At 43.2% G+C, this 143,270-nt stretch overlaps 6 protein-coding genes, 1 long non-coding RNA gene and 1 other non-coding gene across 21 annotated transcripts; 4 read left to right on the top strand and 4 right to left on the bottom strand.

Moving 5' to 3' along the window:
* Nucleotides 1-32,304: 32,304 nt before the first annotated feature.
* nfybb (nuclear transcription factor Y, beta b) lies at nucleotides 32,305-51,841 on the bottom strand. Of its 3 annotated transcripts, none has more exons than XM_064989896.1 (7): nucleotides 51,729-51,841; nucleotides 49,365-49,458; nucleotides 44,020-44,153; nucleotides 37,824-38,078; nucleotides 37,602-37,680; nucleotides 34,125-34,204; nucleotides 32,305-33,748 (listed from the first exon to the last, which is right to left on the bottom strand). In XM_064989896.1, the coding sequence occupies exons 2-7, from the start codon at nucleotides 49,456-49,458 to the stop codon at nucleotides 33,716-33,718; spliced, it is 675 nt and encodes a 224-aa protein (XP_064845968.1). In that variant the 5' UTR covers nucleotides 51,729-51,841; the 3' UTR covers nucleotides 32,305-33,715. The 3 variants fall into 3 exon arrangements, with proteins under 3 accessions (XP_064845968.1, XP_064845970.1, XP_064845969.1); XM_064989898.1 differs by having other exon boundaries at nucleotides 37,881-38,078; XM_064989897.1 differs by lacking the exon at nucleotides 51,729-51,841 and adding an exon at nucleotides 51,385-51,630.
* Nucleotides 33,956-34,068, bottom strand: LOC135557004 (small nucleolar RNA SNORD67). Its single transcript, XR_010458131.1, has one exon. It is a non-coding gene; the product is annotated as a small nucleolar RNA SNORD67 (small nucleolar RNA).
* On the top strand, nucleotides 51,828-58,353 carry LOC135556581 (uncharacterized). Its single transcript, XR_010458013.1, has 4 exons — nucleotides 51,828-51,988; nucleotides 52,937-53,002; nucleotides 54,124-54,272; nucleotides 57,123-58,353. It is a non-coding gene; the product is annotated as an uncharacterized LOC135556581 (long non-coding RNA).
* slc41a2a (solute carrier family 41 member 2a) lies at nucleotides 52,913-64,194 on the bottom strand. Its single transcript, XM_064989895.1, has 11 exons — nucleotides 64,052-64,194; nucleotides 62,835-63,311; nucleotides 62,499-62,606; nucleotides 59,559-59,630; nucleotides 58,932-59,076; nucleotides 55,112-55,258; nucleotides 54,808-54,955; nucleotides 54,644-54,723; nucleotides 54,398-54,529; nucleotides 54,118-54,263; nucleotides 52,913-53,698 (listed from the first exon to the last, which is right to left on the bottom strand). Exons 2-11 carry the CDS (start codon nucleotides 63,237-63,239, stop codon nucleotides 53,516-53,518), a joined length of 1,566 nt encoding a protein of 521 aa, XP_064845967.1. The 5' UTR covers nucleotides 63,240-63,311; nucleotides 64,052-64,194; the 3' UTR covers nucleotides 52,913-53,515.
* Nucleotides 64,195-66,841: 2,647 nt separating this feature from the next.
* Nucleotides 66,842-85,932, top strand: washc4 (WASH complex subunit 4). 3 transcript variants are annotated; one of them, XM_064989892.1, is made up of 30 exons: nucleotides 66,842-66,959; nucleotides 67,608-67,747; nucleotides 68,033-68,086; nucleotides 68,359-68,424; nucleotides 68,594-68,639; nucleotides 68,735-68,802; nucleotides 68,911-68,993; nucleotides 69,563-69,709; nucleotides 69,786-69,906; nucleotides 70,295-70,418; nucleotides 70,524-70,651; nucleotides 72,306-72,466; nucleotides 74,339-74,465; nucleotides 74,565-74,690; nucleotides 74,802-74,909; nucleotides 75,077-75,223; nucleotides 75,430-75,509; nucleotides 75,678-75,783; nucleotides 76,047-76,163; nucleotides 77,725-77,893; nucleotides 78,063-78,217; nucleotides 78,915-78,989; nucleotides 79,070-79,309; nucleotides 79,510-79,685; nucleotides 79,910-79,996; nucleotides 80,113-80,260; nucleotides 80,510-80,606; nucleotides 80,887-81,083; nucleotides 81,329-81,425; nucleotides 84,461-85,932. In XM_064989892.1, exons 1-30 carry the CDS (start codon nucleotides 66,899-66,901, stop codon nucleotides 84,517-84,519), a joined length of 3,510 nt encoding a protein of 1,169 aa, XP_064845964.1. In that variant the 5' UTR covers nucleotides 66,842-66,898; the 3' UTR covers nucleotides 84,520-85,932. The 3 variants fall into 3 exon arrangements, with proteins under 3 accessions (XP_064845964.1, XP_064845966.1, XP_064845965.1); XM_064989894.1 differs by having other exon boundaries at nucleotides 81,329-81,441; XM_064989893.1 differs by having other exon boundaries at nucleotides 81,329-81,449.
* Nucleotides 85,933-88,503: 2,571 nt separating this feature from the next.
* Nucleotides 88,504-97,865, bottom strand: cnot2 (CCR4-NOT transcription complex, subunit 2). 9 transcript variants are annotated; one of them, XM_064989891.1, is made up of 15 exons: nucleotides 97,779-97,865; nucleotides 96,569-96,691; nucleotides 96,119-96,191; nucleotides 95,672-95,819; nucleotides 95,252-95,437; nucleotides 95,022-95,101; nucleotides 93,386-93,511; nucleotides 92,867-92,991; nucleotides 92,490-92,607; nucleotides 91,199-91,355; nucleotides 91,012-91,073; nucleotides 90,886-90,935; nucleotides 90,661-90,761; nucleotides 90,236-90,386; nucleotides 88,504-89,905 (listed from the first exon to the last, which is right to left on the bottom strand). In XM_064989891.1, exons 2-15 carry the CDS (start codon nucleotides 96,677-96,679, stop codon nucleotides 89,819-89,821), a joined length of 1,575 nt encoding a protein of 524 aa, XP_064845963.1. In that variant the 5' UTR covers nucleotides 96,680-96,691; nucleotides 97,779-97,865; the 3' UTR covers nucleotides 88,504-89,818. The 9 variants fall into 9 exon arrangements, with proteins under 9 accessions (XP_064845963.1, XP_064845955.1, XP_064845957.1 ...); XM_064989883.1 differs by having other exon boundaries at nucleotides 92,867-93,024; nucleotides 93,386-93,532; nucleotides 96,512-96,691; nucleotides 97,779-97,840; XM_064989885.1 differs by having other exon boundaries at nucleotides 90,242-90,386; nucleotides 92,867-93,024; nucleotides 93,386-93,532; nucleotides 96,512-96,691; nucleotides 97,779-97,840.
* Nucleotides 97,866-108,791: 10,926 nt separating this feature from the next.
* On the top strand, nucleotides 108,792-111,066 carry lrrc10 (leucine rich repeat containing 10). The gene has a single exon (XM_064989881.1). It carries the CDS (start codon nucleotides 109,276-109,278, stop codon nucleotides 110,128-110,130), a length of 855 nt encoding a protein of 284 aa, XP_064845953.1. The 5' UTR covers nucleotides 108,792-109,275; the 3' UTR covers nucleotides 110,131-111,066.
* A 2,999-nt stretch (nucleotides 111,067-114,065) lies between these two features.
* Nucleotides 114,066-136,352, top strand: fnbp4 (formin binding protein 4). 2 transcript variants are annotated; one of them, XM_064989880.1, is made up of 17 exons: nucleotides 114,066-114,380; nucleotides 114,930-115,010; nucleotides 116,645-116,763; nucleotides 126,163-126,343; nucleotides 126,477-126,627; nucleotides 127,432-127,528; nucleotides 127,651-127,977; nucleotides 128,186-128,381; nucleotides 129,527-129,636; nucleotides 129,762-129,866; nucleotides 130,147-130,280; nucleotides 131,253-131,414; nucleotides 131,730-131,985; nucleotides 132,279-132,395; nucleotides 132,630-132,845; nucleotides 135,291-135,448; nucleotides 135,853-136,352. In XM_064989880.1, exons 1-17 carry the CDS (start codon nucleotides 114,266-114,268, stop codon nucleotides 135,944-135,946), a joined length of 2,619 nt encoding a protein of 872 aa, XP_064845952.1. In that variant the 5' UTR covers nucleotides 114,066-114,265; the 3' UTR covers nucleotides 135,947-136,352. The 2 variants fall into 2 exon arrangements, with proteins under 2 accessions (XP_064845952.1, XP_064845951.1); XM_064989879.1 differs by lacking the exons at nucleotides 132,279-132,395; nucleotides 132,630-132,845; nucleotides 135,291-135,448; nucleotides 135,853-136,352 and having other exon boundaries at nucleotides 114,070-114,380; nucleotides 131,253-131,410; nucleotides 131,730-131,995.
* Nucleotides 136,353-143,270: the final 6,918 nt, after the last annotated feature.

The raw sequence follows: 143,270 nt of genomic DNA, 5'->3' as shown, positions 1-143,270 counted from the left end.
ACATTCTCCTAACACACATGCCATACATTGCTGCTACTATTTTTTTTCCTGCTGCTCAGCCACTTTACCCCTTATTGTATGCACCTGATCTATCACCAGTATCACTGATATGGGTATTGATATTGTTCTTGTACATACTGTATTTTAAGTAGTTCTTTCCCCACTGGCATTGACACTTGTTCTTTTTTTTCTGTTTACCTGGAATTTCTCCTTATTGTAGGCTACTACTTTTACAATTTTTAGTCTTAATATTTACTACACTACTCTCTGTTTAGCATGTGACCTCACATGTGAGTCCTTAAAGAGATGGGTAGGGCTGGCTTATGAGGGTGTGAACAATGCTGAATGGGTATAGACAAAGAAGAGCTCTCCAGTAGGTGTACCAAAACATTCAAGGGCCATTTTCTCAGAAGTGGCGTTACAAGTTTATCGAAGCAGAATTACTTTCCCATTGTTCCTCAAATGCAGTGTATGATATACCAGTTTGTAGCGCTATGTCTCTGGATAAAAGAAATGTAAAAAAAAAACATTTCAAATTTTGCTATATAAGACTGAATCAAGGAAAGATGTTGCTCTCTGGTTTTGTGATGAAACAAATGTGTGATTGAATTTATTCTGTCCACTGTGTGACTGTTGTCTTCTTGTTGTCTCAGCCTTATATATCACGGTTGCATATAAACTAACGGGTTATAGAGCAGCAAATGATTGTTTTTTCCTTCCCTAATGATTTTACCCACTGCTACTGCAGGATGCAAATGTATCTACTTTGAAACATGGGTCGTGTTTGAGAGCATCAAAACCGTGATGTATGATGGGTAAATTGTGACTGACTAACTACAAATAATACAAATAATAATGAGTCGTTATTTATGATGCAAGGTGATTTGTAGATCAGTCAGTTGGCAGTCTTCTGCACTGTCGAACAAGCCCATGGTTTTATATTATGGTGCTCTGCCCACAGAGGGGCTCTGTTCCTAGTGGTTTACCCCGCTACCTAGGTATCCAATAGCTGATAAGAATACCATACATGCTCCCCAGCCATTGGGAGCACAGGGCTAAACCCTACAATCAGCCGCCGTTATCTTCAGCTCGACTGATTGATAACAAGAACTACACTCAAGAAGATCTTCTCCACTGCTGAATTAATCTTCACTGTGCCGTCTAAATGAACAAGTTACTTCCTCCTCCAAAAGCCCTCTCATGCGCTTCGGACCCCCACAACTTAAGTTTCGTGTTCCTCGGTGTGCAGCATGCTCGAAGTGTAGTGGCAGACCACTACAGGCTGGCCTGTGCCCAAATGCCGTTAAAAGACCGGCAGCAGCGGCTAGAATGGATACGGGAACTGGACACCACTGTCAATGAACCCGTTCTTAGCTCAGGCTAAACGTCAATGAACCCCAACTGTCAATGAAGCCGTTCTTAGCTGAGGACTCTGGCGCTGATGGTGAAATTGATGACCGTGATGGGAATGCCAGTGATGTCCAAACGGATGACTTACCACCACTGACCCAAGTACCCAGACCCTCCTCCCCCTTCGGACAGCCTGTATGGCCAGTAGAACAATGAGCGCTCTGACATCTTCAACCCAAAAATAATTTCTGCACTCATTTGAGATCATTTCTACACTGCCTTCTAAGGGCTGCACGATAAGGGCAAAAGAATGAGGCCTTTTTTTAACCAAATGATGCAATTGCACTTTGACTTGCGATTTAGATCAAAACACCTGGGGGAACTGTTGGAATCATGGAATGGTTATTCTAATTCTATAGTTAGAAGATAATAGTGGATACAGTGTTGTTTGACATTACAACAAATTAATATGCAAGAGAAGAGTTATTGTGACAGGGCAAGAACCAAAGTGTTGGTCAGTGTCTCCTAGGAGACCCTATAATCTTTGGCTACATTCAATGTTTTCTTTGAGCTACTTCATGTAGCTGACTTATTTATGCTTTGCCTATTCCAATTTGATTTACAAGATACTGTTGCAAAAACAACATGTTGATTTAGGTCTACACCATCACTTGGTATCAGGCTGCCTCGTCTGGTTCACCAACTACTTCTCAGATAGAGTTCAGTGTGTCAAATCGGAGAGCCTGTTGTCTGGACCTCTGGCAGTCTCTATGGGGGGCCACAGGGTTCAATTCTTGGGTCGACTCTTTTCTCTGTATATGTTACGGATACAGTTATCCTGTGTGTGTGTGTATCCTGTGTGTGTGTTTCTTTTCTCTCCTTCTCCCCTCACAGGTGAAAATCATCACTCCCCAATCAGTCAACAATCAATCATCAATCAGAAGACACACCTCCTCATATTTCCTGACCTATCACAGTTCCTTTCCCATGTTTTAAAAACCCCATCATTTGTTTGTTCTGGAGCCCAGCTCAGCTCAGCTCAGCTCAGCTCAGCCCAGCCTCAGCCTCTCTGTAAATGCCATGTCTGTAGGTCTCTGTGTTTCACTCTCGCTTTGTGTCTTAACCTCTCTTTTGTTTAAGCACCTCATAGCACTTTGTCATCACCTGTGAGTATTGTTTTTGGTTATGGTGTTTGTTTGATTGCTGGTGGAAAAGGGGGGAAACCAAGACAAGTCGCCCATGGGCATACACTACCCGTAGGTGAACTTTGTTAAATACACTAGTTAGAACTGGGCGGACCACCCACTGTATTTTTGGTTAGTTAGCTGTTGTTAAAGTAGGCTAGTCTAGCTTAGGGGTGTTTTTGAATACTTATTGTTTCTTTCCTTGGGTTCAGCCCAGCCCCTTTTCCTGCTCCCCCCATTACCGTGTGTTTATAAATAAACCTAGAGTTTGACGGTAGATTTCAGTTGTCGTGCTTATTTCGTTCACACTTTTCCTTTGTCACAATAATAATTTGCATGAGTTATGTTACGAGTCTCATTACCATCCCCCCTAGACTGTCGGGCCAAAAGGGATTCGTAACAGTATACATCAATGATGTCGATCTTGCTGCTGGTGATTCTTTGATCCACGTCTACGCAGTCGACTCACTCCATTCTGTATACTTCTGGCCCTTCTTTGGACACTGTGTTAACCTGTCTGTTACATTTACATTTACATTTAAGTCATTTAGCAGACGCTCTTATCCAGAGCGACTTACAAATTGGTGAATTCACCTTCTGACATCAGTGGAACAGCCACTTTACAATAGTGCATCTAAATCATTTAAGGGGGGGGGTGAGAAGGATTACTTTATCCTATCCTAGGTATTCCTTGAAGAGGTGGGGTTTCAGGTGTCTCCGGAAGGTGGTGATTGACTCCGCTGTCCTGGCGTCGTGAGGGAAACGGGGTTCCGCTAGCGGAACAAACGTTACTCGCTCTGAGACTTGGTGTAGTTGTTTCCCTTGCTTTGCAAGGGCTGCAGCTTTTGTGGAGCGATGGGTAATGATGCTTCAAATGTGGCTGTTGTCGATGTGTTCCTGGTTCAAGCCCATGTAGGGTCGAGGAGAGGGACGGAAGCTATACTGTTACACTGGCAATACTAAAGTCCCTATAAGAACATCCAATAGTCAAAGGTATATGAAATACAAATGGTATAGAGAGAAATAGTCCTATAATTCCTATAATAACCTCAATCTAAAACGTCTTACCTGGGAATATTGAAGACTCATGTTAAAAGGAACCACCAGCTTCCATATGTTCTCATGTTCTGAGCAAGGAACTTAACCTGTCTAGGACTGGGAACCCCTCGCCAACAGCCAATGAAATTGCAGGGCGCCAAATACAAATCAACATAAATCAAATTTCTCAAACATACAAGTATTAGGCACCATTTTAAAGATACAATTCTTGTTAATCCAGCCACAGTGTCTGATTTTAAAAAGGCTTTACAATGAAAGCTCCACAAACGATTATATTAGGTCACCACCAAGTCACAGAAAAACACAGCCATTTTTGCAGCCAAAGAGAGGAGTCACAAAAAGCACAAATAGAGATAAAATGAATCACTAACCTTTGATGATCTTCATCAGATGACACTCATAGGACTTCATGTTACACAATACATGTATGTTTTGTTCGATAAAGTGCTTATTTATATCCAAAGATCTAATTTTACATTGGCTTGTTATGTTCAGTAGTTCCAAAACATGCAGTGATTTTACAGAGAGCCACATCAATTTACAGAAATACTCATAAATGTTGATGAAAGTACAAGTGTTATGCATGGAACTTTAGATACAGGGCTTTCTCCTATAGAGCTGCATTCTTATGGAACGGTCTGCCTACCCATGTGAAAGACGCAGACTCGGTCTCAACCTTTAAGTCTTTACTGAAGACTCATCTCTTCAGTAGGTCATATGATTGAGTGTAGTCTGGCCCAAGAGTGTGAAGGTGAACGGAAAGGCTCTGGAGCAACGAACCACCCTTGCTGTCTCTGCCTGGCCGGTTCCCCTCTCTCCACTGGGATTCTTTGCCTCTAACCCTATTACATGGGCTGAGTCACTGGGTTACTGGTGCTCTTCCATGCCGTCCCTAGGAGGGGTGCGTCACTTGAGTGGGTTGAGTCACTGACGTGATCTTCCTGTCTAGGTTGGCACCCCCCTTGGGTTGTGCCGTGGCGGAGATCTTTGTGGGCTATATTCAGCCTTGTCTCAGGATGGTAAGTTTGTGTTTGAAGATATCCCTCTAGTGGTGTGGGGGCTGTGCTTTGGCAAAGTGGGTGGGGTTATAGCCTGTTTGGCCCTGTCTGGGGGTATCATCGGATGGGGCCACAGTGTCTCCTGACCCCTCCTGTCTCATCCTCCAGTATTTATGCTGCAGTAGTTTATGTGTCGGGGGGCACGGGTCAGTCTGTTATATCTGGAGTACTTCTCCTGTCTTATCCGGTGTCCTATGTGAATTTAAGTATGCTCTCTCTAATTCTCTCTTTCTTTCTCTCTCTCGGAGGACCTGAGCCCTAGGACCATGCCTCAGGACTACCTGGCATGATGACTCCTTGCTGTCCCCAGTCTACCTGGCAATGCTGCTGCTCCAGTTTCAACTGTTCTGCCTGCGGCTATGGAACCCTGACCTGTTCACCGGACGTGCTACCTGTCCCAGACCTGCTGTTTTCAACTTTCTAGAGACAGCAGGAGCGGTAGAGATACTCTTAATGATCGGCTATGAAAAGCCAACTGACATTTACTCCTGAGGTGCTGACTTGTTGACCTCGACAACTACTGTGAATATTATTATTTGACCATGCTGGTCATTTATGAACATTTGAACATCTTGGCCATGTTCTGTTATAATCTCTGGCACAGCCAGAAGAGGACTGGCCATCCCTTATAGCTTGGTTCCTCTCTAGGTGTCTTCCTAGGTTTTGGCCTTCCTAGGGAGTTTTTCCTAGCCACCGTGCTTCTACACCTGCATTGCTTGCTGTTTGGGGTTTTAGGCTGGGTTTCTGTACAGCACTTTGAGATTTCAGCTGATGTAAGAAGGGCTATATAAATCAATCTGATTTGATAGTATACAAGAATGGTCTGAATGAGAAATCATAATTTAGACCTCGAGGATGAATGGTATTTAATCTATGAATCCAAAACATCTCTTATTGTGAGAGCATTTTTAGGGAGGTTGCCACCTCTGGTGGATGAACCTGTTCTAGGCCCACAAAGTGCAAAGAGGAGAGTGGGCCTTGTTTGGCTTTGTTGTAATGAGAGCCCGGGGATGAAGTTACATTCCCGGGCCAAGATTTACAGTTATATTATTGATGGCACCAACTTACAAGCTATCACAAGAACAAATCACCTGCTCTCCTTTTCTCCTTTTGCGACTGAGATTCCCTGACAGGGGGTCAGGAAATGGAAAACAGATGCCTTGTGCAAATCCCCAGACTGCCTGTGTATTCCAGGGGAAGAGAAGTCAGGAATTTTTACTATTTGTAACAAAGGAAAATGGTGAAAGTAGCGCAAGGACAATTATACGGTTTATGAACAATGTACAGTTGAAGTCAGAAGTTTACATACACCTTAGCCAACTACATTTAAACTCTGTTTTTCACAATTCCTGACATTTAATCCTAGTAAAAGTTCCCTGTTTTAGGTCAGTTAGGATCACCATTTGATTTTAAGAATGTGAAATGTCAGAATAATAGTGGAGAGAATTATTTATTTCAGCTTTTATTTCTTTCATCACATTCCCAGTGGGTCAGAAGTTTGCATACACTCAATTCATATTTGGTAGCATTGCCTTTAAATTGTTTGACATGGGTCAAACGTTTCGAGTAGCCTTCCACAAGCTTCACACAATAAGTTGGGTGAATTCTTTTTATTTATTTTTTAATTTATTTTACCTTTATTTAACCAGGCAAGTCAGTAAAGAACAAATTCTTATTTTCAATGACAGCCTAGGAACAGTGGATTAACTGCCTGTTCAGGGGCAGAACGACAGATTTGTACCTCGTCAGCTCGGGGGTTTGAACTTGCAACCTTCCCGGTTACTAGTCCAACGCTCTAACCACTCATTCCTCCTGACAGAGCTGGTGTAACTAAGTCAGGTTTGTAGGCCTCTTTGCTCGCACACGCTTTTTCAGTTCTGCCCACACATTTTCTATTGGATTGAGGTCAGCGCTTTGTGATGGCCACTCCAATACCTTGACTTTGTTGTCCTTAAGCCATTTTGCCACAACTTTGGAAGTATGCTTGGGGTCATTGTCCATTTGGAAGACCCATTTGCGAACAAGCTTTAACTTCCTGACTGATGTCTTGAGATGTTGCTTCAATATAGCCACATAATTTTCCTGCCTCATTTTCCTGCAGCAAAGCACACCCACAACATGATGCTGCCACCCCCATGCTTCACAGATGGGATGGTGCTCTTCGGTTTGCAAGCCTCCCCTTTTTTCCTCCATACATAACAATGGTCATTATGGCCAAACAGTTCTTTTTTTTGTTTCATCAGACCAGAGGACATTTCTCCAAAAAGTACGATCTCTGTCTCCATGTGCAGTTGCGAACCGTAGTCTGGCTTTTTTATGGTGGTTTTGGAGCAGTGGCTTCTTCCTTGCTGAGCGGCCTTTCAGGTTATGTCGATATAGGACTCGTTTTACTGTGGATATAGATACTTTTGTACCTGTTTCCTCCAGCATCTTCACAAGGTCCATTTGCTGTTGTTCTGAGATTGATTTGCACTTTTTACACAAAAGTACGTTCATCTCTAGGAGACAGAACGCGCCTCCTTCCTGAGCCGCATGACAGCTGCGTGGTCCCATGGTGTTTATACTTGCTCACTATTGTTTATACAGATGAACGTGGTACCTTCAGACGTTTGTAAATTGCTCCCAATGATGAAACAGACATGTGGAGGTTTACAGTTTCTTTTGAGGTCTTGGCTGATTTCTTTTGATTTTCCAACGATGTCAAGCAAAGAGCCACTGAGTTTGAAGGTAGGCCTTGAAATACATCCACAGGTACACCTCCAACTGACTCAAATGATGTCAATTAGCCTACCAGAATCTTCTAAAGCCATGACTTCATTTTATCGAATTTTCCAAGCTGTTTAAAGTCACAGTCAACTTAGTTTATGTAAACTAATGACCCACTGGAATTGTGAAACAGTGAATTGTAAGTGAAATGATCTGTCTGTAAACAATTGTTGGACTTGTGTCATGCACGAAGTAGATGTCCTAACCGAATTCAATTTGAAATTTGACCGAGATGAACAGATGCCTTGTCACCTACAGTATACTTATCAGACCGTTGCATATTGTCTGTAGCACATCTGAGCCACTGCTAATTGCGTTGATTAGTTCAGGTTTTAGTTTTTTTTTGGCATGACCTTAGCCTATTCGTTTGAAAAGATTTGAGCATGCACTTTTTATTACTTGAACCACATCCAATCGCTTCAGAACAAGGTTACTCAATTGAGGGTGGTTGAGGAGTAACCACACTTGATCGCTTCAAAATAAGGTAACTCGATATAGTGCAGTTATTACAATGGGGGTTGCCACAGAAGATAGCAACTTGATTATTAAACGGGAAGAGTAGAGTGTAATACATACACGATGAGTAACGATAACTTGGCTATATACGTGGGGTACTAGTACCATGTCGATGTGCAGGTGTACAAGCTAGCTGAGGTAGATATGTACATATAAGACATATAGGCCGTCCATATACACTGCTCAAAAATTAAAGGGAACACAAAAATAACACATCCTAGATCTGAATGAAATATTCTTATTAAATACCTTTTTCTTTACATAGTTGAATGTGCTGACAACAAAATCACATAAAAATGATCAATGGAAATCAAATGTATCAACCCACGGAGGTCTGGATTTGGAGGCACACTCAAAATTAAAGTGGAAAACTGATAGAGGAATTCTAAATTCCTATGTTTTGTAGCCAAAACCAAATTCACACTATTTCTTAATAAGTTGTAAGTTTATTATTTTACATGAAATAGAGCGAGACCAGTCTTAAAAGTCAGGTAGTAGCGTTTAATTCAAGTGAGTACTGACCCAAAATACAAAGAACATTACATTTTAAGGAGAGAACATAAAATTACATCAGTTTCTCACACTCTCTCCGATCCACACAATAGCGCAGTGTCTTCAGGTCTGGAGACCATCTTCTACTCCCCTCATAAAACAAACATTCCAATCTGTCTAAAAGATATCATTTATTCTCCACAAATGGAACATAAAACAAACATTCTTATCTGTCTGAAAGGATATCTGCCCTCCTTCTCCCTTTCCCGCAAGGTACAGACAATTCATTTGTTTTACCTACATTTTCGGTCCTAGTTTAACCAAGAACCCACACATTTCATACCATAACATAATAGTATTAAAACTTAATGGTTCTAAAAGAAATGTATACATAATTAATCATTTCAATTATAATTTCCTCCAACAAATCCTCCCTTTGATTAAATATTATACATTATACAATCTACATCTAATTTTATCAAACAAAAAATAAAAATATGAATAAACTTATAACTAACCTTATTATAAAGGTTTATCAGATTTATCACACGAATAGACTTATAATTAACCTTATTATAAAGGTTTCAGATTATCATATGAATAGACACATAACCAACATTATTATAAATGATAATCAGACTCTTCACCCATCATTATTCAAATCTAACCTTAATCTAACCTTTAAACCTACATCAGAATTATAACTCTTCTTATCAGGATTGTTGTTACAATCTTCATGAAAAAACAGTCTAATATTGAGATGGTATACAACCTTGCCTCCCTAAACATCAAAAATGGTCTCATCAAATATAAATTCCCCACAAATAAAAGATCCAGAATTCATTTTGATCTAAGTAACTGTCTCGTCTTTGACTTATTTCATTACGACTCTATTCCCAATACGTTATTTACTTGTTTTAATTAAATCTCATACCAGCATATGTGAGTGTACACCTTTAAATTTTTTTGTCACTGGGAACAGGAAAATCCCCTTAACCCAAACTTGTACTACACAACGACACCCAATAATTCTGATAATCCCTTCACATCGTTTGTTTTAAATCTCTTGATGTTTCATGTAACTCATTCAGTCTATCTTCAAATTGTCATCCCAAAATATTTTATACACTGCCTTACACTCAAACCACTGTGATAACCGTGCACTGTCCCTTTAAGATAAAACATTTCATTTTTTCCCCCGCAATGAAAACGGAAAACAGATCATGTTTAGAATACGTTACTTTTTGTTCGGATTCACTGACGTTACCAAACCAAAAATCAATACCTAGGAAAACAATCACAACTTTTCACGATTAAACTATTCTTACCTATTTTATAGTCCAAAGTGTTGCACCATATAGCCCATTGAGTGCCTAGCACTTCCGCTGCAAGCTGTAGCATCTTTTCAGACTATCTTTACGATACTTCTCCTTTTTAAAAGAAATGTATTTGGAACTTTTGGCCGCTTTTGAAAAGGAACTCTAAGCTATAATGCACGCATTTTCCCTCTAAATGCCACAACTCCTTATCTCTGTTTAAATTTGAGGGACGATGTTGTTCAACGTGAAACGACACCACACAGCTGCCTGCCTCTGTAAAATATATATTCCCTATTCAGAATTTACCATACCCTAACATCTGAACGTACCATTTTTTGTGCTAAATTTAGGAACTGCTGACACACTCCAGCCACATGAGGTCTAGCATTGTCTTGCATTAGGAGGAACTCAGGGCCACCCGCACCAGCATATGGTCTCACAAGGGGTCTGAGGATCTCATCTCGGTACCTGATGGCAGTCAGGCTACCTCTGGCAAGCACATGGAGAGCTGTGCGGCCCCCCAAGGAAATGCCACCCCACACCATGACTGACCCACCACCAAACCGGTCATGCTGGAGGATGTTGCAGGCAGCTGAATGTTCTCCACGGCATCTCCAGACTCTGTTGTCAGGACCCGGTTACGAACCCGGGTCTCCAGAGTGAGAAACAGTCACCAACTGAGCCACAAAGAGTCGGCAGAACCCAGAAGATGAGGCAGAGACAGCAGTACTTGAGACGGTGTATTTAATAAAGTAAAAAAGGAAAGTCCTTCAGGCAAACATATAACTCCACAACGTCAAAAGGAATTCCACGAGAACAAAGGTAATCCTCCAAGACAAAAAGGTAAATCCACAAGGTGGTATGTATAGCATGAAAAAGCCTCAAAAGATACTCAAAAATAAATAAACAAGAACTAAAACAGAATTCCACAAGCGAGTCCAACGGGAGCAACAAAAGTTCACAGCATACTAGGGCTGGGTGCTAACATACAAACACAGAGCAAAGAACTGAGGAAAACTAAGGGTTTAAATACAATCAGTGGAAACGAGGCACAGGTGCAAATAATAACGGGGAACAAGGGAAAATAAAAGGGTCAAAAAGCACAATGGGGGTATCTAGTGACCAAAAACCGGAACAACCCTGGCCAAATCCTGACATCTGTCACGTCTGTCACGTGCTCAGTGTGAACCTGCTTTCATCTGTGAAGAGCACAGGGCGCCAGTGGCAAATTTGCCAATCTTGGTGTTTTCTGGCAAATGCCAAATGTCCTGCACGGTGTTGGGCTGCAAGCACAACCCCCACCTGTGGATGTTGGGCCCTCGTACCACCCTCATGGAATCTGTTTCTAACCGTTTGAGCAGACACATGCACATTTGTGGCCTGCTGGAGGTAATTTTGCAGGGCTCTGGCAGTGCTCCTCCTGCTCCTCCTTGCACAAAGGCGGAGGTAGCGGTCCTGCTGCTGGGTTGTTGCCCTCCTACGGCCTCCTCCATGTCTCCTGATGTACTGGCCTGTCTCCTGGTAGCGCCTCCATGCTCTGGACACTACGCTGACAGACAGAGCAAATCTTCATGCCACATCTCGCATTGATGTGCCATCCTGGATGAGCTGCACTACCTGAGCCACTTGTGTGAGTTGTAGACTCCGTCTCATGCTACCACTAGAGTGAAAGCACCGCCAGCATTCAAAAGTGACCAAAACATCAGCCAGGAAGCATAGGAACTGAGAACTGGTCTGTGGTAATCACCTGTAGAACCACTCCTTTATTGGGGGTGTCTTGCTAATTGCCTATAATTTCCATCTGTTGTCTATTCCATTTGCACAACAGCATGTGAAATTTATTGTCAATCAGTGTCACTTCCTAAATGGACAATTTGATTTCACAGAAGTGTGAATGACTTGGAGTTACATTGTGTTGTTTAAGTGATCCCTTAATTTTTTTGAGCAGTGTATGACAACCCACACAGTGTGGGATAGAGGAGGATGGATACCCCAGCTGCCTGTTAGTTCAGCAGTGGTCAAAACAACCGCAAAATGGGAACTGTTTTCACTTTCCTTGGGTGTCATCACTGTTCCAACATGATATGACAGTTGAAATCAGGACTCCACAACATAGTGTTCACATCTCTGGTCATATCAGGGCCCATATCCACAAAGCGCCTCCGAATAGATCAGCACTCCTACTCTAAGATGCAATGTGGATACGGGCCCAGATCTGAACATTCAAGGGACGGAGGATGCATTTGCAAAGTGTCTAGACTCTAGTCTAGAGGGTCAGTCAACCTATTTTCTGTGTTGAGAGAGAAGGATGATGGTTGAGGTGTGAATGATAGGAGGGATGAAATGAGGAAGATGAGTGGTGAAACAATATTGAATGGTTAGGTGTGAATGCGACTGGTTTACATGACAATGGAGAGCGGTGAAGACGTGTGAATGGTATTGTTAAGTCGCGTGAATCAAATATGGTGAAAAAGGACAAAATGTAAGACTAAGTCACTGTTTTCAGTAGCAAGCTTTTTATTAACCTCTTACATCTATGGGGGCGCTATTTCATTTTTGGATGAAAAACGTTCCCGTTTTAAACAAGATATTTTGTCACAAAAAGATGCTCGACTATGCATATAATTGATAGCTTTCGAAAGAAAACACTCTGACGTGTCCAAAACTACCAAGATATTCTCTGTGCGTGCCCTAGAACGTGAGCTTCAGGCAAAACCAAGATGAGATGGCATCCAGGAAATGAACAGGATTTTTGAGGCTCTGTTTTCCATTGTCTCCTTATATGGCTGTGAATGCGAGAGGAATGAGCCTGCCCTTTCTGTCGTTTCCCCAAGGTGTCTGCGGCATTGTGACGTATTTGTAGGCAGATCATTGGAAGATTGACCATAAGAGACCACATTTACCAGGTGTCCGCCCGGTGTCCTGCGCCGAAATTGGTGCGCAAAAGTCACCTGCCAGTATTTTTCCATGGGATACAGAGAGGAAAGCAAGCTTCCACGAACTGCATATCAATGAAGAGATATGTGAAAAAACACCTTGAGGATTGATTCCAAACAACGTTTGCCATGTTTCGGTCGATATTATGTAGTTAATCCGGAAAAAGTTTTACGTTGTAGGTGACTGAATTTTCGGTTCGTTTCGGTAGCCAGACGCAATGTAGAAAACGGAACGATTTCTCCTACACACAGACGCTTTCAGGAAAAACTGCGCATTTGGTATGTAACTGAGAGTCTCCTCATTGAAAACATCAGAAGCTCTTCAAAGGTAAATGATTTTATTTATTTGGTTATCTGGTTTTTGTGAAAATGTTGCGTGCTAAATGCTACTCAAAATGCTATGCTAGCTTTGCATACTCTTACACAAATTAGTCAATTTCTATGGTTCAAAAGCATATTTTGAAAATCTGAGATGACAGTGTTGTTAAGAAAAGGCTAAGCTTGAGAGCAGATGCATTATTTTCATTTTATTTGCGATTTTCAGAAATCGTTAACGTTGCGTTATGCTAATGAGCCTGAGGCTTTAGTCACAAACCCAGATCCGGGATGGGGAGTTTCAAGAAGTTAAGTATAATAAATGCAATCTTCGTGTACACGGGCTCAATGCAACACCACGCAGGGCAAGCAGAGAACTGGTCTGTTCCTAACAAGGTTCTTCTTAAATACTCTGACAGAAGTAGTTCCAGCTTCTCAGCTGGCCTATCAGAGTAGAGGCTGAGTGTGGTTTAAACTTGCTCAGCCTATCGTTGGCGCACAGGCAGGTCCCAGCCCCCAGGCGCTACAGTTGACAGGCGTAGTTGTTGCTGTGCAGATTATCTATGTGATCGCACCCCAGAGACTGCGGACGCAGGCTCAGTTCCTGTTTTCGTGTTCCAACCTAAAATTAACTGTTTGCAGCACTTCTTCTATGCATGTGTCGATGGTCTAAATACCGTTTACGCCTAAGATTAACCACAGCCTCCCAGCTAGTCACGCTACATGTTGCACAACCTGTATTTCAGCTTCAGCTCAAACAAAAACCTGAATAGCAAACAAAACATATTTTCAATTCCCACAATGTCTATAGATGAAAGTTGAGGGGTTCGATGGAAGTGAAGGGAGAATTGTGAGGAGGGTAATTCAGTACCTGCTGTAGCACTGTGCGAGATTGAGTGTTAATTTAATACCAAGGGAAGATATGGGGATCATCACATTACACAACTATATCCCCATCTCTCCAGTATGCTATTGTGAATGTGGTGATATATGTCTATGTGTGATTTTAATGATAATCCTAATTATAAACTGGGTGGTTCGAGCCCTCAATGCTGATTGGCTGATAGCCGTGGTATATCAGACCGCATACCACAGGTATGACAAAACATTTTATTTTTTACTTCTCTAATTACATTGGTAACCAGTTTATAATAACAATAAGGCACCTTGGGGGTTTGTGGTATATGGCCAATATACCACGGCTGAGGGCTGTGTCCAGGCAGTACGCGATGTGTCATGCATAAGAACAGCACTTTGGCGTGGTATATTGGCAATTTACCACACCCCCTCGTGTCTTATTGCTTGAATATATAACTGCATTTCATCGTATCCGGAGCTGTCTTCAACAACTGAAACACATCACAAACTCCAGCTATGTTGGAACTTTTCCGATTGAAAAGCAACATCCGACGTATAAATATAGTAATGTAGACACACTTAAGAGTTTTGTTTTTTAGACACAACTGCAAACTTCTAGGAGTAGGCCATTTAAGGAGTTCAGTCCGATGGTGCCCTCTGATGTCATCTGCCTCCCCCTTGCTTGAGGGAACAACAGAGGAGACCTAGAGAACAAAAGAGGACAAGGCCAATTGTGCCATGTCATGTGGGGATACCTGGACCACCTATTGAGATGTGCTTTTTGTTAAATCAATCAGGTGATAAATTAAGTGAAAAGGAAACTGGAGTAGGACTTTTAACACCACAATAGCACCTATTGTAACAAACATTCATTTGTTTCCAACATGGCAAAATAAGTCCATCTTGCCTAGATTTCTGACGGTTATTCGGCTCATTGTGAATACAACTCTTCATAGTACAATAATAATAATGTATAACATTTAGCAGATGCTTTTATCCAAAGCAAGTAACAGTCATGTGTGCATACATTTTACATATCGGTGGTCCCAGCAGTACTCGAAGTACGGAACCCACCTTGGCATTTCCAGTACCATGCTTTTGTCTAGATCTACTGATTGAGCCACACAGGACTTTCACTGCTCAAGAACACAAAGGCTGTTTATTTGACAGCAAGGTTATTTGCAGTTCATGAAGAATATTGGCCAAAGCTCAACAGAAGCTTCCTGTTGTCTTGCCAGACTCACACATCTCCTTTGTAATACCCTCTAATCCTTTGTGATTAGAGGGTATTACTTGGCAGTCAGGTTACATTATGTTTTGTATTACAGGGCAGTCAGGTTACATTATGTTTTGTATTACAGGGCAGTCAGGTTACATTATGTTTTGTATTACAGGGCAGTCAGGTTACATTATGTTTTGTATTACAGGGCAGTCAGGTTACATTATGTTTTGTATTACAGGGCAGTCAGGTTACATTATGTTTTGTATTACCGGGCAGTCAGGTTACATTATGTTTTGTATTACAGGGCAGTCAGGTTACATTATGTTTTGTATTACAGGGCAGTCAGGTTACATTATGTTTTGTATTACAGGGCAGTCAGGTTACATTATGTTTTGTATTACAGGGCAGTCAGGTTACATTATGTTTTGTATTACCGGGCAGTTAGGTTCAGGATCATATTTTTATAGTTTGAGAATTAAAACTGCATGATGCTTGTTGTAATGTATACAATTATTCTAGATTTTGGTGACTGAACTGGAAACCCTGGTGAACCACTTCAAGCCTGTCCTGGAGACCTCAGGCATCCATGTTGAAGGAATCCCTGACCAGTGGACTGAGCTGAAAGTGCTAATGTACCAAGAGCCCCAGTCCCTGCAGAAGATGTCCTGGTTCCATGTCAACAGGAGCTATCAGCATTCCTGCCCTGATTTGCTGGCATTAGCTGACCTGGTCCTGTCTTTCCCTGCCTCCACAGCTGAATGTGAAAGAGGTTTTAATACCATAAAACAGGTGAAAATCGATTGGCTGTCCTACCTAAAGTCTGATACACTGTCAGATCTCCTTATGGTCCAGTTGTCCTCTCCAGAGATCAGGGAGTATGATCCGATAAAAGCTGTGATGCTGTGGCACCAGGACTCTGTCAGGAGCAGGAGGCCAGACTTCAAGGACCGTGCAAAGAGGGTGATTGCGGTAGAGAGTGAGGAGTTGAGGTTTAAGTTTATTAAAATGATTAAGCATCTGATAGGTAATCAAAACCTTAAAATGTACTTTTGTTTGAGCCTTAAGTACATTTAATAGCAAATACTTCAGTGGAATTTTGAGTTCAAGACTTTTTCAGTAGTATTCAGGCTTGGAAATTAAATCTAGCCACAGCCAAAATTAACCAGCTTCTGATAAGTCTCTATTTTACCTGTATTTTATCAGGGTTTTTCTATTCAAGTAAAGGATTTGTAGACCTGTTTCCCTTTGTATTAGGAGAGCACCAGTTCTGTGTACTCTGCATTTCTCATAATTGTATCTTCCCACTGTCCTGTTTTGACGTCTATGTACTCTTATTCATTGTATTTGATATGTTTTATTTATTTCGTTGTGTGCCCACTGTTTGTCATTTTTTCACTCTGTACAGCACTTTTGGTCAACTACAGTTGTTTTTAAATGTGTTCTACAAATAAACTTGATTTGCTTGATCAATATATAAAATCATTTTGTTTAAAATTTTGCTCTGGCCTCTTTAAGTTTGTATTCAACATAATACCTTATCTCAATGAAATGTTCTGAAATGAATGTATATGTGACACAAAAAGGCAATTTATTATTTTGGCTGGTAAAAAATATGCTTGGCTGGTGGATCTACCAGTCCCGTTGGCAGGTGAGCCAAGAAGTTAATTTCGGACACTGTGTGGATGATGTCAGCGCTATCACCATCTACTGGTTTTAATGTTAATGGCAACCCCATGCTTCAGGCTATATATTTATAGTCACTATGCTGCAAGCAGTTGTGGACAAATATACAGTATTTTAGATGGTGTCAGCATAATTTTATTGTAATTCATTTTGGAGTAGAAAAGCCAATGTTGTAGTTATTGTTACATATAGAGACAGATATGACACTATTGAGCAAAGACAGGTATACATTAGACCACAAGAGGAAGAGAACACAGAGTACATTTGCCATTCTGGTAAAAACAGGAAACTAAGAAATAACAGACGTAATGGCCAAAGCCATAAAATGCATTATGTTTAGGGTAAAATGCATTGTCTATTGTATAGGACAGGAAACCAAAGTAAGGCCATGAGAGCATAGGACAGCTGGACATACCAAGGTCAGAGGGACAAACAAAGGAGGGGGTCAGCCAAATGACCAACGAATGGACTATAGACATATTTTTAGGACATGAAGAGAAGAGATACAGTCTACTAGTCCTAATAAGGGGAGACATACCAAAGAACACACCTAGCTAAACATAAGGGGACCATAGGATAAGATGGGCATGTGTTATTTTTGGGACATGAAGAGGTCCTGCCACCATTATAACTTAACTGAAAGCAGATATGGGCGTTATTGGGCGTGAACAAGCAGGAAGCACTGATTGAAAGATAATGGTGGCAGATGGACTGAAGGAAGTAACTTCATTTGCATGTGGGATGGACTCATATGTTGTATGTGTATAAATTAGAGCCAGTGCTCTGGAAGAGGGTGTGTTCCACGGACCATCTAGGCTTCTGATATGTTTGTATTAAAAGCCTATATTGAATTCACAAGTTCTTGTAAGTGTTATATTTTGTAACGATCCTCCACGACACCAACAGATCTGACTTCCTCACAGATGTTCTACAAAAAATGAGAAGCCAATTATGGTGAAGTGTACACAATAAGAATAAGGGGTTATGACATTAAAATGTAGTTAAATCTCTCTTGCCCCTGGCAATATTTGTCAAATTGCAGGAAATTTGCTTTTAATGCAAAATTCTCAGATACCGGAGCTTGTGAGTTCAGCATAGGCTTTATTACAAAGTAACAAGCCAAGCTGGTCCATTGAGCAACTGCCTTTCCCAGTCTCGGCACACTCCTTTTATACGGTTTCATTCTTACATCACATACATAGTCACTCCTCTTTATGTAAATGATCCACACCCTTTGGTATTCAGCCACCATTATCTCTTGCTTCGAACTTGTTTACACCCATCTTTACTTGGTTTCCCCTCCCCTTATTGGCACATACTTGGTGGCGTAACCATAGCAACGATACAAAAATAATAGATACATACACTCGTAATGCAGGTTCATGTCTAAGGATACTTATGGGAATACATAATGGCTTTCCTTAACTTTTTATGGCTGCAGTGGCAGTATTGAGTAGCTTGGATGAAAAGGTGCCCATTGTAAACGGCCGTGTGCCTCTCCCTCCTCAGTCTCAGTTGCTAATATATGCATATTATTATTAGTATTGGATAGAAAACATTCTAAAGTTTCCAAAACGGTCAAAATATTGCCTGTGAGTATAACAGAACTGATATTGCATGTGAAACCCTGAGGAAAATCAAAACAGGAAGTGGCTTCTATTTTGAAAACTCCATGTTCCATAGCCTCCCTTTGCTGGATTTGAAGGAATATGAACCAGATTCCTGTTCCTATCACTTCCTCAAGGTGTCAACAGTCTTCAGACATAGTTTCAGGCTTTTATTTTTAAAAATTAGCCAGAATGATAACCTCGCGTCAAGTGGTCACGGGTTTTGCTTGCGCAACAGACTTTGGATAGGTATTGCTTATAGATTTGTCCTCCTTACATCATACTCATAGTAACTCCTCTTAATGGCTTATCACCTCTGGCATTCAGCCACTGTTATCATATTGCCTTCATATTAGGACATGCAACCTGTAGAATCACAAAAATAGTTTCATGCATGTAGGACCATAGCAACAGACCTTGGCACTCTACAGGATTAACCAATACATGACATCCTGCTGACTCCACTGAAAGGGGAACCCCTGTTCTGGAAAAGACCCAAGAGGTGTAACCATAGTTGGCCATAACAGTTACAAGAATAACCATGTACATGTCTAATGGTGTCCAATGACCTAGAGTGCACTAGTTTTGCTGGCTCCTTCTGTAAAAAATAATTGGCAAGTATGTATTGAAAAATTCACAATAATAAGCCTATGTTTATTCTGCTTATTGCTCTGAGATGCATAATACATGAACTGGAAAATCTCCCACAATGGCTACTTACTTTCATGGCAAAATGTGTAGAATTGTAGGAAGTTAGCGGTTTCCCCGGGGGAAAAAACGATCTGGATTATACCTCTACTGCTATTCAATAAAATTAGACTGGTTTGGGTTTCTCCACGACCAATATGGCTGCCATTTTCACTCCATTCTGGAACTTTGAGGGTTTATGACATAGCCCCACTAGTAATTTAATAGGATCTGTCACATCCTGACCATAGTGAGTCCTTATTTTCTATTGTGGAGTAGGTCAGGGCGTGACTGGGGGGTTCGTCTAGTTTATATTTTCTATTTGGGGTTCTAGTTTTGTTTTCTATGTTGATGTTTGGTATGATTCCCAGCTGGCTATCGTTGTCTCTAATTGGGGATCATATTTAAGTAGCATTTTGTTTTAGGCCAATTCTGGCCTTTGAGGCTACCATCCTCTCATCGATGGAAAGGTTCTGGGCAGGCTGAAAATAGGTATTGCAGGCCTCAACGATGCTGGGGTAGAGAGGTTTTATTTTGCAGAGCCTATCAAACTTTGCTGTGCCTCTCGTCTTCATCATCAACTTCTGGGTCACTGATATGAAGCGCCCGTGAGATTGTCAGAAACCTTTTGCATGACATGACAGTGGAGGGGAAAGGCAGTTGATAGAGGGGAGCAGTTTTCCAGTAGTCTTTCAGGGTTTTCAGCTTCACAAGACCCATGTAAATGACCATTGACAGGTAACAAAAAAGATCTGACGTGGAAATGGGCTTCCATCCCTCTTTCTTGCCTTCCTGCTTCTGAGCTCCGTACTTATTTGTGTTCAACACCAGGGAATCAACAACTGCCGAGGTGAAAAACAACTGAAAAAGTTGCATGGGGCTGTACTTGGAGGTCATGTCCAGCTGAGGTCCCGATGGCCTTTTTGGTCTGAATACTGGAAGTGGTGGGGCCACATCCTCCTCCAGCACAGAGTGCCAATGACCCTCCTCCTCTCTGATTGCAGGTTGATCTCTTCCCCACCTCCGCTTCTTTGTCACAGACTTCACACCTGGCAAGGCGGGGTAGGTGTGGAGCCAGAGACAGCAGGGGTCCGGCTAGATGATCCAGCTCCTGTGGGGAATGGGCACCGTGGCAGTGGGGGCTCCCAATCAGAATCGGAGGGACTGTGAAATAAAGACACAGACAGACAGATTATATATAGAGTAGGGAACCTAAATCACTAAGGTGAGGTGCTGTTATGTCCCATGTTTAGATAAAATACATGTAAAAAATATCTAATATATACAGACAGACAGACACACACCCACAATTTAGAGCCATGTGTACTTCACACATTTCATTACTGATTATATATATATATATATATATGTGTCAAATAAAATAAAAATATCTCCAAAACAACTCAAATGAATAATATTTGATATTATTCATTTCAAACAACGGCATGAGAGTTACATACCAATCGAGAATTGGGTCTTCTCCATGCAAAAACATTTCTTCAAATTGGGAGTTCAAACTTGTCTCACAATCTGACAAATCTAACTCTGTCACTTTCTCTATCATTTTCGTCAATAATATCGTGTAGATCTGTATACCTGGACTTTGCCTTTGATTTTCCAGATTTACTCGCCATAATTCTTTCAATAAAATAGCGGAAAATGATCTCGTGCAAACAAAGTGGCTCCTTCAGGTAGAAATTTCAATTGCGAATGGCTGTGTTACGCTTGACTTTCGTTCAAGAGCTGGTCTTCCCAGATATAACCATTAGATATTGCCGTTTTCCTCAGCTCATTGGCTATCCACCAAGCTAAATTTCAAGACGATCAGTGGTCATTAGGCAGATATACAGTCAATCAATCAAAGAAGCACCAGTCATATCATTGGCGCGCAATGAGGTCAATGAGGTCATTGTTCAAATCAGTTCCTTTCGGTCAATACGTCCCGTAAAAAGAGTCATCAGGTATGGTTGTGTTAACTTCTTGAAACTCCCCAAACCGGATCCGGGTTTGTGACTAAGCCTCAGGCTCATTAGCATAACGCAACGTTAACGATTTCTGAAAATCGCAAATAAAATTAAAATAATGCGTTTGCTCTCAAGCTTAGCCTTTTCTTAACAACACTGTCATCTCAGATTTTCAAAATATGCTTTTGAACCATAGAAATTGACTAATTTGTGTAAGAGTATGCAAAGCTAGCATAGCATTTTGTGTAGCATGTAGCACGCAACATTTTCACAAAAGCCAGATAACCAAATAAATAAAATCATTTACCTTTGAAGAGCTTCTGATGTTTTCAATGAGGAGACTCCCAGCCACATACCAAATGCGCAGTGTTTCCTGAAAGCGTCTGTGTGTAGGAGAAATCGTTCCGTTTTCTACATTGCGCCTGGCTACCGAAACGAACCGAAAATGCAGTCACCTACAACGTGAAACTTTTTCCGGATTAACTACATAATATCGACCGAAACATGGCAAACGTTGTTTGGAATCAATCCTCAAGGTGTTTTTTCACATATCTCTACATTGACATGCAGTTCGTGGAAGCTTGCTTCTCTCTCTGTGCCCCATGGAAAAATACTGGCAGGTGACTTTTGCGCACCAATTTCGGCGCAGGACACCGGGCGGACACCTGGTAAATGTGGTCTCTTATTGTCATGTCTTGTTATGTCTGTTCCTGTCCTTTCTCTTCACTCTGTCTCTCTCTGCTGGTCTTTTTAGGTTACCTTCTCTGTCTCTCATTCTTCAGCTGTTCTACATCTCCCCTAACTAGCTCATTCACTCTTTCACACCTGTTCTCTCTTCCCCCTCTGATTAGGTCTCTATTTCTCTCTCTGTTCCTGCTACTTTCAGTGTCTGATTCTTGTTTGTGTTTTTGATGCCAGAAGCAAGCTGTCGTCTCGTTTGCTTCCACCTTGTCCTATCCTGTCGGAGTCTGCCTGGCAGGTGCATCCTGCACTATACTACGTTCTTTTTGTTCCATTGTCAACGTTGGAAGAGGATTTATGCCATTCCTGTTTTTCATTAAAGAACTCTGTTTTCTGTTAAAACCGCTTTTGGGTCTTCACTCAAGTACATAACAGAAGAATCAGACTAAGAATGGACCCAGCGGCTCCGGACCCTTTTCACTCCGCCGTCGAGATCCAGGGAGCGATGCTAGGCAGACACGAGGAGGAATTGTCTGCTGCTCGACATGCCGTTGAGACCCTGGCCGTCCAAGTCTCCGACCTCACAAGACAGGTTCACCAACTCCACCTCGATCCACCGCCCACTTCCAGGGTTTCCGAGTCTCCGGAGCCCAGGATCAACAACCCGCCCTGTTACTCTGGGGAGCCCACTGAGTGCCGCTCATTCCTCACTCAGTGTGATGTGGTGTTCTCTCTCCAGCCCAACACTTACTCCAGGAACGCAGCCCGCATCGCCTACGTCATTTCTCTCCTTACCGGACGGGCGCGTGAGTGGGGCACGGCAATCTGGGAGGCGAGGGCTGAGTGTATTAACCAGTTTCAGGACTTTAAGGAGGAGATGATACGGGTTTTTGACCGTTCTGTTTTTGGGGAGGAGGCTTCCAGGGCCCTGTCTTCCCTATGTCAGGGGAATCGATCCATAACGGATTATTCTATTGAGTTTCGCACTCTCGCTGCCTCTAGTGACTGGAACGAGCCGGCTTTGCTCGCTCGTTTTCTGGAGGGTCTCCTCGTCGAGGTTAAGGATGAGATCCTCTCCCGGGAGGTTCCTTCCAGTCTGGACTCCTTAATAGCCCTCGCTATTCGCATAGAGCGACGGTTTGATCTTCGTCGCCGAGCTCGTGGAAAGGAGCTCGCGTTCTCCGTTGCTCCCCTCTCCACATCACTGCCACCTGCCGCATCACTGCCACCCTCCTCCGCCGGCTCGGATGCTGAGCCTATGCAGCTGGGGGGTATCCGCATCTCGGCCAAGGAGAGGGAACGGAGAATCACCAATCGCCTCTGTCTTTACTGCGGCTCCGCTGGTCATTTTGTCACCTCATGTCCAGTAAAAGCCAGAGCTCATCAGTAAGGGGAGGGCTACTGGTGAGCGCAACTACTCAGGCCTCTCCTTCTGGATCACGCACTACCTTTCCGGTCCATCTCCGCTGGCCCGGTTCATCTGCTTCCTGCAGTGCCTTGATAGACTCTGGGGCGGAGGGCTGTTTTATGGACGAGACCTGGGCTCGGGAACATGACATTCCTCTCAGACAGTTAGGGAGCCCACGGCCTTGTTCGCTTTAGATGGTAGTTCTCTCCCCAAGATTCAGCGTGAGACGCTGCCTTTAACCCTCACTGTCTCTGGTAATCATAGCGAAACCATTTCTTTTTTTAATTTTTCGTTCACCTTTTACACCTGTTGTTTTGGGTCATCCCTGGCTAGTGCGCCATAACCCTTCTATTAATTGGTCTAGTAATACTATCCTATCCTGGAATGTTTCTTGTCATGTGACCTGTTTAATGTCTGCTATCCCTCCTGTTTCCTCTGTCTCTTCTTCACAGGAGGAGCCTGGCGATTTGACAGGGGTGCCGGAGGAGTATCACGATCTGCGCACGGTGTTCAGTCGTTCCAAGGCCACTTCTCTCCCTCCACACCGGTCGTATGACTGTAGTATTGATCTCCTTCCGGGAACTACTCCCCCCGGGGTAGATTATACTCTCTGTCGGCTCCCGAACGTAAGGCTCTCGAGGATTATTTGTCGGTTTCGCTCGACGCCGGTACCATAGTCTCCTCCTCCTCTCCCGCCGGAGCGGGTTTTTTTTTTGTTCAGAAGAAGGACGGGTCCCTGCGCCCATGCGTGGATTATCGAGGGCTGAATGACATAACAGTTAAGAATCGTTATCCGCTTCCTCTTATGTCTTCAGCCTTCGAGATCCTGCAGGGAGCCAGGTTTTTCACCAAATTGGACCTTCGTAACGCCTACCATCTCGTGCGCATCAGGGAGGGGGACGAGTGGAAGACGGCGTTTAACACTCCGTTAGGGCACTTTGAATACCGGGTTCTTCCTTTCGGCCTCGTTAACGCTCCAGCTGTCTTTCAGGCACTAGTTAACGACGTCCTGAGAGACATGCTGAACATTTTTGTTTTCGTTTACATGGACGATATCCTGATTTTTTCACCGTCTCTCTCGATTCATGTTCAGCACGTGCGACGCGTCCTCCAGCGCCTTTTGGAGAACTGTCTTTATGTGAAGGCTGAGAAGTGCACTTTTCATGCCGCCTCTGTCCCTTTTCTCGGTTCCGTTATTTCCGCTGAGGGCATTAAGATGGATCCCGCTAAGGTCCAGGCTGTCATTGATTGGCCCGTTCCTAAGTCACGCGTCGAGCTGCAGCGCTTTCTGGGCTTCGCTAATTTCTATCGTCGTTTCATCCGTAATTTCGGTCAGGTGGCAGCTCCCCTCACAGCCCTTACTTCTGTTAAGACGTGCTTTAAGTGGTCCGTTTCCGCCCAGGGAGCTTTTGATCTTCTTAAGAATCGTTTTACATCCGCACCTATTCTTGTTACACCTGACATCTCTAGTCAGTTTGTTGTTGAGGTTGACGCGTCAGAGGTGGGCGTGGGAGCCATTCTTTCTCAGCGCTCTCTCTGACGGCAAGGTCCATCCTTGCGCGTTTTTCTCTCATCGCTTATCGCCGTCAGAACGTAACTATGATGTTGGTAATCGCGAACTGCTCGCCATCCGCTTAGCCCTAGGCGAATGGCGACAGTGGTTGGAGGGGCGACCGTTCCTTATGTCGTTTGGACTGACCATAGGAACCTTGAGTACATCCGTTCAGCCAAACGACTTAATGCGCGTCAGGCTCGTTGGGCTCTGTTTTTCGCTCGTTTCGAGTTTGTTATTTCTTATCGTCCGGGCTCAAAAACACCAAGCCTGATGCTTTATCTCGTCTCTTCAGTTCTTCTGAGGTCTCCACCGACCCCGAGGGGATTCTCCCTGAAGGGCGTGTTGTCGGGTTGACTGTCTGGGGAATTGAGAGGCAGGTAAAGCAAGCACTCGCTCACACTCCGTCGTCGCGAGCTTGTCCTAGGAACCTTCTGTTCGTTCCCGTTCCTACTCGTCCGGCCGTTCTTCAGTGGGCCCACTCTGCCAAGTTAGCCGGCCACCCCGGTGTTCGGGGTACGCTCGCTTCCATTCGCCAGCGTTTCTGGTGGCCCACTCGGGAACGTGACGCGCGTCGATTTGTCGCCGCTTGTTCGGTCTGCGCGCAGACTAAATCTGGGAACTCTCCTCCTGCCGGCCGTCTCAGACCGCTTCCCATTCCCTCTCGACCGTGGTCTCACATCGCTTTAGATTTCATCACCGGACTGCCTTCATCAGCGGGGAAGACAGTTATTCTTACGGTTGTCGATAGATTCTCTAAGGCGGCTCATTTCATTCCTCTCGCTAAGCTCCCTTCTGCTAAGGAGACGGCTCAGATCATTATCGAGAATGTTTTCCGAATTCATGGCCTTCCGTCTGACGTCGTTTCCGACAGAGGCCCGCAGTTCACGTCTCAATTTTGGAGGGAGTTTTGCCGTTTGATTGGGGCTTCCGTCAGTCTCTCGTCCGGCTTTCATCCCCAGTCTAACGGTCAAGCCGAACGGGCCAATCAGACTGTTGGTCGCATTTTACGCAGTCTTTCTTTTCGTAACCCTGCGTCTTGGTCAGAACAGCTCCCTGGGCAGAGTACGCCCACAACTCGCTTCCCTCGTCTGCTACCGGTCTATCTCCTTTTCAGAGTAGCCTCGGGTACCAGCCTCCGCTGTTCTCATCTCAGCTCGCCGAGTCCTGCGTCCCCTCCGCTCAGGCTTTTGTCCAGCGTTGCGAGCGCACCTGGAAGGGGGTCAGGTCGGCACTTTGCCGTAATAGGGCGCAGACTGTGAGGGCCGCTAATAAGCGTAGGACCAAGAGTCCTAGATATTGTTGCGGTCAGAGAGTATGGCTCTCCACTCAGAACCTTCCCCTTAAGACAGCTTCTCGCAAGTTGGCCCCGCGGTTCATTGGTCCGTTCCGTATTTCCCAGGTCATTAATCCTGTCGCAGTGCGACTTCTTCTCCGCGCTATCTTCGTCGCGTTCACCCGGTCTTCCATGTCTCCTGTGTTAAGCCCGTTCTTCGCGCCCCCGCTCGTCCCCCCCATCCTTGTCGAGGGCGCACCCATCTACAGGGTTCGTAAGATTTTGGACATGCGCCCTCGGGGCCGTGGTCATCAGTACCTAGTGGATTGGGAGGGGTACGGTCCTGAGGAGAGGAGTTGGGTTCCCTCTCGGGACGTGCTGGACCGTTCGCTGATCGATGATTTCCTCCGTTGCCGCCAGGTTTCCTCCTCGAGTGCGCCAGGAGGCGCTCGGTGAGTGGGGGGGGGTACTGTCATGTCTTGTTATGTCTGTTCCTGTCCTTTCTCTTCACTCTGTCTCTCTCTGCTGGTCTTTTTAGGTTACCTTCTCTGTCTCTCATTCTTCAGCTGTTCTACATCTCCCCTAACTAGCTCATTCACTCTTTCACACCTGTTCTCTCTTCCCCCTCTGATTAGGTCTCTATTTCTCTCTCTGTTCCTGCTACTTTCAGTGTCTGATTCTTGTTTGTGTTTTTGATGCCAGAAGCAAGCTGTCGTCTCGTTTGCTTCCACCTTGTCCTATCCTGTCGGAGTCTGCCTGGCAGGTGCATCCTGCACTATACTACGTTCTTTTTGTTCCATTGTCAACGTTGGAAGAGGATTTATGCCATTCCTGTTTTTCATTAAAGAACTCTGTTTTCTGTTAAAACCGCTTTTGGGTCTTCACTCAAGTACATAACACTTATGGTCAATCTTCCAACGATCTGCCTACAAATACGTCACAATGCTGCAGACACCTTGGGGAAACGACAGAAAGGGCAGACTCATTCCTCTTGCGTTCACAGCCATATAAGGAGATCATGAAAGACAGAGCCTCAAAAATCCTTGTCATTTCCTGGATGCCAAGTCATCTTGGTTTTGCCTGAAGCTCACGTTAAAGGGCACGCACAGAGAAGATATTTGTATTTCTGGACACGTCAGAGTGTTTTCTTTCGAACAGTAGCAATTATATGCATAGTCGAGCATCTTTTTGTGACAAAATATCTTGTTTAAAACGGGAACGTTTTTCTTCCAAAAATGAAATAGCGCCACCATAAGTGTAAGAGGTTAACAGACCGAGGATTGCAATGAAACCATGACTAGATAAACGTACATTTAGTGTGAGTAATTACATCGAATGTTTCGTTGAAAGTTGAAGGATACGTAGTTCATGACACAAGCCGTTTACAAAATTGGACCTTTTGTATTGCCAAAAGAAGAAGACTTTTTTGACGCTAATGCTTGGTTGGAAAATGCTAGTAATACTTGTGTGTGCGGCCCGCTGTCGTCAGATTATCGTGTGGTATGCTTTCTGCGAAAATAATTTTTGAAATCTGACACAGCGGTTGGATTAAGAAGAAGTTACGCTTTTAAATGATGTTAAGATACATGTATTTACAAGAACGTTTAATATTACGAAATGGTGTATTTAGAATCTACGCTAACGTCCCACCTAGCCTAGAGAAGTTAATGGATTTCGCCTTTTGAGATGTCTCGCTGAAAATTTCTTACTCTTTCAAATGACTGCTCGACTTGTTGACTACTCGATCCACAGAGCAGACATTGTGGGCGAGGTTAGGAATGCAGTGTTGCACGTGTAGCGCAAAATTTTATGTGGCGTCATCACGTCATGTACCTACGTTATATAGGTATGCACGTCAGCTTTGACATCGGTTTTGCACATCGCCATTAAATTAAACATCGGGCCGATACCGATGTTGGCATTTTTATCTCATTTCAGCCGATTCCGATATGTTCACCGATATATTGTGCATCCTTAATTCAGATGCAAACCTCAAAATGGAGAAGTGTAGACAAACGGAGATACAGTTGTGGTTCTACAGTCTTTAATGTCACAACATAAAATGCAGGTAGACATGAGGCAGGGTTCCTACACCTTCTTAAACATCAAATTCAAGGACTTTCCAGGCCCAATTCACTCAAAACGAAACATGGCATAGTTTGAAACACAGATCAAGGTTAATTAACTATTGTTACAACACTGACAATTTTTATAATGAAAACTTGCAGGATTTACAGAAGCTCACAAACAACAATTAAAGAGAGAGGCTTGAATGTGTGAACACGTCTAAATTGTGCTGTGTTACAGTGATGGCAGACTACGTGGTCTCTTGCCTTCTCTATCACAGCAAAATAATATATTGGGTAAGTTGAGCAACAGACTTATTTACGAGTTGAAGAGTTAAGTAACTTAGTTTATTTCTTTGGCACCAGCTTAACACCACAAAACATGTTGCAGAGCAAAAACATGACCTTTTTTTCCACGAACATGACCAAATGAATAGATAAACAAAAACACATGACCATAAATAAAATGTTTTGCAACAATAAAAGATTATATGAAAATAAATTGGATCAAAATTAACAAAACATTTCCCCAACCATTGTCTTCTGGGGTTGTTGGCATTTTTGGTTCATTAGCTTTATAAAAATGTTTTTTTATTTTTTATGTAGTGTTATGCCCTTTCTCAAACTGTTAAAACAGTGCTCAACACTTGCTTTTTGCTGCTATGCCCCTTCATCTGCTTTTCAGGTAATTCACTTTTACGTTTAGTGTTTCTATTTCAGCTATTTGTGCTCTTATCTTTACCACCCTTTCTCAAGCTATTGGACTTGGCAATAAAAGTGAGGTTGCCTGTGCACTCTACTTTTGAGTGCAAATTTGTCTGCTGAGGTCGAGAGCATTTATGTCATCGGTCAGTCTTCTAATCTTCCCTTTAAGTTCATCTATTTAATCTATAAGTTCTTTCCTCCTGTTTTTTTGCTCATCCATTCTTCTGTCTCTGTTCTTCTTGATGTCACGTACCTCTATCAGCAGAGGTCTGTCAATGCACACATTATGTATGCCACCCACAGCTCTTATATGGTCAACTATACATCTCTGTGCTACATATGAATCTTCTTTCAAGTTCTCCACTTCAATCTGCCGATTGGTGGAGAATTCACTCCCTACTGAGACTTGTCCATGTGACAGTAAGAGGCGTTAGAGGAAAGTCTCCGTAGATTTCTGAGCTCTTTGTCCTTTGTCCTTGGACTCATCTAAAAATGTGTCCACGCTCTCTTGGGCAGGATCAACGTTTACAAACTGAGTGTTTGGGCTTGGACAATGTCATCAATAAAATGTGAGTACTGTCAAATGATGTCATCGCAATCTTCTTCCTTCACCCGATGACAACTTACAAGGTAGGTGAAGGCCTCAATGGAGATCTCAATGAGTTTGTTAAAAGTTGTGAGCATACACTTCTTGCAAACGATTTTGAAGTCCATCAATGTTTCTGTCCAATTTTCTTTCCTGCATTCAAGTCTCACAATTCTTCGAGTAACAAAGCCGAAGTCGATGTGATTGGACGACTGGCTCACCTCAACATCAAGAAGTTTTTGAGGGGTCTTCACTTCTTTCATGAGGTCTGGCTTTAGGAATCTGCTCATCAAGCTCTTAAGCAGCTTGAACAAGTCTGTAGAGAAAAATGGCACCATGGGCTTCAAATCAAATGTATTTGTCACATACACATGGTTAGCAGATGTTAATGCGAGTGTAGCGAAATGCTTGTGCTTCTAGTTCCGACAAAGCAGTAATAACCAACGAGTAATCTAACCTAACAATTCCACAACTACTACCTTATACACACAAGTGTAAAGGGATAAAGAATATGTACATAAAGATATATGAATGAGTGATGGTACAGACCGGCATAGGCAAGATGCAGTAGATACATATAAGAGTGCAGTATATACATATGAGATGAGTAATTTAGGGTATATAAACAAAGTGGCATAGTTTAAAGTGGCTAGTGATACATATATTACATAAAGATGCTGTAGCTGATAGAGTACACTATATATATATACATATGAGATGAGTAATGTAGGGTATGTAAACATTATATTAAGTAGCATTGTTTAAAGAGGCTAATGATATAATTTCCATCAATTCCCATTATTAAAGTGGCTGGATTTGAGTCAGTGTGTTGGCAGCAGCCACTCAATGTTAGTGGTGGCTGTTTAACATTCTGATGGCCTTGAGATAGAAGCTGTTTTTCAGTCTCTCGGTCCCTGCTTTGATGCACCTGTACTGACCTCGCCTTCTGGATGATAGCAGGGTGAACAAGCAGTGGCTCGGGTGGTTGTTGTCCTTGATGATCTTTATGGCCTTCCTGTGACATCGGGTGGTGTAGGTGTCCTGGAGGGCAGGTAGTTTGCCCCTGGTGATGCGTTGTGCAGACCTCACTACCCTCTGGAGAGCCTTACGCTTGTGGGCGGAACAGTTGCCGTACCAAGCGGTGATACAACCCGACAGGATGCTCTCGATTGTGCATCTGTAGAAGTTTGTGAGTGCTTTTGGTGACAAGCCAAAATTCTTCAGCCTCCTGAGGTTGAAGAGGCGCTGCTGCGCCTTCTTCATGATGCTGTCTGTGTGAGTGGACCAATTCAGTTTGTCCGTGATGTGTACGCCGAGGAACTTAAAACTTGCTACCCTCTCCACTACTGTCCCCTCGATGTGGATAGGGGGGTGCTCCCTCTGCTGTTTCCTGAAGTCCACAATCATCTCCTTTGTTTTGTTGACGTTGAGTGTGAGGTTATTTTCCTGACACCACACTCTGAGGGCCCTCACCTCCTCCCTGTAGGCCGTCTCATCGTTGTTGGTAATCAAGCCTACCACTGTAGTGTCGTCCGTAAACTTGATGATTGAGTTATAGGCGTGCATGGCCACGCAGTCGTGGGTGAACAGGAAGTACATGAGAGGGCTCAGAACGCACCCTTGTGGGGCCCCAGTGTTAAGGATCAGTGGGGTGGAGATGTTGTTACCTACCCTCACCACCTAGGGGCGGCCCGTCAGGAAGTCCAGTACCCAGTTGCACAGGGCAGGGTCGAGATCCAGGGTCTGGAGCTTGATGACGAGTTTGGAGGGTACTATGGTGTTAAATGCTGAGCTGTAGTCGATGAACAGCATTCGCACATAGGTATTCGTCTTGTCCAGATGGATTAGGGCAGTATGCAGTGTGGTTGAGACAAGTATCCTTGCACAACACAACTTAAGGGAAGGACACATGGCTGTCATCACTCAAAATATACTCCCCCCGCAAACCACAAAGAACATCCTGCTCTCGGTCCTGTTCTCAGCAGATTCTCACAGCACAAACAAGTTTAGAGTGCCAAACTGTTTCACTGACATTCGTCTTTGCACGCAGTCCTGTCAAAGCAGGAATCACCGTAGCCCAAGACAGTAACCACCTGTTCCCCTTATCTCACGCTTCCTTGAAACAGACATATCATAGCACGTACACTCACACTCCACTCCCCTCTACTGGTCGGGTGCCTAGAGCAGAGGACTCTGCTGTGCACCGATGGGGCTCCTGCTTTGGCTAGAGCAAGCCCGCCTCCAACTCTTCAGGACCAGTCGGAAGACGACAAGAGGAGAATACACCTACATTATTCTGTGTACATATTCCGCTGCAAACTCTGTTTAAGCAGCCTTTTCAGTTGACTCCTTACTGAGTCATATGTTTAGGTCCGTGCACGTTTAACTGCAGGACAAGATATGACTTTAATAAACTGCCTTTTTGCTACACTTGATTCCACTTTGTCGAGCGTCGTTGATTTGGTCTCCCTCTCCAGTATTTGAACACCAACACCAACCACAAAGAGACGGAATAATCTAGCTAACTAAGTAACGTTTAGTTACAAAGTATGGTTGTTGTATTCCTTTCTACATGTTACCAGGGGTAGGACTTTTAACTTCGAGTGCCATCCTGTGTGATGCTCGAGCAACATGGCTTGTCACAGTTGCTTTTGCCCATAGCGTGAACTTTTATTAATTTTATGCAGGCTCTGCATCGGTCCATATGGATGTCCCGTGGATCTTTAACAAGCCAGTCTTTGTAAATGTCTTTGGTGAGCCACGAGTCCCGGAATTTACATTTTCCAGGCATAGCTGAAGGTTCACTTAACGTTAGATTTCTCGCTTGCTTGCCGCTGTTTCACCTGGATCATTCGACTTCAATCACTCATGCACGCACGTGACTGTCGTACTTTCTAGGCACGTGACACTGGCAAGTCATGACACTCGGGCAGTGTCTTAAGTGGTGCTGTATTATTACAAGGGTGGAGAGATTAGGGTAAAAACATTAGAAAAAAACTAAATGGAGACTGGCATCACGCTTACATTTTTATTAAAAGGACCAACAGAATAACTTTACAGAAATTATAAAATAGTTAAATAATTGCATGCCACTTACAATTGTTTACAACAGAGTTTAGAGTACAGATGTCAACATTCAACTACTTTCGTTTTTATTGCTTTACAAGGTTGTCAAAGAGGTCACCAATTCCCTAGACAGACATTTCAGCTTATGTTCATCCCCCCATTCCGTCCCCCTCATAAAACAAAGATTGTAGTGATAGACAACATGGAGGGGGAAAAAAGGGTAACACTTTATTTGGATAGTCCATCTGTAGATGCTCTAGAGACTATCAGTAACATTTCAAATATCTACTAACCCTAATCTTAACCCTTACCTTTGCAAGCTGTTACTTATCAACCATGTGTGTTGTTACCCTCTGTAGTATAGTGATGGACACGGTTATTCCAATAACTGAACGGACGTTAGAATTTGATTACTTTGAAAGTATTAATTTTTGATAAAGAAAATCGGCACAACAAAAGTTAAAGGTTTGGTCTAAAATGAACATTGTTACATAGCCTACAAGGATTTTAATAAACACGTTTTATGACAGTTAATAGTGCATCCCATAAAAAAGACACACTGGTAGCCAACGTGAAGCTTGTTGTTATTGTTGTTGGTCAATCAAAGAGGCGCTACAGTCAGAGGCTCTGTGTAGCAAGAGAAGTGGGAGTTTTATAATCAATGCAAAATGGAATTAACATCACGGAATTAAGTTGGCTAAATGAAGAGTCCGCTACAACGAGCAACCATCAGGTAGGCTGTGGAATCTGAAAGGAGTTGTCGAGAATTAGCTTTGCTACTTGGATTATGGATTCAAGACAGGCACTACCAGATAGTATGATAGACAAGCATGTTGCTGCCATAGGTTATCTAACCTGCGTCAGTCTGTTTGGCTACTCTCGCTCTCCCGGCGTGCCACACAGACTGCCACAAACACACACCAGCCCTTGCCGCCCCAACAGGCTCTCGAGTCGCACGAGTAAGTCTCCATTGAAGTTTTAAAATATATTTTTCTTTAAGCATATTTATTTAGGCTATCCAGATATTATTTGAAAACTGAAATAATTTCAAATGCCTTCCCTGCTGTAGAGCATATGCAGATGGACAATACAGACTATCCAAATAAAGTGACTCTGAAAATCTTCAATTAACAAAAAAAGCCAAATAACTTGTCTCCAGATCGTCTCCTATTCAGTTATTTATCGTGACCAGAACATAAAACTGATTCTGATTCAAACCCACCTATGCAAGTTCTGCATACACTCCCCTCTCTTTCCATCTTCCCACCACTATCTTTTGACCTGAGTGTACAGTAATGCTGTAATCTCTTCCCCATTTCAAACGTGTTCCGATTGCAAACGGGGAATTCCGGAACCTACTCAAGAGAACTGGATCTGCTGCACTCCGGGAATCTGGAAGAGGGAAAGGAGGATACCTAGTCATTTGTACAGCTGAATGCTTTCAACCAAAATGTTTATTCTGCATTTTACCCAACCCCTCTGAATCAGAGGTCAAGGGGGGTTGCCAGCTGCAAGCCATGTTTAGACATTTATGATACGATTTATTGATTAATCATGGTTTAACAAGTCCCGGGGTGCACAGTTGTGTGTGCTTGTGGTGGTGAGTCAGATGGCCCCTGTGCACATGGTTGTGTCCCCAGAGAGGTGCGGGACGGGACGCCTGTGCCACTGCAACCAGCGCCCGCCTGATGGTGCAACTCATCACTCTCACGTGTTTGGTCTTAATGAGTACATGAAGCGTGGAGAGTAGACTCAGGAGCACGCTTACCTGTTGGTATGAGGTGGTGTAAACCATGACATTCTGTTGTTGTCCATCAGCAGTTATTATTCCTGCAGGCAACTGGTTCGCTGCAAAAGGAAACAGATTTATACTTCAGATTATGCAGTTACCAATTCCATGAAGTAACGTTCTGTCAATCACGGTTACCCACTGTTAGACATTAATCAAATACATTTTAAACAGTGTAAAGTATTGCATAAATTCTGATATGATAACATGAATAAGTATATTTCAAGCTAGAATCCAACAGGAGTGTACTGTTGGATTCTAGCTTGAAATATACTTATTCATGTTATCATATCAGAATTTATGCAGTGCTTTACATGTATAAGAAACATACAGTACCAATCAAAAGTTGACACCTACTCATTCAAGGGTTTTTCTTTATTTTTTACATTGTAGAATAGCGAAGACATCAAAACTATGAAATAACACACATTCAATCATGTAGTAACCAAAAATATGTTAAATCAAAACGTATTTTATATTTGAGATTCTTCAAAGTAGCCACCCTTTGCCTTGACAGCTTCGCAGACTCTTGCCATTCAACCAGCTTCACAAGGTAGTCACCTGGAATGCATTCCAATTAACAGGGGTGCCTTGATAAAAGTTAATTTGTGGAATTTCTTTCCTTCTTAATGCATTTGAGCCAATCAGTTGTGTTGTGACAAGGTAGGGGTTGTATACGTAACAAACTTACGTTACAAACCTTTTTGTTACGTTACAAACTTTTTTTTAATGTCCTTAATCTACACATAATGACAAAGCAAAAACAGGCTTTTAGAACAGGCTTTCCAAATTTAAAAAAAAATTAAATAATATGTATAGAAATATCACATTTACATAAGTATTTAGACCCTTTACTCAGTACTTTGTTGAAACACCTTTGGCAGCGATTACAGCCTTGAGTCTTCTTGGGTCTGACAATACAAGCTTGGCACACCTGTATTTGTGGAGTTTCTCCCATTCTTCTCTGCAGATCCTCTCAAGCTCTGTCAGGTTGGATGGGGAGCATCGCTGTCCCAAAGCCACTCCTGTGTTGTCTTGGCTGTGTGCTTGTTGTCCTGTTGGAAGGTGAACAGTTGCTCCAGTTTGATGTAATGAGAGCTCTGGAGCAGGTTTTCATCAAGGATCTCTGTACTTGCCTCCGTTCAACAACACTTCTCTGGTCTGAAAAGTCCTTTAGGTGCCTTTTGGCAAACTCCAAGAGGGCTGTCATGTGCCTTTTACTGAGGAGTGGCTTCCGTCTAGCCACTCTACCAAAAAAGCCTGACTGGTGGAGTGCTGCAGAGATGGTTGTCCTTCTAGTCTATAGTCGTGGCCAAAAGTACCATGAAATTGGGGAGAAAAAGGGGTATATATATATATATAAAAAAAGTTTGCTGCTTCTGTGTCTTTAGATATTTTTGTCAGATTTTACTATGGAATACTGAAGTATAACTACAAGCATTTCATAAGTGTCAAAGGCTTTTATTGACAATTACATGAAGTTGATGTGGCAGGGTAGCCTAGTGGTTAGAGCGTTGGACTAGTAACCGGAAGGTTGCGAGTTCAAACCCCCGAGCTGACAAGGTACAAATCTGTCGTTCTGCCCCTGATCAGGCAGTTAACCCACTGTTCCCAGGCCGTCATTGAATATAAGAATTTGTTCTTAACTGACTTGCCTGGTTAACTAAAGGTAAAATGTAAAAAAAAAAAGCAAAGAGTCAATATTTGTATTGTTGACCCTTCTTTTTCAAGACCTCTGCAATCTGCCCTGGCATGCTGTCAATCAACTTCTGGGCCACATCCTGACTTGCATAATCAATGCTTGGAGTTGGTCAGAATTTGTGGGTTTTTGTTTGTCCACCTGCCTCTTGAGGATTGACCACAAGTTCTCAATGGGATTAAGGTCTGGGGAGTTTCCTGGCTATGGATCCAAAATATAAATGTTTTGTTCCCTGAGCCACTTAGTTATCACTTTTGCCTTATTGCAAGGTGCTCCATCATGCTGGAAAAGGCATTGTTCGTCACCAAACTGGTCCTGGATGGTTGGGAGAAGTTGCTCTCGGAGGATGTGTTGGTACCATTCTTTATTGATGGCTGTGTTCTTAGGCAAAATTGTGAGTGAGCCCACTCTCTTGGCTGAGAAGCAACCCCACACATGAATGGTCTCAGGATGCTTTACTGTTGGCATGACACAGGACTAATGGTAGCGCTCACCTTGTCTTCTCCGGACAAGCTTTTTACAAGATGCCCCAAACAACCGGAAAGGGGATTCAGAGAAAATGACCAGTCCTCAGCAGTCCAATCCCTGTACCTTTTGCGGAATATCAGTTTGTCCCTGATGTTTTTTTCTGGAGAGAAGCGGCTTCTTTGCTGCCATTCTAGACACCAGGACACCCTCCAAAAGTCGTTGCCTCACTGTGAGCGCAGATGCACTCACACCTGCCTGCTGCCATTCCTGAGCAAGCTCTGTACTGGTGGTGCCCCGTTCCCGCAGATGAATCAACTTTAGGAGACGGTCCTGGCGCTTGTTGGAATTTCTTGGGTGCTTATGACAAAGTCACACAAGACAAGTTTGTATCAGTGAAAAATACTAGCATATAACAATGGATAATTTTTTAAGTAAAAAACAGCATAGTATGTCTAATTAAACAGCACAGTACGTAATTAATTTCCTCCATATATAGCAAGTATTTCAAGCTAGAATCCAACAAAAGTAATAAAATGTGGAAAAGGGGAAGGGGTCTGAATACTTTTCAAATGCACTGTATTATTGTTGAATATGAATGTCCCTGAGGGAGGCAAAGTGCAACAGTCGAGTTTCAGTTCTTGATTAGGCAGGCCAGTTGCTACGGAACCAGGACTATGGGTTCTAGGGAATAGGGATGAGGAACTCAACTCGATTGAAGGTCAACAGATGAAGAGAGAAGATACTGCTGGAAGGGGGCCCACATCGAAGAACATCTGATTACAGTCCTATCGCACACATACATACTCACTTCCACGAGGGTCCTAGAGTTAGGCAGGGCCATAACACCAGTAAGAGGAACCTACTGTGGTTCTAACTAACACCAAAGAAGGGCATGTTCTCTTGGACATGCAAGGTCCTTCCGCCTAGTCGGAAGGTATAAAGACGTGTTTGTGTGACTTGTATGTTGTCTTTGCAGCTGTATGACCCAGTGGTTGTATAAACTTGGTTTGAGCTTTTTTTATTCGTCCATGAGTTTTTACTGTTTGTTGAAAACTTAACAATCCTCAGGGTAAGAAATTGCCTGGGGCCCAGTGGTGGAGAACTGCAGTAAATAAGGCCATCATGGCAACTAGACCATAAACTAGCTGATGATCCTGTAACATGAATAACAAAAGAGTACATGTATGCATTCAGCACCTCTCATCTAGGCCTAATCCTAGAGCTTTTAACGGTGTTGGGGGATAACAGCAAATGTTAATGAATTCTATTGGGATTGAGACCCCACTTACCGAAGCTGTCGTCTGTGAGTTCTTCTCCGAGTCCCTCTGTTACAGATATGCCGCCGATTCCCTTCTCCCCTTTCATTGCCTACAGATAGAGAGACACATTGAGAACTGGTTAGGGTTATGAATTGGGCTGTATTTCCACCTAGAAAAGACACAGCGATAACAAGACCTTTGTGTTTGAGCCAAGGCCCAAGCATAGTGCATAGCATAAGAACTCATACACACCAGTCTGGAGAGCATGGCATGAGCTATGGCACTTGGCGCACACAGACTTCCTCTCACCTCTCGGAACTTCTGTAGGTAGAGTTTGAGTGGCTCCACGTACATGTCGAAGCCCAGGGTGGACATGGCAAACAGGATGTCCTCTCCATTGATGGTCTTCCTTTTCTCTTGATGACAGCGCTCACTGGCCTCCGACGTGATGAAGCTGATGAACTCGCTCACACACTCCTGAACACACTCCTTGGCATCTTTCGCTATCTGGACAGGATTAATAGGGGAAGAGGGATTTAGGTCAACATGCAGCCAAAGGTTGATGTGGATACTACATTCAGGGCCAGTTTCCTGGACACAGATTAAGCCCAGTCCTGAACTAAAAAGCATGGTCATTGGAGAATCTCCGGAAAGTGTGTCGGGGAAATCTAACTCAGTGTTCACATATAAATCAATATTAGGCTTTACAATAATACAAAAATACTTATTTAAAAAAATACCTATTTAAAATGACAAAGCAGTATTTTGTGTTGGGGTTTGTCATATCTGTGTCTGTTGATGGATTTGGTAAAAAAAACAGATGGCCCGGTCAACCCGTCCTGTGCAATTTATCAGGCATTGAAGCTGTGCTTTGGGTGGGAAAATACTGAACTAAAGTTGGCAGCAAACCTTTGAGATGTTTACCACCTGTAACTAGGGAGTACCAAGAGTTTCAAGGACATGTTGCCTACTGTATGAAGTAGAATCCACAGTAACTGGAAGGGTGAGTATTATCAGTGTGACTGGTTGATGGACAAGAAATGGACAATAAACCCTTTGTGTTTGGGCTAAGGCAGAGGATAAATACATCAACACTGGCAAATATTCAGTCTTGAAAGATGATACAAATGCAGTGCGTCCTTGGTGACCTGAAAGACGCTTCTGTGCTTATCAAATGGAGCATTTCCATACAGGATTTACCCCAGCGTTTTACCTAAAAGGCTCAGACTTTTCTGTTTCCATCTACGCGGGCCGGCTCCCGTGTCTCACTGAGCCATGGCTCCGGCTGACCTGCTTTCACTTGGCTCTAAAGGCAGGCCACTGGTACTAGGGCTGGGTGGTATACTGTATTTTATGATATACCGGTATTGATGCAGGGACTGGTTTGAGTTTTTACTTTACCTTCTATACCGGAATTTAAATGTTTGGTTTGTTAAATGTGATTCGCCATGTGTAATGGCAATTTTTATAGTTTACTTCGCTACTTGAGTCACCGCTCTCCTAGCCACGCCCCTTGTCACTCAAGGAGCACATTTGATGTTCCTCAACCATGAGACACTTGCGTTCAGTCTACATGGTCAATGCAGCAAATGCAACAATGTTGATGACAATAATGCTGTTTTCACTTTGCTTCTTAATATAAATCCACTAGCGTTCTATACTGACACTATTAGTTTGTTTCTTTACATCAGCAAACAGCTAGTTTGTCTTTTCTTAGCAAGTTGCCCTTGAATCTTGTGAGACGCTAATTGTTAGCCGCTAATGCTAATATCTAGCTAGCTAATAAATGTACTGAGTAAGAGCAAACATAGCTAGCTAATACAGCCTGATAATACCAGTGATGGTGTAGACCTAAATCAGCACGTTGTTTGTGCAACAGTATCTTCTAAATCAAAGAGGAATATGCAAAGCAAGAATATGTTAGCTAAATGAAGTAGCCAAGAGAAAACATGCAATCTAGCCAAAGCTTATAGGGTCCCCTAGGAAACACTTATCACAATAACTCCTCCCTGGCATTTTAATTTGTGTAAACAATGTATTCAAAGTGCCCACTATTATATTCTAACTATAGAATTATAACAGTCTTCTATTTCCACGATTCCAACAGTTTTGCTCTAATTCGCAAGTCAAATCACAATTGCAACATTTGGTTAAAAATAAGTCCAATATTATTTGCCCATATCGTGCAGCCCTACGTGGCAGTGTGGAAATTCTCAATTGAGCAGTGGCGTAAAGTACTTAGGAAAAAATGTTAAGTCGTTTTTTGGTGTATCTGTACTTTACTATTTATTTTGGACAACTTTTACTTCACTAAATTCCTTGTCAGAAGGTGAATTCACCAATTTGTAAGTCGCTCTGGATAAGAGCGTCTGCTAAATGACTTAAATGTAAATGTAATGTAAAGAAAACACTGTACCTTTTACTCTATACATTTTCCTTGACACCTAAAAGTACATTTTGAATGCTTAGCAGAACAGGAAAACTGTCCAATTCACTCACTTGTCAAGAGAACATCCCTGGCCATCTACTGCCTCTGATCTGGAAGACTTACTAAACACAAATGCACAAATTATGTCTAAGTGTTGGAGTGTGCCCCTGGCTATCTGTAAATAAAAAATAAAACATATGGTGCCATTTGGTTTGCTTAATATAAGGAATTTGAAATTATTTATACTTTTACTTTTGATACTTCAGTATTTTTAAAACCAAATACTTTTACTCAAGTGGTACTTTACTGGGTGACTTTCACTTTTGTAATTTTCTATTAATGCATCTTTACTTTTACTCAAGTATGACAATTGGGTACTTTTCCCACCACTGCAATTGAGTGCAGGAAATGCAGAATTTATAAAAGTGCTAAAATTTGTTTTGATTGAAGTTGAATTGAACAGTATAAAACAATCATAATGGAGACAGACTCAGAGAAATAACTTAGAATAAATTTACAATTTATTTATGCTTTGCCACCCTAGGATCACTCACTACTCAAAGCAAACATTGAACTTTTATTATTCAAAATAAAAAAATAGCATCAAAAGGTCCATTTTTTTTTAACACCATGATATAATATTTTGGCCATATCGCCCAGTGCTAACTGTTACTTTCACCTATCATTTACATAACAATGGCTAACTGTGAACTATCACCTCACAAAGCAACCGTTTTGATTATGCAGAGGTTGATTCCGCTCTGTTGTGGAAATATTTGCTCATTAATATTTATTAGATACCAGAACTTGTGAATTCAAATAGACTATTACAAAGTAACAAGCCGAGCTGGTCCACGATCAACCGACTTTCCAGCCGCGGCACACACTTTCTATACAGTTTATCCTTACGTCACACACATAGTAACTCCTCTTTATGTTAATGACTCATCCCCTCAGGCATTTAGCCACCATTATCTTTTTGCCTTGCACTCATTTCAGCTTTGTTTCCATTTTCGTATTGGCACAGACATTAGGGCATAGATTCTATTGGTGGCGTAACCATAGCAATATTACAAAAATAAACAGACATGCACAATCCCAAGAAACGTGCATGTCTAATGGTGCTGATGTAATACAAACCTTTGCTCCTAATGCATGTCTAATGAATCTCACTGGACTACATAATGGTTTCTCTTAGCCTAATGACCCACACACACATATATAATGGTTAAGCTTGCATTGATTCTGCTTAAAGTAAGATGTATAATGTGCACACATGTACTAGAAAATTCCCAATACTCTTCACAAGTCCTCACTTTCAGCCCTATCTATGTAAACACAATTTCACTAGTATAACATAAGGGTGGTATAACAGTCAAAAAGCAGCAACGGTGTACTCAGTAAGTGTTTCCTCTATCATTGCATAGGTCGGATGAGTCCCTCTCACTTAAATACATAGACTCAAATTGGTTATGATAGTAAATAAACATGTTAAATGTTAGCCGCCAAAATACATGACCAATCATGCTTATCGGTCTATAGGTTAATTTGCATCATTTTGTGGAATTAAATTGGTACGTGTATTTTCGTTAGTCATCATGCATTTCATTTATCACACGCACACACATACAGAGCCTAGTTTGAGGAGTAGAATAGTCTACCACCTGTCATACAGCGCGAGAGTAGCTCCTCAAAAAGCCTGTAGGCTACTGGAGTGAAACCTTCTTTTGTAATCCCAGTCATTGCGCAACAAATAACAATTCTAAATGCAATCAATCGGGTGTTAAAAATATGATGAAAAGGAGCCATTTTATTTCTCAATCTCAACTTGTAATTAAAGCGCTCCTTCCATCCGGATGCATAGGCTATAGCCTGCCTACCGTTGACTTTCACCACGTCACCCACCACTTCGCAATGTGACAAGTTTAAGGCAGTATAATTGTTTGAAACCTGTTGGAGGAAATTATAGTTGAAATGATTAATTATGTATACATTTAAATTAGAACCATTTATTTTAATAGTTAAAACGAATGAATTGTCTGTACCTTGTAGGTTTAAGGAAGAGGGATGGTATCTTTTCAGACAGATAAGAATGTTTGTTGGATGTTCCATTAGTGGAGAAGAGTATATCTTTTAGACAGATTGGAATGTTTGTTTTATGAGGGGAGTAGAAGACGATCTCCAGACCTGAAGACACTGCGCTATTGTGTGGATCGGAGAGAGTGTGAGAAACTGATGACGTCATTTTATGTTCTCTCTTTAAAATGTAATGTTCTTTGTATTTTGGGTCAGTACTCTCTTGAATTAAACGCTGTTACCTGACTTTTAAGACTGGTCTCGAACTATTTCATGCAAAAATGATAAACTTACAACTTAGTGTGAATTTGGTTTTGGCTACAAAACATATAGGAATTTAGAATTCCTCTAACTGAATTTACTTAACTTCAAATAAGGAAGCATGTCATACCTTGCTTCAAAGTAGCTTGGTGAAAAATCCATCCATAGAAAACAGAGAGGGAATTATTTTATAAAGACTTCCTCATGCCATTCACCAGAATTTCTCTCCTGTTCTATTGACTTTCTTTTGTTGTCCAGAAGCTAAAAGGCACTTGACATATTAGCAACCCATCATAGTAGTTGCTAATAGATTCCCCCTCTTTCTACACTGAACTAAAAAAAAATGCAACATGTAAAGTGTTGGTCCCATGTTTCATGAGCTGAAATAAAAGATCCCAAAAAGGTTCCATAAGCACAAAAAGCTTATTTCTCTCAAATGTTGTGCAAATTTTTTTTTTTTTACATCCCTTTTAGTGAGCAGTGAAGCCGATTAAACAGGATGGTCATTACACAGCTGCACCTTGTGCTGGGGATAATAAAAGAACACTAAAATGGGCAGCTGTCACAACACAATGCCACAGATGTCTCAAGTTGAGGGAGCGTGCAATTGGCATGTTGATTGCAGGGATGTCTGTGGTGGAAAAATAGTCATGCTATCCCGTGTTTTATTACTTAGAGAATATTCTCATTATATGCTAGTGTTTTTTTCTAACCTGATACAAACTTGTCTGTGTGACTTCGGAATAAGACTGGGCGTGTAGCTAATATCCGTTTGGAATCAACCGCAGCAGGTGACAGATCCTGTGTTTTTACTATCTGCAGGAAGTCAGCTGTAAGGGAAACTTGCACATTTTAGTGTGATCTGTGGCAAATGCAGTTAGACAGTTGAGCCCTCGTGCAATCTTAATCTGCAGACAAACCAATCACTTTTTAAGCACTATGTTCTGCCCGTTTCCACACATCTGCTAAACTGCCACGAAGACAAAGAGGTTGTACTTCCTATAAAAGCCGAGAGCAAACTCTGTTAATTGGGCTTTTAACTCTGCACTATTGGGTGATTGTTGATTGCTTCATTTTTGCTAATCTTATATAATTTTTTGACAATAGGCATGCTATTGTTTTTTGATGTTTCCATTAAGCTCTTAATGAAAAATGTCCGGTGCTTGTAGTATCAGAGGAAGAAACCATGCGAAAGATTTTACTCTTGCCCAAATCTGTCCAAAATAAGAGCAATGCGTTTCTATGGGAATATTTTGGGCCTAAGCTTCACCTGCCTTCCTGCCTTGGGACTCCCCCCATTGTTAGGGCGGAAACATAAGCATCTTGTCATTATATACAGATCTGCAATAGTATTCTCTGTTGGTCACGTCATTTGACGGTTTGAAAAAAAAAAAAAGAAAAAAAAACTTGACTGTTTAATAAGGGTCAGTCGGCAGCAAAATTATACGAAATTTGCATCCCTAATAGTCATTTAGGGGTGTTGGCAGCCCTAGATGAGTCTGTGGTCTATGTATCTGGCTTTGTTGCTGTTTCAATCTTGAATTGTGTAGATTTATGGACTCACAGATTCCAAATAAACACCAGTTAAAAGTAAAAAAAATAAAATATAATAAATATATAAATAAATATATAAAATAAATAAGTAAAAAGCAACAAACAAGCTAAGCAAGTCACGCTCCATACCTTTCCTGTCTGTGGAACAGCGTTCTTCATGATGCGAGCCACGTTAGCGATGGGGAGGTAGATGTCCTGCTCGCGGAAGTTTTCCTTGCTGCCGTTGCCTTCCTCATGGTCATGCAGGCTGTCATCACAGTCATCTGTCAGAGAGAAGGGCATGTTACATCTACATATTTTGCCTGATGGTGTCCTGTATCATTGGGATACCATGTTATTCTGAAAAAGGGGTTGGGGACTGTGCACGTCAGAGAATAGGTAGCTGGGTTTCTCAACTCAACGCCATGTACATCTCGGTGGAGTTGGGTTGAGACGACTGTGGGCGGAGTTTACCTCTGACTACAGTCAGTGGTTGTATTTGATTAACATTTTATTAAAAAGTAAGGGATTCCAGCAAACAGTCCGTGATTGGGAGTCCCATAAGGTGGCGCACAATTGGCCCAGCGTCGGCCAGATTTGGCCGGTGTAGGCCATCATTGTAAATAAGAATGTTCTTAAAACTGACTTGCATAGTTAAATAAAGGTCAAATAAAAAATAACAGGCATGCAGAGGACAGAAAAAAGGCACACAGTGGACAAACAAAGGAACACAGCAGTGGAGGCTGCTGAGGAAGGACAGCTCATAATGGCATGGAAAGGAGTGAATGGAATGGCATCAAACCATGTTTGATTCCGCTCTAGCCATTACCACGAGCCCGTCCTCAACAATTATGGTGCCACCAAACTCCTGTGGTACACAGTAAGGGTTTAAGAATTTCAATTTTTAGAAGTATAGCCTGACAGCCACTCCATGTAGTCGGAGATACAGTCCACACACTCGTCTCCACGAAATTCCATTAATGTAGAGTTGAGACTCAGCTAGAGAAGAGGGTGCTTCTGTTCTATATCGCGGAGCTCCGCCCAACAAGGGGAGCTCTGCTCCTAGTGGTTTACCCTGCTGCCTAGGGTAAAATTATGCACACACCTGCAGCCAATAGGACTATAGGTGTCCCTATATAAGGGGATGCTTCCCCACAATCAGCCTCCCATAATCTTCAGCAACAGGACTGGACTGAAGAAGCCTAGAAGAGAAGAGCCTCAGGTTCTGAAAAAAGGCACCCTACTGACCGAGGCTGAAATGATTAATAAAGAATGTGTTCCATCTGACTTTGTCACAAGAGAACCTCTTTCCCATAACAAACTTGAGACCGTTCAGGTTCAGTCTCTCTCTCACATCACTCTGTGTGTAGCACAGCACACCATGAGTGCGTAGCTGAAGACGGTGTGAGTGGAAATGACATGAGGGCAGCAAAACAGACGCTCTTGATGAGCCGCCATGCTATACCTCATGGCAACCCTATACCACACACTCTCAGGAGCAATGTGAATAAGGGTTTGAGGAACATCTTGCGTACACAGCCCCATGTTGGGCCGATGACGCAATCGCTGTTGGGGGACCGCGCACTAACTCAGGTAGATGCCTCGGTGTAGCTCAGACCCGTGCTGCGTTCACGGAGGACAGGAACCACAAGGTGTATAACCAAAGTGTTGGCGCCCCCGTTTCTCACAGAACGCGATAATATTTCCTCCCCTTTTCGAGAGGGGCCCACCTTGGGCTGTCCCACCACTTCGGTGTCGAGGGACAGCAGCGGCTTGGGCCGTAGATTAATACAAGTCCATCCTATTGTCTGTACCAAAGCTTTGCGCTCTCCCACTCTCAGAGCATTACTTGGAGTGGCAGCGAAGCTGCACCCTCTCCCCCTGGCTAAGCCGGACGCTGGAGAAGGGTAACGCCATCCAATTCTACAGAACTCCACCCCTATTTACGGGCGTGGTGGAGACCGTGATGAAGACATCAGAGAAAGTAGTCGCTCTTGTGAAAGATATTACGGAACATTTGGCGAAGGAGGCGGTCACAGTAGTTCCCCAAGAGCAAAGGAACAGCGGGCTATAGTCGCTCTACTTCCTAGTGCCAAAGAAGACGGGAGGAATGAGGCCAATATTGGATTTACGCACTCTCAACGAGAGCGTAGCCAAACGGCCCTTTAGAATGCTTACGACAAAACGTATGCTGGAATGTATCCACAACAAGGACTTTTGTATAAACGTAGACCTAAAGGAAGCATACTTTCATATGCTGGTGCATCCTCGTCACAGGACGTTTCTGCATTTCGCCTTCCAAGGGGTGGCGTACGAGTATGCGAGGATGCCATTCAGGTACGCCCTGACACCTCTCATCTTTTCCAAATGCATGGAGGCAGCATTAGAACAGTTGCGTTGTTCAAGAATAAGGCTACTAGTCTACCTAGACGACCTAATGGTTCTCGTACACACGACACAGACAGTGATTAATCTCACAAGTCTGGGGTTCGCTGTGAATTGGGAGAAGAGCGTGCCTTGGCCCAGTCATCGGATTGTCTACCTGAGCTAGACACTAACGATGAAGGCTCAAATTTCGGATCCTCGATGGGCTGCCTTATTGCTAGCCCTACAACGGTTTGATCCGAACTGCACGGTGACGGCGCATTCCGTCATGACACTTGGGTCTCATGTCGTCTGCCCACTCGGTGGTTCCGCTGGGACTTCTGCACATGCGCAGAACACAGCGATGTTTTGCCCAACTACGACTGGACCCAGTGAGGCACCAACATCAGTTATTGGTGGTTCCCTTCTCGCTCAATGCGGACCTGAACTATTGGAGATGTGTGTGTCCCGATGCAAGTGGCCCCAATGGGCAGAGTGTCCTCCTACATTCCAGTGTTTACAGAGGCTTGTCTGACTGGATGGGGAGGGACATGTCAAACTCGGGCGGTCGGAGGTGTGTGTCCTCCCTCGGGACGCCACATCAACCTCCTGGAGTTGGAGACAGTTCTACTGATTCTGACCCAATTTATGTCTACCCTATGGAGTCATGACGTGTTGGACTGGTCGGACAACCACACCACAGTAACCTACATAAATCGCCAAGGACGAGTGAGGTCTCCTGCACTCCACTGGCTGACGGAGGAATTGCGGCTGTGGGCTCACGAGTACCTTCACTCGTTGACAGCAGCACACATTCCAGGCTATCAGAACATTGGAGCAGACCTCATGTCTCGAGGGGTTCCTAGAGACAACGAGTGAGCTGCACCCCGACATTGTTCTCCAAATATGGGAACGGTTTGAGAGAGCCGAGGTGGATCTGTTCGCGTCACGTGTGAACCAGCAGTGTCCCCTATGGTTATCCCTACGAGTCCAGGACGAACCGCAACTAGATAGACGCCTTTGCGCACCAACCATGGCCAGATGTTCTCCTGTATGCATTTCCACCACTGTCCTGCATTCTCCCACTGCTAGCCTGTGTGAGAACAGGAGGGCTGTCAATCATATTGATAGCCCCTGATCATCCAGGGGCTTAGCGGTAAGCAGAGATGACTCAAATGTTGATTGCACCATCATGGCCAATTCCACCGAGAGGATGCGATGTCTCAGGCGGGAGGCATGATAGAGAAATTGCCTCTAATCGGCCAACCACTGAGGGTCTGGCCCGAGAGGGACAGGTTAGAGCGCTGTGGGTCATCTGATTCAGTAATCAGAACCAAACAGGGCTCGTGTGCCAGTTCCACATCCAGGATGCATGCCAGCAGATGGTGTGCCAGAGAATGGGGACCCTGTATGCTGTCAGGTCGAGAGCATGCTCTCTTTCCTACAGTTCATGTTTGACAAGCAGCGCTCACCCGCTGCCATTAAGGTGTTTGCGGCAGCGCTTTCAGCTTGTCATGAGGGGTTTGGCAGAGACACCATCTTCAGCCACCCTCTAGTGAAACGGTTTCCATTGGGAACACCGCAATTTAGGTCAACACCTAGAGCCACACTGCCCCAGTGGGATTTAACTTTGGTACTTGAGGCACTCTGTGAGATGCCGTTCGAGCCATTGATTCAAATCCCCCTCAAGATGTTATCTCTGAAGACAGTGATGTCACTTGCTTTGACTACAGCCAAGCGCGTCAGTGATTTGTGTGCTCTTTCGACAAGACACTACTGCCTTGCCATCAATAGTGATTTGAGCAGAGCGGTGTTACGTCCCAACCCAGCATTTATGCCGAAGGTTATTAAGAGCTCATAAAGGTCACAGACTGTTGAGCTGTCGGTCTTCTCCCCCCTCCCCATGCGGAGCAGAGAGGAGAGGCTTCATTGACTGTGCCCGGTACGGGCCTTGGCGTGCTACGTGCAGCACACAGTGATGATTAGGTCATCGCCTCAGCTGTTTGTGTCACTGTTCTAGTACACCACTTTCAAAGCAGCGGCTGTCACATTGGCTTCGCAAAAGCATTGAGATGGCTTATGAGGCGCAGGGCGACCACTGCCTCAGAGCGTAAGAGTAGCGGCGTCTACGGCCCTTTTCAGAGGAACCTGGGTACAGGATAATTGTGCAGTGGTCGTCACCGTCTCCTTTTATCCGATTCTACCTGTTAGACGACATCTCTAACTCTCTAGCTTGTTCTGTACTCAGCGTGGCTAAAGGGAGAACTTGAGTTAAGAAAATATGCAGAACGACTGGGCATGGTTCCCATTAGGTCCATTCTTTTTGTCAAGGAGAGAGACATGTGTGACATGACCTTTGTCTGACACTGTCAGTACAGCTGGGAATATCTAGACTGCCCAACAGTGTATCACTGTGTTTAAGGCGGCGTGATGAGGCAAATAGCACTGTAACTAGTATTACTTCACTATTAAACCGGTCAATGAATTTGATAAGAATATTGACAAAGTTATGAGTTCATCTATCTGCTTGTACAGATTAGTATGACTCATATTCATCTGCCCCTAGTCATTGGCTGTGCCTCTTGACTGAGTAGGGCGGATTAGAACAGAGGACGCAGTACATTGTGACAGTCTGTTTTCACAGTATGTTACAGTACTGCGGGATTTGGTCGCAGCCACTGCTGGGCCCGACCTTTTCATTAAGTGTTAGGCTCGGCAAGGAGTACATTTTGGAGCATTGCGCTCCGCCTTAAACCACTAGGAGCAGAGCTCCCCTATAGGGCAGAGCTCCACGATACAGAACGATAGTTACCGGAGTTGTAAATCCAGTTCTATGAGTGGAGCGAAGCCCCATAGGACTTTAGGCCCTGCCGACCCCCAGTCTCGCTGAATATTTTTTTCCTGGAGGCTGATTGTGGGGAAGCATCCCCTTATATTGGGACAGCTGTAGTCCTATTGGCTGCAGGTGTGAGCATAATTTTCTCTCAGGCTATTCACTGCCTAGGCAGCGGGGTAAACCACTAGGAGCAGAGCGCCTCTATGGGGCTCCGCTCCACTCATAGAACTGGAGTTACAACTCCGGTAACTATTGATTATGGTGCTTGGTCTGTGAAAGGAGGTCCACCACTTACCATCCTGTGACTGAAGGACGTAGTGGCTTCCTGCCATGTACTCCCCTGGCATGCCCAACTGAGAGGCATCGGTGGTTGAACCGTCTCCCTCCATCTATAAACACAGACAAAGACAGAATTTATAACCCTGTTCTTTTGAAATCATGATTTAAGAAATACAGAAGGATTGACTCTATGCTAAACTATTTCGGATTTAGCTACATTAACTAAACACCGCCTGGATGAACTATCCAAATAGTCAATCAAAAACTGAACGCACAGGTTGTATCTAACTAACATTAGTCATGTGCACCACACTGTAGACTGGACAGTTGAAATTTTTAACAATGCTCTTCTGATAAAAACTAGTTCATTGCATCCGCCGTGGAGCTCAGTTTCATAATATGACCATATGTTCCAGCTGCCTGCCATAGTTTTGAAGTAATCACAAAAAAACAGGCCTTACTTTAGGGCACTTTTCCCCCTGCCAGCTACTATTAGTTCTATTGAGCATCATGCCACTAACTGACCTTCAGAACTTCTATTCCCAGAATACCTAGGATAGGATAAAGTAATCCTTCACCCCCCCCCCTTAAATGATTTAGATGCACTATTGTAAAGTGGCTGTTCCACTGGATGTCAGAAGGTGAATTCACCAATTTGTAAGTCGCTCTGGATAAGAGCGTCTGCTAAACGACTTAAATGTAAATGTTATTGTTTTACCATTGCCTGCTTTGCTATTGTTGGCTATGGAGACCTGCACACCTTGTTCATAGTTAAAATGTCAACAAAAAATGACTCATGGAACTCTGAGGTTGTTCCATTGTTTACTATAGGGAAATATAGGCATGTTTGTCTATCTCCCCAAATATCTGGCAATGTGTATTTTTTTCATTGGATAACATTTTAATCATGAGAATCCCCTTTCTAATTATGTAGTGCTGGACTGTGTATTTCGTTGTCATCAAACGCTAGCCATGAAATATCTTTTGCCCTTGGAACGCTGAGCTCCTAACCATTGTTTTCCTATGGAGAGGCATGCTGGTATATTTCGCCAAATATCTCGCAATGTGTGCATTTGCATTTTTTTCCAAGTCGGACACCATTTTGAATCATGAGAATCTCATCTTTATAATTACGTGAGGCTGGGCAGTGAAATAGTTATAAGTTGCATTTTGTTCTTCTACTTCCTCGTTTTGCAGACATAGTCACACTTGGCACCATCGATTTGCGCGTGTTTACTTTCTACACTAGTTATTTTTCAGTTTCGTTCCAAGAACAGATTGTAGTGGTAAAATAAAAAGGGGATACATTTTTTGGCGCCATTTGGCGAAATGGAATTCTAAGCGTCACTTCAGTCAAAACAGGCTCTGTCAACGTTCGATTACATTCATTTACTATGGCCTCGCGCTAGTGTTCCAGTTTAGACAACGTTCTGCCATTTTCAGCATTGGGTGAATTTTGACTCGTTCTATTGTGCAGGCGAGGATGTAAATCGGCGTAACGTTAACCGTTACTGTACTTTGTCATTAGAAATCTTCCAGTTGCATAAAAACTACATGCGCAGTGATTCTCTTACTAGATCAGCCGTGGATGGTCATGAATCGATTGCTACCCAGTTAGCGTCTAGTTAGGCTTTACCGAGTCAGCATGGCTCTGCTTTGGCTTTTTCTAGCAAACTGCAACATTCCCCTTTGTTCCCGCGTTGATTGACAACTAGCCAGCGGGCAAACAGAAAAGCCAACGTTAGCTAGCCAACTGGCTAGTTAGTACTACTAGTTAGCGTAACTGGCTAATGTTGTACCCAGATAAGCGGGAGAGAATAGTTATTTTTACCTAAGACATGGCTACAGTAGCTAGCTAAAGACGAAAACCCGGACACAACTTTAGCTAGTTACAATAGCTACCTAGCTAACGTCAGCTATGCTAACAACCTACTGTAGTTCGCGATAGCAATGTGCGGTACCTAATGTTAGTTATTAACCTTAACTAGCTAACCAACTCGCATACAAAGCAAAAAGACAATCGATGAGTAACTCACGATTTCGCAAATTCGTCATGTTTACACACTATTCAAGACATCCCGTCGACTTCAGTCGGATTTGAACACCCCCATGGCAAACATAGCCTGTTACATTTGACAGATGTTAACGTTAGATGTATTTGAGTCTTTGTGGAGGGCCTGCTGTGTGACGGAGTACCCATACGGGGAGACCATTTACTAGCGAGTCCTAGATAGAATTCCTCAACTCGCAGTGTTAATTTCTACTTTCCCGCTGCTAATTCCCTCTCACGCTACCATCAAAGAAACAGTCAAACGCGGAGATTTCGATTCGAGGTAACGAGAAATCGGATAGCAATCATTGGCCAGAGCCAGGCACAAACCTCCGATACTGCCCTGGTTGGTTAGCTTCTCAAAACGGCCGTGTGGTTGGACAGAAAATGGCTGCGAAGGAACCAGTCCCAGCTCGAAGCTCTGAGTCCCAAAAGCACTATCTTACTTTGCCGCTAGAGGAGCAATGTTTTCAAATCATAGTTCATTTGTCACATGCGCGGAATACAACAATTGAAGCAGACCTTAGTGAAATGCATACTTACAATAGGCTCTAACCAATAGTGCAAAAAAGGTATTAGGTGAACAATAGGTAAGTAAAGAAATAAAAACAGTAGAAAGACAGTGAAAAACAGTAGCGAGGCTACAAAAAGACACCGGTTAGTCAGGCTGATTGAGGTAGTATGTACATGTAGATATGGTTAAAGTGACTATGCATATATGATGAACAGAGGAGCAGTAGCGTAAAAGAGGGGGTGGTGGGTGGCGGGACACAATGCAGATAGCATGGTTAGCCAATGTGCGGGGGAGCACTGTTTGGCCGGGCCAATTGAGGTATGTACATTGTATGTATAGTTAGTGACTATGCATATATGATAAACAGAGAGTGGCAGCGTAAAAGAGGGGTTGGGGGGGGGGCACAATGCAAATAGTCTGGGTAGCCATTTGATTACCTGTTCAGGAGTCTTATGACTTGGGGCTAAAAACTGTTGAGAAGCCTTTTTGTCCAAGACTTGGCACTCCGGTACCGGCTGCCATGCGGTAGTAGAGAGAACAATCTGTGGCTGGGGTCTTTGACAAATTTTTATGGCCTTCCTCTGACACTGCCTAGTGTAGAGGTCCTGGACGGCTGCTTAGCCCCAGTGATGTACTGGGCCGTACGCACTACCCTCTGTAGTGCCTTGCGGTCGGAGGCCAAGCATTTGCTGTACCAGGCAGTGATGTAACCAGTCAGGATGTTCTCGATGTTGCAGCTGTAGAACCTTTTGAGGATCTCAGGACCCATGCCAAATCTTTTTAGTTTCCTACAGGGGGATATGCTTTGTCGTGCCCTCTTCACGACTGTCTTGGTGTGTTTGGACCATTCTAGTTTGTTGGTGACAATAGAGTACTGTCCCCACTTGTACCTGAAAGGTAGACTACTCATCAGACTGATGCACCTGCTGAGGCAGAAACAACTATTGTATGTTAAACTATATGCAGAAGAGAGTAAATTACCTATTAAATATCAACCAAATTAAATCCTATTTTTCTTTATTAGACAGGTTGGACTCTTTCTCAACTCCCACAAAAAATGTAATAACATACAACAACAGTCACACAATAAGTAAGTAACACTGCAATATTATTGATTCACATTGTGAAAACTCACCCATGTATGTAGATTAAAGGGAAATTATATTCTATAACAGACATTTTAGAAAACATGTATATTTCATATTATGTTACAATTAAAATGCTGCCTGCCCACAATATTGAACCAAATGTACATCACCCTCATTTTCGTTGGCACAGAATTTCTTGACACAATATCCAAAATGCCTATAGAAGTACCTCAGCTTGTGAGGACATTCAGCAGAAAAACTCCAAACAGGGGGTTGGACACAGACCCCCTTTGAGAAAGAAACCCTGAAATTAAAATAATTCTGCTGCCAGATTTTAGTAGAGCCACCTGCTTTTTCCTAAGGCCTTGCATTATCTCAGGCCTTGATTGAATGCATCCAACCTTACTTTAAAAACAATCACAGATCCAATAGGGCTGGATTGGTGAAAGCAGTTGAAATGTCTGCTTTCACCCAGCCAGAATGAAAGAATGGGAGAATATGAAGCACCCAGGGTGTTAGTCTCCAGTGGGAACTTTCTCCCCTACAAGCCAGAGCAGGAAGAAGGCCAGAACCAGGAGGGCTGTGCCCAATAGATCCGCCAGAGCAGTGAGGTAGGGGATGGAGTAACTGTCAGGGTCTTTGCCCGTCCGCCACAGACAAGGGATCATCCAGTCAGCAATACATAGCAGTGTGAAGACCTAACAGAAGGGAGAGAGAAAGATTCAGCCCTTTATTATAAACTGGGTGGTTCGAGCCCTGAATGCTGATTGACTCTCAGTAGTGATATATCAGAACAAAACCATGGTTATGACAAAACATTTATTTTTACTGCTCTAATTAAGTTGGTAACCAGTTTATAATAGCAATAAGGCACCTCGGGGGTTTGTGATATATGGCCAATATACCACTGCTAAAGGCTGTGTCCAGGCACTCTGTGTCACTTTGTGCGCAAGAACAGCCTTTAGTTGTGGTATATTGGCCGTATACCACACCCCCTTGGCCCTTATTGTTTAATTATAGTATTAGTGTTAATGAAGGAGCAGAGGAGAAAGAATCCACTTATGACTACTGAGACACAGACATTGACCAAACTGATCACTCTTGCTTCCTGATTTACCTGTAGGAGGGCTACAGCTAGGAAGAAGATGATGAAGACAGGTGTGGGAGAGGTGCTGCCCTTCATCAAGTGTATTGTGTACAGGAAAATCAGGTGACCCGGTACGACCAACAGGAGCAGCACCTGTGCAGAGCGATGATTGGCTCCTGTCAGAGGTAGATATGGTTAACTGACAGATAGAATACACCTGACAACAGAACATTTCATTCTTTTTGTGTTCACAGGTATGTTAAAGGGACTGGTCATGTGCATGAGCCTGTCTACATGTGCGTGTCATTACCTGAGCCACAGAAGGTCCTGCAGGGGTTGTAGCAGCTCCTGCGATCCTCAGGCACCTGCCTCGGTGGGCAGTGGTGGTACAGATCAGTGGCTATACGACTGGACTGGATGGCAACCAGGTTCCCCCCAATACCTAGATTAAGATGAAGAATACACAATGATCATATATTTGGAGAGATCTTGTGACTTACCATTTTCTTGAAGGTTCCTGAATGTACGCTTCTAAAAATCCAGATCCTTGTCTCACCATTCATAACTGGCGTGTAGACTATCATTCCCACCATGTTCGGGTCTGATACAGTTGTGTCCAAGATGAGTCCTCCGATACTAGAGAAAAATACTTATTAAAGGATGGTATTTCCATTTGAATGTTGTGACTGGACTTCAGGGGTACGGAACAGGGAAGCAGACCTGCTGATGACCATGGCAGTGATTATTGGTTCCCAGCCTGTGTAGAGGAGAATGCGACTTGCTGGGTTTCTGGAGGAGATGACCACCCACAAAGGAGTCAGTCCGAGGAAGAACAGACACACCAGGTACGACACATAGGGATACAACTCTGTGTGGAGACAGGGAAAGGAGCAGACACACTAGCTAAACAAATATAGTTGATAGCTAGCCAGATGAGTCAGAGCTGTAAATGTAGCTATGACATTCCAGTAAATGGGCCCAGACTGCCCCTTAGTGGCCGAAAGCTAAACCTCTTGATTTATACCTATGCATTCGTAGAGCCCCTGGCTCAGGCAGGCCAGGATGGCCAGGGTGATGAGGTCACCAAAGCTGGCAGCGATGGGCGTGGCCACGTTGTCTGGGTTGATGCCAATCCTCTTGGAGCCGGTGATCACTCCCACCATGATGATCCCTGGGAGAAAACAACACAGTCAAGTCAGATTCAGGCTACTGTTCAGTTGCACAACTCTCCAACCAAGGTGCATGAATTGAGCAGCCAAGAGTTGCACAGATGAAAGCAATGTGGTGACAGCTGGGAGAAGCATCAGACTGGGGGAAGGGACAAGGGACTGTAATGGCCTACAGTGGTATTATTCACTTCCGCTTTTATCAAGTGGTAAATGCAAATCAAATATCTGTAAACACAGATGGTCAAGTTGAATTAGTTGATACATATTTACATTTCAAGGCAGATAAAATAGCATGTTATTCTGTGGACCGATCAGTACCCATCATTCCAATGAAAATGAACCACATGAATAATTCATTTGGGTGTCCTAGCTAGATCACAAACTCTGCCTTACAGAGTCAGGTCTGCCTTTCAGATCCCAAGCATTGGTTTTATTTGAGTCATAACAAAATGGTTTTGCAACAAAAAGGTCTGATACAGAAGAAACCTACAATGTCAGTTGTAGCTAAGCTTCCTGGTCTCAGATGATTATATTCTGTACGTCTCAAATAGAAAGAGCATTCAGGCTTTTCCAGGAATACAGCAGAAGTGTACAGTTTTTCCATTGAGTTGGAATAATTGTACATGTAAATGGATGAGTAAGAGATAATGTGCCTCAGAGAGAGGTTATGGTAGTGTATGTAGAAAAAAATACTATAGTATACTATGGTCTAAATACTATAGTATTACTATATTTATATACCATAGTATTCACTGTACGGTTTTGCAGAATTTACTGTAGTGTTCACTGTAGGACAGCAGGTAGCCTGGCAGTAAGGAGTGTTGGGCCACTTGCCCTTGAGAAAGGCAATTAACCCTAATTGCTCCAGGGTCGCCTTCAATAATGGCTGATCGTCCGTGACCCCACTCTCTCAGCGGGAGTGAGATATGCAAAGAAAAAAACATTTCCATATTACACCTCACATCTGTACAGGTTACCCACTTATACATAAAGTGAAGAGGGCACGACAAAACCTATTCCCCCTCAGGAGACTGAAAAGATTTGGCATGGGTCCTCAGGTCCTCAAAAGGTTTTACAGCAGCACCACCGAGAGCATCCTGACGGGTTGCATCACTGCCTGGTATGGCAACTGCTTGGCCTCCGACCGCAAGGCACTACAAAGGGTAGTGCGTACGGCCCAGTACATCACCGGGGCCAAGATTCTTGCCATCCAGGACCTCTATACCAGGCGGTGTCAGAGGAAGGCCCTAAAGATTGTCAAAGACTCCAGCCACCCTGGTCATAGACTGTGCTCTCTGCTACCGCATGGCAAGCGATAACGGAGTGCCAAGTCTAGGTCCAAGAGGCTTCTAAACAGCTTCTACCCCCAAGCCATAAGACTCCTGAACAGCTAATCAAATGGCTACACAGACTATTTGCATTGCCCCCTCCCCTACGCTGCTGCTACTCTCTGTTATTATCTATGCATAGCCACTTTAAAAATCTTACCTACATCTACATAAATACCTCAATTACCTCGACACCGGTGCCCCCGCACATTGACTCTGTACCGGTACCTCCTGTATATAGCCCCGCTATTGTTATTTACTGCTGCTTTTTAATTATTTGTTATTCTTATCTCTTACTTTTTTGGGGGGGGGGGGTTTTCTTAAAACTGCATTGTTGGTTAATGGCTTGTAAGTAAGCATATCACTGTATTCTGCGCATGTGACAAATACAATTTGATTTGAAACAGGACTATATATTATATAGTGTTTTTGCGGACATGACTGTAGTATACTATAGTATTTACTAGTGATGGCCATTAATTACATATGTTCATTGCTGTTATTGCCCGTTATTATTTGCACCTTTGTGTCCTTTTAGATAAACCCTACTACATACAACGCCAACCAAGTCTCCATTCAAGACAAGCATCTCATGTCTACAACTGTCAATCATTCTCTGCCATGTATCATCTCCATTACCGGAATCTAGAAAGACTTTTAAACTGAACTGCATCTCTGCCTCCAGCTGCTCAGTAGATGGGCATCACCGTAACCCTCACCTAAACCTCAGTGTTTCCCTTGGGGACCCTTATTATTGGAGGACATATAGGAAATGTATAAAAGCACCCCTTGGTCATGTTCAGGTGAGAGCTTTTTACTGTGAATGTCCTTTCTGTGTACAGGTTGTATGGTGTTGCTGGTGGATTATTTCTGCGAGGAACCATTTTGTGACTATGTTGTCTTGAAGAAATGTTTGGGGTGTAGTCGATTGTTCTGAATGGTATATGTTGACTTTGACCATCAGTGAGTTATTCCCTGAGTGACAATATGTCTGATTTTCATTATGTAAGGCCACTGCAATCATGGCCTTCTATTTGAAATCACTTTGTTTGGAGCGGCGTTGCTGGTTTGAGGTACAGGCTGTGCGTTGCTGGTTTGAGGTACAGGCTGTGCCCTCCAAAAAAGGCTCTGTCTAAGTAAAGTCATTTCTATTTCTACAATATCTATTGTTTATGTCAATTCTGTGGTTAACTGTTCTTTCTTGTGGAAGTAACAGATCTATGAAGTCATTTTGGTGTACTCTTGTTAATGTGTGTTATTTATCTGTGTCAAACAAGCAACCCTAATCCTCAGCTTTACTAAACTTTGCTTGTTCTTTATCTGCCTTTGTAGTGTTTTCCTTTAATGGGTCTAGAACCTGTGTCTATTGTTTTTAGATGTTACAATTTCTCAAAACTTTTGCCCCAACTCAATAGGTGGCCTGTCATGAACCTGTGTGTCTTATGTTCTGGTTTAGTTGTTCCCCTAATTAAACAGTAACTGGGGTAGTCTTGAAGTTGTGCCAGTTTAGCTAACCCTAGTCGGCAGGTGTTACCACAATATGCTACTGTCATGTCTGCAAAAACACTACAGTGAATGCTATTGTATACAACACTCATGTTTGCAAAAAAACACAACAGTGAATACTATAGTATATAAATATAATACTACTGTATTTAGACCATAGTATACTATATTATTTTGTAATGTGGGTTAGCTGTAAATGTGTAATATGTTGGATGTTTGAACTAGGACCCCTTTTTTTGTATTATTCTCATTAAAAAGAAATCAAGGGATACTACAGTGTAGAGTATAGTATTCTACAGTATACTAAACAATTATATAGAAAGCACTACACGATCGAGGGCATGAACTCCCTAAGGCCAGCACGTTCAAATCAAAACCGCATTGACAAAGCTAGCAGTAAAGCTAGCTAGCAGTCCAATCAATCCAAAAATTCTAAAGTAAGCACTCCATGCTCGAGGGATACTACAGTCTACACAGTGTGGAGTATAGGATTCTACACAGGATACTACAGTTTACTACAAAATTATATCGAATTCTACAGTAAGTGCTATACTATTCTGTAGTAAAATGTAGTATTTTTTTATGTGGGCTTCCCTATAAGGAAGAGACTGTCGCCTCACACTAAGATGCTAGTGAAAAGGGCCTCTCCGCATGGAGGAATTGGCATGCATGAACCTGTGTAGGAGAATGGGAGGTGCAGTGGGGATAGACAGGAATGGATAGCTCGTCCGTTCCTGTCAATACCTAGCTAGCTGTTTGAGCCGTGACCTAAAACCATTGTGTGGGTACTGTAGGTATGATGTGGGTTAAGGGTTTGGACAGGTCTCACTATTCTCCTTACCCTGCAGCAAGGAAGCAAGGAAGGCAGTAGTTACGCTGGCTGAGCAGAGGAGAACAGCGTGGTTGAGAAGTATATCTCCCTCCAGTACCCAGCCCAAGACCACCGCTGCCAGGGCAGCCAGTAGACCCAGCACTGTGGCTTGCATCTGGAGAAAGAAAACACTCTTTGTACACTAGGCATTTGTTAAGGCTAAGAAGCACAAATAAAGGTTTGGGGGACATATTTAAAGTCATTTTCCAGTGAAAATCTCACTTTTAAAGTTAATATTCTATTACCTCATACCCAAATAATATTGTTCACTCATAAGGTACTCTTATTTGTGGCCAAAGCATAAATTGGAGAGAAAACCCCCCCCCCACCTCAAACAGACCATTTAAAAAATGGATGATGTCATCCTCCTGAGGAGGACAAGCTGGCCAATCAGCGGTCTACTCACATCAATGACTCACACCATTTTGTTGTTAGGGTACGCCCACACCATTCCAACACAGAAAAGCTTATTTTTTAACATAACTAATTCAGATTTTTTTTTTTATTAATACTTTTCACTCATATTGTAATTCATTATAGATTATATGTCATAGAAATCTGGAAACACTGGACAGTATCAGCCATAAAGTAAATCACCTGTTTTAGTGCTAGGTTCCCAATAATCAAACTCCATTTCTCTTTGGCTGTCTCCATTTCCCCCACATTCACCTGACAAGGACAAAATCATGAATGTTATTATCTTTTCTCAGTGTAAAATCCCATACTTAGTCTTGACTAAAGCATCAAAATATCTGTGTCATGACTATGACCATTTATTAGGCCTGACAGCTAGGACATGCCTATTGAAAAGCAGGCTTCCTGGAAGCCTGTGTTTCAGACATAAAGAAGCGGATGGCGGAAAATATTTACTTTTAAACTCAGGCAAAACAGAAATGCTAGTTCTAGGTCCCAAGAAGCAAAGAGATCTGCTGAATCTCAATGGTTGTGCAGTCGTCGCAAATAAACTGTAAAGGACCTCGGCGTTACTCTGGACCCCGATCTCTCTTTTGACGAACATATAAAAAATATTTCAAGAGCAGATTTTTTCCATCTTTGTAACATTGCAAAAATCTGAATTATGCAGAAAAGCTAATTCATACTTTTGTCACTTCAAGATTAGACTACTGAAATGCTCTACTCTCCAGCTACCCAAATAAGGCACTATTAAACTTCAGCTAGTTTTAAATACGGCTGCTAGAGTCTTGACTAAAATCACAAATTTGATCATATTACTCCAATGGCAGTCTCTCTACAGTGGCTTTGTGTTTAAGGCTAGGGCTGATTTCAAGGTTTTACTGCTAATCTACAAAACATTACTGTCACTGTGTGCTCCCTCTCCGACCTCTAGATCACCAGGCTGGTTGTTATGACGCTCACCTGTCACCATCGTTACGCACACCTGTCACCATCGTTACGCTCACCTGTCACCATCGTTACGCTCACCTGTCACCATCGTTACGAACACCTGTGCATCCTCAGAATCACCTGGACTCCATCACCTCTCTGATTGATTATCTTCCCTGTATCTGTCACTCCCCTTGGTTCTTTCCTCAAGTGTTATTGACTCTGTTTTCATGTTGGTGCGTTGTTTGTGTTACGTGTTTCATTTATTTAAAACACTCACTCCCTGAACTTGCTTCCCGACTCTCAGCGCACTCGTTACAATTACATGGACTTGCTCCTACCTATTTCTATGAGTTGGTCCTGCTGTACATACCTATACGTACGCTACGATCACAAGACGCAGACCTCCTTATTGATCCTAGAGTTTCAAAGCAAACAGCTGGAGGCTTTCTCCTATAGAGCTACATTTTTATGGAATGGTCTGCCAATAAATGTGAGAGACATAGACTCGGTCTCAACCTTTAAGTCTTTACTGAAGACTCATCTCTTGAGTAGGTCCTATGATTGAGTTTAGTCTGGCCCAGGGGCGCAAAGGTGAATGGCAAGGCACTGGAGTGACGAACCAGCCTCGCTGTCTATGCCTGGCCGACTACCCTCTCTCCACTGGAATTCTCTGCCTCTGACACTGTTATAGGGCTTGAATCATTGGCTTGCTTGCGCTCTCCAATGACATCCCTAGGACGGGTGCATCACATCATACCAGGCTTTATTTGATATACTTGACTTGAGTGGGTTGTCCATGACGTGATCTTCCTGTCCGATTTTGTGCACCCCTTGGGCTCTTGTGGTGGGAGAGATCTTTGTGGGCTATACTCAGCCTCAGGGTCACAATCTAAGGGTAGTCTGTTGATATCCCTTTGGTGGCTGTGCTTTGGCAAAGTGGGTGGAGTTATATCCTGCCTGGTTGGCCCTGTCTGGGGGTAACTTTGAACGGGACCACAGTGCCCCCCCCGTCTCAGTTCCCAGTATTATGCTGCAATAGTTTATGTGCTAGGGTCAGGGCCAGTCTGTTTTATCTGGTGTAATTCTCCTGTCTTATCTGATGTCCTCTGATGTCCTGTGTGATCGTAAGTATGCTCCCTCTATAATCCTCTTTCTGACCCTGCTGGTCATCTATGAACGTTTGAACATCTTGAATATCGATCTGTCCTTAATGGTCAAGTACTCTTATAATCCCCACCCCGCGCAGCCAGAAGAGGACTGGCCACCACTCAGAGCTTGGTTTCTTCCTTGGTTCCTGCCTTCCTAGGGAGTTTTTCCTAGCCACCATGCATCTACACCTGCATTGCTTGCTCTTTGGAGTTTTAGGCTGGGTTGCTGTATAAGCACTTTGTGAAAACTGCTGATATAAAAAGGGGTTTAAAAATAAATGTGATTGATCTTTCTCTGTCATAAACTTATTAACACCGATATTCATACTGTATGATTGATGAGTGGGAGAGCGTCAGTGTCACGAATGCTGCCGAAGTTGGTCCCTCTCCTTGTTCGGGCGGCGGTCGACGTCACCAGTTTTCTAGCCGACACCGATCCACTTTTCATTTTCCATTTGTTTTGTCTTCATTGTACACACCTGGTTTCCATTCCCATAATTATATGTTCCATATTTAACCCTCTGGTTCCCCCATGGTTTTGTGTGTGTTTGTTCGTTGAAAGTTGGTCTGTATTTGTGAGCTTGATTATTTTTCCTTCTTGGAATATTTGTTGTTTTTAGTAAAGTAACGTGAATTACTCATATCTGTGTCCTGCGCCTGACTTTGCCTTACCTGCTACACCTAGACGCCAAACTGTCAGTTACTAGAGCGGGTCAGGCATTCTAGAATCAGAAACAGAAAATGCTCTCATGCCAGTCAGCAGATTAAGTCGTGGTCAAAAGTCCAATAACACACCACACATCCTGTATGCACAATAGACGGTTAGGGAGGGGAGATTCAGAGTCATAATGCAGTATAGGTTCTAGTCAGATTAGTCCAGTCTTGTACTGCAGGGAGTTGTCCAGTGCCATTTTCATCACAGGTGGGTGAGGACTTTCACACAGGGATAGAGAACTCAATACAAGGGAGAAACAATATAAGGAATGGACTTCTCACTGTGTTGATGTATGGATTAATTGTGTGTGTTTATGTGTGTTCTCACTGCTGTTGAAAGTCTGGAAGCCAGGGTCATCTCCAGGTTTCCTTTCAGGCCCAGTAGAGCTGGCACCAGGATGAAGATCTGTGTGACTCTCTGGAACACCTCCCAATGCTGCCACAACAACATACAGTGGAATAATACACCAAAATATAATGCAATAGACTGACGCACGATGCAGTGGACACACCAAAACACTAGACAGACCAACACACAATGCAACAGAATCAACATACAAACACACAATACAATACATGAACATACCATGCAGTAAACACACCAACACATAATGCAAGAATAGATAAACAAATACACAAACCTTGCAATTTATAAGTACCTCACCTGAACTACGTCCAGTAACATCCCAGCTGACACCGTCCCCAGTCCAGCCAGTAGGAAGGGCACCAGTATCTGCAGAACCATGGACCTGACAGACTCACTGGGCATCTCTCTGACACCATCCTGGGCACTACAATCCTCTGGGTCCTTCTCCATACCTTCCTCATTGACCTTCGAGCCAGGCATGTGTCCATTGGGGAGAAGTGGGTCTGTCTCAGTGTATGGACAGAGTTCATTAAAGATGTTGCTGTTGGATGGGGACTGAGCTCTATTTGGGAGTCGTTGGTGACCCCCTGGATGTTGTGCATCTGGGGCTGGGCAGGACCCATAGTGGTGCCTGTTGTGTTTTCCTGCACCCACGCTGTCACTCTGGGCCAGTTGGTCATCCTGTTGCCCAGTGTTGGCCATCAGAACAATGATGTGTCCTGAGGGAGTTAGACACTCCTTCTGGTACCCCGAAGAAAGGGTAAGTTGATATGACTGGGTCAAAGAAAACCAACAGGAGGTAATTAGACAGTTACAGTATATATCATCCTTGATATTGATGTTATCACTGAACACTCATGGTACTAGTCATGAACTGCTGGCAAAAAAATAAATAAAAATAAATAAACTTGTTGCTGTGTAAGAGGTGTGGCAAAGGTAGGCTTAGTGTGTAATTTAACACACCTGTGACGCACAGACACAGTTAAATGACAGATACATGCCATCTCTACACGTGAGCATTTAAGACAGACAAGCATACAAGAGAGTCGTGGCTATAGCATGGCAAATGCATAACATCTGATGCTTGTATGGTTTAATTCGTTAGGTATTCTCCCACATACTCAGGGGTTTTCCATGCCATCACAAAGCCGCCCCTTGTCAGACATGGAAACGATGTGAGGCCTCATGGTGCTAGCAGTCACACAATTACCAAACAACTTTAGGGAGATATTTAATTCATTATCTGGTAAGTCCAAATTGCATAGAAATATCTTGTCATATCCAGCACTGTGCATCTGAAAACGGCAGACAATTCACCAGGAAGTATTCAGTGACTGTGCGTCTATCTGGAATTGAGTGAGATTGACCAAATCAATGGCTTGTTATTCTGTAAGTAATTAGCAGTTATCCACACATTTGGTCTATAGATGAAAACATGTGAACACACAAACTGTAGAGAGAAAAACACTTACAAGTTCCAAGTGGCAGTACGTTAAGAGAAACAGGTGACTTACCTAAAGTGTGAAACCACAGCATATTAGAGATATGAGAGACGAAGAAATAGATTTTGGAGAAGTAGATACTCCTTCACTCTGCTTATTCTGTCCGTGAGTTCTTTTCCTCCTCCCTGAATGGCTGAAGCTCCTTCATAGCTATGTCATTGCTCTCTCTCTTTCACTCACTCACACAGACACACTGTGAAGAAATCCCTCCTGATGATGCAACCTCCAAAGTATTCCAAACAGAGGACTTTATTGATATAATACGGATTGGAATGATCTACACAGGAATAGAAATAAGAATGAATATGTGATCACAAACGTAATAGCAGAGAATAGTACCACTGAATAGAACAGTATGAATGGATTAATTATAATAAGCAACAACAACAAAAATAGCAGGAGTAAAGCACTGTATAGACAATAGTGGACTATTACGCAGTATTAGGACTGTATTACACAGTAATACATGAGAGAAAAGGGCTGTATTAGGAACGCAATAGATGATTAATAAGCATTAGAAAAGTGTGACTAATTATAGCAGACAATAATCACAAGGACAACACCAGGAGGAAACAAAAATATGCAGAGAACTATATTTATACCCTTGTAAGAGCATGGATCGGGCCAACTGACCAATAGAAATCTAGAAACAGAACTTAGGGCACGCACAAGGGTGAGGTGCATGGCTACTTAATTATTTCCTAAGGCCACAATCTATCGGTCTCTGACTTGAGGGGGGAGAGAGGTGAGGATGGGCGAGGGCTAGGGTCTGGGAGCCACCAAACAAATAAACAACCAAAATGCCCATGCCCATAATGTCCAGGAGGGGGTATTCTTGCACACAGACAAGCACACACACAGTTCTCCTTCCACATGGGGATGTTTCAAAATAAAAGTATGCCACCTGGTGTAGGCAATGCTGTTATGACAAACAAAATAATGAGAGGAGTTACCGGTAGTTAATAATAAATCCCCCTAAAGTTGATTTCCACGGCCCCGCAGAAATGTAATTAGCATAATAAAAAAATCCACCTCAGAATCCGTCAATTTAAAATAGAGATGGATGCGTCTCAATCCACCGCATCCGCCGATGTTGCACTTCCGCACCTGGGGTGAAAGGTGGCAGAGCTAGAGCAGTGTCAGACCTTGAGCCATCCCAAAAATCAAATCGGTCTTCTCACTAAAACCCAATAGATTGGCCTACAAACTATTAGTTTGTACGTGCCTCTGGAAAGATGAGTCTCTCACGAACATCTACGTGTCAGTTGTATTGCTCTAGGATGCCCCAGAAGACATGTCTGAAGGTCCCCCTATACCAGTTTTAAAAATGAATGGAAGTATATATGGAGATAGTTTAGTGCCAAAAATAAGGGTTTAACACTCCTGTTGTGTTCGTTTCATGTTAGTTCATTCTGTGTTCCCGGTCCAAAATGACCGCCCCATTATAGCTGATTATAAATCCATAATAATACATATATTATCACCTAATGTTGTGTTAGATCGTTTTATCAACTTAAGTTCTTGTGAACATTACAAGTTTTGAACTTCTATTTGATATTTATGGCCTGTAGGCCTCATTGACTTGAGCTCACACATCTCGTTTTTGAGTATTTCAGAACTGCGAGAAAAGCATCTTCACTGTCAGTTTCCTGGCCTTTCTCCTCCTCACCAGTGTCGTGATCAAAGATATGATCAAGAGCCTCACATACAGTATATCGTTTGGTCATTGTGCTGCCACAGAATGATTGTTTGTGAGAATGCCAACAGGAGTGGTTCCCGTGGATCCCGTGGGGGAAAGATTCTATTGGGGAAAGGTTCCCGTGGAGGTTGCCATGGAAGCCAAGAAGGGGAGTGAGGTGTGTGTGTGTGTGCTCAATCACACATGCACCTGTACATTTTATACAGTAGTTGTAGTCTCACCCATTTATTTCGAACGACCAGTCATTTTTACAAAAGTTAAATAAAACATTTATTTTTATAATTTATGAAAATCATCTAAATGTAATTTGTGTGTTCAGATGCTCTGTGTGGACAAAGTCATGAAACCTTATGACAATCAGATAAAATTAACAACATTTTTCAGAGAGAAAACTTGTAAGTTGGTCCAATTTGACCAGAACACAACAGGGGGGTTAAATACATGTAAATAAATATTAGATTAGTTGGGGGGACTATCTGTTGTTCCATGTAGTGAATCTGTTATTCAATGTGTTTGTATGGGCTAATAGCAGTAAGGACAAATTCAATGTTTCATCAAATAATAAATAAAAAAATATATATAAAAAAAATAGCTAAATGATCCTTGGTATGACCTTGTTAAAACAATTCCATATAGCTTAGTAGACCCCTGCCTTTTTGTTGCCACAGCCTTATTGTATATCACGGTGGAGTATGAACAAATGGCTTATAGAGCAAACAACTCAAATATCACAACATAGGTTGTAGTATGACTTTTTACTGGCTTGGCTTGGCTTCCCCAGGGATTTTACCCATCCACCGCTCCGGGGCTACGGATCTTTGGTCGGTCTAATAATCTCATACCATTGTGTTAAATAATCTATGGAATATGATCATGACACAATACAGTAGGCGATAGACATTTAGGACAAAAAAAACATATTTCTCATTGTTGTATGGATATGTAATTGTCCATGAATAACCACAGTGTATATCAATTTGAGTAGCATCCCCAACACACCTGTACCAAAGACAGTACAGGTTAAGAAACTCTGCACCTGTACAGTATTTTGTAAAAACTACATTACCCATAAACACCCTGAAGTCATGGGGCAAATCATGGGATTCACATTCACTTTCTCCAACGGTTACCGCTAACATCAGTGGAGCAATCGCACTGCGATGGCGGTGGAGGCGATTTCTCCTGACTGGGAATTCGATCGATTTGATGATGGGTCTACGAGTAAGTAGCTTTTAGTTGGCTTTTTAACTATCCGGATAGAAAAGTGTGATTTGCTTACTGGTGAAATTCTCATGGGCTTGAAGCCAGGCATATTAGCTTGAGTGGCTAGCGATCTACGTTAGCAAGTTGTCTGGCCCAGCTTCGCTTTGCCTGAGCTGCAATGTTTTTTTCTTACCAGACGATAACGGCAAAGCGCCTGTCAAATGTCAGAAGTTAGCTAGCTAATTATTATATTTTGCAATGGTTGGTTTAAACGTTTTGCTAATCCTAGTGTTGTTGTTGCACAATACTGGCCAGCAACAGGCCGTCATGGCTGTCATGTTGAATTCATTATCTAGGTAACCATTGTCTCACACAGCTAGATTTTCAGGAAAGATATAGTGCACGTTTGACCCATTAAAAAAAGCAATAACGACCAATTATGTTAGCCACGTAGCTAGCTAATTTAGACTCATAACTCTCACCTCCGCATCAGCTAGCAATTCATTCATGTGATTGACAGTTGAGTTGACAGGAGGCTACAGAACAGGCATCACAGTAGTGCTGTAACATAAAAGCTAATGCATTCAAAGTGTATCCTCCTTCTTCCGGATTTACATTGCTGGGCTGCTAATCTTATGATCATGTCTTGTCTGTTTGTCCCTCCAGAGATCCATACGGAGGTGCAGCAGAAGAACTATGGGAAGTTTCTGGAGGAGTACACCTCTCAGCTGAAAGGCATTGAGGACGCTCTCGACGACTCCATAGGAGACGTGTGGGACTTCACCCTGGACCCCATAGCCCTGAAGGTATCTCTCCCTCTCTCATTCTGACATTCATTCAGGTTAACTTTCCAGAGACATTGTCCTGCTGGAACTGAGTCTGGGCCAGTTTTCCAGTGCTCGTGTTTTGGCTGCAGTCAGTGTCATGACTTGGGGATCATGTTGACTTAGAATGAAGTGACCTTCAGTGATGTTGATCTCCATAATAGAATGAATAGAACAGACAGCTCTATCGATGTCCATTCTCCATTCTTCTATGTGGATTCTATGGGGACATGAAACAACCATTTTTTGATACTCTTCCTCTTTCAGCTTCTCCCATATGAACAGTCCTCGTTGTTGGAACTGATTAAAACTGACAACAAGGTAAATGAAGCCAAGATAAACTTTCCTCAGACATTTGAATTATGAAACTGTAATAAAAGTTCATTAAGCCAGAAATATATTTGTTTCATGTATGTTATTATGTTAGGGAAGTATTGTAAATCCCTAGCAGCACAATGCTATGAATTTGCTGGCTGTGATCCAAGAGATCATAATGAAGTCTTGCAATTTTACTAAGAAGGGAACGGGTCTAAGATTGCAACTCAAATGTACAAGTGTGGAGTTGATATTCCTTTGGTCTTTGCTCTCCACAGGTTCTGAACAAAGTCATTACAGTGTATGCAGCCCTCTGCAGTGAGGTTAAAAAGCTGAAGTATGAGGTAAGCTTGATGTTTCTTCATTGATTAAAGGTCTTGTTCAACTTTAATTGCACACTGTGTGTGTTGTTTGCACATGCAAATATTTCAGGAAGTCTGGCAGCGAGTCATTGCAACAGTTTTTGATATACACAACTTACTGTATTGTATATGCCTTTGTCTCCCTCTGTAGGGTGAAATCAAGTTTTACAATGGCTTGCTGTACTATGGTGAAGGAGGTAATCATCTATGATTTATGTAGCTTTATTGAATTATTGTTATTTTTTGTCTAAGTGTGTGTGTGTGTGTGTGTGTGTGTGTGTGTGTGTTCCAGTGTCAGACAGCTGTGTGGTTGAAGGAGAGTCACAGGTTCAGATGGGCCGGTTCATCTCCTTCTTTCAGGTCAGTAGTGAGAGTAAAACTGAGGAATTACCCAGGGGAGATTTATTGTAGTTCTAGGAATGTCCCTCCCTTTATCTCCCAATTTCTCCTCTTCATTCTCTGCTGTAGGAGCTGTCCTGTTTTGTGTCGCGGTGCTTTGAGGTGGTGGTCAACGTTGTCCATCAGCTGGCGGCGCTCTACAACAGCAACAAGTAAGACATGGACTCATCTTGGCACCCAGAACCAAATCTCATGTGGAGAAGCACATATGCACCCCCATGCAGACACACACACGCACATACACACTCACCCATGCAGACACTCACACACTCACCCATGCAGACACTCACACACTCACCCATGCAGACACTCACACACTCACCCATGCAGACACTCACACATACATTTAACATTTACATTTAAGTCATTTGGCAGACGCTCTTATCCAGAGCGACTTACAGATTGGACTTACACACACTCACCCATGCAGACACTCACACACTCACCCATGCAGACACTCACTCACTCACCCATGCAGACACTCACTCACTCACCCATGCAGACACTCACTCACTCACCCATGCAGACACTCACTCACTCACCCATGCAGACACTCACTCACTCACCCATGCAGACACACAATCACTCACTCACTCACCCATACAGACACACTCACACAGACACTCACTCACCCATACAGACACTCACTCACTCACCCATACAGACACACACACATTTACTGGAGCTTTATTTTTTGTTGTTGCTGTTATTCATCTTTCAGGGGAGTCACAAAAATCATTGAGTCGTCAGGAGTTCATTTTCAGACAGTGTATGAGCACCTGGGGGAGCTGTTGGTGGTTCTGCTCACTCTGGATGAGATCATGGAGAATCACGGCACCCTGAAAGACCACTGGAAGATGTACAAGAGGTACAAACACACCGATGCATGATGATATACAGAAAGATAAAGGAGATACATTTATTTAGTCCCTCTTCCTTCCTAGGTTACTGAAGTCAGTGCATCATAACCCTGGGAAGTTTGGCATCCCAGAGGAGAAGCTGAAGCCGTTTGAGAAGCTGCTTTTTAAGCTAGAGGGACAGCTGCTGGACGGCATGATATTCCAGGTGGGTACGCCCTTCAGTGGTTTCATGTTGGTGGCATCACTTCCTGGTGAAGGTGACTTGGGTCTCATTCAATATGCCTACATGTACATATTACCTTGACTAACCTGTGCCCCCCGCACATTGACTCTGTACTGGTACCCCTTGTATATAGCCTCGCTACTGCTATTTTTACTTAATACCTATTTTTCTTTAAACTGCATTGTTGGTTAAGGGCTTGTAAGTACGCATTTCACTGTAAGGTCTACACCTGTTGTATTCGGCGCATGTGACAAATAAAATGTTATTTGAATATGCATGAATGTTTCAGATTTAGTTTCTGAACACCTTGCTGAAAGGGGGTACGACTACTACTCCTGAACTCACCCATCTGTCTGTGTGTGTTGGCCAGGCGTGTGTGGAGCAGAGGTTTGACGACCCAGGAGAGGGAGTGTCTGTCTCTAAAAACAGTGCCTTCGCTGAGGAGTTTGCCCTCAACATCCGCACCATATTCACCAACGTGGAGTCAAAGATCGGTCAGTCTCTTTGGTCCAAAACATTTCAGCGTTGTTTACTGGACAGAAAATTAAGCTTGAAATCTGATGTGTATATTTAGTTAGTGTGTCTGGGGTCTGTTTTAGGTGAGCCCTCAGAGATAGACCAGAGGGATAAGTATGCTGGGGTCTGTGGACTTTACGTTCTTCACTTTCACATCTTCAGAACTGTCGACAAGAAGCTCTACAAAGCCCTGCTAGACATCTGCAAAAAGGTGTGTGTTTGACTTCAGGTTCTGTAGTTGAATTTGTGTGTGAACATACATTGAACAAAAATATAAACGCAACATAGACATATTAGCAACACATCATAGTAGTTGCGATTAGATTCCCCCTCTTTCTACACTGAACTAAAATATAAATGCAACATGTAAAGTGTTGGTCCCATGTTTCACGAGTTGAAATAAAATATCCTAGAAAGGTTCCATAAGCACAAAAAGCGTATTTCTCTCAAATTATTCTGGACAAATTTGTTTACATCCCTGTTGGTGAGCATTTCTCCTTTGCAAAGATAATCTATCCACCTGACTGGTGTGGCATATCAAGAAGCTGATTAAACAGCATGATCATTACACAGGTGCACCTTGTGCTGAGGACAATAAAAAGACAATCTCAAATTTGACATTTTGCCACAGATGTCTCAAATTGAGGGAGTGTGTAATTGGTATGCTGACTGCAAGAATGTCGCGGCAGTTAGCCTAGTGGTTAGAGCGTTGGGCCAGTAACCGAAAGGTTACTGGATCGATTCCCTGAGCTGACAAGGTAAAAATCTGTCGTTCTGCCCCTGAACAAGGCACTTAACCCACTGTTCCCTGGTAGGCTGTCATTATAAATAACTGACTTGCCTTGTTAAATAAATAAACATTACATTCACAACTGCAGACCATGTGAAACTACGCCAGCCCAGGACCTCCACATCCGGCTTCTTCACCTGCAGTTTGGTCTGTGACGAGCCACCCAGACAGCTGATGAAACTGTGGGTTTGCACATCCAAAGAATTTCTGCACAAACTGTCAGAAACCGTTTCAGGGAAGCTCATCTGCATGCTTGTCGTCCTCACCAGGGTCTTGACCTGACTACAGTTCGGCGTCATGCCAGTCATCCGTCACAATCAGCTCATGTTTCAGCATGATAATGCACTGCCCCATGTCGCAAGGATCTTTACATAATTCATGGAAGCTGAAAATGTCCCAGTTCTTCCATGACCTGCATACTCACCAGGCATGTTACCCATTGACCATGTTTGAGATGCTCTGGATCGACATGTACAACAGAGTGTTCCAGTTCCCGCCAATATCCAGCAACTTCACACAGCCATTGAAGAGGAGTGGGACAACATTCCACAGGCCACAATCAACAGCCTGGACTGGTTTTCTGATCCATATCTGTATTCCCAGTTGTGTGAAATCCATAGACTAGGGCCTAATGAATTGATTTCTATTAACGGATTTCCTTATATGAACTGTAACTCAGTAAAACCTTTGAAATTGTTGCATGTTGCGTTTTATTTTTGTTAGGTATTTTTATCTTGTGGGAGTGAGGTGGTTTAACCCTTCTCAATCCTTTCTCCTTTCTCTCCCTCTCACATCTTTCCCGCTCTCTCCCTTCTCATCCTTTCCCGCTCTCTCCCTTCTCATCCTTTCCCGCTCTCTCCCTTCTCATCCTTTCCCGCTCTCTCCCTTATCATCCTTTCCCGCTCTCTCCCTTCTCATCCTTTCCCGCTCTCTCCCTTCTCATCCTTTCCCGCTCTCTCCCTTCTCATCCTTTCCCGCTCTCTCCCTTCTCATCCTTTCCCGCTCTCTCCCTTCTCATCCTCTCCCGCTCTCTCCCTTCTCATCCTCTCTCTCCCTTCTCATCCTCTCCCCTCAGGTGCCTGCAGTGACTCTGACGTCTAACATCATCTGGTTCCCTGACACCTTCCTCATGGCCAAGGTCCCGGCTGCAGCCAAGCTTATGGACAAGAAGAGTGTTCAGAGCGTTAGAGCACAGAGAGACGCATATCTGCAGCAGAGAGCACAGACTCTCACCAAGTAGGTCCATCAGGCAATCCATCACATTTACAATATTTGTTTTGCTTTAAACCCTAGATAACAGTTGAACATGAGGGGAGTCATAGTCTGTTTCCTGTGTCCTCTGAGTTAACATATACAGTACCAGTCAAAGTTGGAACCAGGGTTTTTCTTTATTTTGTCTAATTTCTACATCGTGGAATAATAGTGAAGACATCAACTATGAAATAACATATATGGAATCATGTAGTAACCAAATAAAGTTTTAAACAAATCTAAAACTTTTTTTTAAATTTGAGATTCTTCAAAGAAGCCACCCTTTGCCTTGATGACAGCTTTGCACACTCTTGTCATTCTCTCATCCAGCTTCATGAGGTAGTCACCTGGAATGCATTTCAATTAACAGGTGTGCCTTGTTAAAAGTACATTTGTGGAATTTCTTTCCTTAATGAGTTTGAGCCAATCAGTTGTTTTGTGATAAGGTAGTGGGGGTATACAGAAGATAGCCCTGTTTGGTAAAAGACCAAGTCCATATTATGGCAAGAACAGCTCAAATAAGCAAAGAGAAACGACAGTCCATCATTACTTTAAGACATGAAGGTCAGTCAATCTGGAAAATTTCAAGAACTTTGAAAGTTTCTTCAAGTGCAGTTGCAAAAACCATCAAGCGCTATGATGAAACTGGCTCTCATGAGGACCGCCACAGGAAAGGTCCCAGAGTTACCTGTGCTTGAGTTACCTTATTTATTGAACTGCACTGTTGGTTAAGGACTTGTAAGTAAGCATTTCATGGTAAGGTCTACGCTTGTTATGTTCGGCACACGTGACAAATAAAGTTTGATTTGCTGCAGAGGAGAAATTCATATGAGTTACCAGCCTCAGAAATCGGCAATTAACTGCACATCAGATTGCAGCCCAAATAATGCTTCATAGAGTTCAAGTAACAGACACATCTCAACATCAACTGTTCAGAGTAGACCGCGTGAATCAGTGCTTCATGGTCGAATTGCTGCAAAGAAACCACTACTAAAGGACACAAATGATAAGAAGAGACTTGCTTGGGCCAAGAAACACGAGCAATGGACATTAGATCGCAGGAAATCTGTCCTTTGGTCTGATGAGTCCAAATTTGAGATTTTTGGTTCCAAACGCTGTGTCTTTGTGAGACGCAGAGTAGGTGAACGGATGATCTCCGCATGTGTGGTTCCCACCATGAAGCATGGAGGAGGTGGTGTTGGGGTGCTTTGCTGGTGACACTGTCTGTGATTTATTTAGAATTGAAGGCACACTTAACCAGCATGGCTACCACAGCATTCTGCAGTGATACGCCATCCCATCTGGTTTGCGCTTAGTGGGACGATCATTTGTTTTTCCACAGGACAATGACCCAACACACACCTCCAGACAGTAAGGGCTATTTGAACAATAAGGAGAGTGATGGAGTGCTGCATCAGATGACCTAGCCTCCACAATCATCCGACCTCAACCCAATTGAGATGGTTTGGGATGAGTTGTACCGCAGAGTGAAGGAAAAGCAGCCAACAAGTGCCCAGCATATATGGGAACTCCTTCAATACTGTTGGAAAAGCATTCCAGGTGACTACCTCATGAAGCTGGTTGAGAGAATGCCAAGAGTGTGCAAAGCTGTCATCAAGGCAAAGGGTGGCTTCTTTGAAGCATCTCAAATATGAAATATATTTTGATTTGTTGAACACATTTTTTATTTTTATTTTAACTGTTTTTGGTTACTTCATAATTCCATATGTATTATTTTATAGTTTTGATGTTTTCACTTTTATTCTACAATATAGAAAATAGTCAAATAAAGAAAAACCCTTGAATGAGTTACTTTTAACTGGTAATGTACATGTAGGATTTATCTCTCCCTGTCAGGGATGTTCAGTCTTACTATGTGTTTGTGACGTCCTGGATGATGAAAATGGAGGCCATCTCGTCGAAGGAGCAGCGCAACGACAAGCTGTCAGAGGACCTTAGTAGCAGATGTAACGTCTTTGTGCAGGTGTGGACTGACGTTATTAACTAGCCATTCAGAAACTGCTCAAACGTTACCAGGGGGATGATTTTATGTCATATATTATTTTCCATGTCTCCCCTGCAGGGTATCCTGTATGCCTACAGTATCGGCACCATCATTAAGACTACCATGAACCTGTACATGTCCATGCAGAGACCCATGACCAAGGCCTCCGTCAAAGCCCTCTGTAGACTGGTCGAGCTGCTCAAGGTGTGTGTGCTAATTTGTTGTGCATTGTGATAAATAATTGTAGATGAAACATTGTGAATGTATCAAACACGACAGTTTAATGAGGTGTGATGTCACTTCCTCCCTGGTCAGGCAGTGGAGCACACGTTCCACAGGCGGTCCATGGTGGTGGCTGACTCCGTCTCCCACATAACCCAGCACCTGCAGTCCCAGGCCCTCAACTCCATTGGCACCGCTAAGGTAAATACTACTCTCATCTCAGTTCGGGATCTTTTTTTGTGTAGGGAAATTCAATTTACACGCAGTAGATTACAGAAATGCAACATTTATACACCTCATTCACATCTGACAAAGAAACACATTTCTATCATTTCTCCCATCAGTTTGAATATGTTTCTCTTCTGTAGAAAAGGGTGATCTCTGACAAGAAGTATAGCGAGCAGCGACTGGATGTGCTGTCATCTCTGGTGATGGCAGAGAACGCTCTCAATGGGCCCAGCACTAAAGAGCGCCGCCTAGTGGTCTCTCTGGCGCTCAGTGTGGGAACACAGATGGTATGACCATTATTCAAGTTTCTGCTGCCTAGGGTTGCAAAATGCTGGTAATTTTCTACAAATTTCCAGGGTTTCCAAGAATCCCAGTTAGAATATTCCTAGAATCCGGAGGGAATGAGCAGAAAATCCAGGATTCTTCCAACTGGGAATTTGGTGAAAATATTTACGTGAACTGAAGGTTATGTTGCAATGGTAACTTCTTCCAGAAAACCTTCAAAGACGAGGAGCTGCTCCCGCTGCAGTTGGTGCTAAAGAAGCTGGACCTGATCAGTGAGCTCAAGGAGAGGTGAGGGGAACACACTGCCCGATAATGCCTAGGCATTAGCTATAGGACCTAACACACGTCTTCAGTTCTATTTAAGCAAACTTAAAAACCCAGGAAAACTGTTTTTGATAAACGTAAGTATATGAATGTGATGTACCGGTATCTAATATATCACTGTTCTCTGATCAGGGTGAAGGTCCAGTGTGACTGTAGTTTCCTGTACTGGCACAGAGCTGTATTTCCCATCTACCTGGATGATGTGTATGACCACGCTGTCGATGCTGCACGGATACACGTAAGCACTGAACACACCTCTATTCTCTCAGCTTCAAGCGATATCCTTACTCTCACTTTCATAACATACTACCCATAAACATTATCAACTGCCAGCACTTCTCTACCAATATGTAGCTCGCTGTTCTGCTTCTCATTGGTTCCTGTTGTCACTTTTGATGCATTGATTGGTCCCCTTGGCTGTCCCTTATCCTGGTCGTTGGATATGTTTCGCCGGTCCTGCTGTCACTCCTACCTGTGACTGTTTATGATTGGCTCGTGCAGTACATGTTCAGCGCCCTGAGGGACAGCGTACCCACCATGCTTCACGCCAAACACATGGAGTCATGTGACCAGCTACTGGAGAGCTACGACACAGAGATCATGGAGGTGTTCAATGAGGTGAGGAGGGAAGAGGGAGGGAGAAGCAACTGAGGAGAGGTAGCTTTTAAAAAATATATATATACATACACACACAGTGGCAATTGTAATTACCTGGATTTCTGCATAAATTGGTCATAAAATGTGATCTTACCTTCATCGAAGTCACAACAATAGACAAACTCAGTCTGCTTAAACTAAGAACACACAAACAATTATACATTTTAATGTCTTTATTGAACACACTGTGTAAACATTCACAGTGCAGGATGCAAAAAGTATTTGAACCCTTGGATTTAATAACTGGTTGACCATCCTTTGGCAGCAATAACCTCATCCAAATGTTTTCTGTAGTTGCGGATCAGACCTGCACAACGGTCAGGAGGAATTTTGGACCATTCCTCTTTACAAAACTGTTTCAGTTCAACAATGTTCTTGGGATGTCTGGTGTGAACCGCTCTCGAGGTCATGCCACAGCATCTCAATCGAGTTGCTTCAATTTTTCTTCAATGTTTAAAGCTTGGGAAATCTTTTTGTATCCAAATCCGGCTTTAAACTTCTTCACAACAGTATCTCGGACCTGCCTGGTGTGTTCCTTGTTCTTCATGATGCTCTCTGCGCTTTTAACGGACCTCTGAGACTATCACAGTGCAGGTGCATTTATACGGAGACTTGATTACACACTGGTGGATTGTATTTATCATCATTAGTCATTTAGGTCAACATTGGATCATTCAGAGATCCTCACTGAACTTCTGGAGAGAGTTTGCTGCACTGAAAGTAAAGGGGCTGAATAATTGTGCACGCCCAATTTTTCAGTTTTTGATTTGTTAAAAAAGTTTGAAATATCCAATAAATGTCATTCCACTTCATGATTGTGTCCCACTTGTTGTTGATTCTTCACTAAAAAATACAGTTTTATATCTTTGTTTGAAGCCTGAAATGTGGCAAAAGGTCGCAAAGTTCAAGGGGGCCGAATACTTTCGCAAGGCACTGTATATGAATGAATTATACAGTACCAGTCAAAAGTTTGGACACATCTACTCATTCCTGTTTTTTTCTTTCTTTATTTGTACTATTTTCTACATTGTAGAATAATAGTGAAGACATCAAAACTATGAAATAACACATGAATCATGTAAAAACCAAAAAAAGTGTTAAACAAATCCAAATATATTATATATTTGAGTTTTTTCAAAGTAGCCACCCTTTGCCTTGATGACAGCTTTCCACCATCAAGCAACTATGATGAAACTGGCTCTCATGAGACCTGCCACAGGAAAGGAAGACTCAGAGTTACCTCTGCTGCAGAGGATAAGTTCATTAGAATAACTGCACCTCAGACTGCAGCCCAAACAAATACTTCACAGAGTTCAAGTAACAGAAACATGGTTTCTACATGATTCATGTGTTATTTCATAGTTTTGATGTCTTCACTATTTTTCTACAATGTAGAAAATAGTAAAATAAAGAAACCCCTTAAATGAGTAGGTGTGTCCAAACCTTTGACTGGTCCTGTATATCTATTCCCTGTATAAATCTCACCCTCCACCTCCCTCCCTTCATCCCTTTCTCCTCTCAGCATCTGTTGGACAAGCTGTGTAAAGAGATAGAGAAGGACCTGCGTCTGTCTGTCCACACACACCTGAAGCTGGACGACAGGAACCCCTTCAAGGTGGGCATGAAGGACTTGGCCCACTTCTTCTACCTCAAACCCATCCGCTTCTTCAATCGCTTCATACACATTAAAGGTAGCTACACACTGCACTGGATGGGCCCCTGGAATACAGCACTGTGGTGTGTGTGGTGGGTGCGTGGTTTTGCAAGTCCTTTACCAAGATGTGTGTTCAGTCTATTCTATGCATATTTGTGTGTCTTTGTCTCAGAGTATGTCTCACCGTGTGTGTGTCGTCCTCACAGCCTATGTGACTCACTACCTGGATAAGACGTTCTATAACCTAACCACAGTGGCTCTGCATGACTGGGCCACCTACAGCGAGATGAGGAACCTGGCAACACAGCGCTACGGACTCATGATGACAGAGGCACATCTACCCAGCCAGACCCTTGAACAGGTGTGTGTGTGTGTGTGTAATATTTGATGAAGTCTGCTGAAGCCAGGATTCAATCCGAGTGGCTTTTCTGGCTATGCACCCTTTAAATGCAATGTTCCCGCATTCGCCGGAGACTGTATTCATGGTAAAAGCTACCTAGGCTGTCGGCTCAATCGGGAAATTACCTTTTAAATGGTGTTAGGTTCGAAATCTCAGAATGAAACACTCAGCGGACATTATGAAAGCTGAACCAAGTCTAATTCTTCCCAGAGGGTCAATACAGCTGCATTCAGACAAAACATGTTTCCACCACCACAAGTATATTACTCCAATTTAAGCTCTTCTCCTTCTCTCCAATCCTTACATCTTTTATGGTTCGACAGGAAGACAAAGTGATAGGGTTATTAACCATTGTTTCTCCCATAAGGGAATCTGACCTGACCTCAACCCCCTTGATGCCTTATCCAAAGATCTCCACCCGTATCCCCTCTAGCAACCCTGTGACTTCCTCCCATCCACCCAACACATTCCAAAGCCATCTGGCTCCTACAGATAACCATTAACTTCTGATGTAAAAAACAGTCTCTTTCACTCCTCAGATACTATACTGCTGAGTATAACAATGTTCCAAGTTTAACCCAGAATCTAACAATGGCGAATAGTCGACACAGCGCTATTTGATTGAATCCTGGCCTAAGTGTCCTTTTGCTCTGGCCAGGGACTGGATGTGTTGGAGATCATGAGGAACATCCATGTGTTTGTATCCCGCTATCTCTACAACCTCAACAACCAGGTAAGCTCTGGCTCTGTCTCTCAGTCCTATCTGTTCTGTCTGTCTCACCGGTCTGTCTCACCAGTCTGCCTGTCCCTCAGATCTTCATTGAGAAGACGAGCAACAACAAGCACCTAAACACCATCAACATCCGCCACATCGCCAACTCCATCCGCACACACGGCACAGGCATCATGAACACCACGGTCAACTTCACCTACCAGTTTCTGAGGAAGAAGTTCTACATCTTCAGTCAGTTCATGTACGACGAGCACATAAAGTCCAGACTCATCAAAGACATCCGCTTCTTCAGGGAGACCAAAGACCAGTCAGACCAGAAGGTAACGGGGCTCACTTCACCTCTTCAGTTGTGTGGAAAAATCTGTTGTGAAGTCATACATTCATGACCGGTCTTTCCCTTTAGCTTATAGGGAATTGAAGAACTAGTCATAAAAGGCTCCGGTTTTAAAAACAAACGGGAGTGTTGCTCCCAGTCTGACATTTCCTCTGACTGTATTGCCATGTGTTATGTTTGATCTAGTACCCGTTTGAGAGGGCAGAGAAGTTTAACCGTGGCATCAGGAAGCTTGGCATCACCCCAGATGGGCAGAGTTACCTGGACCAGTTTAGACAGCTGATTAGCCAGATCGGTAATGCCATGGGCTACGTGCGCATGATCCGCTCTGGAGGACTTCACTGTTGCAGCAGCGCCATCAGGTACCAGACACAGGGCATTGATAGTATTTATAACTAGTATTTTTAAGATATGGAATGTTCTACACTGTGTTTCCCAGGTTTGTTCCAAGCTTGGAGATTTAGTGCTGTAAGAGTTATGGGTAATGCCGTTTTTGGAGATGTAGTATGTAAAGGGGGTTGTGGGTAACCTAGTTCTATAGTAAATGGTGAACCATAAACCCACTTGTGTATTCTGTGTTTCCCAGGTTTGTCCCTGACCTGGAGGATATAGTGAACTTTGAGGAGCTGGTGAAGGAGGAGGGGCTTTCAGAGGAGACCCAGAAAGCTGCCAGGTATGCTTGTGTGCTCCTGATGATGTATTTCAATTCACACAGCTTTAACCAAAACAATTGCTCTCTATGGGCTAAATAAAGTGTTCTTACCTCTTCTGAATGTGTCTTCCTCTCAGCCTGCTGGACTCTGTGCTGGGGGATCTGACCAGTAACTCTGCCGAGGGGACAGAGTACTTCAAGATGCTGGTGGGAGTGTTCGCCCCCGAGTTCCGCAGCATCAAGAACATGCACCTGAGAAACTTCTACATGATCGTACCTCCTCTGGTGTGTCCTTTCACTCCTCTCTCTATTCATCTCTTTCACTCCTCTCTCTCTCTTCATCTCTTTCACCCACTCATGTCTGAGCACTTCATCTGTCTTTCAGACATTCGCCCATCTCTGTGAGCAGTCTGTCCATCCTTCTCTCCTTTATGTGTATCTGTTTATCTCTCGTTCTCTCACTGTCCATCTAACTTTCTGTTCTGAAGCTGCAGATACCTTCTCTTATACAACCTTTCCTTTTCTCTCCTTCAGACGGTGAATTTTGTGGAGCACTCCATTGGCTGCAAGGAGAAACTCAACAAGAAGAACAAAGGAGGGGCAGCCTTCACAGATGATGGCTTTGCCATGGGTGAGTCAGTGTGGTATGATCTTTCACAGATCACTGTATGTAGTAGGATAACTTTCACATTAGTTGTTGATTTTCACTGATCGTTGTTCTCACTCTCACCTCGTCTCTCTCCCTTCCTTTTCTCCCCTCTTCTCCTCTGCTCTTTCTCCTTCCACCCTCTCCCTCCTACCCCTCCCTCTCCCTCCCTCTCCTCCCCATCCCCCATCTCCTTCCTACCTCTCCCTCCTACCCCTTCCTCTCCCTCCTAACCCTCCCTCTCCTCTCCACTCTCCTGCCCCAGGTGTGGCCTACATCCTTAAGCTGCTGGACCAGTACTTGGAGTTTGACTCCCTCCACTGGTTCCAGGCAGTCAGGGAGAAGTACATGAAGGAGATGAGTGCTGTGGTGAAGGAGCAGAATGTCCAGGCCACCAGTCAGGATGAGAAGCTCCTGCAGACAATGAACCTCACCCAGAAGAGACTAGACATCTACCTGCAGGTACATGGCTGACCACTGACCTCCGATCTAGGGTTAGATTATTCAACGTCAAGTCCTAGCCTTGACCATCATGAGGGTTTGACAATATCTGATCCTGGACCAGTGATTATGGGGAATGGGTATCCTACCTACTACTGCAAAAGGAGAGGAGGGGAATATGAGCTTGGCATCTTTGTGTGTAGACACTGAAATAATCAATCCAACCAACCAATCAATCAGTAATGCCCTGTCTCTGTCTCCTACAGGAGTTTGAACTGCTACACTTCTCCTTGAGCAGCGCTCGGATCTTCTTCAGAGCTGACAAGACGGCCGCCGAGGAGACCCAGGAGAGGAAGGACAGAGGTCAGGGGTCATGAGGGTGGGCAGGTAGTCTTGCAGAGGGCAGCAGGTAGCCTAGCGGTTTGTGTTGGGCCAGTAACCAAAAGGTTGATTTATTCACTTAGGTTGAATCCCAGAGCCAACTATCGTTTAATCTGCCCTTGAGCAAGGCATTTAACCCTAATTGGCGCAGGAGGTTAGGGCTGCAGTGTTATCAGCTCTTAACCAACCATGCTATTATTTGTTTTGCGTTGTTCGTAACTTGTTTTGTACATAATGTTGCTGCTTCCGTCTCTTATGACCGAAAATAGCTTCTGGTCATCAGAACTGAGATTACTCACCTCAAACTGGACGAGAGTTCTTCAATGAGTCGGACGGGAGGGATATACTACTACAGACACCCGACCAGGCCCAGCTTCCTGGGATTCCCTGGAGAAGGAAACTGAGATTTTGTGGAATAAGATCAGGGTGCCTTGTGAGGATCAGGCAACGAGAGGCTAATCTGCCCTTGCCTTCTGTCCTGCTAGCTAATGTTCAATCATTGGAAAATAAATGGAATGAGCTGAAAGCACGTACAGTGGGGAGAACAAGTATTTGATACACTGCCGATTTTGCAGGTTTTCCTACTTACAAAGCATGTAGAGGTCTGTAATTTTTGTCATAGGTACTCTTCAGCTGTGAGAGACAGAATCTAAAACAAAAATCCAGAAAATCACATTATGATTTTTAAGTAATTAATTTGCATTTTATTGCATGACATAAGTATTTGATCACCTACCAACCAGTAAGAATTCCAGCTCTCACAGATCTGTTAGTTTTTCTTTAAGAATCCCTCCTGTTCTCCACTCATTACCTGGATTAACTGCACCTGTTTGAACTTGTTACCTGTATAAAAGACACCTGTCCACACACTCAATCAAACAGACTCCAACCTCTCCACAATGGTCAAGACCAGAGAGCTGTGTAAGGACATCAGGGATACAATTGTAGACTTGCACAAGGCTGGGATGGGCTACAGGACAATAGGCAAGCAGCTTGGTGAGAAGGCAACAACTGTTGGCGCAATTATTAGAAAAGGGAAGAAGTTCAAGATGACGGTCAATCACCCTCAGTCTGGGGCTCCATGCAAGATCTCACCTCGTGGGGCATCAATGATCATGAGGAAAGTGAGGGATCAGCTCAGAACTACACGGCAGGACCTGGTCAATGACCTGAAGAGAGCTGGGACCACAGTCTCAAAGAAAACCATTAGTAACACACTACGCCATCATGGATTAAAATCCTGCAGCGCACGCAAGGCCCCCCTGCTCAAGCCAGCGCATGTCCAGGCCTGTCTGAAGTTTGCCAATGACCAATTTGCATACTGCACCAACAGATCCACAGATGATGCAATCTCTATTGTACTCCACACTGCCCTTTCCCACCTGGACAAAAGGAACGCTTATGAGAGAATGCTGTTAATTGACTACAGCTCAGCGTTCAACACCATAGTGCCCTCAAATCTCATCACTAAGCTCAGGACCCTGGGACTCCCTCTGCAATCCTCCCTCTGGATCCTGAACTTCCTGACGGGCCGCCCTCAGGTGGTAAGGGTAGATAACAACACATCCGCCACGCTGATCATCAAAACGGGGGCCCCTCGGGGGTGCGTGCTCAGCCCCCTCCTATACTTCCTGTTCCCTCATGACTGCATGGCCAGGCACGACTCCAACACCATCAAGTTTGCCGATGACACAATAGTGGTAGGCTTGATCACGGACAACGATGAGACAGCCTATAGGGCGGAGGTCATTGTGGACTACAGGAAAAGGAGGACCGAGCATGCCCCATTCTCATCGACGGGGCTGTTAAGCAGTTTGAGAGCTTCAAGTTCCTTGGCGTCCACATCACCAACAAACTACCACAGTCCAAGCACACCAAGACGGCTGTGAAGAGGGCACAACAAAACCTATTCCCCCTCAGGAGTCTGAAAAGATTTGGCATGGGTCCTCAGTCCTCAGTTTTTACAGCTGTACCATTGAGAGCATCCTGACGGGTTGCACCACTGCCTGGTAGGACAACTGCTCGGCCTCCGACCGCAAGGCACTAGGGAGGGTAGTGCGTACGGCCCAGTACATCACCAGGGCCAAGCTTACAGTTATTCAGGACCTCTATACCAGGCGGCGTCAGAGGAGGGCCCTAAAGGTTGTCAAAGACTCCAGCCACCCTAGTCATAGACTGTTCTCTCTACTACTACAAGGCAAGCGGTACCGGAGCGCCAAGTCTAGGTCCAAGAGACTCCTAAATAGCTTCTACCCCCAAGCCATAAGACTCCTGAACAGCTAATCAAATGGCTACCCAGACTATTTGCATTACCCCCCCCCCCCCCTCCCGGGAATGCTGCTGCTACTCTCTGTTATTATCTATGCGTAGTCACTAGTAACTCTACCTACATGTACATATTACCTCAATTTCCTCGACACCGGTGCCCCTGCACATTGACATTGACTCTGTACCGGTACCCCCTGTATACAGCCCCGATATTGTTATTTACTGCTGCTCTTTAATTATTATTATTATTATTTTTTTATTATTTTTTTTACTGCATTATTGGTTAAGGGCTTGTAAGTAAGTGTTTCACTGTAAGGTCTACACCTGTTGTATTCAGCACATGTGACATATAACATTTTATTTGATTGAATTGCTCCAGGGTCGTTGTCAATAATGGTTGACCCCTAGCCATGATACAACTCTCCAAGGGTGTCTCGGGGCAGTTGGATATGCAATTCATGAGACACAATTTAATCAAAATCAGATCAGTACAACAACAATCAAGAAAAATAGCCACATTCCTCAGAAAATTGTTCCTCAATCAATAATTTATATAATAATTAATATTTATATTTTGAGGAGACATGTGGAAATACATTTTATATTCATGTAATGATGGTTGTGTTTTGCATAGTGGCTTTATAAAGAGAGTAACAATGCAATTTACAGTAAGATCAGCTGATGTTATGCCATCAGCTAATGGTGAATAATGTTGTGTAAAAATGACAGTCTTTATTTCTGTCTTTCAGAAGCGGCTGCCAAAGCAGTGCCCACATGTACAGATGGCTCTGAACTACTAAGGGACTGATAAGGGACACACATGAGTTCATTAGGTCATAGTTCAAATATCAGTTCTGGGACTAATCTGGATGACAGGGGTACTCTACTGGAGGAGGACAAGGTGGGGGGAAACGGGGCAGAAGACTACTGTCATGTCCTGTGACACGAGGGAAAGTTGAAGACTGGAGTGTGTTCTTAGAGACATGGAAGCCCCCCTTAGCAGAAAACAGGACAATGGTGTAGAAAATTCCATTCTTTGCCCCTGAACTGCTGGTCCTTTTAAGCTTTGGATTGGTCCTGGGAGGCTCTGGTGATAGAGGGTTCAAGTAATGATTTGCTTCATGTAATTCTGGTCCCATGTCTGCGAAGCATCTCATGATTATGCCCCCATGGAGGTGTCTCATCGTTAATAAAATGTAATCTCTTTCTCAAATGCTCAAACACTCGCTCTTTCTCTCTTTTGTCGATCTCTTTCTCTGTATGTATGGATTAGCTACTTTGTGGTGTTAACTGGACTGCTTATCATTTATTTTGGGGGAATGAGTAGTTAATGTCAGGCAAAATGTTATTTCTTTTCTGTGGCAACATTTTAATTGGTTGTAATAAATAATGAGACAGAGGTGTGTCTTCAGACTCTTTTAATCAGCCTGAATAGACTAGATGTCAAGTGGCATAATATGCCAGAGATTATTTTGATATGATAATCAGCAGCTCTGTAATTAATGACCCTGATATCAGGGAGATGATGATGGAATCAATTACATTGATGGATTTGTATGTGTGTGTACATGTTACTTTCCACTTTTTGTCCTTAGACATAATGCTGAAGCTCACATCTAAATCCTAACATGTCTGCTTCCTCTTCTGCAGGGCTGACATCGTAGCCTTTGTCCGTATAATGTTGAGCATCACAATGAATGAACACACAGGATAATCGGATGTTCTTGCAGAAGAGAAGAGTGATTTGTTGTGGTAGTTGTATTCTCTGTAATGTCTCCATAGAATATTATGACGTGTGTGCATCACATTTGACTTCATGAATGTTTTCAAAGACAGACATGACTTGGTAGACATTTTATGTTTATATGAAATTCTATTGGATTTCACTCCTTGCCATTGTGATTTTCTTTAAGTTCAGGCCAGGGTGCCTTTTTGATTGTTCAATGATGACTGATATTGTGTTTGTTTCTATACATAAAATACTGGTTGAGAAGATACTTCATAACTACAATGAAGAGTAGAAAAAATACCAACTCCCTTTACTATTTGATTTACAGTCCATTTAGAGCTTTTCTCAATGTCATTTTATGACGCAAAGCACTTAATCTTTTATGTTCAAATCAATATTTTCCTTTAAACACAAAGGTTTCCTGTATCATCATAAAGATCTATGTTTCCTTGTTGCATGCTGTCATGTTAGTAAAGGACTTGTTTTATTGTCTACCAATGGTACTGCTAATATGGTTTTGATATGTGTGCTTGATAGCCCTGTCTGCTGAGTATTTCATCTGTTAAAGCAGGGTCTTTGAACATGCCAAGTCATGATGTCATAGAGTCCTGTGTTTTGGGCAATCATGTCACATGACCTGGATTTGAACCTTTTCTTCAAAGCTTTTTTTCCAACTGACCCCTTTTTATGTAAATTGTTCCAGTACCATCCTCAGACCTTTGTTTTCATTTTTGGTGTAATTCTAATTTCTGTAAAAGACTTTAAATAAAGGTTCAAATCTTGGTCATGTTACATGATAGCAGTGTTGGAAAAAGTACCCAAACATCGTACTTTAGTAAAAAATATCTTAATAGAAAATGACTCGAGTGAAAGTCACCAAGTAAAATACTACTTGAATAATAGTCTAAAAGTATTTGGTTTTAAATATACTTAAGTATCAAAAGTAAAATTATAATTTCTAATTCCTTATATTAAGCAAACCAGACGGCACCATTTATTTTTTTAGTCGGACACACTCCAACACTCAGACATCGTTTACAAACAAAGCATGTGTGTTTAGTGAGTCCTCCAGATCAGAGGCAGTAGATGAGCAGGGATGTTCTCTTGATAAGTGCATGAATTGGACAATTTTCCTGTCCTGCTAAGCATTCAAAATGTAACGAATACTTTTGGGTGTCAGGAAAAATGTATTGAGTAAAAAGTTGGTTATTTTCTTTAGGAATGTATTGAAGTAAAGGTATTAAAAAATATAAATAGTAAAGTACAGATACCCAAAAAAACAACTTACAGTTAGTAGTATTTTTACTTAAGTACTTAACAACACTGATGATAGGCAAAAACACAGGGCCGTAGACCATAAGTGCACATTGAATAGGGAAATGTAGGCAAGGTTGATCCCTCAGGCTTTGTTTTTGGTTCAACGACATGCCTACAAGTGTCTGTCCACCTTGATTATTTGATCTGAACTACATGCACAAAATTATGCTTTGATTCTATTATTGAATGAAGATGAGTTATTAAGAGAGAAAAAATATGTTGATGAAATGGTAGCTATTAAGTGATAGCTAAAATCTAAGGGACCAGTTCTGAGTGTCTTTTGACCAATCAGACCAACGCTGAAAAAGATCTGGTGTTAAAAGATCTAATGTGATTGGTCAAGAAAACAACATTTGGCGGAGAGAAAAAAAAGCAGAATTCTACTGCCTGTGTAAACGCAGCCATTGCGAGTGACAGGGTTGGGGTCAGTAAGGACTTTTGGGGAGAACTTTGACCCTAATCGTAACTGTAAAAGAGAGAAGTAGGTTAATGGATTGGTTTGATACCCATTTTGGTTCATTTCAGCCATCAGCTTGGCATCCTAATTCCGATGTCTTGTTTATGTTGATTAACCTGTAGTAAATCCAAGGCATTTGTGTTTAATAACCATGATTAGTGTATTGTATACTTACAGATACAATGTCATGGTAATAAAAGAGATTTCTAAAGAAATGCATTGTGTGTTTACTAATCTCTCACGAACACACTGCATCTGACCAAATTATACAAGATTTTAGTTCTGGGTTAACTGAGGTTGTGTTTACTTGTATAATTCCTCATTAGGCACTAATCACAAACCAATTATGACTTAAAGAAATATCCTCTATTTTGTGATTATCACACCTCTGTTCAAGAATGATCTATTATCAGCCTAGACCTGTATTAGTTCTACCTATTCAGACCCAACTCCTTCCTTCCACACCACATCAGCAGGTCAGTAATACACTGGTTATATACAGATCATACAGATTCAACTCAGAGGACCATTGGAAGTTGTAAATTGTTTCGTATACACTGAGTGGACAAAACATTAGGAACACTTTCCATGACAGGCTGACCAGGTGAATCCGGGTGAAAGCTATGATCTTGGCAGTCTAATGGTTAGAACATTGGGCCAGTAGCTCCAAGGTTGCTGGTTTGTATCGCTGAGCTGTCGATGTGCCCTTGAGCAAGGCAGTTAACCCTAATTTCTCCTGTAAGGCGCTCTGGATAAGACCATCTGCTAAATGATGTAAATGTTAATGTCACTTGTTAAAACTACTTCAATCAGTGTAGATGAAGGGGAGGAGACAGGATAAATCAGGATTGTTAAGCCTTTAGACGTGGACTGTGTGTGCCACTCAGAGGGTGAATGGGCAAAACAAAATATTTGAGTGCCTTTGAATGGGGTATGTGCCAGGCACACAGGTTTGAGTGTCAAAAACTGCATCGCTGCTGGGTTGTTCACGCTCAACAGTTTGCCGTGTGTATCAAGAATGGTCCAGCACCCAAAGGACTTCCAGCCAACTTGACACAACTGTGGGACGCATTGGATATGGGCCAGCTTCCCTGTGGAATGCTTTCGACACCTTGCAGAATCCATGCCTCAACAAATTGAGACTATTCTGAGGGCAAATGGGGGGGTGCAACTCAATATTAGAAAGGTGTTCTTAATGTGCTGTACACTCAGTGTAAATTCAGTGTCAAATGTGTTTGGTTCTCATTAAGAATGCCCTCCCTCTTCCCTCAGAAACCAGACAACAGTAGTTCAGGAAAGCCTTTTTTGCTTTATTAAAAAGAAGCTTTGAACGTCAGAAAATACAAGATTGGTCTGTATGATTTTTCCCCTTCAAATTATTATTCATTTTTCCTTTTCTTATGAAAGGCTGCTGTTTAAACAGCTTTGAGTGAAATGTGTCCGTCTGTCCTCTTGCTTTGGACTTTAGGGGTGGATGTCCTTGTTTTTCCTGAGAATCAGGCCTTTCCTTGTTTGTCTTTTTAATTTGTATTTCTTCGTTAAGTGCCCACAGTGCCGAGTATGATGCCCTGTCCAGCAGATCCAGAAATGTCCTGTTTTATCTACATATTGTACTCCATGCTGACCTCCTAAAGATGAGGTACAAGGCAGGGCAATTTTTGTCCTCCAAAATAGATGCCATATATATATATGTATACACATACATATATATACACATTCATACATATATATCTTTATTCATGTGATGTTCAAAATGTTTTTTGTTTTTTTTAAATGTACACGTTTACAAAATCGTAACAAAGACTGGAAAGTGTTTTGCTCGCTCTGGAACAATGAAGCTGGGCAGGTAATCTAACAACACTTCACTAAAACGGTCTCTGATTTGTATATTGAAGCCAGACAGAAAATACCAGTCAAAAGGAAGGAAAGAAAGGGATGTGGGGCCAGTGGAGAAGAAAAGAGGGAATGTACAAGAGGAGAGATGGAGAGAAAGAAGTGGAGAGACATTTGTAGACAGGCTACTTATCTATCCAAAACAAAATATGAGGGAGTGTTTTCACATTAAAAAAAAAGCACAAACAATCTTTGTGTTCTTTTATTACTAAATAATGCAACAATGAACATTGCACTTCTTTCGCCCTTTCGTTCTCACGTGTGGGATGGTACTTGTTGGCTTAGCCTTCCCCACCTTTCTCTGTTCTTAACACTTGGGGGGTGGGGGGGGGGGGGGAGATGAGGCATAACCCTTGTTCTGTCACTGTAAAGTGTGTCGGTATTGTCCGTTTTCCTACCTTGGACCAAACAGGCTTCTGATTCAGAGACGTAAACAAAACACAGACCCTGGTCAAAAACAAAACAAAAACAATGAAACGAAAGGAATAAAAACAGAACAAGTGGAGGTGTTTGGGCAGCACATAATTTGGGAAAGGCAGGGCTCAATTTTCCCCACCCTTACGCGGTGGTGAGCGCCTTCTCTGAAGTCATTTTAGCCAGATCCTCAAGGAATAAAAACCAGGATTGACGCCTGGGCCGCAGCGCACCATCCTCTTCAGGCTGGGAGGAAGGTATGCAGGGACAGCGGTCCCCCTGGGACTGTACTAGGCCTCAGAAGGCCTGCTGAGCTGGGTTGTAGTTGAAGGTAGATGGGACGTGGGGCCTCTCTTCTAGCTTTTCGTACTCCAGGTGGAACTCCTGGAGGGATAGAGAACACATAATCAGCAATGGAGACGGAGGATTCCTGTTGAGTTTATATTGCCTGAGTGAGAATACTGATCATCAATATCAAGAGGTGAAAACTCAAGAGTGACAGACATCACCAGTAAAAGAGATACAAAAAGTCTATCTTGAACCAACATTAAACACGCACAAGTTCCTAAAAAAAAAAACTACGATGTCAAGCACATAACTCCATCCAAGGAGATTCACAACTCAAAACATACATGTAAATCTGAATAGCACACACAGCACTTTCTCTTCATGTTAAGTGTATTGATTGAGGGTAGCAGATACTAAAGCCAATACCTTTACCTTGGCTACCTTCCTCCAGTTAAGACAATCAAAGAAGTAATAGGTCCCCCTCTCATAGGTGTTGGTCTTTAGTGTGGGCTCCATGCCCGGCGCCCGCGTGATCCACACCCGCTCCTCTTTGTGGTACCGCCAATCCCGGTTAAAGCTGCACCAACACGAGACAGGCAGGAGAGAGAGATGCCATTAATGCACAGTGAGTCAGTAAAGAAAAAGGCACAAATAACTCCTTGATAACAACACATAGAAACTATGAACAACTACTGAAAGAAACCGATAAGGTGATCCTGGGAATTAAGGTGTGCTAATGAATCCTAGTCTTATTTAGATAAAATTCATGTTCAAAGACACCTCTCTCAAAGACACCTCTCTCAAGGGTGCCTACGTGAAAGTGCCTTCAGTAGTGATAGTACAGCACTTACAGCTCTACTGCTGCCAGGAGCTGTAGCAGGTCTCCTCCGTTCATGTAGTACAGATAGAACAGCAGGTCTTCACCGTACCGCGCCAGTTTAATAGCTGCCAGCTGAGGAAGAGGAGAGATGGCTTTATCAACACCATCATTTGGTTTATCCAATTATGACATTGTGCTTTCTTCCAGATTATAAAATCAATACCACTTGAAAGGGGATTACTGATTTATCACTTACCTTGTCCCTTATGTGGATGTTGGTTAAGTACTCAGAGGGGACGTGGAAGTCTGAAAGATAGGAGGCACCAGGGTCACCAACTGGCTTAGTGTGGGGTATGTGTGTGTGGTCAGGGTAATGTCTTACCAATGTCTTGAGGTCGACACGGTGCTGATGCCCAGGGGGAGGCAAACTTGGGGTACAGGTTTCTGTCAGGAGAAGAGGTGACACGTTACTATCAACAGACTTAAGATGAATAAAAACATCTAACAAAACATTGATTTTGACTTCTGTAGCCATTCAACTTAATGTTCAGACAGAGCAACCATCTTACTCTGGAGAGTTGAGGTTGAGTCCAAGCGTTGTGAGGTCACTCCCCAGTGCCAAGTGCACCATGCCCGGGTCCGTCTCCGCTGCTCGGATAAACGTCAGCAAGCCAATCATCCCAAACTGGTCCGTCACCATTCCCCCGGGAATGTTCGTCACCCGCCCTACAGATGTGGGAAAATCTACAGTTTATTTATTTTATTTTTATTTCACCTTTATTTAACCAGGTAGGCTAGTTGAGAACAAGTTCTCATTTGCAACTGCGACCTGGCCAAGATAAAGCTTAGCAGTGTGAGCAGACAACACAGAGTTACACATGGAGTAAACAATTAACAAGTCAATAACACAGTACAAAAAAGGCGAGTCTATATACATTGTGTGCAAAAGGCATGAGGAGGTAGGCGAATAATTACAACCTTGCAGATTAGCACTGGAGTGATAAATGATCAGATGGTCATGTACAGGTAGAGATACTGGTGTGCAAAAGAGCAGAAAAGTAAATAAATAAAAACAGTGTGGGGATGAGGTAGGTGAAAATGGGTGGGTTATTTACCAATAGACTATGTACAGCTGCAGCGATCGGTTAGCTGCTCAGATAGCACATGTTTGAAGTTGGTGAGGGAGATAAAAGTCTCCAACTTCAGGGATTTTTGCAATTCGTTCCAGTCACAGGCAGCAGAGTACTGCAACGAAAGGCGGCCAAATGAGGTGTTGGCTTTAGGGATGATCAGTGAGATACACCTGCTGGAGCGCGTGCTACGGATGGGTGTTGCCATCGTGACCAGTGAACTGAGATAAAGCGGAGCTTTACCTAGCATGGACTTGTAGATGACCTGGAGCCAGTGGGTCTGGCGACGAATATGTAGCGAGGGCCAGCCGACTAGAGCATACAAGTCGCAGTGGTGGGTGGTATAAGGTGCTTTAGTGACAAAACAGATGGCACTGTGATAAACTGCATCCAGTTTGCTGAGTAGAGTGTTGGAGGCAATTTTGTAGAAGACATCGCCGAAGTCGAGGATCGGTAGGATAGTCAGTTTTACTAGGGTAAGTTTGGCGGCGTGAGTGAAGGAGGCTTTGTTGCGGAATAGAAAGCCGACTCTTAATTTGATTTTCGATTGGAGATGTTTGATATGAGTCTGGAAGGAGAGTTTACAATGAGGGAAAATAATAACCAAGTAGAGCTTTCCCTACAGCTAATGCAAATGTGGACCATACCAACAGTCATGCAGGAACCATGTCAAAACCCACTGAGGTACCCAGGTTGAGACCGAGAAGTGTGATTGGTTGAGCGGGCTCACCGTCAGGTAACACCTGGATCCCTTTCTTCTGGCTGTTGTTCTGAGCTGAGCTCGTCTTGTCTCCGGGGAACTTAGGACCGTCTGCACTGGACGTGCTCTTGCCTGTAGAGTTTAGGTTCTGCACAAAGCAAAAAAGAAATGAATGAATAATCTATAAGCCACATGACATCATGGAACATTGCTTTGAATATAGGATGTCCACTCTACTAATTATATGGTGAAAGACTTGAATATGCAGTAGTTGTTGTTGCTCAACATAAGGAGGCCTTGTATGGTTGCCTGTCCATTTCAGCTTCATCCATGTTTGGCATGACACCGACCAATGAAAACAGACTGACAACCAGGCTAAAGGCAGCCTGTCTGTCTGTCTGACTCACTGTTTTGCTGTCATCGTTGCTCAACGTGGGGTCCTTGTAGTTGGGACCAGGCAGTGCAGGGAAGTCCTCGTTGTGGATGGAGAAATCCTGCGTCGGCTCGTTCGATGGCTTCGTCACCATGCCAACTGATGAGGTCATGAGATGAAGAGAAGAGGCTTCTTAAATAAATCACCACAATGAGAAAGAAGTTTAGCCTTGGGTTATATATACACACACCATTGGAGAAGGCCTTCTCCCTTTCTTCATAACAATTTGCCACAGTTTATATTTGAAGAGAGACTGAAGTGGGCTGAGTATTTACACTGAGAATGTGTCTAGCAGTGCTGACTGGCGCACAGTAATATGACGAGTCAGTGATGCTTTGACATGTGCATTGCCAAGTTCCCTTTGCATCCAAGCCAAGTGCATTACAATGAGCCCTTCTTTCTAGTGCACTACACTGAGCCCTTACAATGGGTAGCCCTCCTAGTCTAGTCCACTATTATAAACCCTTACTAGTGCACTATACAGAGTTCTTACCATAGGGGGCCCTTCCAGCTAGTGGGTTGAGTAGCGGTGTTGGGTTTGCGCTTCCTTCCCTCCGACTCCTGTCTGCTAATGCAGGGAAGTCAGACAGGTCGAGCCCCGTCACGTTTTCACTGCCGTCTGTGAGGGGCAGGTTAAAGACTTGTAAGAAAGTAAAATGGTGTTACTCTTCATGCTGACAGTGTCTTATAGTATGTGAATGAATAGGTAAAGTGGATGTTGTAAAAACTTGATGACATAAAGCCTACAGGTAAACTGGGCTGAATGTGATGCATCATTGGATGGCCAGACTGAGCATCAGATTAGAGGTTGACCGATAACAATCGGAAATCTGTATTTTTGGACACCGATTTGGCCAATGTTTTTTTTTTTTTTTTACACCTTTATTTAATCTTTATTTAACTAGGCAAGTCAGTTAAGAACACATTCTTATTTTCAATGACGGCCTAGGAACGGTGGGTTAACTGCCTTGTTCAGGGGCAGAACAATAGATTTTCACCTTGTCAGCTCGGGGGATTCAATCTTGCAACCTTACAGTTAACTAGTCCAACGCAATAACGACCTGCCTCTCTCTCGTTGCACTCCAAGGAGACTGCCTGTTACGCGAATGCAGTAAGCCAAGTTAAGTTGCTAGCTAGCATTAAACTTATCTTATAAAAAATAATCAATCATAATTACTAGTTAACTACACATGGTTGATGATATTACTAGATATTATCTAGCGTGTCCTGCGTTGCATATAATCTGACTAAGCATACAAGTATCTAAGTATCTAACTGAGCGGTAGTAGGCAGAAGCAGGCGCGTAAACATTCATTCAAACAGCACTTTCTTTGCATTTTGCCAGCAGCTCTTCGTTGTGCTTCAAGCTTTGCGCTGTTTATGACTTCAAGCCTATCAACTCCCGAGATGAGGCTGGTGTAACCGAAGTGAAATGGCTAGCTAGTTAGCGTGCGCTAATAGCGTTTCAAACATCACTTGCTCTGAGCCTGTGGTTGTTTACTTGCTCTGCATGGGTAACGCTGCTTTGAGGGTGGCTGTTGTCGTTGTGTTGCTGGTTCGAGCCAAGGTAGGGGCGAGGAGGGGGACAGAAGCTATACTGTTACACTGGCAATACTAAAGTGCCTATAAGAACATCCAATGGTCAAAGGTTAATGAAATACAAATGGTATAGAGGGAAATAGTCCTATAATTCCTATAATGACTCCAACCTAAAACTTTTTACCTGAGAATATTGAAGACTCATGTTAAAAGGAACCAACAGCTTTCATATGTTCTCATGTTCTGAGCAAGAAACTTAAACGTTAGCTTTCTTACATAGTACATATTGCACTTTTACTTTCTTCAACACTTTGTTTTTGCATTATTTAAACCAAATTGAACATGTTTCATTATTTATTTTAGGCTAAATTGATTTTATTGATGTATTATATTAAGTTAAAATAAGTGTTCCTTCAGTATTGTTGTAATTGTCATTATCACGAATAAATTAAGTAAAAAAAAAAAAATTGGCCGATTAATCAGTATCGGCTTTTTTAGTCCTACAAATAATCGATATTGGCGTTGAAAAATCATAATCGGTCGACCTCTACATCAGATAGCTGGTTATTTTGAAGAGACACACAACTAACCTGTGCCATTGAAGATGTTGCTTGATAACGAGTTGTTCATCCCAAACGCCTGGTTCCGGTTCATCCCGAATCCCGACATGCTACAAAAATACAGAGGAGAATTTTAGCCTCCAATTGGATCACCTTCATATTCAATCATCACGAAAAACGATTGATGATTTAGACATTTAAACAGAGTTGAGAACAGCAGATCTTTCAGTTGTATTGCCAGCCAGACTGTGTGACTGTACCTGTTGATGGTGAAGGGCTGCCGTGCAGGCTGCTGTTTGGGCATACAGATAATGCTGGGGGGGCTGCGGTTGGGGCTGCCCAGCCCTGAGCTGCCCATGCTGTTGGTCCTGCCGCCGCCCATCCCGATGCCCTGGCCCACCTGGGAGTGGTTCAGCATGTTCCTCGAGTTCATCGGCAGGATCCCCCTGTGGAGGAGACATCACGGGTTAGAGTTAGACTAATGGGTGAACAGTATGGCTTGATATGAAGCCAGGTGATTATTTTTTACTAATAATGTCCTGTCCTGCTCTGGAACTACTGAACTGAACAGCTAACTAACTAACAGCAGAATAATGATTCCATGGCATTTAAACACATTGACTTATGTGGTCTCTCGGTCTCAAGAATCTCTTTCTCCAGCATCTCCATCTTACACACACCTGCTTGGCGAGGGTGGGGTATGGAGGGACATGGTGGGTACCCCAGTGGTGGGGGTGATATGGCTCGGTAGCGGAGTGCCTTGCGTTAAGCTGCGGTTTAACTGAGGCGTGTTGTTGCCCATGCCCCTTATCGAGAAGCCTAGTGCACCTGCAACAGGAGAAATAGAAACAGTCAACATGGGACTCTTATCAAATTCCAAAGTGACCAAAATATTAGATATTTCTCATAGCGATATTTTGAGATTAACTAGAAGTGTTGAAGTCTGTTTTGAATTGGCTATATTTAAATCGGGTACATTTACAGGGTAATTATTCTAAATTGATCAAATAGCTCCAGGTATGACTTGACTACAAAATTGTTATAGACCAAAATGTATTACAGCCTTAGTAGAAAAGACCCTGAAAACCACAGACAGAAATGTAAATGAACAGATGCAGCCAGCTTACTCTGTGGGCCATATAAACTGGCCCCAAGCTGGGATAGTTGACCTGATGACGACGGTGAGGGAGACGAGAGCATCTAGGAGGACAAGGTGAGAGATAAACCACAAAGTGAGAGGGAAGGACTGGAAACAAGAATACCAACAGATGACAATACCTTTATCAATAACACATAATCGCACATTAGGGCAGTTCGTATATCATTATTTACAAATCACATTACATTGGAATTACACTGTAATTGGGGTATTCAATTTAAAGGATAATAATAATAACAACATCAATGCCAAGACAAGTTATAGTCATATAGGATGATGGAGTAGCCTAAATTTCCCTAAATATGAACAATAACCATAAACAGATTTACATTATAGAAGGACGTGAAAACAATTTACTTACTTCAAGTTCAAAGGGAGCTGTAGTAGGGATGTGCGATCGAGCAGACAGAGCACTTACGTCTTTGTCCGACCGATGTGGGTACATGGACGGCTGGCTGTAGTACATGTTCTCATCAGGGTAGTCACTTTCCACCCCCTCTACAAACTTCTTTCTCGTAGCACTGAACATGCCGTTTGTCACCTGCAGAGAGTGGAAAGAAGGAACAGGTTTAAATATCTCAATTCCTCAACAGTCCATAGAAATTGAGACTGTCGACCAGCATGTCTGGATCCACTGCCCACACTGTTCATATCCGATTTAAAAAACGATCATGGTCAGGACATGAGAGAAACACACAAGCCACGCAGTAGTGTTGGTCCTATGACTATGGTTTACTACACATTCAGTTTCAACTGGTCCGACATCACATCTCACGACCAGACCACACGCCCACACCTTGCGCAATGTGTGCATACCAATGCTTGACTTGGAATTAAATAGGTTCCAGTACTCATTTTGGGGGCCGGTACTGTTTAAATTTAGGCGCAGGAGCTCCACAATAGTTGAGAGGTAATGTACTACAGTCTAAGACGAACAGGAGCTCAAGCAGTAGACAATCTGATGTGCTGGTTACTCAGCTCCACTGAGCTCTTGCCCAAGTCAAGTACTGGTGCATACAGTGTGCCTTACAAAACTAATTTACAATCGCGTTTATAGTGTTGTTGATTTTCCACTCACTGTTATCATGCTGGTGTGTGAAAATGCATTGGTCAACATACAAAAACGGTGTCCTTCCCTGCAGCGTTGCCTCAGAACAATTCAACAAGCTTCTGCTCAGGTGACACTATAAGGTTCAGTTATTATTCTCTACACCAAACTTTCCGTAAAGCATTTTGTGGCTAACGTTAACTAACAATACAGCGCGAGTCTGATTAGTTATAATAACAGTTAGTTCAACAACAAGCATCACTAGACTAACGTTAGCTAGCTAAATCCCTCCAATTCAACAACCCTTGTCAGGCAGTCTGCTTGCCTATAGGTAGCGATGTGCAGGTTGGGCCTGTTGTTTCTCCTATCCAGTTCCCAGTACCTTTCGGTCTCAATTTACGCTAGGAGCCACAGACAAAAACAGAGCGCAGAAGACTTTTCGAATTCAAATCTGCCAACCCGGTCCAAAACACACCAAACCGAATGACAAGGACAAAAAAGATTAATGTGTTGTGATGTGACGATTCGAGTCGGACCAAATGGGTTTATATTTGAGGGGAAAATACTGTAAAAACCTCACCGCATTAATTTCCCTTCTCCTCGTAGCTAGATCCAAGATGGCTGTGTATTCAGTATTCCACAATCGAGAATCCTGGGTGAATAGCCTTTGCCCTCTGACCTCTCCACAACCTCCTAACCATTTCCGCACACAAATTTTGAACGTTCTACTTCTGTGGGTACAAAGTGACTAATACACTACAGGATGAATTTGAATTGACTGCAGTATTATTTTTCTAGTTACATATATTGTTTGATGAACTCACTATCGGTAGAAAATTATCAGTGTATCAACAAACTCAGTAGGTAAACAAATACAAAAATGATAATACGCCACTCTCATTTATATTATTTTCAAAACATAGAGGCAATGAACCCAGGCATAAGTGATATGACATCACGGTAGTAGCCTATACATCAGGGATCATCAACTAGATTCAGCCGCGGGACGATTTATTCTTGAGTGGATGATCAGGGGGCTAGTGGTGCACGACTCCACGATTTTTGGAATCGACTCCTGTGGATGGAGTTGAAATGAATCGATTCTTACTCAAAACGCGCTGAAACGGATGCGAACACACGTACATACAACCTCATTATTGCGGAGTCCTACGAGGAAAACAACATTTGCGTTCCAGAGGACTGACATGAGCATGATGCTGCCCAGTTGCTCATCAATTTAGTCTATAAAATGCCTGTTTTGTTTGAATACAGAAGGTGATGTGTAGGAACTCCACTATTTCATTGATATTTCTGCTGTGTGCAGCCTTGACCGATCCCATGGGATGATGTGTTGCACTCTACGATGATAAGCCTTTCTTTGCCATATTATAGCCCTATTCCGACGTGTATTACTAATGAGGTTGGTTTTGTAATTATTATCCAAGTATGTGCATTATTTATTCCAGAGGACGATTCACACAGGATTCGTTTTTTCAAAACTGTAATTCAATGTATATTCACTACCATTCAAAACTTTGGGGTCACTTAGAAATGTCCTTGTTTTCCATGAAAACATACATAAAATGAATAGGAAATATGGTCAAGATGTTGACAAGGTTATAAATAATGATTTTTAATTGAAATAATAATTGTGTCCTTCAAACTTTGCTTTCATCAAAGAATCCTCCATTTGCAGCAATTACAGCCTTGCAGACCTTTGGCATTCCAGTTGTCAGTTTGTTGAGGTAATCTGAAGAGATTTCACCCCATGCTTCCTGAAGCACCTCCCACAAATTGGATTGGCTTTATGGTCACTTCTTATGTACCATATGGTCAAGCTGCTCCCACAACAGCTCAATAGGGTTGAGATCCGGTGACTGTGCTGGCCACTTCATTAGAGACAGAATACCAGCGGACTGCTTCTTCCCTAAATAGCTATTGCATAGTATGGAGCTGTGCTGTGGGTCATTGTCCTGTTGTAGGAGGAAATTGGCTCCAATTAAGCACCGTCCACAGGGTATGTCATGGCGTTGCAAAATAGAGTGATAGCGTTTTGTCTTCAAGATTCCTTCTACCCTGTACAAATCTCCCACTTAACCACAATCAAAGCACCCCAAAACAATCACATTGCCTCCACCATGCTTGACAGATGGCGTAAAACCCTCCTCCAGCATTTTTTCATTTTTCTGCATCTCACGAATGTTCTTCTTTGTGATCCGAACACCTCAAACATAGATTTGTCTGTCCATAACACTTTTTTCCAATCTTCCTCTGTCTGATGCCTGTGTTGTTTTGCCCATCTTAAACTGTTATTTTTATTGGCCAGTCTGAGATATGGATTTTTCTTTGCAACTCTTTCTAGGCCAGCATCCCGGAGTCGCCTCTTTACTGTTGATGTTGAGGCTGGTGTTTACGGGTACTATTTCATGACGCTGCCAGTTGAGGACTTGTGAGGCATCTGTTTCTCAAACTAGACACTCTAATGTACTTATGTACCTGAAAGAGGTTCAATTGAAGGAGATTGATGCCGACGTAGAACTCCTGATTGGCGTAAATGCTCAAAAGGCAATGGAACCCTGGCAAATCATAAATAGCCAAGGCAACGGACCGTATGCAGTGAAAATCCTCTTTGGATGGGTGATGAATGGGCCTCAACAATTGTACCATGGCAGAAGAATCTTGGCGTCCTACGATGATGGTCAATCGTATCTCAATGGCCGACCTGGGGGTTCTGCTTGTAAATCAGTACAACCATGACTTCCCTGAGAGAGGGTATGAAGAGAAAAGTGAGATGTCAGCTGAGGATCGTAACTTTATGGAGATAGTATCAAGCTCCATAACCCTCAAAGACCGTCATTACTACTTACCGTTGCCCTTTCACAACAAAGATGTAGTCCTGCCAAACAATCATGACATGCAGAGCAGATCAGCGGGCTCTAAATATTATCAGGAAGTTCAAGAAGGACGAAGGTTACGCTGCAGAGTACAAAGGCTTCATGGAAGATGATAACAAAAGGTTACGACGAGAAGGTACCACAAGAACAGCTCCTCAGAGAGAAAGGCAAGGTATGGTACATACCACAGGAACAATACGAGTGGTGTTTGACTGTTCATCATCCAATAAAGGCACATCTCTCAACAGTAAACTCCAAGACCCTGATCTGAAAAACACGCTTATAGGAGTTTTGCCTTGATTTCGGCAAGAGCACATTGCCATGATGGCAGACATCGAAGGAATGTTCCATCAAGTACGTCCATGAAGATGACTTAGACTTCCTGCGATTCCTATGGTGGCCGGACAGTGATACTAGCAAAAGACTACAAAAGAGTACAGAATGAGGGTACATCTTTTCGGTGCTATATCCTCTCCAAGTTGTGCAAACTTTGCATTGTGAAAAACTGCAGAAGACAACTGTGAGAGGTACGACGAAGATGTGATTCAAACAGTCAAGTCCAACTTCTATGTTGATGACTTCCTCAAGTCAGTGGCCACAGAAGGACAAGCCATAGCTCTCACAAAAAACCTCAGGGATATGTGTTCTCAGGGTGGGTTCACATTGACCAAGTGGGTCAGCAACAGCCGCACTGTGCTGGCTTCTATCCTTGATGAGGCAGATAAAAGGCAGATAAAAGAACTGGACCTGGACAGAGAAAAGCTGCCTGCTGAAAGAGCACATGGAATCCGATGGAACATTGAAAGTGATGTGTTTATCTTCCAAGTCACTTCCAAGAAGAGGTATTCTCTCAACTGTCCGCTCTGTTTATGATCCATTAGGTTTCCTGTCCCCACTTGTATTAAAGGCAAAGCAAATTCTTCAAGCACTCTGCAAGCTAAAGTGTGGATGGGACGAAGTCATCCCCGAAGAACACTCTGTTTCATGGAAGAGATGGCTCTCAGAGCTGGACCAGCTGTCCAGATTCCAGATTGATAGGTGTATGATGCTTGAGAACTTTGGTCAAGACCTCACAGCTGCATCACTTCGGTGATGCAAGTGAACAAGGTTATGGCACGGCAAGCTACCTTAGGTTTACAAACGGTATGGAAAAGGTCCACATTGCATTCATACTGGGGAAATCAAGGGTGACTCCACTCAAGCAGATGATGATCCCCAGACTGGAACTTGCCACAGCAACATTGGCAGTGTGAGTGGACAGGATGTTAAGGTTGGAGCTCCAGATTGAACTTGAGAAGTCAACTTTCTGGACAGATAGCCAGTCTGTGCTAAAATACCTCCACACCGATACCAAGAGATTCAATAGGGTTGCTATGATCTGTGACCTATCAAAAGCAAAACAGTGGAGGTGTAACATGCGTTGTTTGAAGGAGACAAAGGCGCAGAGTAATTTGTGGTCATCATATTTATTTAAATGAGAACCAGCAACAAATTAACAAAGTGAAACCAAAACGACCGTACCGTTCCGTAGGCTACAAGAGCTGTACAAAAACAAGATCCCACAACATAGGTGGGAAAAAGACTACCTAAGTATGATTCCCAATCAGAGACAACGATAGACAGCTTCCTCTGATTGGGAACCACACTCGGCCAAACACAAAGAAATACAAAACATAGAACGCCCACCCCACATCACACCCTTACCTCACCAAATAGAGAAATAAAATGTCTCTCTAAGGTCAGGGCGTGACAGGAGGTATTTGAACTCCAAACACAACCCAGCCAATGATGCCTTGAGGATTACATGTTGAAACTTTCCTGAACTCAAAGAGACAAGAATTCCTGGAGAAAGTCCCTGAGGAGTTTGGCTCCATCCCTCCGGATGATCCAGAGGTGAGAAAAGACATCATCGTAAACAGTACAAGTGTGGAAGAAAAGAGTCCGACCAGCAAACTGATTGAGTACTATTCAACATGGAACAGCTGGAAGAAAGCAGTTGCCTGGATGCTGAAACTGAAGAGACTTCTTCTACAGTTAAGACAGAAAAGGAAAATGCTCACAAAAACTGATCCAGAATCAGATCAGAGTTTAACAAAATCACTGAAGGAACAAATTGACAAGTTCAAACTGACGTTTGGAAAAGAAAGTTTGTCTGTAAATTAGAACTTGTTCTCAACTAGACTACCTGGTTAAATAAAGGTGAAATAAAATTAAAATGAAATAAAAATCTTCCACTTATGCAGGAGCTGAACAAGTGGAACAAAACTAAGAGAAACTTCAGTCCTGGTGACCTTGTTGTCATCGTCGATGACACTGCCCCAAGGAACTCTTGGCTAATGGGGCATGTGGTGGAGGCTTTGCCAGGGGCCAAAGGTCTTGTCCGGAGCGTCATGGTTATGATCAAGACAAATATCTTACAGAGACCTATCAATACACTCTGTCTGCTCCCTGAGGCGGCTGAGTGAGACACACACACACAAACATACACACACAGCTCCATCTTTGAATCACGTGCACCTCTGATTCATTGATGTCGTACTCTTACATTCTTTGATGTCGTAGCCATACATTTTTGGACGTCGAACTCTTGACATCTTTGGAACTCTTCAACTCAGACTGAGATCTATGGACTCTTTTCCTATATGAGACCTTGTATAATTTGTACAGTGCCTTGCGAAAGTATTCGGCCCCCTTGAACTTTGCGACCTTTTGCCACATTTCAGGCTTCAAACATAAAGATATAAAACTGTATTTTTTTGTGAAGAATCAACTTAAGTTAATACTTTGTAGCGCCAGCTTTTGCTGCGATTACAGCTGTAAGTCGCTTGGGGTATGTCTCTATCAGTTTTGCACATCGAGAGACTGAAATTTTTTCCCATTCCTCTTTGCAAAACAGCTCGATCTCAGTGAGGTTGGATGGAGAGCATTTGTGAACAGCAGTTTTCAGTTCTTTCCACAGATTCTCGATTGGATTCAGGTCTGGACTTTGACTTGGCCATTCTAACACCTGGATATGTTTATTTTTGAACCATTCCATTGTAGATTTTGCTTTATGTTTTGGATCATTGTCTTGTTGGAAGACAAATCTCCGTCCCAGTCTCAGGTCTTTTGCAGACTCCATCAGGTTTTCTTCCAGAATGGTCCTGTATTTGGCTCCATCCATCTTCCCATCAATTTTAACCATCTTCCCTGTCCCTGCTGAAGAAAAGCAGGCCCAAACCATGATGCTGCCACCACCATGTTTGACAGTGGGGATGGTGTGGTCAGGGTGATGAGCTGTGTTGCTTTTACGCCAAACATAACGTTTTGCATTGTTGCCAAAAAGTTCAATGTTGGTTTCATCTGACCAGAGCACCTTCTTCCACATGTTTGGTGTGTCTCCCAGGTGGCTTGTGGCAAACTTTAAACGACACTTTTTATGGATATCTTTAAGAAATGGCTTTCTTCTTGCCACTCTTCCATAAAGGCCAGATTTGTGCAATATACGACTGATTGTTGTCCTATGGACAGAGTCTCCCACCTCAGCTGTAGATCTCTGCAGTTCATCCAGAGTGATCATGGGCATCTTGGCTGCATCTCTGATCAGTCTTCTCCTTGTATGAGCTGAAAGTTTAGAGGGACGGCCAGGTCTTGGTAGATTTGCAGTGGTCTGATACTCCTTCCATTTCAATATTATCGCTTGCACAGTGCTCCTTGGGATGTTTAAAGCTTGGGAAATCTTTTTGTATCCAAATCCGGCTTTAAACTTCTTCACAATAGTATCTCGGACCTGCCTGGTGTGTTCCTTGTTCTTCATGATTCTCTCTGCGCTTTTAACGGACCTCTGAGACTATCACAGTGCAGGTGCATTTATACGGAGACTTGATTACACACAGGTGGATTATATTTATCATCATTAGTCATTTAGGTCAACATTGGATCATTCAGAGATCCTCACTGAACTTCTGGAGAGAGTTTGCTGCACTGAAAGTAAAGGGGCTGAATAATTTTGCGCGCCCAATTTTTCAGTTTTTGATTTGTTAAAAAAGTTTGAAATATCCACTTCATGATTGTGTCCCACTTGTTGTTGATTCTTCACAAAAAATACAGTTTTATATCTTTATGTTTGAAGCCTGAAATGTGGCAAAAGGTCGCAAAGTTCAAGGGGGCCGAATACTTTCGCAAGGCACTGTATATAGCTATGAACTGTAATAGTGCTCTGGTATAGAATGTTTTGTGTATTACGTTTGAATATTAAGTAATTGTTGTGCATTCAGAGCAGTTAACAATTAGGGGCCAGTATGTTAGAGACAATTTGGACATATTTGTATAAAAGACAGAACATACAGAGCTCCATGTAAGTTTGTGTAAATATATGAAATATTAATGCATATGATGAAATATTAGGTACGTACCTTTATGATTTATATATTGAGATATATTCATTTATTATTAGTGTAACTTAGTTTTTGCCCCCCCCCCTCTTGCCCATTCATTGTACTGTGGTAAGTGTGTTAGAATAAAGGCAGGAAGTTGGGCCTCCGGGGGGAGGAGACTATAGTCTTTTGACCATACAGACAGGTCATATTATGTATTTTCCATGTCAAGTAATCTATGCTTTAAATTGATTGGAGAATCAACTTTTTGTTGCACCACATCCCTGGATCTCATTGAGTGTTTTGGCCGTTTGGAAACCTTGAATGTGGACTGTATGCGTACGAAACAACCCCGCTTTCAGGCTAGGGCAGTGGCTATGATAAAGAGGAAAGGAAGCCACTACACCATTCTTTACTGAACTTGCGTGAGACATTGCAAATCAATAAATAGCTAAATACAGCATTGTGAAAGTCTACAGCCTACATCTTTGTCAGAAAAATTCTATGAGAAACCTATCATTAGCATCACTATATCCTGTTCCTTAATTGTTTGAAACCTGGACGTTTTACTTCAAATTATGAGGCATGTTTTACCTTGCCAAAATCCTACCATAAAAACCTGGTGGCAATTATTTTTTTATTAAGACTTACTAATATGTGTTTCCTGCTCTTTTTTAAAACTTGTTTTAATTGTCTAGCTGCCAAATCCATTATCCAAATTGTTATCCATATTAACAACCCATGATACTTGTTGTATCTTTAAATCTTTCCTCTTTCTAACTGATATTTCCATCTTTGTCCAAGAAACCACTTGCATGTGCCTTGCGCAATTTAGGGCTGTGTTTTCTGGAAATGGCATTTTGGAACGTTCATGTGTAACCTACTGCCATGCAGTACATTGCTGCCCCTACAATGTGAAGAAATAATATTTTATCAACATTTTAAGCTAAACATTCCGACCTGTTCCATCAGCCGTATTAATTGATATGGTGTATGCCTTCACTAAACTAATTTGATACGTATCAGTCGGGATTAAGAAGTTAGTATTTGCAATGCCCACTGAAAAATAAGTGGGTATACGGCGTATACCCTCCACTAAACCACTGGCTGTGAAATATGCCATAGTTTGTGTTCTCGAAGTAGACTGGCAAATAGTTTCCTCCGTTACAAAAATACTGATTCTTAGGAGTCAAGCTTGACATCCAGAAATCCGAGTCGAAGGGCAAGGAGTCGGGGAGTCTATTATTTTGGAGTCAACTCCCCACCATACATGGGACCAGAACATAATTACCAATCATTAGTAGATTGCAAATTGACTGCAAGAAGCCCAAACAGATAATACTTTACTAAACACAATCATATCAAACCTTGCTTACTTTTGGGGAACCCTGCTATACATGATATCATATTGCATCACCATATCATATTGATACAGTATGTCACTCACTAGCTACGAATCACCTTCACTCATGAATGTCAATAAGGATTCAAAAAGTATTACCTTATATCTATTCTATTTCTAACATTTGAAAGCATCTGCAAGGATTCTCCATAATTCCATTGTTCTATGTGTTATGCATAACACGTTGTATCATTTAATTTGTGCCATAGGCCTATCGGTTAACAGAGCAGGTTAGAGAGAAGTTGTCCTCTCCAATCTCTCTACAGTATTACATCCTATAGAGGGACCACCATATTTCCCACATTTTCTCCCTCATCAGTCGGTACCGTATTTCTAAGCCACCAGATGAAGAGTAATGTGCTGCCTAGAGAGGAGGGCTGGAGCTAAAAACAGTCCATCAGAGCACAGTCTGCCCCCCCCCAGGCCTGATAAGGGAAATTAAATTCCTGCCCTTTATCTGGAAAATAGCCCCTAATGAAGGTACAGGAGATAACGTAGGAAATTCACACTTCAGAGTGTACTAACGAGACAACAGATGATACCACCTTCCAGATTGCAGAGAATTACGTAACAGGGTTATGTAATTGAAAATGGCTCCCATGCACATGCTAGAGTAAGAACAGATTAAGTCACATAATGTGACCAAAAAACAAGCTTAAACTCACTCTACAGTGGAGGAGAGTGGGGTAAGTTGAGACAAAGGGGTAAGTTGAAGTCCCATTGTTTCTATTTATTTGTCATCTTCTATGGTATTATGGCGGTCAGCAAACAAATGTTAGAAGTGCATGCCACTACCTACTGGGTAGGTGTAAACTGATCAGCTTTAATGAATAAATAACAGGGGAAGAGGAAGGGTGAACAAAAACTTCACTCCTTCAATCTGAATTCAAATGTCTCTCAGATCCCTACACAGGTTCAGGAGCCTGAGAAGGGTTGAACCTCTTCATTCAGTATTCCCTGTCACGTTTCGGCCATGAAGTCCTGATGATCCCAAAATATTTTTGCCGCCTTCACAATGATTTCTAGTTTCTTTGATGGTTTTCTTTGTTTGTCCAGTGCAGTTTATCACTTGTGCGATAAACACAATAAAGTCTACCTTCTTCACTGTTAGTATCCCAGGATCCCTCTGATGAATGACATTCAGAATGGCATCCACTCTCATCTTATATCCACTTGCTCCTTCTGCTACTTGCACTGCCTCCACATAGGAGACCTGCTGGATAGCCCTGATCCTAGCTAGCTACTACAACCGCTTTAACCCTATCAGGGCAATCTGGAGCATGATTCCCATTACAATTACAGGACCGTGCTTCCTCAGACTCTTCAACAAAAACAAATACTTGCCACATGTCCAAACGTTTTACAATTATAACACTGAAGCAGCTTTTGTACATACTGTCTTCACTGAATATTTCACATTCCCAAATTTTATATGAGTCAGTAGAAAAACTTAATCAAACAACAGCCAAACTGATAGGCTTTCCAACTTCTTTCCGTCAATCATTGGTATTAAACGACGTGCATCTACCACTCCAGGTATGTTCTCCCTAATCCACAAAGCCTCAATGTACTACGAGACGTCAGAGATGACACCTTTATTCGGTGCCCTACTCTGAAAATCATAGCATTCCACATCATACATTAATAGTTTGTAGAGCCACAGCGCTCTCTTTCTGTTCTCTTGACAGGAAATCAACATACCGCTTCTGGTTACCCTGACCAAATCCACTTTCCCAATGTGTCCTTTACCATCTTTGAGACCACGAACGACCGGGTCACCTAAAAAAAACATCCTTGCTGGTGAAACGCACTCCAACAATATATTCATCTTCATTTCCAACTTTAGACCATTTATTTCCATTCTTCTTTCTCGCCATTGTCCACTTATCATTCTCATCAACTCCACTCGCACCAACAAAATCACACATTGTATCTGCTTCCACCATTACATGCATTTGTAGGCGGTTTAACTTACCCTGTCATGTGACTCAACTTACCCCATACCCGGGGTAAGTTGTAGCAAGAGACCACTTTTTTTGGATAAGCTATGTTTTCAAAACTGTAATGTTTACATGAATTCTGATTATGTCCAGGGAAATACAACATCCTAAAATATATGTAGATATCTTTGATAGAAAGAATACTATATTTCCCTTGACAGAGTGATGCTGAATGTAAAAAATGGCTCAACTTATCCCACTCTCCCCTATGCAGTCTGGCTGTGGACTGATTGCATCCCAATTTAATCTTCTTTAAAAGGAATTGAAACAGAAAGACTACATACAGTACACTTCCCAGAAGCTCAGTAACCCCAGCCACCAGCTGTGGCTAGGTGTCCATAGCCCTCACACACTCACAGCTCACACCAAGTCAACGTGTGAGCTAAGCAGACAGGACTCCATAACTTGGGGTTGACAAAGCCCAGGCCACTCTGGCATTTACATCCCCCTGATATGCCTCTTTACTTTTTTTGGAGGCTGTTACTTAATTTTCCACTCCATGCAGCAAACATTTCAAACCACCCGATGATTTAAAGCTTTTCCAGCTTGACCAAAACACTCTCTGGCTCTCTCACATGGCTGCTTGCAACACTGTGCCATAGTTCAGAAACATGACAGCCTCTGGTAACAGTCACAAATTCTGCACATTATTTAAGAGTGAAAGGCCACTTGTGTGGCGATGATAAAGACTTGGCTCCCAGGCTGTGGGAGGGCTTGTAGACGGATGGAATGTAGATGACCTCCCGTGCTCTTTGATCACTTAACACCTCTTATACACTTATCAACTGACTACATTCTGTTCTGCAGAACATAGACGCCCCCCCCCCTCTTGCTCTCTCACGTTATGCAGAGGGGGAAAGTCATTAAGCACAAATGGGGAGGAGTGAGCAGCTCGTCATTTGCTACTGCTTAAGAGCCTAGGCAAAGCTCAGAGCCACAGACAGAAAGAGAACGAGCCAACAGAGGTCTGTGCAAGGGTCTGGGAATATCGGCAACACCTTCATTAGGTGGGATACAACACTGACATACCACTATTTGGGGGAAAGCTGGCAAACATAATTTGGAAGTCTTATTGTGAGAAGGATCCCCTCAATCCACACGACTCTCTAAAGTAGGTGTTTTTATAGAGACCGTCAAGTATAATCTCCAGCTTTGTGGGGGTCACAACATGCATGGACTGGTAGTTTGACATTGGAATTGCCTTTCTGGGTTTCAGTCAAGTTGTAAGGGATTCAGTCATATTTCCAGTGTTATTCTTGTTGTTTTTTTGTAAAATGGCATCAGACTTGACAGCTTCTACTGCTAATCATGACAGTTAGAGAATGGACTTTTCTGGACATTCTTCCATGAGCTGCTCACTCCCCCCTCAGCTCTGCGGCTGAACCAGAGTGGGTGTAGGGCAGCATCAGGGGGACTCAGGCTGCTCATGATGGGGAACGTCATACGTGGCGCTGTGGCCTTCATCCCCTCCGAGCGCTGCCAGCGTTTCCTGGTGGGCGACCTGAAGGAGATGCCTCTCGATCGGACACTAGACCTGAGCAAACTGCAGCTGCGTCGTCTTCCTGTGGCTGCCTGCCTGTTCAATGAGCTGGTCAAGCTCTACCTAAGTGGCAACAACCTGAGCACCCTACCTGCAGACTTGCAGGGCCTGAGGAAGTTGCAACTCTTAGCTCTTGACTTCAACTGTTTCGAGGAGCTGCCTGCGGCTGTGTGTCAGCTACCTCAGCTTAACATCCTGTATCTGGGCAACAACCAGCTCTGGTGCCTCCCCCGGGAGCTGGGCGAGCTGAAAGAACTTAATACCCTGTGGTTGGAGACTAACTGTTTCACTCAGTTCCCCAGTGTGGTCTGCGACCTCCCCAACCTCAAGACGCTCCATCTGGGGTACAACCAGATAAGCAAACTGCCCATGGAGCTCGGTGGGTTAGAGGAGCTGAGGAGTATCTGGCTAGCCGGGAACCAGCTGTGTGAGTTCCCGCCAGTGTTGCTCGCCATGCACCTTCTGGCCGTGATCGATGTGGACCGCAACAAAATCCGCCGCTTTCCTGGTCTGTCCCACTTGCAGGGGTTGAAACTGGTAATCTACGACCACAACCCCTGTGTGAATGCACCTGTGGTCGGGGAGGGGGTCAGAAGGGTTGGACGCTGGGCAGACAGCTCGGATGATGAAGAGGATGGTGAGGATGGGTTGAAAGTGTGTGAGACTCTGACTGAGGTGAAGGAACTTGCCTCCGAGGGACAACTGGACTCACTACTTGAAAAGGGTTGTGGAAGCATCTGACCTTCAACCGTGGCTAAACTGGGGAACAGGATGCCAGTCAAGTGGAGCACTTACTGGAGAACGACCACTTACTGGAGAACGGCCAGCAGCCAGGCCTGATGGTGTTTTGTTCCAAATATGGTCAGGCCAATGATATGGACCTAAACACAGATGACAAATAATAAGCTGTTACGATTGGTTTCCATCATGATGAAACATGGACCTCACGAAGAGTGACAGGAGGAATCTGATATGAAGTTCTCTACTTTTACATCACTGTCTGCAGACTTGAAGGATTTTCTTTTGCTCGTATTCAGTTAATTTTACAGGTTATTTTCCAATTCAATTAATTTCTGGAGACATGAACCCCAGGGCACACCACGTCATTTCAACATGGAAATTGGGGTAATATTGTTGAGACGTTGATCAATGATATTTCAACCTTTAATCACCCACTCAAAATGACAGACAGAAGTTTGTTGTATTCCCAATGTGTTATCACTATGGTTTCAACCATCTGAAAGCACAACAAAATTCCAATAGAAAAACCATGTTTGATTTTTTTGTTTTGTTGTCATCTAAAATGTGTTATCACAGCACTTTAAACCATTTTAAAGCACAACAAAGTTAGAATGATAATACAATGTCAGATCTTTTGTATTTATACAACAATTTAATGTGTTATCACTGTGCTTCATCTAATAGCAGAACCAAATTACTTGGATTGCAGTTGAGATTACATTAAAAGTACATATTACAAGTGATCAATGCTGTTAGAGATTCTGCACAGATTATTTAAGCATTTGTGAAGAGCTCCACAGACCTGCGACCTTTGCATCTTGAACAAGCATGCTTTCTATGATTACAGAAGAAGACATTTATAGTTACATTAGCGTAACCTCAACATGCGGTCATGGATGTGTTAGTCATTTTAAGATTGAATAAATACTATTATATTAGTTTGTAAGTTAGCAAAAACTTTAAGCTATTTACTGTCTTACAAAAGTAATATTGAATTGTGTTTGGTTGACAACGCAACCAAATATCAACATTTAAAGGATATCTAATGCTTGCATAGTTTCATCTGAGCCACTGGCTAAATCATATGCTTAACATTTTATTTTTGGTTTAGTTGGAGATGTAAATCCAACATAATTTGTTAACTTGTCAACAAGTTAATAGGCTATTTGCTGTATTGCAAAAGTGATATTGAATTGTGTTTGGTTGTCAACGCAACCAAATATCAACATTTGAATGAGATTTACAGTGGGGCAAAAAAGTATTTAGTCAGCCACCAATTGTGCAAGTTCCCCCCCCCCCCCCTCCCTCACTGACGTGGTCTGACTTTAATTCCAGTCTGTCTACAAATTATTAATTGATATGTTGGATTAAAGTCTCAAAGAATAAACAAATTAAGTAATAGGAATACATTTAATAAAACTTTAAATGCACTTCAAATAAAGTTTGATTTAGTCCCATTCATTCATTTAGATTTTTGGTTAAGATGGAGACATGAATCCCACATATCAATGATTAATTTATACATTACATTTTAAATCAACCAAAGCTTGAAACTCTAGGCCTTTATGTATTGTCTATTTTTAGTTGAATCCTGAGTTGAATTGAAACAATAGCGGTTTATTACTTAGCCTGAATAGTATCATTGATGATATGACAAAGTGTATGGTTACCCTTTAGAATGACTAAGAGCAACAGTGAATATATTTAATTATTAATAGATCTATCAATATCATGATAGCACATTGGTAGTCGTCAGTGTCAAATATCAAAGCTAAGCAGGACTGGGCCTGCTTAAAAAAAACCTGGATGGGATATCAAATGAATAGCTGTTGTAGATAGGTCAAGAGGTGTTGCCCAGCCTATAGTTTTTTTATTCTGATAGTGGCTATACAATTGAAGATCTGAGATTGTTTCAATGGTACAAACTCAACATGTGTTACACAAGGTTTGCATGTGGTAATTAAAATTACGACAATCATGTGGTTGAAATTTCACCCTCAAAACAACAATTTACATTGATTAATTTTTTCAAATTATATGTATTTTCCATGTAGATTCGACATCACAATACGTTGACAAATTACATTGACACAATGTTGATTCAACCAGTCTGTGCCCAGTGGGAAGGAAATTCTGCCAGATGACTATTCATTAACCTTTGCTGGGGACAGCATACTTACTGTACAGTGCATTTGGAAAGTATTCAGACCCCTTGACTTTTCCAACTTGTTATGTTACAACCTTATTCTAATATGGATTAAATAGTTTTCATTCAGGATCTCTCTGTACTTTGCTCGGTTCATCTTTCCCTCTGTCCTGACTAGTCTCCCAGCCTCTGCCCCTGAAAAACATCCACACAGCATGATGTTGCCACCACCATGCTTCACCGTAGGGATGGGTGTCAGGTTTCCTCCAGACGTGACACATGGCATTCAGGCCAAAGAGTTCAATCTTGTTTCTTATGGTCTGAGTTCTTTAGGTGCCTGTTGGCAAACTCCAAGCGGGCTGCCATGTGCCTTTTACTAAGGAGTGGCTTCCGTCTGGCCACTCTACCATAAAGGCCGGATTGGTGGAGAGCTGTAGAGATGGTTGTCCTTCTGGAAGGTTCTCCCATCTCCACAGAGGAACTCTGGAGCCTGGGTTCTTTGTCATGTCCCTGACCAGGGCCGCTCTCCCCCGTTTGGTCAGACGGCCAGATCTAGGAGGAATCTTGGTGGTTCCAAACTTCTTCCATTTAAGAATGATGGAGGCCACTGTGTTGTTGGGAACCTTCAATGATGCAGACATGTGTTAGTACCCTTTCTCAGAGCTGTGCCTCGACACAATCCTATCTTGGCGCTCTATGGACAACTCCTTCGACCTCATGGCTTGGTTTTTGATCTGACTTGCACTGTCAACTGTGGGACCTTATATAGACAGGTGTGTGCCTTTCCAAATCATGTCCAATCAATTGAATTTACCACAGGTGGACTATAATCAAGATGTAGAAACATCTCAAGGATGATCAATGGAAACAAGATGCACATGAGCTCAATTTCGAGTCTTATAGCAAAGGGTCTGAATACTTATGTAAATAAGGAATTTCTGTTTTTTGTCATGTATCATTATGGGGTAGTGTGTGTAGATTGATGAGGGGGAAAAATATTTAATCAATTTTAGAATAAGGCTGTAATGTAACAAAATGTGGAAAAAGTCAAGGGATCTGAATACTTTCCGAATGCTTAGTATGTACTGTATAGTATTGTGAGTAGGCATTATTTTCATAAAAAGATTGAATACAGATAATGTCATCATAGGCTATTATAATTCACAGAGGCAGTGTTGAGTCACTTTTTGAGTGACTAATCAGTTGACTAATGACTTTACATAGACCGACCTAATTTTCCACATTTCTCTAGCATATGAAAAACTGTTCCTACCTGCCAAGGCTTATTTCTGTGAGGTGATTAATATCTATGATGGATGGCTAAAGTCAAGCTATGCACCTTCATCCAGAGTTATGCATAATTTAGGTTATCTGACAGATAGGGCCGTATATTTGACTCAAATACTTAAAATGGGTTTTAATATCACAGGAGTTTCTTATCTATAATAAAATAAAATAAAAACAGCTGTATGAGACTAGCTCTAGATATGACACACAAGTGGAATATTGTGTTATCTGAGACTGAGTAGTAGGCTACAAGAACAACAAATGTTGCCTAATCAAATCATGTTGAAGATGTTTTAGTTATCACACATTGTTGGCAGTGCACTATTGTAAGAAAAGCTTGTAATTATGATGATGGTGATTTCGGTCTTGAAATATAGCAAACATATGAATGTAATTCATTTAGACTCTACTACTTGAATCGAATCAAATGTTCACAAATTAAATGTATGTAATCTACTACTAACGCCTACAGGACTTCCGTATGTCATCTCCCCTCAATGATGTTCCCTATACACATGTAATATAAATATAAGAAATACACAAAAACAGGTCTTATAAAACAGCATTAGAACTTTTGTACAAATACCCCCCCTTTGACACCGGATGTGTTGTGGATAGTTTCAAAAAAAAAATCAACGGTACAAACAGCAATGCCTTTGGCTCGGTGGGCTAGTGTATAGACGCTGCACCCAGATACCAGCGATGGGAAAGAAGACTCGCACAGGGACAGGAGGACGCAGAACTATACTGCAGCTTTTCCCACCTCGAAGCGGGGCCGTCTGTGGAAGAGAAGACTCTTTAGGTTCAGCATCCGAAGGTAAAAACACGAAGACAATATCATATTTTATGTTTTGGTTTTCGGTCGGTGGATGATTCGATCAAAATCGGGCCCATTTTTCGCTGATCACACATTGTAGAAGCTAGCTAACTGGCCTAGCCGGTGACGTAGCCTAGCTAGGTTGGCTAGTCAGTCGTTCAAAATGTAACGCTATGTTCCGGAAATGAATGCATTGTTTTACTTCTTCACTATATTTAAATAACTAGTTCAGAAGCAATAAAGGCAACACTATAGATTTTGGGGTGTTTCGCGTTTTCTAAAGTGTTAACTAGCTAGGTAGCCTAGCCAGCTGACGTGAATATGTTAGGCTAACATATTGCGCAAATAGCGATTTGTTGTCTCGTGCGGCCTGTTGTCTGATTGTGACCAAACACGTTACACAAACTAGCACGATGACAATTTCTACAATTAGCTATGCCTCACAATGGTAGCTCGACTTGCTCTACAGAGCCCTCTGCTCAATCCAGGCCACATATCTAGCTAGCTAAATAAGCCATTTTAACAATTGCAATTATGCGTGTTTTGCAGACGAGCAGGAGGGTAACGGGGATGAATACAGTTTTCCAAGAGAAGTAACCACAGAAATGAGGATTCCCATTAAGGCCACAGGTAAGATAGTGCCTAAAAAAGTATTCCCATCCCTTAACTTGTTCCACTTTTTGTTACAGCCGGAATATAAAATTGAGATTTTGTCACTGGCTTACACACAATACCCCATAATGTCAAAGGGGAATTGTGTTTTTTCGAAATTTACAAATTCATTAAAAATGAAATGTTTACATTTTGAGTCAAGTATTCAACCCCTTTGTTATGGCAAGCCTAAATAAGTTAAGGGGTAAATGTTTGTTTAACAAGTAATAGCATAAATTGCATGGTATCAATGTGTGCAATAAGTGTTTATGATTTTTGAATGACTATCTCATCTCTGTACCCCACACATACAATTATCTGTAAGTTCCCTCAGTTGAGCCATGAATTTCAACCACAAAGACCATGGAGGTTTTCCAATGCCTCATGAAGATCAACTTTTTGGTAGATGGGTTAAAATAAAAAATCAGACATTGAATATCCTTTTGAGCATGGTGACATTTATTAGTTACACTTTGGTTGGTGTATCTATACACCCAGTCACTACAAAGATACAGGCGGCCTTCCTAACTCAGTTTACCGGAGAGGAAGGAAACCGCTCATGGATTTCACTATAAAGCATAAGGTAACCAACTATAAAATATTTAGTTTAATGGATGTAATAGAACTGAGGGTGGGTCAACATTGTAGTTAATCCATAATACTCACCCAAATGAAAGTGAAAAGGAAGCATGTACAGAATACAAATATTTCAAAGCATGCATCCTGTATGCAATAAGGCACTAAAGTTATACTGCAAAAAATGTTGCAAATAAATAAACTTTATATCCTGAATACGATGTTTGGGTCAAATCCAACACATCACGGAGTACCACTCTTCATATAGAGTTTTTAGGATAAAAAAAATTGGAATAGAACTAAGCACAGGAAAAAATCATAGAGAACCTGGTTGCCTGCTTTCCAATTCACCTTTCATTAGGACAATAGCCTGAAACACAAGAAATCTACACTGCAGTTCCTCACCAAGATGACATTGAATGTTCCTGCTGTACCTAATTACAGTTTTGACTTAATATCTGCTTGAAAATCTGTCAACTTGAAAATGGCTGTCTTGCAAAGATCAACTTGAGAGCTTGAAGAATTTTATAAAGAATAATGGGTGAACTTTATATAATCCAGGTGTGCAAAGCTCTTAGACTTACTCCCAAAATACTCCCAGCTATAATTGCTGCCAAAGGTGATTCTACAAGGTATTGACTCAGGGGCGTGAATACTTACATAGATTAAGGTATTTCATTTTCCCCAAATTTGCCAAAATGTTTACATTTTCACTATCGTGGGTGGGGGGGGGGGTGGTGTGTATTTAATTGAGTTTGAATTTGGGATGTAACGCTATATAGAATAAGTCAAGGGGTATGAATACTTTCTGAATGCACTCTATGCCATATTGGTGTGTGCGTCCTGGCACATCTGCTTGTGTGAATTTGGTTCAAACCCAGGTCTCCTGCCAGACAACTGTCGTCCTGCTGAGCTCAAGCCTATGCATTTGCTGGGGGAGGTAACACAAGACGTCTTCAGGGCTGTTTACTAATCACGCGCACAAGCATAGTTGCCTATGTACATTACCTGACCAGTGATACTGCGTTTCTCCTCAGAGGGTCTGTCCCTCTTGGGGGTCTATGAGGACAGTGATGACGAAGAGGATGCCGACCCACAGCCTCCCTCTGTCAGGACCCAACACCAGTCTGCAGATATACTCGCCAACTTCATGGCCGTGAGTATATCAATACTCTATTTCTGTTAGGGCTGTTCCCGACCCCACATTTGTTTTGGGTCAACAGTAGCCTGTTCTTTCAACCAATTGCGATTGTTTAAAAACAGGCTGTGTCTCTATATGGAGACAAAAAATATGTTTTAATAAATCAACTAAACTCATCAAAAAAATAAATGTCCCTTTTTCAGTACTTTTTCAGGTCTTTCAAGGATAATTTGTAAAAATCCAAATATCTTCATTGTAAAGGGTTTAAACACTGTTTCCCATGCTTGTTCAATGAACCATAAACTAATTAATGAACATTCACCTATGGAATGGTCGTTAAGACACTTAACAGCATACAGACGGTAGGCAACACTTAGGACACTAAAGAGGCCTTTCTACTGTCTTTGAAAAACACCAAAAGAAAGATGCCCAGGGTCCCTGCTCATCTGCGTGAACGTGCCTTGGGCATGCTCCAAGGAGGCATGAGGACTGCAGATGTGACTAGGGCAATAAATTGCCATGTCTGTACTGTGAGATGCCTAAGACAGGGAAACAGGACGGACAATTGATCGTCCTCGCAGTGGCAGACCACATGTACCGATCCTGTGCAGGTGGTGTTACATCTGAACATCAGACCTGCGGGACAGGTACTGGATGGCAACACCAACTGCCCAAATTACACCAGGAACGCACAATCAGTGCTCTGACTGTCCGCAATAGGCTGGGAGTGGTTGGACTGAGGGCTTGTAGGCCTGTTGTAAGGCAGGTCCTCACCAGACATCACCGGCAACAATGTTGCCTATGGGCACAAACCCACCGTCGCTGGACCAGACAGGACTGGCAAAAAGTGCTCTTCACTGACGAGTCGCAGTTTTGTCTCACCTGGGGTGATGGTCGGATTCACATTTATCGTCAAAGGAATGAGCGTTACACCAAGGCCTGTACTCTGGAGCGGGATATATTTGGAGGTAGAGGGTCCGTCATGGTCTGGGGCGGTGTGTCACAGCATCATTGGTCTGAGCTTGTGGTCATTGCAGGCAATCTCAGTGCGTTACAGGGAAGACATCCTCCTCCCTCATGTGGTACCCTTCATGCAGGCTCATGGTACCCTTCCTGCAAGATGGGAATGTCAGTGTTCGGCCATGGCCAGCGTAGAGCCCAGATCTCAATCCCATTGAGCACGCCCCCCCTCCCCCCCAGAAATGTCTGGGAACTGGCATGTGCATTGGTGGAGGAGTAGGGTAAGTTCTCACAGCAAGAACTGACAAATCTGGTGCAGTCCATGAGGAGATGCACTGCAGTACTTAATGCAGCTGGTGGCCACACCAGATACTGACTTACTTTTTATTTTGACCCGCCCCCTTTGTTCATGGACGCATTATTCGATTTCTGTTAATCATATGTCTGTGGAACTTGTTCAGTTTGTCTGTTGATGAATCGTATGTTCATACAAATTTACACATACTCACTCTGTTGAGTTTGCTGAAAATAAATGCTGTTGACAGTGAGAGAAAGTTTCTTTATTTACTGAGTTTATATGCACCAAGCTTGTCTGTTTTTTAAGGGCACTGTTTGACATCATTAATATACACATGACTCGAGGTAGACTGATAAAGATGACCAGAACCTGTTCCTTGCCCTCCTCCTGCTGGCCTTTGCTGATTCTGCCATTACGCTCCTGAAGTTGCCTGTAATATGCTACACCAGGGGTTGGCAAACTTTCTCATGTAGAGTGCCAATTTAGTTTCTACCAATCTGGCTGCCACTTCTGATTTTTTTTATATGCACACTTTTGTTAAGATGTTTTAATTTTTTTTTTGTATTATTGCCATCTAGGTAAAAATAGCCTACATAAAGCCAACACAAACATTGCAGGTAGAAAATATTCTGATTTTAAAATGTATATAATTCCTATGAATAATATTGGAGGTTTGTTCATTTTCGTTCAATCACATTCCTCCCTCTACTCCTCCTGTCTGCATCAAACTTGAAACATTGTATCAACTGGGGCTGGCGACAGCTCATAAACATTGTATCAACTATTCTGGTACCTCAGTTTCCTTCTTCAGTGAGCTCCAGACACTGCTGTATTTGCGCAAGGGATAAAAAGTAATCGGATATACAGTACCAGTCAAACATTTAGACACCTACTATTTTTCTTAATTTACTGTTTTCTACATTTGTAGAATAATACTGAAGACATAAAAACTATGAAGTAACACATGGAATCATGTAGTAACCAAAACGGTGTGTGGTGGCTTATTTCTGCTTTACCAAATGAGGAGAGTTAAACTTCACACACCAGTCAGTTATACTTAAACTACATCTTTTAATAAGAGCTTTGCAATAGCATTTGACTTTCAATGATGAGCCATCTCTAATGAATCATTGAAAGTACCAACAAAAGTACAAAGATATTTTATAGCCAAGACGCACCCCTCTCAACTTACATGATGAACCACAGATCTTAGGAACAGTTGAGAAAGGAGTATAACAGATAATATTCACTATAAATTATCGTTCAGTTTGGTCCTTAAGACGAGGTTCTAATCTTGTTCCTGGTACTTCGTAGCACAGAACCATTACCTCATCCAATGGCATAACTTAATTGGCAACTCTAGATACTCGCATCTCAAGTAAACTCCCTCTTGACCCCTCTCGTGGACAAGCTCACTGAGGGGAGTGAGCCTCTAGGTCATACACTATCCCAGGATAAGTGCAACATCAGAGAGGACATAAAGGGGTTCCAGACACTGCCCTACACCCCCCCCCCCCCCCCAATGCCAAAGGAGGGAGTGACTTGCTCACAGACATTGTGGAGACAAGTAATCGGTTCCCCATTAATCACGCCATCCCTTCACATGGTTTAATAGGTAAAGACACATTCACATATGAAGACAATGTTCCATCCTGTCCTCATCCCTTTCTGATATTCTGCATAGCACCAGAGACATGTAAAAGACAAGCCTGACCTCTCCCCTCTCTGGGCCCCAAGTGACTGAGCCCCAGCTGAGGGAAGAAATGCAACTGCCAAAACTAGAGTCCAAAGAAATGCATTCTAATAAAGAATATCACATAACAATATTGTGTAGATAAGACATCTTAATTACTTATGTTACCCAACTAATTATTATTCATCCACCCCAAGTGTTAAACAAATCAAAATAGATTTGAGATTCTTGAAAGTAGCCACCCTTTGCCTTGACAGCTTTGCACACTCATGTTATTCTCTCAATCAGCTTCATGAGGATGCTATTTCCAACAGTCTTGAAGTAGTTTCCGCATGTGCTGAGCACTTGTTGGCTGCTTTTCCTTCACTCTGCGGTCCAACTCATCTCAATTGAGTTGAGGTCAGGTGATTGTGGAGGCCAGGTCATCTGATGCAGCACTCGTCACTCTCCTTGGTCAAATAGCCATTGTCATGTTGAAAAAACAAATCAAATCTAAAGTGGCTGGAGTTGAGTCAGTGTGTTGGCAGCAGCAACTCAATGTTAGTGGTTGCTGTTTAACAGTCTGATGGCCTTGAGATTGAAAAACAGCTTCTGTCTCTTGGTCCCAGCTTTGATGCACCTGTACTGACCCCGCCTTCTGGATGATAGCGGGGTGAACAGGCAGTGGCTCGGATGGGTATTGTCCTTGATGATCTTTATGGCCTTCCTGTAACATCGGGTGGTGTAGGTGTCCTGGAGGGCAGGTAGTTTGCCCCCGGTGATGCGTTGTGCAGACCTCACTACCCTCTGGAGAGCCTTACGGTTGTGGGCGGAGCAGTTGCCGTACCAGGCGGTGATACAGCCCGCCAGGATGCTCTGGATTGTGCATCTGTAGAAGTTTGAGTGCTTTTGGTGACAAGCCGAATTTCTTCAGCCTACTGAGGTTGAAGAGGCGCTGCTGCGCCTTCTTCACGATGCTGTCTGTGTGAGTGGACCAATTCAGTTTGTCTGTGATGTGTATGCCGAGGAACTTAACTTATTACCCTCTCCACTACTGTTCCATCGATGTGGATAGGGGGTGTTCCCTCTGCTGTTTCCTGAAGTCCACAATCATCTCCTTAGTTTTGTTGACGTTGAGTGTGAGGTTATTGTCCTGACACCACACTCAGAGGGCCCTCACCTCCTCCCTGTAGGCCGTCTAGGATAGGATAAAGTAATCCTTCTCACCCCCCCCCCCCCTTAAATGATTTAGATGCACTATTGTAAAGTGGCTGTTCCACTGGATGTCATAAGGTGAATTCACCAATTTGTAAGTCGCTCTGGATAAGAACGTCTGCCAAATGACTTAAATGTAAATGTCTCGTCGTTGTTGGTAATCAAGCCTACCACTGTTGTGTCGTCCGCAAACTTGATGATTTGAGTTGGAGGCGTGTGTGGCCGCGCAGTCGTGGGTGAACAGGGAGTACAGGAGAGGGCTCAGAACGCACCCTTGTGGGGCCCCAGTGTTGAGGATCAGCGGGGTGGAGATGTTGTTGCCTACCCTCACCACCTGGGGGCGGCCCGTCAGGAAGTCCAGTACCCAGTTGCACAGGGCGGGGTCGAGACCCAGGGTCTCGAGCTTGATGACGAGCTTGGAGGGTACTATGGTGTTAAATGCCGCGCTGTAGTCGATGAACAGCATTCTCACATAGGTATTCCTCTTGTCCAGATGTGTTAGGGCAGTGTGCAGTGTGGTTGAGATTGCATCGTCTGTGGACCTATTTGGGCGGTAAGCAAATTGGAGTGGGTCTAGGGTGTCAGGTAGGGTGGAGGTGATATGGTCCTTGACTAGTCTCTCAAAGCACTTCATGATGACGGAAGTGAGTGATACGGGGAGGTAATCGTTTAGCTCAGTTACCTTCGCTTTCTTGGGAACAGGAACAATGTTGGCCCTCTTGAAGCATGTGGGAACAGCAGACTGGGATAGGGATCGATTGAATATGTCCGTAAACACACCAGCCAGCTGGTCTGCGCATGCTCTGAGGGCGCGGCTGGAGATGCCGTCTGGGCCTGCAGCCATGCGAGGGTTAACACGTTTAAATGTTTTACTCACCTCAGCTGCAGTGAAGGAGAGACCGCATGTTTTCGTTGCAGTCCGTGTCAGTGGCACTGTATTGTCCTCAAAGCGGGCAAAAAAGTTATTTAGTCTGCCTGGGAGCAAGACATCCTGGTCCGTGACTGGGCTGGTTTTCTTCTTGTAGTCCGTGATTGACTGTAGACCCTGCCACATACCTCTTGTGTCTGAGCCGTTGAATTGAGATTCTACTTTGTCTCTGTACTGACGCTTAGCTTGTTTGATAGCCTTGCGGAGGGAATAGCTGCACTGTTTGTATTCGGTCATGTTACCAGTCACCTTGCCCTGATTTAAAAGCAGTGGTTCGCGCTTTCAGTTTCACGCGAATGCTGCCATCAATCCATGGTTTCTGGTTAGGGAATGTTTTAATCGTTGCTATGGGAACGACATCTTCAACGCACGTTCTAATGAACTCGCACACCGAATCAGCGTATTCGTCAATGTTATTGTCTGACGCAATACGAAACATGTCCCAGTCCACGTGATGGAAGCAGTCTTGGAGTGTGGAATCAGCTTGGTCGGACTAGCGTTGGACAGACCTCAGCGTGGGAGCTTCTTGTTTTAGTTTCTGTCTGAATGCAGGGATCAGCAAAATGGAGTCGTGGTCAGCTTTTCCGAAAGTAGGGCGGGGCAGGGCCTTATATGCGTCGCGGAAGTTAGAATAACAATGATCCAAGGTTTTGCCAGCCCTGGTCGCGCAATCGATATGCTGATAGAATTTAGGGAGTCTTGTTTTCAGATTAGCCTTGTTAAAATCCCCAGCTACAATGAATGCAGCCTCAGGATGTATGCATTCCAGTTTGCAAAGAGTCAAATAAAGTTTGTTCAGAGCCATCGATGTGTCTGCTTGGGGGGGAATATATACGGCTGTGATTATAATCGAAGAGAATTCTCTTGGTAGATAATATGGTCTACATTTGATTGTGAGGAATTCTAAATCAGGTGAACAGAAGGACTTGAGTTCCTGTATGTTTTTTGTGACCACACCACGTCTCGTTAGCCATAAGGCATACGCCCCCGCCCCTCTTCTTACCAGAAAGGTGTTTGTTTCTGTCGGCGCGATGCGTGGAGAAACCCGCTGGCTGCACCGCCTCCGATAGCGTCTCTCCAGTGAGCCATGTTTCCGTGAAGCAAAGATCGTTAGTCTCTGATGTCCCTCTGGAATGCTACCCTTGCTCGGATTTCATCAACCTTGTTGTCAGGAGACTGGACATTGGCGAGAAGAATGCTAGGGAGTGGTGCACGATGTGTCTGACCAGAAGTCCTCCTCGTTTCCCTCTTTTACGAAGTCGTTTTTTGGTGTCGCCGGCTGGGATCCATTCCGTTGTCCTGGGTGGAAGGCAGAACACAGGATCCACTTCGCGAAAGTCATATTCTTGGTCGTACTGATGGTGAGTTGACGCTGATCTTATATTCAGTAGTTCTTCTCAACTGTATGTAATGAAACCTAAGATGACCTGGGGTACTAATGTAAGAAATAACATGTAAAAAAACAAAACTGCATAGTTTCCTCGGAACGCGAAGCGAAGCGGCCATCTCTGTCGGCGCCGGAGGGACACTGGTCCCACTAAGCGTAAACCAGATGGGATGGCGTATCACTGCAGAATGCTGTGGTAGCCATGCTGGCTAAGTGTGCCTTGAGTTCTAAATAGATCACCGACAGTGCCACCATCACACCACCTCCATGCTTCACAGTGGGAACCACACATTCGGCAACTCTGCATCTCACAAAGAGACTGCATTTGGAACCTAAAATCTCATTTGGACTCATCAGACCAAATGACACATTTCCACCGGTCTAATGTCCATTGCTTGTGTTTCTTGGCCCAAGCAAGTCTCTTCTTATTGGTGTCCTTTAGTAGTGGTTTCTTAGCAGCAATTTTACCACAAAGACCTGATTTCATGCAGTTTCCTCTGAGCAGTTGATGTTTGTTACTTGGACTCTGAAGCATTTATTTTGGGGCTGGAACTTATCCTCAACAGCGGAGGTAAGTCTGGGTCTTCCTTTCCTGTTGCGGTCGTCATGAGAGCCAGTTTCATCATAGCGTTCATCATAAGTTCTTGACTTTTTCCGTGTTGACTGACCTTCATGTCTTAAAGTATTGATGGACTGTCATTTCTCTTTGCTTATTTGAGCTGTTCTTGATCGCCCTATTTGGTAAAAGACCATCTATATACCCCCCTACCTTGTCACAACACAACTGATGGGCTCAAACGCATTAAGAAGGAAAGAAATTCCACAAATTAGCTTTTAACAAGGCACACCTGTTAATTGAAATGCATTCCAGGTGACTACCTTATGAAGCTGGTTGAGAGAATGCCAAGAGTATGCAAAGCTGTCAAAGCAAAGGGTGGCTACTTTGAAGAATCTCATAAAATATATATTTTGATTCAACACTTGATTTCTACATCATTCCATATGTGTTATTTCATAGTTTTGATGTTGACACTTTATCTACAATGTAGTAAAAATAAAGAAAAACCCTGGAATGAGTAGGTGTTCAAACTTTTGACTAGTACTCTATATCAAAAATATAAACGCAACATGTTAAGTATTGGTTTCATGAGCTGAAATTAAATGTTCTACATGCACAAAGCTTATTTCTCTCAAATTTTGTGCGCACATCTTTTTACATCTCTGTTAATGAGCATATCTCCTTTGCCAAGATAATTAATCCACCTGACAGGTGTGGCATATCAAGAAGTTTATTAAACAGCATGATCATTAAACAGTTGCACCTTGTACTGGGGACAATAAGGCTACTCTAAAATGTGACGTTTTACAACTCAACGCAATGTCACAGGTGTTTTGACGGAGTGTGCAATTGGCATTCTGACTGTAGGAATGTCTACTACAGCTGTTGGCAAATTGTATGTTAATTTCTCTTAGCCAGGAGTATACCACCCTGCATCCCAATGCTGGCTTGCTTCTGAAGCTAGGCAGGGTTGGTCCTGGTCTGTCTGTAGATGGGAGACCAGATGCTGCTGGACATGGTGTTGGAGGGCCAGTAGGAGGTTCTCTTTCCTCTGGTCTAAAATAGTATCCCAAAGCCCCCAGGGTGGTGATTGGGGACATTGGTGCTGTCTTTTGGATGGGAAAAATACCATAACCACGCCAGCCCGGGACATCCGCATCCGGCTTCTTCGCCTGCGGGATCGTCTGCGACCCAGACAGCTGATGAAACTGAGGAGTATTTCTGTCTGTAATAAAGCCCTTTGTTCAGGGAAAAACTAATTTATCATTGCCTAGCTCCCTAGTGGGTGGACCTGGCTCCTGAGTGGGTGGGCCCATGTCCACCCATGCCCAGTGATGTGAAATCCATAGATCAGGGCCTAATAAATTTATTTAAATTGATTGATTTCCCTATGAACTGCAACTCAGTGAAATTGTTGTATGTTGCATTTTATATTTTTGTTCAGTAATAATTACTTTTCCACCTGATCAGAGCATGATATTTTTCCATTTCACACCGAGGTTCAGTGGCTATCGAAAGGGAGAGCGCTGGAAAGACTATTGTTCTCAATGGATGTAAAAGAACTTAGTTTACTTGCTGTTTTGAGGTGAAGAGATTACTTTGAGAAGCTCCACGGGTCATCAGTGGTTGTGAGTTAAGGCAATCAGAAATACTATCAGACATCCCCAAATGGGCAAATGTATACATTTGTGCGCAGGCCGTGCAGCCTAGGCCTACGGTTCTTTACTCAACATTGACAGGAGTGCTCCAAACAATACAATAACTACATTGACCATTTAAATTAAACTGAAACTTGTTTCTCACACGTGAGCTCTGCAAACAACTTGTCCACTCCGACAATGAGAATGGTAAAGGACGATAATGTATTAAATTGAGTAACATAATTTCTAATCTGTTTACACTCATTTATGGGAATTAACTGTAAATGTACTACTGGTGATATTGGTAACAGTGAATGATACAATTCACACAATGAAGTTATGAAACAATTTAATGCGCATGAGTTGACTCAACATGCCTTAGGTATAATTTTAAAATGATATCTTCACACATACGGTAGGCCTAAGGAATATTCTCTCAAACGGTGTCTGGTCCAAGGCAGTAGCCATTTATGGAAAACAATGCAATTTCACTTTTTGTCCTTTTTTATCAACTTGCTTGGCATGCCAAGGCAAATTCCCTCGCGGCACACGCGTGCCTTACGTTGCTGATGCCTGTCTAGAGTGATGTGCCATCCCCGCAGCCTTCGCAATGGATTAGTCTACTGATTCAGGTGCGAATCAGACGCTATACAAGTGATCGCCACTTGTTGGCCTTTATTTCCCTGATTTGTTAATGTCATTAGGCAAGTGTTATCCTTTTAATAAACCCATTTAACTGTGCCCCCCCCCAATAGGAAATTGATGCAATCACTACACAGCCGGGCTCAGAGGAGCCCACAGGGGATCCGTCGGCCCCAGCCCCCACCCCACCACGTCCAGAACCCAAAGCCCAGGAACATGCCTCTGAGATGGGGACAGAGCCTGAGAGTACTGGGGCGGACTTCCAGTACGATACCCATACTTCACTCGCTGGAGGTGACCGGTTTTATTGTATTCCATACATTTGTGTAGAACTTACCTGAGAAGTTCAGTTGGCCGTTGTTTGACATGTCAAGTGTGCAGTTCTGCTGATCTAGAGTTCCTTCCTTATTTGTTTCCTGTCCACCAGTGGGAGGATTGGAGATGGGGGACTGGCAGGAGGTGTGGGATGACAACACAGGTTGTTACTACTACTGGAACACTCAGACCAACGAAGTGGCCTGGCAGCTGCCTTATTACCTGGCCCACCAAGTACAGGGCCTGCAGCAGTACACAGACAGGTGAGATGTTAATTACTACCTGGTAGAGGTTGACCGATTTTATGATTTTTCAACGCCGATACGATTTATTGGAGGACCAAAAAAGCCGATACCGATTAATCCGCCTATTTATTATTTTTGCAATAAATGACATTTAGAACAATACTGAATGAACAAGGAACACTTAACTTAATATAATACATAAATAACATATATTTAGTCTCAAATAAATAATGAAAAATGTTCAATTTGGTTTAAATAATGCAAAAACACAACGTTGGAGGAGAAAGTTAAAGTGCAATATGTGCCGTGTAAAGAAAAGAAAAAAGCTAACGTTTAAGTTCCTTGCTCAGAACATGAGAACATATGAAAGCTGGTGGTTCCTTTTAACATCTTCAATATTCCCAGTTAAGAAGTTTTAGGTTGTAGGTATTCTAGGACTGCCCTATCAAATCATATACTTAATTATAATATAATAAACACACAGAAATATGAGCACTCGCGTAACAGGTGGTCAGCCTGCTACGTAGTCTCCTCGTGGGTTGCACTGTTATCGGCCATAATCGGCGTCCAAAAAGGCAGATTTATCGATTTGTTATGAAACTTGAAATCGGCCATGCCAAATTTTTTTTATTTAATTTGTCGACCTCTAACTAGCCGACCTAGGTGCAGAGCCTGCAGCAGTACACAGACAGGTGGGGTGTTAGTGGATGGTACAACATAATATCGAATGTTAGTCATACAAGTGGATTTGTATGCTACAGCATGACTCTGAAATGTGTTTTGTTCTTAGTTTTTATCTGTTTTCTGTTTCATCCCCTGTAGCTCAACAGTCAATGGCAATGGAGCTACACAGAGTGCAAGTTGCTATGCTGAACAACACTCCACTGCTGTTAGTTCCCTAACATCCAAGACAAAAAAGGTGAGTTATTTGACTACTTTTGTGCTCAGTGATTCAGTGTGAATCCCCAAAAAGTACTTGACTGCCTATTTGTTGGCAAAAGTGTGTCTGTGTATGTCTTACTTTGAGTGTCTCTTTGACAGGAAGTGATGGAGAGTGTGGTGGCCCTTACCAGTGAGGAAGAGGAGCGTCATGGTGTGGCCGCCTCCCTCCTCGGTCCCCTCATCCCTGCCGAGGTGAAAGAAGCGGAGGAGAAGTGGAGGAAAAGGCTGGTGGGGGGGCTGGAGGAGAGGGAGAACAGCTTGGAGGAAAGCCTCCCAGGGTCCCCTGCTCCTCCACTGAATGAGCCAGACACCCCCACACACCCGCTGAGGGACCAATGCAGCAGGAACCAGTCTGAGGAGGACTCTGATGCAGAGGAGACAGAAGAGGACACCATGGAGCTGGAGCTGGCTCTGGACAGGAAAAAGGTCAGCTTATATTTTATTCATCCTTTATTTAACCAGGGATGTTGCATGTACATCTCTTTCAAGGGAGTTTATATACTGTAACTCTTTTGAAAAGGTCACAAATGTTGACAATTCAACACGTGCAGAACTAGTGTGTACAGTAGGGAGTTATCCTTTACAATGAATCCAATATGAGTATTTTTCCTCTTTTTGTCCCTCTGCCCCCTAGGCTGAGCTGCGGGCGTTGGAAGAGGGCGATTGCAGTGTGGGGGGCTCCAGCCCCTGTTCTGAGGCCAGTCAGGAGGCTGCCGCCGGGCCTCGTAGCCTGCTTCCGAAAAAGGCCATGTGGAAGACGGCCTTCCTCAGAGCAGCCAGCCCCGATTCAAACAGCAGGGATTCAGATACACGGGAAGACCCAGACACAGGTGAGTGTCTGGAGAACCGTTATGATGCGATCCAGTCCAGATACACAAACTCTGCGCAGATTACATTATTATATTGTTCTGATGTGGTTCATCCTGGGATGTAAACTCTTCTCTAGGTCCAAAAAGGTAACTGAAAATTGTTGTATGTTGCAAGGAACCACTTCACAAAATAACATTATTACTGGTATTGACAATGGAAGGCTGCTGATCTGATGTCATGTATTACATCTCCTGCCTTTGTGGCCTTGAGCAAGGCACTTAACCCCCCAACAAAGTAAAATACTGTACTGATGGACTACTATTTAAAACACATGTGGTCCGTCAACCCTCCATCTGGAGAGCTCCTGGGTGTGCAGGCTTTTCATCCAACCCTGCTCAAACACCAGCACTGATGACACCAAAACTGATTTATTTTTACTCTTTTTACAATGTGGTATGTTCAAGTGAGACTGGCTCAAAAGCCTGACACATTACAATTACATCCAACTACTTACAGTATGTCTTCATAAAATAATTAAATTGTTCAGTGAACCTGGAATAAAATGGCTAAGATTGGTGAGGTAGTTAATTCAGTAATTCATTGTTCAGAGGAGTTCTTGACAGCATAGGAGTTACTCTCTCAGAATTACATGGCCAATAGAGTGTTTTACAACTGGAGTATGCAGCATTGGTTGTATTGCTGAACCAAAATGGGCTAAACTGGGCAAATAACTCACTAGCAATTATCAACAAATGTGCAAACACAGCTCACTTTGATCTCAAAAGAAGGACTCATGCCTGTCAATACAGGCCTACAATTATTATAGTCCAACACGCTCTGCAGAGATTGGTTGGGTAGAGAGCAAAACATTGCATCCGAAGGACACTTTGATCTAAATCCATTGTTGATCGGAGTAGCCTAATTGTTTTTGATATTATGACTTTTGTATGATCTTTTTTACTTGTCCATTCAGGCAACGTATCTGCAATCTGGTTATTTCTAAAAAAATAGGTGTTATAAATATATATTTTGACTTGCCCCTTGCAAGCGGACAGCGTTAATGTTGAGTCCTGAGGCCTTAAGATCTGATATGCTGCCCAGACCAACTCTGTCATACACATGTAGGGTTAGCCTTAATACAAGTCCTCTTATGCATGTTTTGCAGCACATTCCAAAGTCCCAGAGAAGGCCGGGGAAGAGGAGGACCAGGAAACTGGGGACAAAATGGTTCCTAATGTGCCACCAAAGGAGGAAGTCGAAACTCCAGAGCTCAAGGTACTGAAACTTTTTATCAACTCTCGCACCAATTTAACTCTTCGTAGTAGGGCCTTGGCATAAGAACTGTGTGCCTAGTCATGAGTGATTTTTAAAATAACTAATCAAGTGTTTTGAATGTTCAGTTTCAGATCGGTGAACTTGCCAACAACTTAACCAGCAAGATGGAGTTTTTGGGGATCAACAAGAAAACTATCTCCAACTTTCAGCTTCTTCTGTTACAGACTGAGGTAGGAGGACCATAGTCTGTCATAGTTTTCCTTCAATGACAGCCTATATCTTCAGGTCCAGATTATATTTTCTTGGCCTTAAAACTGCATTTGTTGGCTAGCTGCATGACTCAATGATGGGAACTTTCACAGACCTCTACTGAATGACTGATTGCAAGTTATTGTTCTGATGGGAGATGTTTTTTTTATTAATTTGATCACCATCCTCATTTTAGAAAACAAGGTGTATGCCTAACAGTCATTGTCTCCCCCCCCTCTCTTTTCCCTTCCTTTCTGTCAGACGCGGATCGCTGACTGGCGGGAGGGGGCTCTGAACGGGATCTATCTCCGCCGCAGGCTGCAGGAAGCCGCCGAGCACATAAAACATTACGAACTTAACGCCGCCCCTAAAGGCTGGTCGTGCCACTGGGACAGGTACGCGCTCCTTACCTTTTAACATCTTTAATCATCCCCCCCCCCCACCCCCTGTGACAACGACCTCCTCAGAGCTGGGGTCGCCACCTTTTTAACCTGATATGGGGGAGATCCTAACCAATCTGTGGATTACATGAAATGGAGACACTCAAGGTTTCTGTGATGCTGGCACTCTGCTCTGCCAGTTGTGATAAGGGAGCAGCCTGATCCCCCAACACTACCACCAGAGATAGGACAACCTGTCCTGTCCAACCATAGCCCAGGCTCTGGATCTTGTATTTTGGGGGGGATCTCTGTAGACTGCTTTTGGGGTCCACTTAGTGGAACAGGGGTACGGTAGCTAGGAAGGTGGTTGTGCGCGAGAGCTTTGCACTTTACAGGACTACAGCCACAGAATGCATTGCTGGGCGACAGAGTGACCCCCCCGGAAACGAGGAGTGTCACAAACCGTTTCAGTTAAAGCGAAGACGGAGCGTTGACGAGGACCCAGCAGGTCAGACCAACTCTATTTCATATGTTTCCTGTTTTTATTCCTTGATTGACTGAAAATTGATAAATATTTCTGATGTAAAAAAAAAAACATGTATAAAGTGTTTAGTTTCTTTGCATTTGGTTGTTGATGATGAAGATGCCTATATCTCTGGCATATATGTTTGGGGGGCAAAAGGTTGTTTGTGTATGTTGTCATGACAAACATTATGTGAACATCTGAACCCTGCTTTGATCGACTTTACAGGACCCAAGCTGTTTGTTTTGGTTTGTTAATTTGGTTTTGAGAGCGTTAAGGTGGGTTCCCCATCAATCCAATCCGGCCCTTCTCCTGGATGGCTAACCTGGCTGTCCAGCCCAACATTCCCCCTCTGTGGCAGTCCCATCTCCCCCTCCCCCCTCCCCCCCCAGTATACTGCGACTCAGCCAGTTATGAGGCCAGCTGTTGAGACTGTCTTGTATCTCTGTTCTCCCTCCTTCTAGAGAGCAGAGGAGGTATTTCTATACCAATGACCGCACCAGTGCCTCCCAGTGGGACTTCCCAGCAGAGGAAGACGTGGAAGAAGTAGAAAATACCAAGACATCCATACATGGGGACCCCAAACCCCCGCCCGTACCCACTGGTGGGCTCGCAGTCGCAGGTCAGTCCCCAAGACCCTTCACTGTCCTCTTAACGGCCCATAACAGCCACTGTATCTACAGGTCCAGATGAATCTCTTGGCCTTGAACCTCACTAGTTGGCTAGTTGCATGACTCTCGATGAACTTTCACAGACCTGTACTGAATGACTGTGATTGCAAAAAAAATCTGAAGGGAGATGGACAGCTTAGCACATTTGGCTTTCAGCAGCTAACTAGCAAGACTTGAGCTATGGAACCTGCCACTGTCATATATTACTAACTTGTCAATATTTGGTACACAACTAACCCCAGCTTTTATACATTTTCTATCATATTGCAGGAGCTTCAGTCTTCATACCCATTGTCCCCCTCAGCCTGGCCTTCCCTCCTATTGGTCTGTGCCTCAGCCCCCACTTCCCCCTGACCAGCCCCCTCCCCCTGCCGACTCCCCCCCGCCTCCCCCTCCACCCCCAGAGTCACCTCCCCCTCTCCCCCCTCCTCCCCTGGAGGATGATGGAGAGATAGAGGAGGTAGAGATGGAGGATGATGACAGTGAGCCTCCAGCACCTGGAACAGAGCCTCCACTCCCCCCGGGTGTTGTTGGTGTGAAGGTATGTAACCGTTCTACTAATCCAGACCTCAAATGTCATCTAGTAGTCTTGTGACTAGACTAAGAACACTTTTTAGATGACAGCCTAGTCCAGCAGTTGCCAAGTGCCAGTCAGTGGGCCTGCTGATTTTTGTTAACTTAACTCCTAAATGATAACTTTCACAGACCGGTACTGAATGAATGTGATTGCAACCCCCAAAAAATCTGATCAGAGATGTACATTAGCATAAGATGGGCTTTTACTGTAAGCTAATCTGTTTCAGTATTTTCTGTCCTCAGGTTGTGGAGTCTACAGCCTCGCTGGGTAAGAGTCAGAAACGCAAGGCTTCAGGGTCAGGTCAGCTGACCAAGGCTGTAACCATTGGCAGCAGCGCCATCCTCTACACACAGACCATCGCCACAGCAGGTAAAAAGCAATGACGTCGTCAGCCTGCTGGTTTTCATGTTAACATTACTCTTGAAGTAGCAGGACTCAATGATGAGAACTTTGACAGACCTGTACTGAATTACTGTGATTGAAGTATATTTCTGATGGGAGATGTAAGGTCACTAGTGTCTCACAGTATAGGTGTGTGGTGTTTAGAGATCACATGGTTTGCAATTAAACTGTGTAGGGCTTGTATCAAATAGTTGACTTTTGTGTTCTGTCCTGTGATGTCAGGACCTGCCTACTGGGGTGAGTCTGCGGTAGCTACACCGCCCCTGCCTTCTGAAACCGTGGCCCCACCTCTCCCACCTCCCCCTACCCGCCCCCCGCTACCCCCCGCTCAGGCCCCCTCTGCCCTGGACCCCACAGGGTTTAAAACATTGCTAACGGACAAGACCAAGAAACTAAAGAAGGATAAGGTGGGTGTCTTTGATTTTCATATCCAATTAGTAATGTGACAAAAATTGCTTGACATTTGAACCATTTTAAAAAGAATCGTCATGATGCGAATTCACAATCCAGATATGGTTCTGCGTCTAACCGCTAGGGGACAATGCCCACCTACTTCTACAATTTCCTGTTTTCATACATTTTTACAATGTAGGCAATTTTGATTTTATGGCTGTGGTAACTTGTGGAAACCCTACCTTATGGCGCTCACCTAACTGCTGTCCTTCACCCACTCAGCAACGATGGTATTAATGCCATTTTAGATTCTCCTGTGCCTCTCCATTTTTTTTTAGTACGTACTTCATGTTCCACTTCAATAACAGCATGTTAATGGATGGCCAACAATCTGTCAACGCCATGTATGGTCTTTGAGAGCTTGACTGTTCTCTGCAAGCTCTCAATCAGTTAATTTGTATTTTTATGATGCTCAGGATCTATTAATTGTAGTTGTGATAACTTCACTGTGACGTTGTACAAAAAGGGGGTGGTTTCAGTTAGGATTTTTATTTTAGACGTTATTGATCCCAAATTAGTTTAAACGTCACACCCCTATATACAATAAAGCACAACCGCGAGCTGCCCAGTAACGTGAGCTACCAGACGAGCTAAATGCCTTTTTGTGCTCGCTTCGAGGCAAGCAACACTGAAGCGTGCATGAGAGTACTAGCTGTTTCGGACGACTGTGTGATCACGCTCTCCGTAGCCTATGTGAGCAAGACTTTTTTTTTTAAGCAGGTCGACATTCACAAGGCCGCAGGGCCAGATGGATTACTAGGACGTGTGCTCGGAGCATGCGCGGACCAAATGGCAAGTGTCTTCACTGACATTTTCAACCTCTCCCTGTCTGCGTCTGTAATACCTACATGTTTCAAGCAGAACACCATAGTCCCTGTGCCCAAGAAAGTGACAGTAACCTGCCTAAATGACAACTGCCCTGTAGCACTCATGTCGGTAGCCATGAAGTGCTTAGAAAGGCTGGTCATGGTTCACATCAACATAATCATCCCGGAAACCCTAGACTCACTCCAATTCGCATACCGCCCCAACCGATCCACAGATGATTCAATCTCCATCGCACTCCACACTGCCATTTCCCACTTGGACAAAAGTGCCCTTCATTGACTACAGCTCAGCATTCAAAGCCGTAGTGCCCACAAAGCTCATCACTATGCGAAGGACAATACACCTCCCTCTGCAACTGGGTCCTGGACTCCCTGATGGGCCACCCCCAGGTGGTTAGGGCAGGCAACAACACATCTGCCACGCTGATCCTCAACACAGGGGCCCCTCCTGTACTCCCTGTCCACCCACATGCGTGGCCAAGCAGGACTCCACACCTTCATTACGTTTGCTGACGACAACGGTGGTAGGCCTGATCACCAAGCATGATGAAACAGCCTATGGAGGATGTCAGAGACCTGGCAGTGTGGTGCCAGGACCACAACCTCTCCAATGTGAGCAAGACAAAGGAGATGATTGTGTACTACAGGAAAAGGAGGGCAGAACACACTCCCATTCACATCGATAGGGCTCTAGTGGCGCAGGTTGAGAGCTTTCAAGTTCCCTGGTGTCCACCAACAAACTATCATGGTCCAAACACACCAAGAAAGTTGTGACGAGGGCACAACAATGCCTTTTCCCCCTAAGGAGACTGAAAAGATTTGGCATGGGTCCCCAGATCACCAAAAAGTTCTACAGCTGCACCATCGAGAGCATCCTGAATGGTGACACCACCACTTGGTTTGGCAACTGCTCAGCATCCGACCGTAGTGCGCTACAGAGGGTAGTGCGTACGGCCCAGTACATTACTGGGGCCAAGCTTCTTGCCATCCAGGACCTATATACTTGGCGGGTCAGAGGAAGGCCCCAAAAATTGTCAAACTCCAGTCACCCAAGTCGGACTGTTCTCTCTGCTATTGCACGGCAAGCATAACCGGAGCGCCAAGTCTAGGTCCAAAAGGCTCCTTAACAGTTTCTAAACCCCCCCCTCTCTTTGTTTTTACACTGCTGCTACTCGCTGTTTATTATCTATGCATAGTCAATTTACCCCTACCTACATGTACAAATTACCTCGACTAACACGTACCCCACACATTGACTTGGTACTGGTACCCCCTGTCTCATTTTATTTTTTTACTTAAGAAAATATTTACTAAATAAACTAAACTGCATTGTTGGGTAAGGGCTTGTAAGTAAGAATTTCACTGTACAGTCTACACAGGTTGTATTTGGCGCATGTGACTAACCTTTCATCTGTTCTATGCATTGAGGAGAAAGGATTGTAAAAGATCAGTTTAATTTGATGTATAAAAAATATATATATTGAAGCGTCTCCTAGTAGAATCAAATCAATGATGGCATTAAATGACAATCCCCCCCACTCTCTCCGTTATTCCCCTGGTTGCTGTGTCCAGTCGAAGAAGAGCAAGACGAAGATGCCGTCCCTGGTGAAGAAGTGGCAGAGCATCCAGAAAGAGCTGGACGAGGAGGAGCAGGCTAGTTCTAGCGACGAGGACAGGGACCAGCTCAACAAGAGGAGCATTGAGGAGTGGAAACAGCAGCAGTTACTCACGTAAGAGCCCCCCCCCAATTTTTTTTTTATAAGTTGTACATTTCTTGGGCCTTATTAAGAATCGCACAGTAGGCGTGTCCATGTATCTTATTCATAATGATCTAAAAGGCTGATCCTACATCAGCACTCCTACTCTGAGACACTTGATGCATACAGCCTCTGATTTAAAAAAAATTCAAGTCTGTTTGATCTAGTCCAGCAGTGGTTACTGTTCCTTAGTGTACCTGCTGTTTTTCTTGGCATGCCTCTCAATGATGAGGACTTTCACAGACCTGAGCTGAATTACTGTGATTGCACACCATGATTGTGTTGGGAGACATGCATTAGGTTTTTATATTTTAACTTGTAATGCACACGTTTTTGTTGAAAGGTAGGTAGAAATAGATTTATCTGTTGGATTGCAGGGGCAAAGCTGGAAAGAATGCCAACTTTGAGGCTTTACCTGATGACTGGCGAGAGAGGATGTTGAAGAAGAGGAAGATGATGAAGAGCACGTAACACACACTCCCCTCCCCGCCTACACACACACACTCCTCCTTAACCTGACTCCAAATGTTGGATAAGAATGAGAGGACTGACTGTGCACTTGACTCACTGTCATTTTGAAACAGGTTTTGAATAGCCCCTCATATCTTTGTCTGTGAAAATATTGGATGGGCTTGAATGTTTTTTTACATTTTCTTGGCTGTAAAACCCACTAGTGTTTTTAATATGGTAAACTGGACTCTCCTACCAAACATCCCCCTCTACCTGTTTTAAAGAAGCATAAATGCCGTTTTCTGTGAAACGTACGGCACTAAGAATGCTGGAGTTTCTAAATCTTTGTTTGTAATGGAGATCAACTCTTTGTTTTGACCTCCCCATGTTCCTCTTGCCCATTTTAATAAACTATGATTTAATAACATCTTCCTAATAACTACTGTTTCTCTGAATGAACCACTGTTCCATTTTATTAGAGGGCGGATGGAAATGCGCGCTTGTCTTTTCTAATGCTTCAAGTATAGTAATTAACAGTACTTTTAGTTTATTCATGGTATATCCTGAACATACCCTTTCATCAGTTTTTTTTTATCTGACTTCAGATGGGAGATTTAAGTGATGTATAAATGTGAATTATCACATGGCCCTATAGTGGAACCTCTAAATTGCAGCAATTCTCTGCAGTTTTTCAATTTAAGCCAGTAGATGAGTATGCAACCAGTACCCATCCCACTCTCTTGTCAAGAGCTAACAAATTCATGATGACACTAATAATAATGTACCAATTTATTATATATCCTAATTGCAAAAATATATTTCATAATTCAGAGGTCTTGTGCTGAAAACCATCAAGACCAGTTTGGTGGCAAGGAGACTGTCTAGGAGACTGTCTTTTTTTTGGGGGGGGGGGTCAGTTTTTCAGCTGTGTGAATTGCATAGGCCTATGTCCTAGTAAAACACTGGCAAAAAATTTGTTTTCAAGTTATTAAACTTTTTGGGGGAAACTTTAATTGTCAGCTCATTATTAATTTGACAGTGCCATCATGGATGTCTTCATTGACTGTTCACCTTTTGTGGGGGACTGAATTATGAGTAACCACAGGGTCAGTTGGGGGTGATGGATCATGGCTAGAAGGGATGCAGCAAATGTCAGTGACATCAATTGGTTCATGTTTGAGTCTCGCCTGAGAATCTTTGCTAACCCTAAACCTGATTCTCCTAACCTGCGTGAGTTCTAACCTCTTCTGACATTGGGCTTGTTTGACACAGCTGACTGAATGCAGGAGACTGCTGACTGACTGATCAACACATCTCCTTGCATCATAACACTGAACAAAAATCTAAACGCAGCGTGTAATGTTAGTCCCATGTTTTAATGAGCTGAAATAATGTCCCATGTGCACAAAATGCTTATTTAGCGAGCATTTCTCAGTTGCAAAGGAATGTCCACCAAAGCTATTGCCAGATAATTCATTGTTAATTTCTCTACTACAAGCTGCCTCCAATGTCGTTTTTAGAGAATTTGGCTGTATGGCCAACTGGCCTCAACTGCAGAGTACATGTATGGCGTCATTGTGGGCGAGCAGTTTGCTGATGTCAATATTGTAAACAGTGCCCCAAGGTGGGGGTATGGGCAGGCATAAGCTTTGGACAACAAACACATGCATTTTATTGGTGGCAATTTGAATGCAGAGATACCGTGACAAGTTCCTGAGGCCCATTTGTTATGCCATTTATCTGCCGACATGTTTCAGCAACGACGGCGACGTGTTTCTGCACAAGATTGCAGTGGAGGAGTTGCCTGATTAAGGTTGTATTGCACAAAGTGAGTTAATTCCTGGCCACAAGAAGCAAGAGACCCTCCAGCGGCAGAGGGAATGAGAACCCAAGCCCTACTAATTGTCTACAGGAGGGGGTAGTGGGCAAACTGGCCTGGAAGATGCTCCCATGAAACTCTAAAATGGCGCCGGAGCAGAAGGCAGATGTTTTACGTGCACATAACCAATAGTTTTTTTTGTTCATTTATCTGGGTTTAACTTATTTATTTTTTTTACTATTTTTGTACATAATGTTGCCGCTACCATCTCTTATGACCGAAAATAGCTTCAAGACATCAGGACTGCGATTACTCAGTACTGATGAAAAAGCAGAAATCCTTTTTCTTTCATGACTCTGACGAGGCGGAGGATATACGGCTCCTTTGGGAACAGGCCCAGACCCCAGTGATCTTGTTGAAGAGGTGGAGAAAGAGAGGCCCGAGGGCGGGCTGCCTTCTGAGGAGTAGGAGGCGACCGAATAAACCCCCACTCTCCTCAATTCTGCTCACAAACATGCAATCTTTGGGCAATGAAGTGGACGAGTTATTGAGAAGATTAAACTACTAACGGGACATTAAAATCTATGCTTCACAGAGTCGTGGCTGAACGACGACAATATCAACATACAGCTGGCTGGTTATACGATGTACCGGCAGGATAGAACAGAGGAGTCTGGTAAGACGAGGGGCGGCGGTCTATGTATTTTTGTAAACAGCTGGTGCACAATATCTAAGGAAGTCTCGAGGTACTGCTCGGCTGAGGTAGAGTTTCTCATGACAAGCTGCAGACCACATTACCTATGGAGAGAGTTTTCATCTATATTCTTTGTAGCTGTTTTACATACCACAGTCGGAGGCTGGCAATTTGACAGCATTGAATGAGCTTGTATTCTGCCATAAGCAAACAAGAAAATGCTCATCCAGAGGCGGTGCTCCTAGTAGCCAGGGACTTTAATGCAGGGAAACTTAAATCAGTTTTACCTAATTTCTATCAACATGTTAAATGTGCAACCAGAGGGAAAATAACTCTGGACCACCTTTACTCCACACACTGAGATGCATACAAAGCTCTCCCTCGCCCTCCATTTAGTAAATCTGACCAGAATTCTATTCTTTGATTCCTGCTTATACGCAAAAATTATAGCAGGAAGCACCAGTGACCGAGATCGATTTTAAAAGTGGTTAGATGAAGCAGATGCTAAGCTACAGGACTGTTTTGCTAGCACAGACTGGAATATGTTCCAGGATTCCTCCGACAGCATTGAGGAGTACGCCACATCTGTCATTGGATTCATCAATAAGTGCATTGAGGATGTCGTCCCCACACTGACCGTATGTACATACCCCAACCAGAAGCCATGGATTACAGGCAGCATCCGCACTGAGTTAAAGGCTACAGCTTCCGCTTTCAAGGAGCGGGACTCTAACCTGGAAGCTTATAAGAAATCCAGCTATGACCTCCGACGAACCATCAAACAGGCAAAGCGTCAATACAGAACTTAGATTGAGTCGTACTACACCGGCTCTGATGCTTGGCGGATGTGGCAGGGCCTGCAAACCATTTATAGACTTCAAAGGGAAGCACAGCCGAGAACTGCCCAGTGACACGAGCCTACTGGATGAGCTAAACTACCTCTATGCTCGCTTCGAGGCAAATAACACTGAAACATGCATGAGAGCACCAGCTGTCCCGGAAGACTGTGTGATCACCCTCTCTGCAGCCAATGTGAGTAAGACCTTTAGACAGGTCAACATTCACAAGGCCACAGGGCCAGACAGATTACCAGGATGTGTACTGTGAGCATACGCTGACCAACTAGCAAGTGTCTTCACTGACATTTTCAATCTCTCCCTGTCTGAGTCTGTAATACCAACATGTTTCAAGCAGACCATCATAGTCCCGGTGCCCAAGAACACTAAGGTAACCTGCCTAAATGACTACCGACCCGTAGCACTCACGTCTGTGGCCATGAAGTGCTTTGAAAGGCTGGTCATGGCTCACATCAACACCATCATCCCAGAAACTCTAGACCCACTCCAATTTGCATACCTCCCCAACAGATCCACAGATGATGCAGTCTCTATTGCACACCACACTGCCCTTTCCCACCTGAACAAAAGGAACACCTATGTGAGAATGCTATTCATTGACTACAGCTCAGCGTTCAACACCATAGTGCCCTCAAAGCTCATCAATAGGCTAAGAACCCTGGGACTAAACACCTCCCTCTGCCTGGATCCTGGACTTCCTGACGGGCTGCCCCCAGGTGGTAAGGGTAGGTAACAACACATCCACCACCCCTCCGCCTGTACTCCCTGTTCACTCATGACTGCGTGGCCATGCACGACTCCAACACTGTCATTAAATTTACAGATGACACAACAGTGGTAAGCCTGATCACCGACAACAACGAGACAGCCTATAGGGAGGAGGTCAGAGACCTGGCCGTGTGGTGCCAGGGCAACAACCTCTCCCTCAATGTGATCAAGACAAATGAGATGATTATTGACTACAGGAAAAAGAGGACCGAGCACGCCCCCATTCTCGTTGACGGGGCTGCAGTGGAGCAGGTTGAGAGCTTCAAGTTCCTTGGTGTCCACATCACCAACCAGCTAACATGGTCCAAATGCACCAAGACAGTTGTGAAGAGGGCACGACCAAACCTATTCCCCCTCATGAGACTGAAAATATTTGGCATGGGTCCTCAGGTTCTCAAAAGGATCTACAGCTGCACCCTTGAGAGCATGCTGGTTGCATCACTGCCTGGTTTGGCAACTGCTCGGCCTCCGACCGCAAGACAGAGGGTAGTGCGAATCGCCCAGTACATCATTGGGGCCAAGCTTCCTGCCATCCAGGACCTCTATAACAGGCGGTGTCAGAGGAAGGCCCTAAAAATTGTCAAAGACTCCTGCCACCCAAGTCATAGACTGTTCTCTCTGCTACCTCATGGCAAGCGTTACCGAAGCGCCAAGTCTAGGTCCAAGAGGCTTCTAAACAGCTTCTACCCCCAAGCCATAAGACTCCTGAACATCGAGTCAAATGTCTACCCAGACTATTCACATTCCCCCACTCCCCTCTCCACATCACTGCCACTCTCTGTCATCTATGCATAAGTCACTTTAAATACTCTTTAGTCACTCTACCTACATGAACATACTACCTCAACTAACCGGTGCCTCCGCACATTGACTCTGTACCAGCACCCCCCTGTATATATAGTTGCTTTTTTTACTGCTCCTCTTTAATTACTTGTTACTTTTATCTCTTATCTCTTTATCTCTTTATCTCTCGTCATTTAGGGGCTCGTAAGTAAGCATTTCAATGTAAGGTCTACACCTGTCGTATTCGGCGCATGTGACTAATATAATTTGATTTGATTTTGAATTACCTTTTAATATACATTATGAACTGGTGGCGAAGCTTTGACCTCTGATGGTAAGCACAATCATGGGGACTCTTCCCGTGGCTACAACCATAAGCAATCAATCATCTATTCAAGAAGCAGTGTTGTCTTCCAAGAAATTCCATGTGGAACAGCTGTGTGAGACAAACCTCTCAAAGAGAACACCGTACCCAATGTCTGTCCCTCCTGACCAGGATGTTTGTCTCAATCTGTGAGTAAGATTGAATCTGGCATGCTCTCCCAGTCTACATTCCACACTGGAGATTGTTGTATATCTGGTCCCAGATTCACATTCAATTAAAAACAAATCCAATAACTTTATTTTCAAGAATCAAATTTCTTAACTTTTTACTTAAGGAGAAACCTAAACGGTGCAAGAATATATGGAGTTGTTTTGAGATGGATCATGGATCATTTAGCTATTTGATTTGGAATGTAGGACCCCTTTAGGTATTTCTTTCTATTTATTTGATAAAATATAGAATTTGCCCTTTACCGTTATAGCCCATAGAAACTCATTGAATAGCATGTTTATAAATGGCAAAATATACAGTAAAAAAAAATAATCATAAGGAATAAGGTTTTGAATTATCTTATGTCTTACTTAAACAACACAATGTAACTCCAAGTCAATCACACTTCTGTGAAATCAAACTGTCCACTTTGGAAGCAACACAGATTGACTATAAATTTCACATGCTGTTGTGCAAATGGAATAGACAACAGGTGGAAATTATAGGCAATTAGCAAGACACCCCCAATAAAGGAGTGGTAATGCAGGTGGGGACCACAGACCACTTCTCAGTTCCTATGCTTCCTGGCTGATGTTTTGGTCACTTTTGAATGCTGGCGGTGCTTTCACTCTAGTGGTAGCATGAGACGGAGTCTACAACCCACACAAGTGGCTCAGGTAGTGCAGCTCATCCAGGATGGGACATCAACGCGAGCTGTGGCAAGAAGGTTTGCTGTGTCTGTCAGCGTAGTGTCCAGAGCATGGAGGCGCTACCAGGAGACAGGCCAGTACATCAGGAGACGTGGAGGAGGCCATAGGAGGGCATCAACCTAGCAGCAGGATCGCTACCTCCGCCTTTGTGCAAGGAGGAGTAGGAGGAGCACTGCCAGAGCCCTGCAAAATGACCTCCAGCAGGCCACAAATGTGCATGTGTCTGCGCAAACGGTCAGAAACAGACTCCATGAGGGTGGTATGAGGGCCCGACATCCACATGTGGGGGTTGTGCTTACAGCCCAACACCGTACAGGACGTTTGGCATTTGCCAGAGAACACCAAGATTGGCAAATTCGCCACTGGCGCCCTGTGCTCTTCACAGATGAAAGCAGGTTCACACTGAGCACGTGACAGAGTCTGGAGACGCCGTGGAGAACGTTCTGCTACCTGCAACATCCTCCAGCATGACCGGTGGTGGGTCAGTCATGGTGTGGGGTGGCATTTCTTTGGGGGGCCGCACAGCCCTCCATGTGCTCGCCAGAAGTAGCCTGACTGCCATAAGGTACCGAGATGAGATCCTCAGACCCCTTGTGAGACCATATGCTGGTGCGGGTGGCCCTGGATTCCTCCTAATGCAAGACAATGCTAGACCTCATGTGGCTGGAGTGTGTCAGCAGTTCCTGCAAGAGGAAGGCATTGATGCTATGGACTGGCCCGCCCGTTCCTCAGACCTGAATCCAATTAAGCACATCTGGAACACCATGTCTCGCTCCCATCCACCAACGCCACGTTGCACCACAGACTGTCCAGGAGTTGGCGGATGCTTTAGTCCAGGTCTGGGAGGAGATCCCTGAGGGGACCATCCGCCACCTCATCAGGAGCATGCCCAGGCGTTGTAGGGAGGTCATACAGGCACGTGGAGGCCACACACACTACTGAGCCTCATTTTGACTTTGTTTAAGGACATAACATCAAAGTTGGATCAGCCTGTAGTGTGGTTTTCCACTTTAATTTTGAGTGTGACTCCAAATCCAGACCTCCATGGGTTGATAAATTTGATTTCCATTGATAATTTTGGTGTGATTTTGTTGTCAGCACATTCAACTATGTAAAGAAAAAAGTATTTAATAAGAATATTTCATTCATTCAGATCCAGGATGTGTTATTTTAGTGTTC

The sequence above is a fragment of the Oncorhynchus masou genome, chromosome 15 (genome assembly GCF_036934945.1).
Source record: "Oncorhynchus masou masou isolate Uvic2021 chromosome 15, UVic_Omas_1.1, whole genome shotgun sequence".
NCBI classification, from domain to species: Eukaryota; Metazoa; Chordata; class Actinopteri; order Salmoniformes; family Salmonidae; genus Oncorhynchus; species Oncorhynchus masou.
The sequence above is the reverse complement of the archived record's forward strand: the minus strand, read 5'-3'. Positions and strand labels throughout refer to the sequence as shown.

Bases quoted from the DNA above. Each gene is read 5' to 3' on its own strand.
- nfybb (XM_064989896.1), bottom strand. From the start codon at position 49,458: ATGGAGGGAGACGGTTCAACCACCGATGCCTCTCAGTTGGGCATGCCA. The intron at 37,681-37,823 runs GTGTGTATGAGT...CTCTATCTGTAG, and splicing joins ATGCCATGCTCTCCAGACTG to GCAATGAAAGGGGAGAAGGG. The intron at 34,205-37,601 runs GTAAGTGGGGTC...TTCCTTTTGCAG, and splicing joins ACTCACAGACGACAGCTTCG to CGAACCAGTTGCCTGCAGGA.
- cnot2 (XM_064989883.1), bottom strand. From the start codon at position 96,679: ATGTTCAGTGCTACGAGAAAGAAGTTTGTAGAGGGGGTGGAAAGTGAC. The intron at 96,192-96,511 runs GTAAGTAAATTG...TTGTCCTCCTAG, and splicing joins CAGCTCCCTTTGAACTTGAA to ATGCTCTCGTCTCCCTCACC. The intron at 89,906-90,235 runs GTATTGGCTTTA...CTATCCCTCCAG, and splicing joins GGAAGGTAGCCAAGGTAAAG to GAGTTCCACCTGGAGTACGA.
- washc4 (XM_064989892.1), top strand. From the start codon at position 66,899: ATGGCGGTGGAGGCGATTTCTCCTGACTGGGAATTCGATCGATTTGAT. The intron at 72,467-74,338 runs GTAGGTCCATCA...TCTCCCTGTCAG, and splicing joins AGAGCACAGACTCTCACCAA to GGATGTTCAGTCTTACTATG. The intron at 74,691-74,801 runs GTGTGTGTGCTA...CTCCCTGGTCAG, and splicing joins GACTGGTCGAGCTGCTCAAG to GCAGTGGAGCACACGTTCCA.
- slc41a2a (XM_064989895.1), bottom strand. From the start codon at position 63,239: ATGGCCAACACTGGGCAACAGGATGACCAACTGGCCCAGAGTGACAGC. The intron at 55,259-58,931 runs GTAAGGAGAATA...GTTTTCTCCCAG, and splicing joins CCTTGCTTCCTTGCTGCAGG to GGATCATCATGGTGGGAGTG. The intron at 54,264-54,397 runs GTAATGACACGC...TACCTCTGACAG, and splicing joins CAGGACCTTCTGTGGCTCAG to GAGCCAATCATCGCTCTGCA.
- lrrc10 (XM_064989881.1), top strand. From the start codon at position 109,276: ATGATGGGGAACGTCATACGTGGCGCTGTGGCCTTCATCCCCTCCGAG.
- fnbp4 (XM_064989880.1), top strand. From the start codon at position 114,266: ATGGGAAAGAAGACTCGCACAGGGACAGGAGGACGCAGAACTATACTG. The intron at 116,764-126,162 runs GTGAGTATATCA...CCCCCCCAATAG, and splicing joins TACTCGCCAACTTCATGGCC to GAAATTGATGCAATCACTAC. The intron at 126,344-126,476 runs GTGACCGGTTTT...CCTGTCCACCAG, and splicing joins CCATACTTCACTCGCTGGAG to TGGGAGGATTGGAGATGGGG.